Here is a 144,179-nt window from a genome sequence, read left to right as displayed (position 1 = left end):
ATTTTCTTAACCAAGGTCGAGTTCGAACCTTGTTATGCCGAGGTCGAGTCCGAACCTTGAGATTACATTTTCTTAACCAAGGTCGAATTCGAACCTTAATATGCCAAGGTCGAGTCCGAACCTTGAGATCATATTTTCCTAACCAAGGTCGAGTTAGAACCTTGATATGCCAAGGTCGAGTCCGAACCTTGAGATCATATTTTCTTAACCAAGGTCGAATTCGAACCTTGATATGCCAAGGTCGAGTCCGAACCTTGAGATCATATTTTCTTAACCAAGGTCGAGTTCAAACCTTGTTATGCCAAGGTCGAGTCCGAACCTTGAGATCACATTTTCTTAATCAAGGTCGAATTCGAACCTTGATATGCCAAGGTCGAGTCTGAACCTTGAGATCATATTTTCTTAACCAAGGTCGAGTTCGAACCTTGTTATGCCAAGGTCGAGTCCGAACCTTGAGACTACATTTTCTTAACCAAGGTCGAATTCGAACCTTGATATGCCAAGGTCGAGTCCGAACCTTTGAGATCATATTTTCTTAACCAAGGTCGACCTCGAACCTTCAAATTTGGGAGCTCCTCAGAAGCCCCTTCGCTCTTACATCACTCGGGGCTTGGGGGGCAAGTGTACTGGCCAGCCAAGTTGCCGACTTGTCCCTCACCAACCCATTGACTCAATCAAAGGTTTACCAGCCTGACCAAATAGTAAACTCATCATTGCCGAGTTCCTCAGCTCGGCCATGAAACATGGACATCGGAAAACCACATCGGCCCAAAGAGGCCACGTCATCAAACAGATAAAAATATAATCTTGTTACCACACCGCCTGCACGATTCTCGAGAACGAGGCGACAGTTGCAACACATGGCATCTTGACAGGCAAGCATGCGCGAAAGGTCACTCCCCTCCAGCGAGCTCGGTCTTAACTCCTCAACCTACGGTCTTCGGAGCTCGGGGGGCTAGTGTACTGTCCGTACTGTAAAGCCGAGCTCCGAGCTCGGCATCACAACGCAAGATAACCTCGAGCACGCTCTACGCGACGTCAGCTCGGCATTTAAGTAGATCATAACTGATCTCAAGGGATCTCGCTCCAGACGAGATCCCTTATCTAATCTTATCATATCTTATCTCAAGATCTTATCATATCTTATCTCAAGATCTTATCATATCTTATCTCAGGCCCAAGGCCCAAAGCAACCCTAATTCACACTAAGGTACGTGCATTACTTATACGAGATCCATACTCCCACAAACACTAACTTTGACATCGGAGTCTCTTTTGCAGGTACCTCCCCCATCTTGGAGCACCAATACATCAAGCAAAGGAGGCTCACCGATCTTACTGGACGGGTCACCTTTACGACCAAATTCCGGGAAGAACATGTATAAAAAAATGGAAGTGTATATATCATCAACCTTTGTTGTATATAGATATTATTTTCTTTCAAATTTAACTCTCTTTTTATCTTTCTCCTTTTTTTTTTAAGTGTATAATACTATATGAGAAAAATAACTATATATTAACCGTCGCCATAAGACAACAAAAATGCAATAAAAATAGAGAGTTATCACCGATCATTATTTTAGAAAAAATATTTAAAAAAATCATAAAATAAAAAGTAATTTACATAAATAAATTATAGATTTGAGAGTCAATTACATATAAAATAGATATTAATATTTACAATATTACTTCTAATTAATTAAAATAAATTATTTATAACTTTTAAAATATTTATCTCATCTCATCTTAATTATGACAAAAAATATATATCTTATTTAATAAGTGTGTTTATTTTGGCTTCACGTGAATGACTTTTTTACTATTGCGTATCTGTATGTATATAGGATAATCAAAGTCACGTAATTCTTTTATTAAAGAATTTTTTGTATTATTATTATTTATTTAAATTGTGTTTTTATTTAATTAAGTATTTTTGAACTGTCAAAACTTATACATCTTAAAGTGTAAAATTGATAGAAGTGTACACCAAAGTTAATTTATTAGAATATTTAATTATCATTTTTATTTTTATAAGATTTAAAATTAGAACTGAGATACAAATAGTTGTCACAACTTGCATCCTTAAATTTTAGGATTAAGAGAATGTTATATTAAAATAATATTTTTTTAATTAAATGTTACTTAATTTTAAATAATTCATTTTCTTGTTAGAATATAAAAAAGAATTTAATTAGAGCTTATAGTTTATGCAATGCTTTAATTTTGAAAAAAAAATTATCTTAAGATTACAAGGTTGTCGCAACCCATGTCTCAATAAATTATAAATTTGATAAAATGTTACATCTAATCAACCTTTTACATTCATTGAAAATATTATTATATTATTAAATTAAGCTATAAACATTTGGTTTCAATGATTCTTAAATATCTTATTTTTAGATTATATTATAATTTTCGTTAATGTTATTTATAAATAATGTGGACTTGCTTTATTTTGAACTATTACTTATTTTAAAATTTAAATTTAAATTAATTAATTAATTTATTTATTTTAAACACGAAGTATTTTATTCAATATTGTATTATTGTTTTTATTAGTTTATTAAGTATTATTATTGAGTTACGTTAGAACATATAGTTCTTATATAGCAATTCAAGTTTTGAGTTTTATTATTTAATCTTTTTATTAAATTTTAGATCATTTTCAATTTTATTACTTAGCTAAACCATTTTTAGGAGTTCAGATACATTACAACATTACAGATCAAACATACTCAACTTAACATTTAAAAACAATAAAAATAACTGAAAACTTAATCAAATAAAAACAAAGCTCATATTCTCCAGACATAATAGAAGCATAACTACCAAAGCTATGTAGATAAATTTGCAAGCATAATGGTGAACGAATGGAAAACGAAAACCTCGATCGTATGCAAAGGGGTAGAGAACAGTTCGATCAAGTGCAATTACCCTAAACCCTAAATACTATGGAAACTGGAGTTGCCCGATTAGCTGAAATCAGAGACCTATTATAAGGTCTCCTACCAAAATTCTACAATTTAAATTTCATTCCAACTCTCGAAAAATGAAATCTCCCTCGTTCCTTGATTGTTATTTGTTAATTAGTTGCAACTTCTTAGGTATAATCTATTGTTAAAAAAATCCACCATTTGCATTATTGATAAATATTATATAATACGTAGGTTGTGGCAGGGTTGGACCTGAATTTTTTTTGGTGTCCTTATCTTGGGGTGAAAAAAAGGGTGTCTTCAAATCTTATATATTTTATTTAAAAATCATCAATAATTCATTTATAATAAGACTTTTTAAAAAATTAATTCCAATAAAAATTAAAGTAAGACTATTTAATCTATATTGTAACATGGTAGATTGCAAATGGGATTTAATGATTTCAATTTTGAAGAACTTTTTTCAAGAGATGCAACAATAACATAAATAGTTAATATTATTTTATAACATACATGCATTAGAAGAAAAAAAATATATTAAATGACTTCAAAGTACTCAATATCATAAATTTGGATTTTGATTCAATTGTTAAAACTTTTCTAATGATTTTTAATTCTTCCAATAATATTTTATCACAAAAATCATAAGAATTATCATGTTTTAGATAAGTTTTAAAATGTTTGCAATATAATCTCAAGTCTTGGTCAAATAATGATCTAAATTTTTTTGATACCAAACAAAACTCCAAAAATCTTCTCATATGTAATATATTGCTCAAATCTTCTATTAAATGAGCCAATTGCTTGATCTATAATATAAAATAAAAAAATAATGAGTCATAAATAAACCCTTCGGTAGACTTAAGCTTTGATAGCGTGCAATTAGAAGAATTTTCATCAAAGTGCTTTTTTTTTTCCTATGAATTTGACGTTTTTGAACAAACACACATTCAATGGACCAATCTCCATTTCATTCGCAATTTTTTTTAGCACTTTCAATAGTATTTGGAAATCTAGATTCTCTATATTTTTTCAAGTATTTAATTAAACCTTTAACTAATTCTATAGCTACACCAATACGCATGTCTTTTGTTTGTAAATCTTCTCTTAAATATGAAGTTTGAGTTTTAATTGCATATACACTATTTACATAACTTTCCCAACACATTTGTGACAAGGGTTTAATAGTTAAATACTTCACATTATCTCAAAATTTTCCAATGTTTTGTTGATTGAGAAAACATAGTGTAAATATGTTGTAGCACTTAAAAAAAATCTTTAACTTTAGTATAAAAATTCACAACATCATAAAGTATCAAGTTAAGACTATGACAACCACATGGTGTGTATAACGCTCTAGGATTTATGTCTAACAATTTTCTTTGTACACCTTAATGCTTAACTTTCATATTTGATCCATTACCATATCCTTGTCCTCTCACGATATTTATATCAAGATCAAGAGTTTCTAAAATATTTTGTAATTCTTCAAATAATCCTTTTCCTATTGTATCATTCACTTTTAAAAATTCTACAAAAAATTCTTCTACTTTTTATTGGACTTGTAGAAACATCCACACAATGTGTTGGTCCCTACGGTTAGAATCTAGAAGGGGGGGTTGAATAGATTCTATGTTATTTTTCCTTTTCTTCTTTGCTTTCTAAATCTTTACCAAACAAATCTTGATTTAAAACAAACCTTTAAACATAAAAGGTAATTCAGAGTTATAAATGCACAGCTTATCCAACAAGATTTGAATAACAAGATATGTAAAGATTGAATTTATCAATTACCAAGAATCTTTAAAGTTCAGTTTCTGCAGATAATGTTTTTCTTCATCAACATTAATCAAGAAACTTATACAGAATGTAAAGAGTGTAAGGGTTAAGAAAATCATGCACCAAGATATATACTGGTTCAGCCATCCAAAGGCCTACATCCAGTTTCAGATTTAGATACACCTCTAAATCCAGTCAAATCCACTATTGATATTCTTTACAAGCACCCTGCACAAGCAATATCCAATCAATGAATTTAACAAGCAAATCTTGACACCTACAAGATTAACAAACCATTTCTTGACTCCACAAGAAACATATAACCCAAGAATATTGATCCCACAATATCCTACTTGAGAAAAACCTATCTCAAGATTTCTCTTTACACAACTCTTCCAGAGATTCTCTAATCTCAAGAGTTAAAACCATCCAAACAATAAAAGATCAGAAACGAGTACACCTGTTCGTGTAGATATGATCTTCAACAACGTAAACCAGTTTAGAATGAATTTTCTATATGAACTTCATCTTCTTGAATTGATCTTGCACACTTCTTTTTCCAAAAGTTGATTTTCAGCAGATATGTTCTTTCTTTCTTTTTCAGAAAATCTTTTTCTCTTTTGCAGTAATGTGTATTCTAAAAAAACTTCTTTCCGTGTGTGAAAATTCTCTTTTTTCTCTTCTTAAAAAAAACTTCAGTTTTAATCTTATTTAAAGACAATTTTTATGTGCAAGGAAACAGTTATTTCAGTTATATTCATAACAGAGATAATCTATTACCTGTGATGGTAATCTATTACCACGAGTTAGAATAACTGAACTAATTGTTTCAGCTCCTGTTTTAATCTATTACCTAACATGGTAATCGATTAACACGATGCCAAAATAACACAAAACTCACATTTGGAACAGAGGTAATCGATTACTTTAAAGAGGTAATCGATTAACACGATCCTTTTTCCTCTTGAAATCATCAGAATCAGTTTGGTAATCTATTACCACACATGGTAATCGATTATTCCAGTATCAATCAATTTTTCAATATGAGTCAGGTAATCTATTACCAGTTCAGGTAATCTATTCCTTAACTCAGAAAATTTCTGATGTTTTCAAGTTTTCATTTAAAGTCTCAAACACTCAGTAAATTAATACTTCATGTTCTCAACAATGAATGAAATAAGAAAAATGAGTATTATGATATTTTCACCTTCATGTTAATTACTAATTTTTAACACATAACAAACAAACACATACAAGCCTAATCTTTTAAACAATCAATACATTATCCTTTTGACATAGGCTTAAAATAAAAAGCAACATGAGCAAAACATCAAAACTAAAACTTCTAGGGAACATCTTCCAGATGTAGATTCTTCAATCTTCAACAATCTCCCCCTTTTTGGTTTTGATGAGCCAAACTCTTCATGTTGACTTTCACAATCATCATGTTGTTTTGTTTCACTTGTTTGTTTGAAATTTGAACTTGAATTTGAACCTGCATATGTCTAGAACAAAGACTTCCATACAAAGCATTATGCAGTTCTATTTCCATTTCTTTCTTATACAATACATAAACAACCATATAAACATTTAATCAGTTTCTCATGAATTTCTCCCCCTGTTTGGCTTAACCAAACCAAAAAAAAACAGAGTAAACAGAGAAATAACATGATACTTATGCAACAAAAACAACAAGCACTTAATAAGACTTTCATCATATAAGCATTAAAAATGTTCAGAAGCATGCAAATACTACAACTATTACAAACTTTAAGTCTGAAATATAAATCAAAGTATTTATGCAGAACAAATTAAAATGCAGTGCCTAAAATGTAATGCATAACTAAAGTTCTTCATCCTATTATGAGTGCACATACATCAAGTTTAAACCTATAAGTGCTTAGCAATTTCATGCATATTCACACAATCATACTTTAATTATGAGATTTAGGATAGATTGGACTCACTAATGATACCAAGATTGGTTCTTAGCTTGAAAAATCTTTCCTTTGGTAGAGGCTTTGTAAAGATGTCAGCAAGTTGATCTTCTGACATTATGAATTTGATGTCACAGTCTCCTTTCTCTACATGATCTCTGATAAAGTGATGTCTAACTTCAATGTGCTTAGTTCTTGAGTGTAGAATAGGATTCCTTGAAATGTTAATTGCACTTGTGTTGTCACACTTCAGTGGTATGTGATCAATCTTCAAACCAAAGTCTTGAAGTTGATGTTTAAACCAAATTGACTGAGCACAGCAGCTTCCAGCAGCTATATACTCAGCTTCAGCAGTTGAGAGTGCTACACAAGCTTGTTTCTTGCTCTGCCACGATATGAGACATTCTCCAAACGTGTGGCACGTTCCACTTGTACTTTTCCTATCCAATTTACAACCAGCAAAATCGGAGTCAGAGTAACCAGTTAAAGATGGAGAAGTACCTTTAGGATACCACAATCCAACATTGATTGTGCCTTTCAAATACTTCAGTATTTTCTTTACAGCCTTCAGATGTGATTCCTTTGGTTTTGATTGGAATCTAGCACATACACATACACTGTACATGATGTCAGGTCTGCTAGCTGTTAGATACAGAAGAGATCCAATGATCCCTCTATACATTGATTCTTCAACATCTTTTCCTGCAATATCACTATCTAGATAACAATTAGTAGACATAGGAGTATTTGATATCTTACAATTCTCCATATCAAATTTCTTTAACAGTTCTTTGCTATATTTAGTTTGATGTAGAAAAATTCCATTTTCCATTTGTTTGACTTGTAGTCCTAGGAAGAAGCTTAATTCTCCCATCATAGACATATCAAACTCCTTCTGCATATTGGAAACAAATTCTTCACAAAGAGATTGGTTAGTTGATCCAAATATTATATCATCAACATAAATCTGAATCAGCAGAATATCTTTTGATTTTCTCTTTATGAAAAGAGTTTTATCAACATTACCTCTTTGAAAGTCATGAGTTAGTAGAAACTTACTCAGCCTTTCATACCATTTCCTTGGAGCTTGTTTCAGTCCATACAAAGCTTTCTTGAGCTTGTAAACATGCTTAGGTAATTTGCAGTCAACAAAACCAGGTGGTTGAGCTACATAAACTTCTTCATCAATTAGACCATTTAAAAATGCACTTTTCACATCCATTTGATATAGTTTGAAATCAAACACACAAGCAAATGCAAGTAAAAGCCTAACAGCTTCTAATCTAGCAACTGGAGCATATGTTTCACCAAAGTCTATACCTTCCTGTTGATTGTATCCTTTGGCTACTAATCTAGCTTTATTTTTAACTATAACACCTTCTTCATTTAGTTTGTTTCTGAAAACCCATTTTGTACCAATGACATTCATATTCTTATTGAAAGGAACTAAAATCCAAACATCATTTCTTTTGAATTGATTCAGTTCATCATGCATGGCCATTATCCAGAATTCATCTTTTAATGCATGTTCCACACATAATGGTTCAATTTGAGAAACAAATGCCATATCATCACTTAGAAGATTAAAAGAGTGTCTAGTAGAAACTCCCTTATTTATATCTCCAAGAATGTTATCCAGAGATAGATCTTTGGGTTTCCTCCATTCTTTGGGTAGTGATGTGTCTTCAGATGGTGTTTTCTGCTGTAGTTCCAGTTTTTCTTCTTCTTGTGTAATGCTGTCACCTATCTCATCTTCATCATTAAGAGATTTTCCTTTTTCAAGGATGTTAGTTTCATCAAAAGTAACATGTATAGATTCTTCAACAGATAAGGTACTTTTGTTAAAGACTCTATATGCTTTGCTAATTGCAGAATATCCAATAAAAACTCCTTCATCAGCCTTAGCATCAAATTTTCCAAGAGTGTCTTTTCCATTATTCAGAACAAAACACTTACAGCCAAACACTTTAAAATGTGAAATGTCAGGCTTTCTTCCTTTGTAAAGCTCATATGGTGTTTTCTTTAAAATAGGTCTAATCAAGATTCTATTTAGAACATAGCATGCAGTGTTTACTGCATCAGCCCAAAAGTATTTTGGTAAACCATTTTCATTTAACATGGCTCTTGCTAGCTCTATTAGAGATCTATTTTTCCTCTCTACAACTCCATTTTGTTGAGGAGTTCTAGGGACAGAAAAATTGTGATTAATACCATTTTCTTCACAAAAAGTTTGAAAAGATTCATTTTGAAATTCACCACCATGATCACTTCGCAAAGATTTAATTTTCAAGTCCTTTTCGTTCTGAATTCTTTTTGAAATGATTCTAAAGGCTTTAAAAGCATTGTCTTTATGGGATATAAATGCAACCCATGTGAATCTGGAGTAGTCATCAATGAGAACTAAAGCATAAGTGTTTCCACCTAGACTTTTGGTTCTTGATGGTCCAAAGAGATCCATGTGCAAAAGTTCCAGCGGTCTAGAGGTTGACATAACTTTCTTTGATTTAAAAGAAGCTCTAGTCTGCTTTCCCTTTTGACATGCATCACAAAGTCCTTGTTTAGAGAACTTGATCTTTGGAAGACCACTAACAAGATCTTTAGATGCAAGTCTATTTAACTGATCTGCATTTATATGTGCAATGCGTCTATGCCATAACCATGTTACATTATCATGTGATGTGAGACAAGAATTGGATGATGAATGCTCTAAGTCTAAGATGTATATGTTATTGACTCTTTTTCCTATAAGCAGGACTTCATTTGATTCCTTATCACAAACCATACAGCATTGATTATTAAAAGAGATATTGTAATTTTTGTCACAAAGCTGGCTAATACTAAGCAGGTTATATTTGAGACCTTCTACATACAGGACATTTTCAATGAGAGTATTGGAATTGTTACCAACACTGCCTGAGCCTAGTATTCTGCCTTTGTTGTTATCTCCATATGTTACAGATCCTCCTTCTTTTTCCTGTAATGAGATAAATTTGCTTTTATCTCCTGTCATGTGTCTTGAGCAGCCGCTGTCTAAGTACCACATTGATTGCTTTGCTCTCAAGCACACCTGCAACACAAGTTATTCAATTTGATTTTGGTACCCAATGGATCTTGGGTCCTGGAGAATCAGTGAGTACATAATCTAATTTCTTAATCCATTTATATTTTCCACTAGGAATGCCAAATTTCCTTATCATGCATCTGTAGTAGTTATGACCAGATTTCATACAATAGTTACATGAGTGGGAATTAATGGATTTCATAACATTAACATTCTGTTTTTCTTTATCCTTTGCTTTTAATGCAGCATACAATGTTTCACAGTTCTCACATGGTGACTTTAGTTTAGAGATATCTGAAAGTAGTTTCTTGTTATCATTCTCTAAATCAGAAATTTTATCTCTCATGTGTGTCATTTTCTTTTTGTAAACATTGTTTGATTTTTCTAATTTCCTTGCTTCAGCATACAGTTCAGCAAATGCATTTTGCAATTCATCATACGAGTCAATAGATGAGTCAGAATCATATACCTCATAATCTGAATTATGTTTGGTCATGAGACAGAGATTTGCTTCCTGATCCTCATCACTATCACTTGAAGTTGTTGAGGCATTCTCTTCCCATGCTATGTATGCTTTCTTTTTCTTTGATCTGAACTTTTGTTTCGTCTCCTCATTCTTTTTCAGGCTTGGACAGTCAGCTCTCATGTGTCCAGCTTTTCCACATTCAAAACATTTGAACTTTGGAGATGAGTTTTCATTCTTCTTGAAGGATTTCTTCTGACTGGAGAATCTCTTATTGTTGTTCTTCTTTCTCATGAATTTTCTGAAATTCTTCACCATTAGATTTAATTCTTCTTGTTCAGAACTTTCATTGCTGCTATCCTCTTCATCACTTGAGGATTCTTTTACCTTTAAGGCCAGACCTTTTGCCTTTTTATCTTTTTGTTCTTCATCAGCAATCCTTGACAGATCCATCTCATATTCTCTTAGCTTTCCAAATAACTCAGCACTTGTCATCTGAGCTAAGTTCTTTGACTCTGTAATTGCTGTGACAGTTGGTTGCCATCTTCTGTTTAGTGACTTCAGGATTTTGACATTTACTTCTTCTTCCACGAAGTCTTTCCCTAATCCTTTTAGGTGATTTATTATGTGAATGAACCTCTTTTGCATATCCATGACAGTTTCACCTTGATTCATTCTGAAGGTTTCATATTCCTGAATGAGTGTGTTCTTTCTAGCTCTTCTCACTTCTGGAGTTCCTTCATGTGTTACTTGGATTAAATCCCAAGCTTCCTTTGCTGTAGAACAAGCTGAAATTCTAAAAAATTCATCAGAATTTAGTGCAGAATGTATGATATTTAAAGCTTTTGCATCATTCTCTGCTCTTCTAATTTCACTTTGATCCCAGCTATCATATGGTTTCTCAATTTCTTTTCCTCCCTCTATCTTAGTGGGTATTTTGTAATCTGTGATTACAGCCTGCCAAATATTTCTATGAACAGATTCCATGAAAATTTTCATTCTAACTTTCCAAAAGGGATAGTTATCTCCACAAAACAATGGGGGTCTGTTTATAGAAGCACCTTCAGCAAACGGTAATTGATTACCAGCCATCTAACCTTTCTAAAGATCTAGTCTTGAATGTTTTACAAGATACAGCTCTGGTACCAATTGTTGGTCCCTACGGTTAGAATCTAGAAGGGGGGGTTGAATAGATTCTATGTTATTTTTCCTTTTCTTCTTTGCTTTCTAAATCTTTACCAAACAAATCTTGATTTAAAACAAACCTTTAAACATAAAAGGTAATTCAGAGTTATAAATGCACAGCTTATCCAACAAGATTTGAATAACAAGATATGTAAAGATTGAATTTATCAATTACCAAGAATCTTTAAAGTTCAGTTTCTGCAGATAATGTTTTTCTTCATCAACATTAATCAAGAAACTTATACAGAATGTAAAGAGTGTAAGGGTTAAGAAAATCATGCACCAAGATATATACTGGTTCAGCCATCCAAAGGCCTACATCCAGTTTCAGATTTAGATACACCTCTAAATCCAGTCAAATCCACTATTGATATTCTTTACAAGCACCCTGCACAAGCAATATCCAATCAATGAATTTAACAAGCAAATCTTGACACCTACAAGATTAACAAACCATTTCTTGACTCCACAAGAAACATATAACCCAAGAATATTGATCCCACAATATCCTACTTGAGAAAAACCTATCTCAAGATTTCTCTTTACACAACTCTTCCAGAGATTCTCTAATCTCAAGAGTTAAAACCATCCAAACAATAAAAGATCAGAAACGAGTACACCTGTTCGTGTAGATATGATCTTCAACAACGTAAACCAGTTTAGAATGAATTTTCTATATGAACTTCATCTTCTTGAATTGATCTTGCACACTTCTTTTTCCAAAAGTTGATTTTCAGCAGATATGTTCTTTCTTTCTTTTTCAGAAAATCTTTTTCTCTTTTGCAGTAATGTGTATTCTAAAAAAACTTCTTTCCGTGTGTGAAAATTCTCTTTTTTCTCTTCTTAAAAAAAAACTTCAGTTTTAATCTTATTTAAAGACAATTTTTATGTGCAAGGAAACAGTTATTTCAGTTATATTCATAACAGAGATAATCTATTACCTGTGATGGTAATCTATTACCACGAGTTAGAATAACTGAACTAATTGTTTCAGCTCCTGTTTTAATCTATTACCTAACATGGTAATCGATTAACACGATGCCAAAATAACACAAAACTCACATTTGGAACAGAGGTAATCGATTACTTTAAAGAGGTAATCGATTAACACGATCCTTTTTCCTCTTGAAATCATCAGAATCAGTTTGGTAATCTATTACCACACATGGTAATCGATTATTCCAGTATCAATCAATTTTTCAATATGAGTCAGGTAATCTATTACCAGTTCAGGTAATCTATTCCTTAACTCAGAAAATTTCTGATGTTTTCAAGTTTTCATTTAAAGTCTCAAACACTCAGTAAATTAATACTTCATGTTCTCAACAATGAATGAAATAAGAAAAATGAGTATTATGATATTTTCACCTTCATGTTAATTACTAATTTTTAACACATAACAAACAAACACATACAAGCCTAATCTTTTAAACAATCAATACATTATCCTTTTGACATAGGCTTAAAATAAAAAGCAACATGAGCAAAACATCAAAACTAAAACTTCTAGGGAACATCTTCCAGATGTAGATTCTTCAATCTTCAACACAATGTACTATAGGAGTCATTTGTTCTTGATGACTTACATCAGGAGTGCAATCAAGAGTCATAGAAAAGTATTTTGCATTTTTAATTTTTTGGACTATTGTACTTTTAATTTCATTACCTAACATATTAATCAATTGATTTTGGATCTTATGACCAAGATAATGATAATGAATTTCATTATACTAAATGAAATCCAAATATTTTTGCATTATTAGATTCCATTTAACAATCATCTTAACAAGAGAACATCTTTTTTCATTGCTTTCTATATTAATCTTTTCATTTTTCCACAAAAAGCTAAATTTTGTTCAACAAAATATCTAATAATAGAAATTATCCTAACTAAAACATCCCTCCAATGTCTTTTTTTTCTTCCTTCTTTTATTATATGCTCTTGAAGATGTTTATCAATTGTAACATTTTTTTAAAATCTATTTTGTAAGTTAATTCATTTACTCATGAAAATCATGTGTTCATAACTTATTCATGTTCTTTAAGTATTTCGGACTAATATTTCTGATCATTAAAACCTTTAGTTGCTAAGTGTTTTGTTTTATGACTTGTATCAAATAACTTACAACAAAAACAAAAAATTATATCTAATTCTTTTAAATAAACAAGCCAACTCTTATCTTGTTTTCTTTTTATTAGAACAATAATGAATATAATGTGATGATGAGAAGTCATTATTGAAAGTATCCTTAGGACCTTTCACAATTGTCATATATCCTTTAGGACCATTTTTTTTAGTAATTCATCTCGTAAATCACTTTTAAGGTTATTCCATGTTATTAGATATAAATGTTTAATTAACTATTCTGACTAGGTTGTTCAATAGGAATATGATCATTTTCATCATTAAAATATTTAGTCTCATCATGATAATCATCTTTATTTTCTCCACTTTCTACTAAAATATTAAACTTTTAATTATTCTTATCTATTTTTTCATTAACTAAATTTTTAGTTTTCGAGTCTAGATTATCTAAATTTGCATCATTTTGAAGAAAAATTATAGGATTTTAACAAGAAAATTATCAAGAGCACCTTTTTGAAATTCAATATCAATTTCAATTTGTTTCTTTCTTTTTCGTTTTAGATGCCTCAAAAGTTGCTTTCTAGGTAACATGTTCAAACTCAAATAATTCACCTAATATACAAAAAATAAAATTATAATCTATTAATAAAATAAAGATCTTTTAACGAATAAATAATAATGAGATGAAATAATTGTACCTGATTGCTTATTTTTAAATTTGAAATATAAAATTTGTTGTACCTAATTGCACTGCTCGCACGTTACAAAGAAGTTTGGAGCGACTAACAAATAAAGTTTTGTAGATTGATTGAGAATTTAAAATTCTAGAAGAATAGAAGAGGTCATGATTAAGAGAATGAAAGTATAATCAAAGGATTTAGGAATAAAGAGAGAAAATTCAATGTGACCCTTGTTTATCAATAATGAGAGATGTTCATACTAAGAGAAATAAAAGAAAATAAGTCAACAATATATTATATATCACGCTTTTCTCTTTATATTTAAGATCACAAATTTATTTTTCTTGAAATTAAATATTTCTAAACTCGTGGATATATTTTTTGTGGAAAAAAAAAAACATTATCTATCAATTGATTAATTATTGACTAATAATTTATTTGTTATAATAATTTTTGTATAATTGAATATTATAACTTTTTTTTTATAATATTTATATACACTAAAAAATTTAGTGTCCCTTTAAAGATATATGGGGTCCTAAAAGGTCGCCTACCAGGCTACTATTGGGTTGTGGCCTGTGGCCACATTTCGAATATATATCTCAAATGCATGTTTTTACACCATTGTTTCTACAACAGATATATTTCCAATGCCTGTTGTTTTGGGATTTAGGTTAAAAGGTGTGTTATTTTTTTATAGGGTTGCACATCGATCGGCTACAGTCGGTTTCGGCTCAGATATTTCAAATCCAATGTAAACCAAAATAGGAAAAATTTGCTCCTTCTTCCTTGCTCTTACTTTGAGTTATTCTCGTTATTTCTATGACTGCATTACCAGGAAATACCTTAGGAGGTGGAGAAGTCATGATTGATAAAGGTGAAGGGTGAGTTGGGCTTTTCAAGTTGTTGCATTAGAGCTTGCAAGGAGGTTGTATGACTAGATTATGAAGAGAAATTGTAGGTTGTGACAAGATGAGATAAAGTTGAAAGTGTTGAAAATGGTAGGTAAGGGTGGAGTTGCAACTTGAAAAGAAAAGAGGATCAAAGATGGGGCTTTGGCATACTGGTAGAAGCGTGGTGGAAAGGTTTGTGCGTGTGAAAAATGGAAATCCAAAAACTGGGGACATGTATTGGGACAATAGAAAGAGTTGAGGTGACATGACCTAAAATTAGCATTGCTTCCATAAGTTCAGGCATGACTAGATTTTACATAAGTACATCCACCCTATTTGGAGGTGGATATAAGAGTGAGAATGTGAGATAAATATAAAATAATATACGTAAAGAGAAAAAATAATAGATATAATAAATGGCGTGACAAGAAATAAATAGAGATAACAAAATGAAATAAAAGAGGAAAAAATAATAAATACAATAGGTAGGTCTATTATATATTTAGTTTCGACACTCAATATTTACAAATATCATGTATTTTCATCCACGGTGTTTACACTCTTTGGGTGTCAATTTTTTTTTCTTCTTTTTTCTAATAGGTATATAATATGATAGGAGAAAAGAGATAGAAAAAAACATTTGAAGTGTTTACACTCTTTGGGTGTAATTAACCTTAGAAATCATCTTAATCTCAGTGATTATTATTATGTAACCAAAGGGGAAACAAAGGAAAGAAATAAGCGTGTTACCAGAAACAAAACATAGGACAAAGCATTATAAGGCTTCTGGGTTATACTGGAGTAATATAGGTAGTTTCACACTCTTGTCACTTTAGCATGCTGTTTCGTTCCAAAGTGAATGCGAATGCTATACTTATCAGACTCACACGTCAACAACAACACTCACTTCCCATTCCCATTCACCTCACCACATCCTTGTTCCATCACCTTAATCTTCATGAAGCCAGGAGATTGCACGCTCTTCTTCTTGTCCTTGGTTTCTTCCAACCCACTTCTCCTCACACACCATCCTTTGCTTCACACCTTCTCAATGCCTATGTCAACTTCGGTTCCCTCCGACACGCGTTTCTCACCTTCCGTGCACTGCCCCACAAGCCCAACATTGCTTGGAACGCCATACTCCGAGGTTTAGTTGGTGTTTCCCACTTCACCAAAGCCATTCACTTCTACCACACCATGATCCAACATGGGGTCACCCCTGACAATTACACATACCCCCTTGTCCTAAAGGCGTGTTCTTGCATGCATGCACTTCAATTAGGAAGATGGGTTCACGCTACCATCTTGTACAATGAACTGCACCGGAAAATAAAGCCTAATGTTTACGTTCACTGTGCTGTGATTGACATGTTTGTTAAGTGTGGCAGCTTGGAGGATGCACGTAGCGTGTTCGAAGAAATGCCGGATAGAGACTTGGCTTCTTGGACTTCCATGATATGTGGAACCATGTGGAATGGTGAGTTGCTTGAAGCTCTTTCGCTGTTCAGAAAGATGAGATCAGAAGAAGGGCTTAAGCCTGATTCGGTGGTTGTAGCATCTGTCCTATCGGTATGTGGCAGATTGGAGGCTGTGAAATTGGGGATGGCATTGCAAGGCTGTGCTGTGAGGAGTGGCTTTGATAGTGATTTATACGTGTCCAACACTGTCATAGACATGTATTGTAAATGTGGTGATCCACTTGAGGCCCATCGGGTGTTTAGTCACATGCTTTATAGGGATGTAGTTTCGTGGAGCACCCTGATTGCTGGCTACTCACAAAACCGCCTTTACCAAGAGAGTTATAAACTCTATGTTGAAATGGTAAATGTGGGTTTAACAACAAATGCGGTTGTTGCTACAAGTGTTCTTCCTGCTTTGGGAAAACTCAAGTTGTTGAAACCAGGGAAGGAAATGCACAATTTTGTTCTTAAAGAAGGACTAGTATCTGATGTTGTTGTAGGAAGTGCATTGATTGATATGTATGCTAATTGTGAGTCAATAAAGGAAGCAGAGTCAGTATTTGGGTGCATGTCAGATAAGGATATTATGGTATGGAATTCAATGATAGTAGGGTATAATTTAGTTGGTGATTTTGAGTCGGCATTTTTTACCTTTAGAAGAATTTGGGAAGCTGAACATAGGCCAAATTCCATTACTTTAGTAAGTGTACTTCCTATATGCACCCAATTGGGAGCTCTTAGACAGGGAAAGGAAATCCATGGTTACGTGACCAAGAGTGGTCTAGGATTAAATGTTTCTGTGGGAAACTCTCTGATCGATATGTACAGCAAATGCGGATTTCTAGAACTCGGAGTGAAGGTCTTTAACCAGATGATGGAAAGGAATGTCATAACATATAACACTATGATCTCTGCCTGTGGAGCTCATGGCCTAGGTGAAAAGGGTTTGGCATTTTATGAGCAAATGAAGGAAGCAGGAATTAGACCAAACAAACTCACTTTTATTTCACTGTTATCCGCATGTAGTCATGCAGGTCTTCTTGACAGAGGTTGGCTGTTATATAATTCAATGATTAATGATTATGGAATTGAGCCAGATACGGAGCACTACTCGTGCATGGTGGATCTTATTGCTAGAACAGGAGATCTTGATGGTGCATACAAGTTCATCACAAAGATGCCTATGACACCAGATGCCAATGTCTTGGGGAGTTTACTAGGTGCTTGTCGACTTCACAACAAAGTGGAACTGGCTGAGCTTCTTACAGAGCGTATTTTCCAATTAAATGCTGATGATCCTGGCCACTTTGTTCTTTTATCAAATTTATATGCCTCTGGGAAACGATGGGAAGACATGTCAAAGGTGAGAAGTATGATAAAAGATAAAGGGTTGGAGAAAAAGCCAGGGAGTAGCTGGATTCAGGTAGGCCATTGCATTTACGTTTTCCATGCTACGAGCAGCTTTCATCCGGCATTTGCAAAGATTGAAGAGACTCTGAAAAATTTATTGTTAGTGATGAAAAGTGAAAACTATATGTTAACCAACGTTAATGATCAACTTAAGGTAAAATGAAAATATGAAATCCTCGAATATTGTCATTGAATATTTATAGCATTAAGTGATAGAATCTTCGGTGATTTAAGTTGAAGTTCTTAAACAACCAATATGATGAAATGGTACCCCAACCTTGGTACTTTCTCATCACAATTCCATTTAGCAATGAACCAGGGTTGGAATGTTGAAAATCTTACATCAACTAGTGATATAATATAAAATTTAGAGTATATAAATGAGGTAACACAACTTATATGCTTCCTAAATCCCAAATTCTTGTAAAATTCAATTAAGTTCAAACCTATATTCTAAGATGTTATTAAAACTTATTATAGTTTAGGGTTTGGGGTTTATTGTTAAGTGTATTGGATTACTTGTTGTACCCCTCATAGATGTTTAGTTATGTAAACTTTACATTCTAGATGTTTATTCTTTAACATGATGAGTGTATTAGAAATCTCACATGAAGTGATATGACTAAAATAGTATATATAAGTGAAAGGTGATTCTCATTTTATAAATCAATTTTTTAAGGTTGAATTATATTCAAACTCACATTCTTAAGATCAAATTGGATAACTAAGTAGTGCATTAACTGTATTTTTAAATATGTATCTCATGTTTGTTAGGATACAAATAAGGCTTGACATCATAAGAACAAGAGGAGACATGATGAGAAAGTATAAAACAACACATTCTCTATTGATTAAATTCCTTTGGAGTGATGACTAATAACAAAATTATAAATTGTTAAGTTCAAAATGAACAATATCTTATTATAATGGAGAATTATGTGTAAGTAACTGATAAAAATAACGAGATATAATATAACTCTCTTTTTGATAAATATATCATTCTCAAACAAATATAAACCATAACATAATCCTGACAATGCTTAATATAAAAATAATTTTTTGGATAATCCACTTTTTCAAACACTTAATTAATATTCGTCATTTATTTTTATCTCTTTCTTCTTATCGCATTATATCATTTATCATATCTATATTTTTCTCTCTTATTTGTCCGTTAAATATGTTATTAGGTCTCCAACAATCTATTATATTAGTTTTGCAAAAATGTTTGGAGAAAAGAATGGAGAGAGTGAGAGAGAAACCACTTCGAGTTTCACAAAAGTTCGTTACAAGAGGTTGTTTTTCTTGAATTTCTCTTTTCCCCGTAGTGTCATCTATTCTTTTTATCCCAATAAGCCCAACTTGGTCTTAGCCCTTAGGTACATTTTCAATGCAAGTTACTGTTATAAAGACCCAACGTAATATGTACTTAATTTAGTAACGTGGTCAGATCCTAATTAGCATCAAACGGGCAAGGCCTGCTCCAATAACTAACCGATACGATCCATCAAACTCAACGTTTGGAAAGAAAAAAAAAAAAAATCAATTGTTACCTGCCAAACAGTGCATGATCATATAAACCAAGTAAACCTACATTTGTTAGTATAAGTGGTTGGGTTCCTTAATTAAAAACCAATGTTGGATCTATGTTTTAAATATGGAGTCACAATTAAATATATCGCTTTATCTTTAAAAATAAAGTGACAAGGTGTTATACTTCCTAGTTATATAAAAAAATATAAATTGAATAAGTCATGAAAAGCATAAGGAGCATACAGCATGATCCATAAAACACGACATCATGGAAACGACAATATCTATTTAAAAACTGTTTGTCCTACATGAGTTTTTTCCGGCGTGCTAATAAAACAAGACAGTTTTTGTCCTATAGGATATTGTTATTGGTTTTTTTTTTTAAAAAAAAATAGAAATGAAGACTCGTTAAATATGAAGAAAGATCTACGGAATTTTAAAATTTTAGTAAATTTCACCAAAAAAACTAAATTAAAAATTGCTAGTTTTTCTCATGTATCGTTAAAATATAGAATGCTGTTTCAACTTCAACGTTCATTCATAAATCATACTACTTTATAAAGTAATGTCCTGTCACATTTATCATTCGCATCGCATGAGGTGTACGTTAGTGAATGAAACACTTGCAGTAGTTTTAAATGTTTTGTAGTTATCAGAAGCTTTCATCACCTAACAAGACACTTAAATTTGAATAGTTCTTACAAAATGATATTGGATGATAACTAAGAACATAATTGTTATTTTCCTTGAAAGATACAAATTGGTGGCTAGGCTAGTGATTAAGGGAAACCTGATTCTGTGCTTGCTTTGTTGCATGTTCAGCTTGTCCACTAAGACACAAGTTCTTGGGGAGTGATGGCATTGGAGTAGTTAACTGGGAAGAAGCAGGGTTGGTAGCTATGGTAGTTGCAAGAGGGGGTTGTGTGGAAGGATTTACAACCATTGGAATGAAAGGTGCATGAGAAACTGGCATGTGTGGCACTTGGTTAGGGAAACCAAACATGCGAACTGTGTTATCAGGAAAAGGTGGAATAGGGAACTGAGGTAGGTTGCAAGGGATGGCTGTGCCTGGCCTCAACCCCATTCCAACTCCCATTAACTGATGCAAATGGGGTGTGTTCATCATGTGATGATGAGTGGCATTAGGCAACATCATAAAAGGCATACAAAATCCAGCACCCATTGACATAATCTGCATCATAACACTAAGCTTATATATAAGACATCCATACCACATTACCACTGCTTAATACCAAGAGCATATTTAAATACAAACTTTAAAAGTTTTTGACAGTTTCTCTATTTTTTATTTATTTAAAAAAACTCTTTATTTTTGACAAAGAATCGGTCAAAAACTCTTATACGCTTGCATCTAGAGCCCGAAGGAAATTCGATGCAGGTAAAAGACTTGAAGTTACCTGTAACTGAAGCTTTAGGGTCTTTAGATATTCGATGGCATCATCAAGCATTGAAGCTTTGTCCGTCTAAGTAAAACACATACAAGACATAAGTATAAAATTGAAGAGTTATGTAGAGGGAACAATAATCAAAGAGGGAAAAGGTTATATATATCCAAACTTTATTGCAATTGGGTATGAGCTACTTCAATATACGCATCCTCTTGTTGATCTTATCTCTTCGATTCTGCAAACAACCACAACAAGGAGATGTTACTAATTAATCTTCACGCTCATTCTCTTTTGTAAGTTTTATCTACCAAAGATTATCGAATGGTATTGGACTCGACTTCCAAGGTCTCGAGTGTAAATCTTGTGATAAAGAAAACATAATTGAGATGGAAAATCATACTAAAAATGACTACTGAGGTTTTTTTAATAAAAATTAGTTATTAACAAAAGTAATGGATATCCCACACCAATAGCATGATTGAAATACAAAATAAAAATCTCTTTTAACTCTTTCTTATCATTTCGCTCACCCTTTCACATAAATTATGAACTTGTGCATTCCTACTTCTCTTGACTCCGGTGCCTTCCCGAGCAGGCTTTTCCTTCAGTACATCTTCTGGTTCTTCATCATTCTGCACCAAGTAATTAATTAATCCAGGTTCCTGAGAAGTGATAATCATGCTTACAAAGAAGGTAAAAGTAGAGTATACACGGTTCCACTTACATCACTTAAATACGTCGAGTCATCGATGTCATCATGGTTCCTTGAGGTTTGGTTATGATGATACTGACCATGAGATCTGTGAACACCAATTGCACTATTATGAGCAACAGCCTCGGATTGCTCATCAGGAGGTGTTTCCTCACTTCTTGGAACATGATTTGATGCATCAGAAGTTAAAGGGTTTTGCCTCTCAAGTCCTATGACACCCTGTGGCCCTTTATATGAGTCAATCACAGAGCAATGATCAAGATCTTTGCTGCTAGAAGCCTTTGCAAACTTAATAGCTTCAATCTCTTCTTCTACTCGTTGTAAACCTGAATTGTTTGTAACCAATGTGTTGCTGTTTCCCTTGAAAGTGGATTTAAGAAACAATGAAGGTCTTAAAACGTTGGTGGGGGAATTGACCTTTCCCACGTCTTGTTTCTGTGAGTCTCTTTGAAGTTGGAAGTCCATGAGAGAGTATAGTGAGCTTAACCTTTCACTTATTGCATTGAAGGAACCTTCATCGCACGAGGGAGTCACGCGTGTGACACTTGATGATGAACCTCCTTGCTGCATGTGAAGTTGGCCATTTTCCAATACCAGCTCAGGGGAACCTTTGCCATAACTGGATTATATAAAAATCACTCACTTTTAAGTACAAACCAAAAACAAGGAAAAGAGAAAAAAGACAGAAACGTGCTTGAATATAAAAAGAGAATCCAATTTGTAATAATCAGCAATATATAACTTACATGGAATCTAGATAGGAGGAGCTTCTAGACATTCCTTGTCTGGTGGAATCAGGCATCTCTCATCAGCCATTAAAAAATTATTATATTATCTTCCAAAAGAAATTCAGAAAAACCAACACTAACCGGTTTCACTTGTGAGGATTAATGTCACAATTAAAGCTAACAAGTGCTATAGCACTAGAACATATAGTGAATTCTGCTCCGGATTTGAGATTGTTAAATCTTAATACAAGTGTGTCAAGTGGTAGTAGAATTGAAATGGAGAAAGGATGGAAGCAGTGAAAAGCAAAATATTATGTGATAAGATGAGTTCTGAAATTAATTAATAATAAGTCCAGTGGTCCTTGTCACTACTGTTCAGGTCGTACATTGAGCTACTGTTGCATGGTGTCCACAAACTTCTAGCAATCCCATCTGTCACATATATTATGGGTGTTAGGTACCAATAGATGATATGTTCGTCAAGGGAGTGAGGTGGGCCAGTGTCAAATTGTTGGGTAGTAAGGGGAGTTGAAACTGAAAATTAATAGGGAAATATATATCATTCCATGGATTAAGAGCAAGCCAAACAAGAAGCTTGAGGCCTCTATAACCCAAAACCTTATAGAAAAAGATTCTTAGACAGCCTTGGTGTAGACACCTTTCACAGAAATAACGAGAAAAATAAATAATTAATTTGATTAATAATGATGTATTAAAAATTAGGGATGGATATGTGGTTTCAAGCCCGTGGGCCGACCTGTGAACCCACAACTTACACAATTAATAGGTATATCTTTTAAAAAATTCACATAATTATAAAAAAATTAAGTCCAATCTTTGAAATTCGCAAATTTTGTAGGTTTTATATGCAAATCCCACGGGTCAGTCCGTTTAAAAAAAGGGGTTTTTTTTTCTTGTAATTTTATGAGAGATTTTAAATAATGATTGATTTTAGTATTTTGTTAATAAATAAATATAAGTAATATGTATTGAATTTAGTATATTTTATAGTATATTACAATTTTTCTACTTTAATATTTATAGATTTTTTTTTAAACATAATATATTTCAGATTAAATGTACAAATTTCATATGTTAATATTTTAATATTTTAGTTTAAATGTGTAAATCATTGTATGTTAAGACTTTTATAAATTTTTTATTTTAGATTATTTGATGTTCATATTTTTATATAATTTATATATATATATATATATATATATATATATATATATATATCCTATATATTCTTAGCATAAAAAAAGGGAAGGAAGTTTTTATAAAAAAAAAAATTATTGAGCCCACAAGATTGCCTAGGAACGGATATGGGTGTTAAAAAAAAGGTCATTTATTTCGTAAATCAAATTTATTTGACTTGTTAAAAATGTAGTAAATCAAACCTTAAATTAATCAAATTAACCCATATAACGACCCCTAATAAAAATAGAATTATAAAGAGAAATATTAAGTATTACTTAAATGTTCGTAAATTTTGAGTGCCTAAATATTATAACTCATATACCTCATATGATGATTAGTAATCATAAATGAATATCACACTTAATTAATATTTGTAATTAATTATTTATATTTATTTTATTATATATCTTATTAAAATTTATTTCTTTATCTCTCTTTTTATCTTGTATTCTAGAGTTTTTTTTTAATCTATAGGAATTATAACAATTATCAAAGTTCAAACTTAAGAAGGGCTAACCATAGTTTAACAAAATGTTGAATTTAACTTAAAAATAAAGATGAAAAGAATAAATTAAAAAAAAAAGTTTTGATGAAAAAGAAACTCCTAAAACCTTTTCATTTAAAATAATTTCTAATAATATTTCTATTCAAAATAATTATTATAATTTAGACGTGGAAGTAATTTTTTATAAAATGTAAAATGTTATATTTTGAAGACATTTAACTCAATTTCTTATGTTAATGAGAAGAATAATAAAAAATAGCAAACATGTCACATATATGTGTAGAAATATATCATATATGGATAAGATGTAAAGATGGTGGTGTATATGAGTTGTGGATATTTTTGGTCATGGGTGTTGAAACTTGAAACTTGAAACTTGAGTGTGAGAGGTTGGATGAGGTAGACAAAAGAGTTAAGAGAGTGTTGCATGCGTAGGATATATATGCATGAGAGTGGAGTGATCCCGGCTTTCACGTGGTGTTCACAAGGGATTCACGTGTCCGCAACTCTTGTTGTCTGTACTTTTGGTGTTTATGACCTTTGAATTTGTAGAAGAGAGGTGAACCAGCTGGCCTTAACGCATTAATTAACTAGAACTGGAACTGCAACACCACACTGACCCGATATGGTATACTTGTCAACTTCATCCATCGATGTTGACATTCTCATTCTAATCACTTTCCTTCCTGCGCTGTGCCCACGATTAAGGACATGTCACAGTCTCAACCCCCTCTTCCCATATTATTTCAACCATACAAACACGCTACTTTTCTTTTTCTTTTCCATTTTTAGTTTCCTTGCACACTTCAAACTCAGCTTCCAAGTTTCTTTCTCATCACTTCTGCTTTACTTTCATTTCTTTTGTTTCTAACTAATCAGCCAAGCTAGGTGCATGCATGATTGGAACAGATTATTGTTTAAGAGTTTAGTTTTAATTAATAAGGCTTAATTACAATTTTACACATCTCTCAATTATACAATTTTAATCCTTTATATTTTGGTTGCGGAAATTAGGTTATTTAAGTGGCATAATTGTTTAATTTTAATCATCCATTAATCTTTCATTAAATGTTTAATAGATTTTGCTTACATATGACATTGGATGATGGCACGTCAATAGAGATAAAATTATGCTAACATGATTTAATTGTACTTTTGATCTTTCACAATTTTCATTCATAAAAGATCAATTAAATGTATTTAAACTGCATCAATATATGTATCGAGCAACACATTAGTTGTCATGTCATTGATATGTCATCATTTAATATGAGCCACAAAATTTGTTATATATTTAATGAAAGATTGACAAAGAATGCAAAATCATTCAATTAGACACATGAAGGATCCTTCGGACTAGCACAGTAACGAGAACAAGATTAGTCTTTAAGATTAGAAATACTTATAGCATGAAAAAAAATACATGAAAAACTTAATTTGCACAATTAGAAATTGAAATACTAAAAAGTTTAATTAAGCCAATTAATTATTACTTTTAAAGTATAATTTAAAAAACAAACTTATCATATATAAAACATATATTTTAATTATTAATTAGTAAAAATTTATTCCCAAGTTAATATAAAAAAATTGTTTTTTTTAATATATAGGGTGAAAATATAATATGTTTAATCTTTTTTTAATGAGCCCATAAGTATCTCTTTGTAGTAATCAGTTCTATACAAACCAAATATAAATATTATTTATTAAGAATATAAGCATTCTCACTTTATGTATTTAATGCAATTACATACAACTTGAATTAAATATATTAGTTAAGTTGAAATAACACTATACTAATTGACCCATATACTCGGTGAAAATGTTTGATTTGAAAAAGAATGCAAAAATTAAAAAGAAAATAGAAAGAGATCATCTATTTAGATTGTTAATTTTTTTTAATCATGATATTAGTATAAAAATTTTTTTTATCAAAAATAATAAATAATCTTTTTTTAGAGATCATGAATTTATACAAGATTATTAAATAATTGAGAAAATAAAATAAAATAAAAATTGTTTATAATATGATATAAATACCTCAAATAAAATTGGTACTGAGTATTTATAAGATTTATCGTTCCATTCTTGTTTAACAAGATATTAGATCCACTCAAACTAACATGTCTGTAAAACAAGTTATAATATAAATAAAGGTATTTTAATTAACTTTCTTGTATCTTTTATCTTTTCAATTCGGACATAAGTATCTTTCAATTAGGACCACAAATGTGTCTTTTTTCTCCCATTTATTGAATCATTCCATCGAAAAAGAATCCAAATTTTGTTTAATCCTTCCATAGTTACTCTTTCCCTCTTGCACTCAATCAAGTATGGCCCTGTTAGAAACATGAAAAAAAAAAAAAAAAAAAAAAACACCTTAAGAATTATCTCACTTTCTATTATTTTTTTCCTGTCTTTCCTAACCAAGCATACCATAAAACTCAAAGGCATACATTTGAAATATATTTATCAGTTTCAAAACCAGAGTGTTGGACCCGCCAATTTTGAGGTTGGAAAATAAAAAAATGATTAAGGAAAAAAAAATCTCAATGACGCTTTAGGGTCTTTTTTATCCCACAAATCATGCACAATAGACCCGGTGGTATTCGAGTTTATAAAAGAAAATTTAAGTGATGTTACTTGAACTCGGCCACATTATCCATTCTATTCTATTCTATGTACTTAAGAAGAGGGAGGGGCATAATATTATTACGTACATAGAAATCTTTTAACGATTCCAATCAAGCACATAGCGACAATCTAGCAAAATCTAACTTGCAGGGAATCAGCAGAATACATATCAACTCAGTATTCCCTCTTTCAAGCACATAGCGACAACCTGCTTCAATTGTAGAAGTTTCGCCCTCGCCTTCTGCAACCAATTAAGAGGATAAAATCAGTCCGACAAGATACAAAATAATCTTTATCTCCGATTACTAGGATGGTTAACCATGCTGTAAAGAAAATACAATCGATAGGAAAAAGGAAGCTGAACCAGCAAGATATCACACAAACACCCTAAATTCAATGAACAATGCAAGGATCAAAAGATCTTGGTGCCAATAAAACTTAACGCTGGAATTTTATTTTCTTGTTTGGATCCTCTCCTGCCTCTCCATCATTTTTTTTATACAACTAAAATCCAAACCATTCATTATATGATCAATGAAGGGGTAAGATGTTGGCTGCATGGTCATTTGGCAGGACAGTTTCTCTGCCTGACAAGCATAATCCAAATGGTTGGCTATCCTGCATTTCGCAGGCTGCAGTGACTGTAGTCTTGTGGACAATGATTCAAGGGGAAATTCTTATCATCCACCTATTTTCTCTTCCATCCCATTTTCACGTCATTCTCATCCTATCCTTCTCTTCTTTTTTGTCACATCACATATCATATTTAATTATTTATCAATTTCTTTCTCTACTTTTTCTCTTTTCACCCCAGTCCGCCCCATTTTTAGGCAGACGAATATCATTACTCGTGATTCAAGTATAATTTAACGGAATGTATGGTGCAGTGTATCAGTAAACTAGTAATTCGAGAATCAAGCGATTGATGTCTAGCCACTACTCATTCATATAACATCACGAGAAAGCAGTGAAAACCTAGAGTAACAAATACTTGCCTCCTGGGTGACTGTGATTTTCCTTTGAGCGTCATCAAGTTGGATCTGCACTGCTTCTTCAACTTGCGACAGAAGCTTCTTATGTGCTAATCCTATAATACAAGATATATTCATAATGAGGCCAAAACCTACATGATACTAATCAATCATACAAATGGTGATTTTTCTTTTCTTAGCAAGATGTTAGGCCCTAGAGAGCTCAACTGAGCTCTTTTCTTTTCTTAGTTGTCCATGATTTTTGTTGCATATTACATGAGACCCTTCTCATTAAAAATAAAAATAAAAATGCAACGCTTATATTACCAAACTGCGTAATTGATATTTTAAAACAAAATAATTAACAGAAATAATGCAGAAAATGACATAAATATGTGCAAACTGTATGATGGCTCTAGCGATTAGAAAGGTTATAACTTTATTTGCTCAAAAAGGGGGAGAAAATATGATAGAATTGCACTACTCCATTGATATGACTCCATCTCTAATAGTCACGAACACCATTTAGTTACTCTTTTTTCAAATAAAACTAAATTGAACACTACCCCCGAGTTGATATTTATGGATATATTGTACTTTAAAACAAGGGGAGTATCAATATCCAAAAGATGTCTTTTGCATATTTGGATTATATTAATTTGTTGGGAAAATTGCGTTTTAGAAAAATACAATCAAATTTTAATTACAAGTTATTTTAAACACAAATACTGTTGTACCAAAAAAATATTATTGTACCAAAAAATAAAACAGTGTTTTCATACTTTGCTTTTCCATGGCTCTCTTGATCTCTGTTTGATCTGCTTCAAGATCTTCAACAGTGCTTCTGCAATCCTGTAGATGCTGACTAACCTCTTCCTTGAACTTACTGTATATTAACCTTAGCTGTTTCTGTTGGTCTACGTTTTTGTTAGAATAAGAGAAGGTTAGAAAAGTTACGAAAGAGGGAAGAAAACATCTCCGGACAAAGTCAAGCACTAACATAATCATATAACAAGAAAATATAATGAAAATGTTGAATATAAGATTCAGAGGTGATGTACATATATAGTAATTTGTAGAAATACTAAATGCAAGATCTAGTGCAATCATACCATTCCTTTTGTCTCTCCCTTTTTTTATAACCTTGTGACAAGTAATTTTAGGATTTTCATAACTGTTGCCAACGTATATTCTTACGAATAAATATCTGTTTTCAAATCAAACTTTCTTCTGGACTTGTAGTGACTGTTGTTACAGTACTAAGATAAGAATATCAAGTATTATTGAAATTTAAAGTACTTATGGCGAGACGGGTATGAATTCTTTGAAGTAGTCTCGATACAATCACATTTTGTATCCTAACTATTGATTATCAAATTAGTATGAACTGAAGTTTGAAGAATATGAACAAGATAAATTTTGCATCTATTTTTTTTTTATCCTAAAATATTACATAAAACCAAATAGAACGTCAACTCAACCAAAACGAGGGAAAGAACGAACAATGCTAAATCCTCAAAAAAAGAAAATAATCAGCCTATCATGCTCCTAATTAATTTTAAAATAGAAGTATTAAATGAAAATGAAAAAAGTACCTTATGTGTGGAGAACGCTTTGTCATTGGTTAAGGAATAACAAAAAACTGGGAAAATATTATCAATGCATCTCTAATTTCTAATAAGAGTATTTATTTATTGGTTCCTCAACCACTATTCTTAGAACACTCGTTAGTAGCTAGGACTGTTTAGTGTTAAGGCAACTAGGTTTTTAATGTAGACCATTGTTTTTCTTCTTTTTTAATTTGAAATTCTATATTCTGTTTTAGTTAGTTGTTATGTAATGTTTTGATTGTATGGTGATCCATACCTTTTGGAGTATCATTAGGTTATGTAATTATGAAGTGGTAGCAGAACGCCTTATTTATATAATTGTTCTGTTTTTCTTGAGTTTATTTTTCTTATGTATATTTGAAACAAAAACTGTTGCAGTTGAATGAAATATAGTTTCACATTTTCTAACAAGGACCTATAGTAATAAATAGTATATAGAGAAGTTAAAAAGCATTTAATGTTTCCTCTTGGATAATTACTAATTAGGAGGATTGTTTTGAGCCATTAAGAGATTCTCAAACGTTTCAAAGAATATTCATGAAGTCCCAAACATTATTGCTGGAGTTTGCTGTTAAATTCTCTACTTAGAAAGAACTCTAGAAGGTTTCGGAAGTTGAATTTGAAAGGCAAATATGAAAAGGAGAAAGGGAAACGGAATCCTCTCATGTACATGATAGCTTATATGCAAAATTTATGTCTATATCACTTTTCATTATTTTTTATAGTACTCCATTTATTTAATGTCTATCAATAGAGAGACTAACGCAAAACTCGCACATGACATAAAATTTGAACATCTCAGATCCATTCCTGGGAGAAAAACGTATACAATAACTACGATACTTAAATCAAAACATACATCTATTTTTAATGATACTATTTTGTCCTTCAAAATTTAATAAAAAAAACAAATTCATTTATTTCTACCTAGACTTTTATTTTCATGTTTTAGTCTTTTAACTTAAGTAACTGTGAACAATATTTCTATTACAAATGAAACTTCTCATTATTCAAACAATGGTCTTTTTTTTTCTCTCTCTCTTCTCATATCTCTCTTTCCATCTCATTGTAAGACTTCATCTTCTCTCACTGTAGTTGATACACAATTGTCTCTAAAGTTCTTATTTTTTTTAATGGAAAATAAATAGAATCACAGAATGTCACAACCCACTAATAAATATAAAATAAACATTGAGCTAGAAATTTTGCTACCTTCAAATCTTGTTTCCAGCCTTTTTCTCTTAGATTTACTGAGATTTGTAAGCTTTCCCCTGTAACATTTGTTCAGAAAAACATACAAACATAAGATATCGGAAGCTTAAGAATTCATCAGTCTAATAAACCTACATGTCTGTCTGAATCTGGGAATGAACATTCTGCAGCTGCAGATGTATTTCTTCCGCAACAGACTTCAAAATTTCCGAGGATTTCTGATTTGTCATCGACTTAATTTTGCTCTGAAGTTTTCCCAATTCCAAGGCTAACAGTTCAACAGCCCTATCAAATTGACAAGAATAGTACAATTAAAAGATTATGTAAACATGGGTAGTAATTTGTATTGTTCTGGACTCATTAATCGAATCGTCATGGAAAAAGAGAAAACACCTTGCAAACCCATCTTGATTCTGCTCAGAAGCTTCATCAATCCAATCACTGTCTCCTGTCCCTAATCATTTGTGTAAATTTAGTATAAAGATTGCATATATCTTAATATCATATTTAGATATAAATATCAAGTACAAATTCAATTTTTGCCTTTTGATGACATTGAAGCTGGACTCCTATCATTAAATTTACTGCCTTCCTGTTTGCACAGCCTTTTGATAGGATGAATAGCAAAACTTTTCCTCCCGGAAGCATATCCTACTCTTGAACCTACACTTACAGAATTTAGATATAACTAAGAAAATGGCTCCGCTTCAAAAGGACACAACGGTATACAAGGGAGGAAAAATCACAGAATATCTGACAACACTCTGCAATTGAAGTAAAACAACGAATGCATTAAATAAGTAACACATAGGGATTGTAGAGGGCATGCAATGTCACATTCTAATAACAATTACATTTGATGAATTTTAATTATTCATGGTGTATCAAGTTCAATAGCATTTGCTTCATTCCTCACAACCGTTATCAATCTACAGGAGGAACCAAAGAGCAATCACTCTGTACGGTGGATACCCCCCCCCCCCCCCCCCTCCCCTCTCTTTCTTTTATTTTTGTTTTGGTTTGGAAGATGATCCTTTCAAAATAAGAACAAGACCAGGGGACCGGAAGGTCACTCTAACACTGTACAAGGAACTGGAACAGTAACCAGTCATGATAGAACACATCTCAGTCTCGGATCAAAGGTTATGAAGGACTAGGTACATACTATATACGGTTAAGGCCTAAGGCAAATACCAAAAGAGTGTAATTTTCTATCAAGTGGGCAATTTTTATAGCATTCTTTGATCTGCATAGCTGTCTTACCTATTAGGAAAGACTTGGACGTTGTTGTTTGCTACCAAGCGAGCAATTACCATGCATTTGCATTATATTAAGAACGAAGCATACCATTTCCGATTGTCAGAACAGTTTGAGAAAAATAGGACATGTAGGAATCTTCCATTTCTTTGGAGTCTTCCTATGAAAGCACATTTACTGCTAAAATGAATTATTCGGAATCTAGAAGAAAATATACATGGAAACAGAAGAAAAGGGGAGACAAATCATTCCTATGAAGACACATGCTCACTAATTCCGATGGCTTCAAATGAGTATAACTATTAAGTACACTAGGATTATTTTAGTTTCTGCTGTTAATGTGCGCTTAATCCAATTTGACTTAGTTTTAAGATACGATTAATGCTAAAAAAAATTAGCCTTTTGAAAAGAAGTACAACTAATTTTAAGATACATCTCCTGCAAATTTAATTAAGAATCTACAAGAGACTAATGTATTTATTCTCATTTAATGAATGACAAACCTTCATGGTATCCTTGAAAGTTTCGCTCTTCAAATGATGAATCAGATGAAACACCCTGCTCTTTTTTCTCTGACTCGGAAGATTTGTCTTTTCTGGGAATGAAAGTTTTGAGCTCTTCCATGTCCTGAAATCTAATAAGGAATGGCAAAAGACAGAAACACAACATTTCCGGTTCAGGGCCAAACACTCAAAAGTATCAACTTGAAACCTTTGGTGTGATAAGGATACAGAAGGTTGCATTTGTTCTCCTAGCCCGTTGAAGTCTGGCTCTGAACCCTGGAGAGTTTTTAAACTATGAATGCTTCCCAGAGAAAATGTTCTTTCAGTTGATGCTGGACTATTAACATCATTTGCCTTTTGGCCAGTTTTTGGTGTCGAGTTCGGAGAAAAACTTAAAATAGGTGTCTTAAATTGAAATGTAGGACTTGGAAAATCATCTTGTGACTTAGCAGCAACATTCTGTATGACTGAATTACTTCTATATTCTAGTTGGTTTCCATTTTCTGAAACCTCTTGCTCTCCACACTGATCTGTATTTACAATTGGTGGCTGGTAAAATTCTTTTTCTTGGTTTATTTTTTCTGCCTGAGGGCATTTTGTTTGATATTCAGGTAAGCAACCAATAAATCCCCTTGTTATCTTCCCAAGTGAAAATGTTGTCCCATCATGCAGAGGTGGATCAGCCTTCGATGTGTCTTGATGAAGTTTATCTGTGATGTCATTTTCAGTTACGCAGATCTTATGTTGTCTAGATTTGTAATTCTTTCTCTGACTCTTTTTCTTCAAGGAACCATCATTTGGAAAAGCATCTTGCCTCTCAATCCATTTTTCTTCAAAAGAAAATATACTTTTTTCTCCATGCTTCTCTGTGCTTTTTGAAGATGGGCCACATTTACCTTTTCCCAGTTTCTTTTTGGAAGACGCTCTCTTTCTGCTCAAAGAACGAGTTACTGGCCTCTTAAGAGTATGATCAGGATTTTCTGAATCAGTTTCTATAGTATCCGAATTTTGTATGGTCTTGGCAGATTTATTTTCCTTCTGGTTCAAACGCTGCTCAAGCGGAAAACTTTCCTCATCCATGTTACGTGCGTGAGAATCTGAATGCCTGCTCTTAGGGGAAGAAGTGGTCCCCAATATTTGGCAAAGCTTCATCCTCAAATTTTCAGTTCTGTTTCCTGTTCTATTTATTTTTTCTTCTGGGTCGGTTTTATCAGACTCGAAGACTTGTTGTGCAGTGGCAAATGTAAATTCCTTGACCTTTTCAATGGTCCCGTCCTTCCTTCCCTTCAATCTGGCAGCGTCCGCATCAAACTTTTTGTAATTATTAGAAGGAAAAATTGAAGTCTGATATGAAAAAGGCTGAACCGACTGTTTCCCAGCGGCGCACTCTACTCCATTAGACTCGTCCCGGCCACCAGGAGGGACTAGTAAACTAGAGGCTTGGTTGGCTTGAAGAATGGTCTGAGAAGTAGGTTTTCTTTGGTAAAAGGATTTTGAGGTCCAAGAATACTTCTCCTCTCGTGGAACTCCAGTTTGCTTTATATTAAAGGAAGGTGTCACTCCTTCAACTGCTCTTTTCTCTCCAGGGCAATTTCCCACATTACAGATTACCCTTTCCGTATTTATATTAAAGGAAGGTGTCACTCCTTCAACTGCTCTTTTTTCTCCAGGGCAATTTCTCACATCAGAGATTACCCTTTCTGTATTTGGCTCTACAGCGCCGTCCCCTTTTACGGCTACACTTCTTGTGCTACCTTTTGAATCTGCCATAATTCCGATAGAAATTTTCCTCGTCTGGCTAGACGGACGGATATTGCTGCCAAAACTCTTACAATCACTTGTTTGCTCCTGAATACAAAGTTCAAATCCATGAATATCTTAACTTTTTGCTCCTCACTAATAGAATCACTGCAACTAAAATTATAATAGGTCGTCGCCAGTAACATCTGAGAGAAGATCATTTCAAAATAATAGACAATTTATTTCTTATTAGCAGGTCCTCTTAATAAGAAATTTTAGGAAGTTTGTCTTCATCATTTTTATAAAATCACTTCTTAATAGTCTACTGCATTAATTTCTTTTTTTACAAAAAATATCCTTAAGTGAAGATACATTAATTAGTTGAGTTGAAAGATATTAAGAGACCAGAATCTCTGTAATAAAAAGTATACAAATTAATGATAAATTTAATACCACTAAGTAAATTAATTAAATTTCTTGACTCTCATGAAGTAGTTAAAAGAGTCTTATGCAGAGCAGAAGAGGTAGTACTACTAACACTTTGCTGCAATTATCTAGAATGCTCAAGTTGTATTTGCATCAGAACAAATGGCAAGCGCAAATTAACAGCAGCAATTCACAGTCATCAACAAACCTAACCTATACTAACGAATCAACTACCCAAATTTTCATATTATTATAAATGAAGCAGCACACTGACAACCAAACTAAGTCAGATCAGAAAAGTATCCAAAACAAGGTTGCAACCGCTTACATCACGAAAATTTTGGCGCGCTTCAACATCCATTATCAGTGGCAATCTCAGCCAAGCAGAGACTTCATTAACTAACCTGAAAAAGTAACAACAAAAACCAACTATTATGAAGCGAATAGAACAAATCCACATAAAACCCGGTTCAGTTACACAGAAATTAAGGTAGAAACTCATTACTCACGAAGCTTCCGTTCAAGTCAGCATAACGCGAAACACCACGAAACCATAAGCTCCAGAGTGCAAATAACAACCTCTCAACTCAAGAAAGAAAAACCATGCATGCATACCGTTCGAACTTCGAAGGGACTAACAACGCGAACAGAAAAATGAAAATGAAATTCCAAAATTGGAAGTCGCCGATAGATTACCTGAGAAAGAGGAACTGAAGAATTGAGAATCGGCACGTAGAGACGATCTCAACAATTAAAAGCAATCGCAGGCTACAGTGTAAGTTTAATTATTCTGAATCAAAACCATGGCGGAGGAGCAACATCGATTAGGGATTTGCGCGAAGGAGAAAAAAAAAACACTTGCGGTGCAACTCTTGCTGTGGTGCGCGGAATTGAGGAATGTGAATTTGATTCGGTTTGATGCAATGTGAAATGGAAACAAACACAAAAGGAAAAGGCGGGAAGCATGATGCGCATTGCGCATGACTATATATATTTGAATTACAGTTACGTTTATATTAAAAATACTAGTTTTAATTATTAAATTTCACGTTCAAAACTTTGGTCACAAAACTATGCCATTTTGAGAGTATATTTTTCAAGTGGACAGAATGTCATTTGAAGTATAGTTTATGGAAACAAGAAAAATATTGTACATTTTCTAATATACTATTTTTAACAAATAGTTTTTATAATAATAATTAAAATTTATTTATATTCATAGAATTACGTCGGACTAGGATTGCCATCAACAACCCAAGAGTTAAAGCCAATTTAGGCAATCTAATTAGATTTGGTATAATCTTGGTCGAAACATTTTTAAGTTAAATTAATTTGAGAGTTAATAATGTCATTAGTCCTGACAGAGGGTTGGAGTTGGGAAGTGCTAGGTCCAAGCATATGAGATCCAAGTCCTATTGACTAAAGCATTAGGTTCGGTAATAGAAGGCCCACCCACGAAGATGTTTGTTTTGCTTCATATATCGTAATCAACTTGACTATGAGATCAGAGGAGATGCATAAAAACTTCAATTTTATTATTATTATAAAAAAAAATTCTACCGTTAAACTAAAAATTAAATTAGATTAAACTACTAGCATCAGTCTAATGATAAGAAAGTTATGATAATATATACAAAATTTTATATTCGAATTTGATATCGTTATTGTAATTTTAATGAATAAAATAAAAATTAGATTGAATTTTTTTCAAAATAAATCTATTCATCAAACTTATTTTATTTTCTCAACTATACATGAAATATTTATTAGTTAAGCAAAATTTGCGTGATTTTATAATTTTGAGTAAACTTCAATTGACAACAATGAATGTATTACTAACATTCTCTATGTTAACAACACAAAATAAGACAACTCTTACATTTAAAGAAGGAGAGGAGAGAAAAGAGATTTAAATGGAAGGATAGGGAATGGAAAAGAGGTGGAAGATTAGAAATTTTGTTTAATTAAAAAGAAGAAAGGGGAGAGATTTTAATGTAAGAAACAGAAGGTAACCATTTTTTTTTGTTAAGTTCACAATGGGGATGGAAATATTTTAAAAATGAATTTATATTTATATCCTTATAATTTTTAATTTAAAAACACAATTAAGGATAATTTTTACATTATAATAAGAATGTTTTAAAACTCCTCTCCCTCTGTCCAAATCTCCCCAACATTGGATGATAAAATTATATGATGATGGAATTTCTTCTCTCTATTCTCCTTTTCTCTTAGGGGACATTTGGTAGGTGAGAGTTTTTTTTCGCATCCAGGAATCATAATTTTTAGGAATTATAAATTCTAGAAATTATGATTCTTAAAAATAACTAAAATATGTTTACTTACTCATTAATATTTCTGGAAGTATTCATACAAGATTTCCGGGTATTAAAGATTTTTATGTTTGGTTACAATAATATATTCATCGGTATGTAAATATTTTTTACAAAAATATACTTTATTAAAATATACTCATTAGATATATTTATTTACTCAAATCTTATTACAAATATGAAATTAAATTATTTTAAAATTTTGAAAATTTATAGTTAATATTATTTAAATGCAAAATTTAACAAAAGAAATAAATAAAAAATACTATACAATAATTAAGGAGGATAAAAACATATTATTTCATTTCATTTCAATAAAAAGATTAAAAAAAAGTTAACAAATACCATTAAATTGTAAAAATAAAATAGACTTTAGTAATATTATTAAAATTGACAAAATGATGAGATACAAGAGAGAGATAGAGACATGGAAGGGAGAGAGAGAAAGATTAAGAGAGGGAGGGGGAGAGAGTAAGAGAGAGAGAGGGAGAGGGAGATATAGAGGAAGACAAGGGGAGTGAGTGCGGGAGAGATAGAGTGGGAAAGTATGAAAGAGAAATAAAAGGAGAGAAAGGGGGAGAGACAACAACAGAGGGAGAATAAGAGTGAGAGAGAAAGACAAATACAAGGAGAGCAAAATTTTCTATTTTAAAAAAGGATATTGTGATTTTTTATATACATAAACTTTTTCTCTAACTTGAAAAAGTTAAATTTTTACCCCCATGGGGATATTTTTGTGTATAAGTAAGATAAAAATGGTTCTCAAAAAATTATATTTTTAAAAATTATTTTTTTAGAATAGTTTTCAAACATGGAAAATTAAGATTTGTGACTTTAGATTACCAAGAAAGTAAAAACTTTTCGCATACCAACTGTGTCCTCCAGGTCGAAATCCGACCTGCACCTCTATTCGGCAGTGGGGCGACCATGCCTACTCGGCACTAACCCGACCGAGGGCTCAGCATAGACCTAGTCGGTCATGACTCGACTCGACCTGGGGGACTCGATTCCTCTCGCCTAAAAGGACTAAGGAGACTACTCGGCATTAACCCGACTGGGTCCTCTGCGCGGACCCAGTCGGTAAGAACCCGACTAGACTTATCCCCTTTAACCTCGCGCCATCAAGATAAGAACGGTTAGGGAAATCCCTTTATTCTCGGGGCCGAAGAGGCCCATGAACGACGTACCATAAAACCCAAAACCCTAGAGTTGAGAAAGGAGATTACACTTTTGAATGCTCTGGCTGTGAGGCTTGACCTAGGAAAAAACCCTAGTGCACCCCGTGGCCGGAACATTTTGGCGCCCACCGTGGGGTTACGGTGAAACTCTTCCTACGCCCCAAGAAACAAAAAAAAAACCTACACTTTATCATGGCGAGAGGCGGCAACAACAACAACTCGCAACCACCAACCATGGAGGAGATGATGGCCATGATCAATGGCATGAAAGAGGAGCGCGACCCAGAGAGAGAGAAGGAGAGGAAGTTTCCCACACAAAAACAGAGTGGGCTCTGTGTTTTCGTCGGTGTAAGGTCTTGCACCGTTGGATCGAGCTGATTTTTGGACTATAGGTTCCAGAAATGTGTTTCTTCATTCTGACCGTTCGGATTGTCAATATGAGGACTGGTTTGTCGAAAAAAAGCTCCATATCAGTGGGTGAAAGTGTTCCAGCACAAAACAGAGCTGGTACTGTGTTTTAATCGGTGTGAAGTCGTTCACCGTTGGATCGGCCTGATTTTTGGGCTATAGGTTCAGGAAGTGAGGTTCTTCATTATGACCGTTCGGATTGTCAATCTGAGGACTGGTTTGTCGAAAAACAGCTCCATATCAGTAGGTGAAAGTGTTCCAGCACAAAACAGAGTTGGTACTGTGTTTTAATCGGTGTGAAGTCGTTCACCGTTGGATCGGCCTGATTTTTGGACTATAGGTTCAGGAAGTGAGGTTCTTCATTCTAACCGTTCGGATTGTCAATCTGAGGACTGGTTTGTCAAAGAACAGCTTCGTATCAGCAGGTGGAACCGTTTGACGCGAAACAGGATCCTAGTCAACATCTAATGGACTTTCGTGCTCAGATGTCAATTCGTGGAGGAAGCATGGGAGTCTGCTGCGAGGGTGTTATGCTAAAAAGGTTTTTAATGAGGTACCATCAAATAATAAAATCATTATTTTCAAATTGATTCTGACTTGTAGGCAAACTCGTGATTGTCGGCAATAGTCCGGCTGGGCGAGTATAAATAACTCGATTGATAAAACTCGTGATTGTCGGCAAAAGTCCGGCTGGGCAAGTATAAATAACTCGAAGAACTCGTGATTGTCGGCAATAGTCCGGCTGGGCGAGTATAAATAACTCGAAGAACTCGTGATTTTCGGCAATAGTCCGGCTGGGCGAGTATAAATAACTCGATTGATAAAACTCGTCATTGTCGGCAAAAGTCCGGCTGGGCGAGTATAAATAACTCGAAGAACTAGTGATTGTCGGCAAAAGTCCGGCTGGGCGAGTATAAATAACTCGAAGAACTCGTGATTGTCGGCAATAGTCCGGCTGGGCGAGTATAAATAACTCGATTGATAAAACTCGTGATTGTCGGCAAAAGTCCGGCTGGGCGAGTATAAATAACTCGAAGAACTCGTGATTGTCGGAAAAAGTCCGGCTGGGCGAGTATAAATAACTCGAAGAACTCGTGATTGTCGGCAATAGTCCGGTTGGGCGAGTATAAATAACTCGATTGATAAAACTCGTGATTGTCGGCAAAAGTCCGGCTGGGCGAGTATAAATAACTCGATTGATAAAACTCGTGATTGTCGGCAATAGTCCGGCTGGGCGAGTATAAATAACTCGATTGATAAAACTCGTGATTGTCGGCAAAAGTCCGGCTGGGCGAGTATAAATAACTCGAAGAACTCGTGATTGTCGGCAATAGTCCGGTTGGGCGAGTATAAATAACTCGATTGATAAAACTCGTGATTGTCGGCAAAAGTCCGGCTGGGCGAGTATAAATAACTCGAAGGACTCGTGATTGTCGGCAAAAGTCTGGCTGGGCGAGTATAAATAACTCGAAGAACTCGTGATTGTCGGAAATAGTCCGGCTGGGCGAGTATAAATAACTCGATTGATAAAACTCGTGATTATCGGCAAAAGTCCGGCTGGGGGAGTATAAATAACTCGAAGAACTCGTGATTGTCGGCAAAAGTCCGGCTGGGCGAGTATAAATAACTCGAAGAACTCGTGATTGTCGGCAACAGTCCGGTTGGGCGAGTATAAATAACTCGATTGATAAAACTCGTGATTGTCGGCAAAAGTCCGGCTGGGCGAGTATAAATAACTCGAGGAACTCGTGATTGTCGGCAATAGTCCGGCTAGGCGAGTATAAATAACTCGATTGATAAAACTCGTGATTGTCGGCAAAAGTCCGGCTGGGCGAGTATAAATAACTCGAAGAACTCGTGATTGTCGGCAATAGTCCGGCTGGGCGAGTATAAATAACTCGATTGATAAAACTCGTGATTGTCGGCAAAAGTCCGGCTGGGCGAGTATAAATAACTCGAAGAACTCGTGATTGTCGGCAATAGTCCGGCTTGGCGAGTACAAATAACTCGATTGATAAAACTCGTGATTGTCGGCAATAGTCCGGCTGGGCGAGTATAAATAACTCGAAGAACTCGTGATTGTCGGCAATAGTCCGGCTGGGCGAGTATAAATAACTCGATTGATAAAACTCGTGATTATCGGCAAAAGTCCGGCTGGGCGAGTATAAATAACTCGAAGAACTCGTGATTGTCGGCAAAAGTCCGGCTGGGCGAGTATAAATAACTCGAAGAACTCGTGATTGTCGGCAATTGTCCGGCTCGGCTAGTATAAATAACTCGATTGATAAAACTCGTGATTGTCGGCAAAAGTCCGGCTGGGCGAGTATAAATAACTCGAAGAACTCGTGATTGTCGGCAAAAGTCCGGCTGGGCAAGTATAAATAACTCGAAGAACTCGTGATTTTCGGCAATAGTCCGGCTGGGCGAGTATAAATAACTCGATTGATAAAACTCGTGATTGTCGGCAAAAGTCCGGCTGGGCGAGTATAAATAACTCGAAGAACTCGTGATTGTCGGCAATAGTCCGGCTGGGCGAGTATAAATAACTCGAAGGACTCGTGATTGTCGGCAAAAGTCTGGCTGGGCGAGTATAAATAACTCGAAGAACTCGTGATTGTCGGAAATAGTCCGGCTGGGCGAGTATAAATAACTCGATTGATAAAACTCGTGATTATCGGCAAAAGTCCGGCTGGGGGAGTATAAATAACTCAAAGAACTCGTGATTGTCGGCAAAAGTCCGGCTGGGCGAGTATAAATAACTCGAAGAACTCGTGATTGTCGGCAATAGTCCGGTTGGGCGAGTATAAATAACTCGATTGATAAAACTCATGATTGTCGGCAAAAGTCCGGCTGGGCGAGTATAAATAACTCGAGGAACTCGTGATTGTCGGCAATAGTCCGGCTAGGCGAGTATAAATAACTCGATTGATAAAACTCGTGATTGTCGGAAAAAGTCCGGCTGGGCAAGTATAAATAACTCGAAGAACTCGTGATTATCGGCAAAAGTCCGGCTGGGCGAGTATAAATAACTCGAAGAACTCGTGATTGTCGGCAATAGTCCGGCTGGGCGAGTATAAATAACTCGATTGATAAAACTCGTGATTGTCGGCAAAAGTCCGGCTGGGCGAGTATAAATAACTCGAAGAACTCGTGATTGTCGGCAATAGTCCGGCTGGGCGAGTATAAATAACTCGATTGATAAAACTCGTGATTGTCGGCAATAGTCCGGCTGGGCGAGTATAAATAACTCAAAGAACTCGTGATTGTCGGCAATAGTCTGGCTGGGCGAGTATAAATAACTCGATTGATAAAACTCGTGATTGTCGGCAAAAGTCCGGCTGGGCGAGTATAAATTACTCGAAGAACTCGTGATTGTCGGCAAAAGTCCGGCTGGGCGAGTATAAATAACTCGAAGAACTCGTGATTGTCGGCAATAGTCCGGCTCGGCGAGTATAAATAACTCGATTGATAAAACTCGTGATTGTCGGCAAAAGTCCGGCTGGGCGAGTATAAATAACTCGAAGAACTCGTGATTGTCGGCAAAAGTCCGGCTGGGCAAGTATAAATAACTCGAAGAACTCGTGATTTTCGGCAATAGTCCGGCTGGGCGAGTATAAATAACTCGATTGATAAAACTCGTGATTGTCGGCAAAAGTCCGGCTGGGCGAGTATAAATAACTCGAAGAACTCGTGATTGTCGGCAATAGTCCTGCTGGGCGAGTATAAATAACTCGATTGATAAAACTCGTGATTGTCGGCAAAAGTCCGGTTGGTAGAGTATAAATAACTCGAAGAACTCGTGATTGTCGGCAATAGTCCGGTTGGGCGAGTATAAATAACTCGATTGATAAAACTCGTGATTGTCGGCAAAAGTCCGGCTGGGCGAGTATAAATAACTCGAAGAACTCGTGATTGTCGGCAAAAGTCCGGTTGGGCGAGTATAAATAACTCGATTGATAAAACTCGTGATTGTCGGCAAAAGTCCGGCTGGGCGAGTACAAATAACTCGAAGAACTCGTGATTGTCGGCAAAAGTCCGGCTGGGCGAGTATAAATAACTCGAAGAACTCCTGATTTTCGGCAATTGTCCGGCTAGGCGAGTATAAATAACTCAAAGAACTCGTGATTGTCGGCAATAGTCCGGATGGGCGAGTATAAATAACTCGATTGATAAAACTCGTGATTGTCGGTAATAATCCGGCTGGGCGAGTATAAATAACTCGATTGATAAAACTCGTGATTGTCGGCAAAAGTCCGGCTGGGAGAGTATAAATAACTCGAAGAACTCGTGATTGTCGGCAATAGTCCGGCTGGGTGAGTATAAATAACTCGATTGATAAAACTCGTGATTGTCGGCAAAAGTCCGGCTAAGCGAGTATAAATAACTCGAAGAACTCGTGATTGTCGGTAAAAGTTCGGCTGGGCGATTATAAATAACTCGAAGAACTCGTGATTGTCGGCAATAGTCCGGCTGGGCGAGTATAAATAACTCGATTGATAAAACTCGTGATTATCGGCAAAAGTCCGGCTGGGCGAGTATAAATAACTCAAAGAACTCGTGATTGTCGGCAATAGTCCGGCTGGGCGAGTATAAATAACTCGATTGATAAAACTCGTGATTGTCGGCAATAGTCCAGATGGGCGAGTATAAATAACTCGAAGACATAGATTACGATACAAGCAATTCTTTAACTTAGCACATTTTATTCACCCGTGTTAATCAGAATTTTGACGATTCCAGACACACAAGTCGGAGCTTGGACGACCCGTGCATATAATTGCAGCTCAATGTTGATCTGACAGTTCTATTCCATTATTTGAATTCTGCTAGTTCATTTTAAATTTAAAGAAAGGTTCACTTATTGTTTTTGAGTCGGCGTTGGGCCGATTGTATGGTTAAATTTCGCTTGAACTTGGAAAAATTTTCATTCACTATTTTGAGTCGGCGTTTGGCCGATTGCATGGTTAAATTTCGCTTGAGCTTAGAGAAGTTTTCATTCATTATTTTGAGTCGGCATTGGGCCGATTGCATGGCCAAATATTTGGACGACTAGATGATTTGATATTCATATTAACTTAGAAAATTTTTTTGGCATATTTTCCTAGTCGGTATTTGGACGACTAGATGATTTGATATTCATTTTAACTTAGAAAAAATCTTGGCATGTTTCCCTAGTCGGTATTTGGACGACTGGATGATTTGATATTCAGGTTAACTTAGACAAAATTTTGGCATGTTCCCTAGTCGGTATTTGGACGACTAGATGATTTGATATTCATTTTAACTTAGAAAAAATTGTGGCATTTCTGGTCGGTATTCGGCCGACTAGTGACATTGAGATTCAGTTTTTAGACAAATAAAAAATTCCCCGTTCGTTAGGGTCGGAATTAGGACGACACGTTTTGCAACACTACAATTTATATATATAACTTGTAAGAACGAGTATATAAGAACAGCCAACCATGAAGTTATGTGAAAGAAAAAGATACCTCTTTTAGGGCTCCGGAAAACCACGGTCCCACGTGACGACTTGATTCTCGGCGTTCTCCCGACACCTATTCTCGGCCCATGGCCGTGGAGGCTGCACCGTCTAGATCAAAATCCGACTTGATCTTCTGCTCGGACAATACCCGACCAGGTTACCCGGCTACAAGCCTTCTCGCCTTACAGGTTCAAGGCTGGAAGGCAAGTGTACCGTCCAGGCCGAAATCTGACTTGACCTTCTGCTCAGACAATACCCGACCAGGCCGCCCGGTTACAAGCCTTCTCGCCTTACAGGCTCAAGGCTGGAAGGCAAGTGTACTGTCCAGGTTAAAATCCGATTAGGTTTTCTTCTCGGGTATTTCCCGACTATCGTATCAGGCCACAAGCCCTTTCGCCTTCCCGGCTCAGGGCTGGAAGGCAAGTGTGTCATCCAGGTCGAGATCCGACCTGCACCTCTATTCGGCAGTGGGGCGACCATGCCTACTCGGCACTAACTCGACCAAGGGCTCAGCATAGACCTAGTCGGTCATGACTCGACTCGACCTGGGGGACTCGATTCCTCTTGCCTAAAAGGACTAAGGAGACTACTCGGCATTAACCCGACTGGGTCCCCTGCGCGGACCCAGTCGGTAAGAACCCGACTAGACTTATCCCCTTTAACCTCGCGCCATCAAGATAAGAACGGTTAGGGAAATCCCTTTATTCTCGGGGCCCAAGAGGCCCATGAACGACGTACCATAAAACCCAAAACCCTAGAGTTGAGAAAGGAGATTACACTTTTGAATGCTCTGGCTGTGAGGCTTGACCTAGGAAAAAACCCTAGTGCACCCCGTGGCCGGAACACCAACCAAACAAGAAAAATTTATAAAAATCCATAAAAATATAGAGGAAGACAAGGGGAGTGAGTGCGGGAAAGATAGAGTGGGAAAGTATGAAAGAGAAATAAAAGGAGAGAAAGAGAAATAAAAGGAGAGAAAGGGGGAGAGACAATAACAGAGGGAGAATAAGAGTGAGAGAGAAAGACAAATACAAGGAGAGAAAAATTTTCTATTTTAAAAAAGGATATTGTGGTTTTTTATATACATAAAACTTTTTCCCTAACTTGAAAAGGTTGAATTTTTACCCCCATGGGGATATTTTTGTGTATAAGTAAGATAAAAATGGTTCTCAAAAGATTATATTTTTGAAAATCATTTTTCTAGAATAGTTATCAAACATGGGAAATTAAGATTTGTGACTTTAGATTACCAAGAAAGTAAAAACTTTTCACATACCAACCAAACAAGAAAAATTTATAAAAATCCATAAAAATATAGAGGAAGACAAGGGGAGTGAGTGCGGGAGAGATAGAGTGGGAAAGTGTGAAAGAGAAATAAAAGGAGAGAAGGAGAAATAAAAGGAGAGAAAGGGGGAGAGACAACAACAGAGGGAGAATAAGAGTGAGAGAGAAAGACAAATACAAGGAGAGAAAAATTTTGTATTTTAAAAAAGGATATTGTGGTTTTTTATATACATAAAACTTTTTTCCTAACTTGAAAAGGTTGAATTTTTACCCCCATGGGGATATTTTTGTGTATAAGTAAGATAAAAATGGTTCTCAAAAGATTATATTTTTGAAAATCATTTTTCTAGAATAGTTATCAAACATGGGAAATTAAGATTTGTGACTTTAGATTACCAAGAAAGTAAAAACTTTTCGCATACCAACCAAACAAGAAAAATTTATAAAAATCCATAAAAATATAGAGGAAGACAAGGGGAGTGAGTGCGGGAGAGATAGAGTGGGAAAGTGTGAAAGAGAAATAAAAGGAGAGAAGGAGAAATAAAAGGAGAGAAAGGGGGAGAGACAACAACAGAGGGAGAATAAGAGTGAGAAAGAAAGACAAATACAAGGAGAGAAAAATTTTCTATTTTAAAAAAGGATATTGTGGTTTTTTATATACATAAAACTTTTTCCCTAACTTGAAAAAGTTGAATTTTTACCCCCATGGGAATATTTTCGCGTACAAGTAAGATAAAAATAGTTCTCAAAAAATTATATTTTTGAAAATCATTTTTCTAGAATAGTTATCAAACATGGAAAATTAAGATTTGTGACTTTAGCTTACCAAGAAAGTAAAAACTTTTCGCATACCAACCAAACAAGAAAAATCTATAAAAATCCATCATTCTCCCCCTCCCCCCCCAACCAAACACTATGTTAATTATTTTTTCCATTTACTTGAATTTATGTAATAAAGTATCAAATAACTTTCAAACTTTATAAAAATTTGTAAACTTGATTTATTCAATAAATTTTTTTAATATAATAGTTGAGTTGTTGAAATAGAATATATATTATTTGTTATTAAATAAAATAACTTTATCAAGAGTTGATCTTGAAGTGACTTAATCACCACCCTATATATATTTGTGAAGCATAAGAATGACGTTTTTTATGTGAAAATGAGAAATATTGATTACAACCATTACATCATATTAAATACCTTTTAATGACTTATTAAACACATTACTTATGCACTCCAATTTTGGATTAAAATTTGATTTTCCTTTTTTCGTGATCTTCCAATTTTTTGCTTCCTCGTTGAAATTCAATTTTTGATCAATCAAATGTCTAAATAGTGATGAATGATGATTTCAAATATCGCACGCATACACATACACACGTGCACGTATGCACACTCACATGTACACAACACACACATACACAAAAATACATGTGGTGTTTATTGTACCTTATCCACACATGTGAAGTCTTTAAATATTTTTTAGTTTAAGGTTACAGGTTGACAAGTTATTGTTGGGCTTTTGACAAACATACCAAGTCTGCTATAGTATAAATTGAAGTACAAGTATCATATTCGTAGAAATTTGAAAGATATTTTGTAATTTCTATTATCCTAGTTAAAACTTGTAAAAGAAAGATGGACAACTGAACATAAACATTGTTTTTCATTTCAACTTTAAAATAGTAAGCAACAAGTAATCAAATGCAAATGTAAATTTGAAAAAATGAAAGTGGGATTAATTGTTAGGATTGAATTTCATCTATCTCACTCCTCTACTATTCTAAGAGTATCTACATATGATTTCTATCATTTTGTGATATTGAATTCTTAAGTTCATTGCAAATTAATTTTTTGTCTTTGAAAATTCTAAGGATCCAAAATTAATAATCAATTCCTTAGTTACCAAATTAGAGTCCTTACATTAAGTTCAAAAAAAATTAATCAACTAAAAACCTTAAATTTATTCCTAACATTTATAATCATTAGGTGACTTGATTCAAATCAGGTTTAGAAAACATTTTTCGATCAAAGTCTAAATCTCAAATCAAAAGAGTGATCAATTCACCCTAAGCATTAATAATAGAATCTAATTACTAACCCTGAATAAAAATGGTATCATATATAAATCAAAAGGATTACAAAAGATTTTGATAGTTTACATTCAACCCCAACAAGGAAGAATATTGGTTACTCAAGGTGGTGAGAATAATCTCCATGTACAATGAAAGCATAGAAAGAAAAGTTGAACCCAAAATCTTCTGTCCCTAGAGTCTTGAAGCTTCCTCCTTCCTTTTGTTCTTCGTTCTTTCCCCATTTCTCCTTAGATAATCCTCATTTTTTTTCTCACTATTCATTTTTCAATGTCCAAAAAAATAGAATAGAGTGTCCTATAAGTGAGAAATTCACTCAACACTTTTGAAACGATTAAGCGGATTTATGAAGTCTTCATGGTGAAGAGAATTCCATCTACTAAGTCCTTTTTGGTCTACTAAGTCTTCTTTGGTTCCAAATTTTTTTGTTATTTTGAGCCAAATCCACTCAACCCTTTGTGAATAGTTGAGCGATTTTCCTATTGTAGGACTCCCATGCTCTTTGGCTTGAATCCACTCAACCCTTTTGGTTAAGCTAAGTCAAATTTGGATAGAGACTCTTTTACTAATTTCCTCTAATTCGCTAAGCACATCCCAAACGCTTGAGCGAATTCATAACTTTTAGAGGTCTTGAGACTTGATCAAATCTGTAAGAAAAATAAGGGTTCATAAGTTTAAAATCTATCAAATCTTCACAAACTAACCAATTTACACACCTTTTTGATTCTTACAATATTTTAGGCGTTAAAAATAAGTTTTTCTTTTAAACCTCTTTAGTTAAGTGTCAAAAAGGTTATGTTTTATGGGTAACATGAACATTTATCAGTTATGAGCCTTTTTAGACTCTAAAGTGGTTTTATGTATTTGATCAGATACTAGGAAACTCAAGCTTAATATCATGTGTTCTTAGTTAAGTACATTGGTTTTACTGTAGCTTAGGGTCTTGACCACTTTAGTCACTAACTTGGTTGAATGATCCATATACTATTACTAATGCTCTTAAAGCACTTGACAATAAATTCAAATGTTGAGATGAATGGAGAAATATACAAAAGCAATATATATATATATAGGGTAATGCTAATATACTCCCACCTATTTTTTAGTGGGAGTATGTTAGCAACCTACACCAATTTTTTAGGACAAAAAAACCACTCATTTATTTTGATTTGGTTAATTCGTACAAAGGATATTATAGTAATTTAATTTAATTTTAAATGAAAAAAAATATTTTCTCTTTCTTATTAATTTCTCTAAATAATTTCTCTCTCTTATTAAATTTCTTCTTCTCTTTCTTATTAAATTCTTTCTCTAACTTATTTATCTCTCTCCTATTAAATTATTTCTTTAACTCGTTTCCCTCTCATCTCTCATGATGTCTCCCTCCTCTCTCTCTGAACAAATAAAAATTAATTAATAAAAAAAATAAATGAATTGGAGAATGAAATTAATAAGAGAGAGAAAATATTTTTATTTTCATTTAAAATTAAATTAAATTATTATAATATCTTTTGTACGAATTAACCAAATCAAAATAAATGAGTGGTTTTTTTGTCCTAAAAAATCGGTGTAGGTTGCTAACATACTCCACTAAAAAATAGGTGAGAGTACATTAGCATTCCCCATATATATATATATATATAATAACTTTCAAATTTTTGGAGACCAAAAGTGATAGATATACTACCATTCCCATTGATTATTATCATTACCAACACAAACATCACTAATAGTTGTTATTGTTATCTCTAATGTACTACTCACTAGCTATTATGACTATTATTGTTGTAATTAATTCCTACCAACTACCATAATCTTTAACACCATTAAACATTACATTTGTCATCACTATTATTATTGTTATCATTAACCATTCATAATTATTACTACTTTTATGACCACGTACATTCACCATTGTTTTTATCACTATTAATATCATTATTGTTGGTTGTTATTATTTCTAATATGTTAATTATTATGATGACCTCCACCGTTTATTATATATACTCACATTCCTTTTTGTCAATTTTTACAACTTCTTACCATTGTTATCATGGTCGATCATTTATTATCCATTGCCCTACCAAACAAACTTAAATTATCATTAAAACTTAAAAACAAGTTTTACTTTTTGAAATTTAAGGATAAAAAAATAAAATTGACAATCATATAAAACAAATCTCAATTATTTTTACTAATATCATGAAAAACTTATTATTTTTGTTTTCAATTATTTTTACTAATATCATAAAAAACTTATTATGAGTACACAAGAAAAGTTACAATTATTTTTTTTGTTTGAAACTAAGTAAAATAAAAATAAATAAATAAATAAATTAGTGCACAAGTCTCATGTCCAAACTCAAATGTAAAAAGCAGGAATGAGAATCGCATAAATGTGAAAAGAAAAAAACATTTCTATCAATTTTTTTTCACACATATACACACATATATACGAAGAGTTATAATAATAACGGTGTAACTTTTACTAAATATTATACTGCTCAATAACTTTATATTAAATGTGAATTTTGTAAATCCAATCATTAGATTGAAAGTTCTTTACGTTTAGATCATATATACAAATTTTATATTAATTCAAGATGATTTGATACTTCATTATTATAAAACAAAATTGACGTAATATATACATTTTAAAATATATTAAAATATGAATATTTTGATTACTTTCAAGTTGTTGTTCAATTTTAACAAAATTTGATATAAACATATAAAGTAATATAAACTTTCAATCTAATGGTTGGATTTACAAAATTCCCATTTAATATAAAGTTATTGAACGGTGTAGTATTTAGTAAAAGTTACACCAATGTTATTATAACCCTCTTCTATATATATATATATATATATATATATATATATATATATATATATATATATATATATATATATATATATATATAGAGGTTATAAGTACACCTGTATAAATTTTATTAAGTGTTACACTGCTCAATAACTTTATATTAAATATGAATTTTGTAAATCTAACCGTTGGATTGGAAGCTTAATAACTTTATATTAAATGATGTGAACTTTCAATCTAACGGTTGGATTTACAAAATTCACATTTAATATAAAGTTATTGAGCGGTGTAACACTTAGTAAAAGTTACATCGGTTTTATTATAACCCCATCTATAACTCATATATATATATATATATATATATATATATATATATATATAAGAATATTATTTTTATTTTTTATACAACTTAATAAGAGAAAATAAAAAAAATAATTCATTACTCTATCACTAAAGTTAAGAAAAAAAAATAATTTTCAACTCTCATCAGTCTTAATTAAGATTGAAGTTTAATGTTCACTTTAACCATCGTTTATTTTTTTAATTACACTTTACAAAAGTGGAATTTAGTATTTATTAGAAAATAATGTAATCTAAAATTCTAGAATACTTTTGGGGCAGTGTGTTGTGTTTTTACTGTAACCAAGCAAGTTATCCTACGTGGTTAATTTAGCAGTGCACAATTTTTTCTTGTCTATAGCGGTGTTGAAAAGATAACAAAGAGGGCCGTTACTTCCTCCTCTTCCTTCTTTTCCACTCTTCACCCGCCATGGCTACCGTCTTCAGCGACATCCTATTCCCTCCGAACCAAACCCTTCTCCGCCCCTCCCTCCATTCTCCGACCTCTTTATTCTCCTCCTCGCCCACTCGAAAATTCCCTCGCACGCGCCCTAATCCTGTTCTCCGCTGCTCCATCACCAAGGAATCCGCCGTATCTCCGCCCAAAGCCAGAGACGCCGCCCGCGTCGACTGCGTGGTCGTCGGCGGAGGCATCAGCGGCCTCTGCATCGCCCAGGCCCTCTCCACCAAACACGCCAGTACCTCCGCCAATGTTGTCGTGACGGAGGCCCGAGACCGCGTCGGCGGCAACATCACCACTCTGGAGAGGGATGGATACCTTTGGGAAGAAGGCCCCAACAGTTTTCAGCCTTCTGATCCAATGCTCACCATGGTGGTATGTAATGTTCCCTTTCGCTTAATTTCTTAAAATTTGGGTTTGGACGGAACTCGAAGCTGGCTCGTGGGATAAGAGTTGCCTTGTAATTAGGGTCTGTTTGGATGAATTTTTCCATAAGCACTTCTGGGAGAAAACAATAGGAAGAAAATTCGGAAATAGCTTTTCCACAAGCTTATTTAGCTGATGAGATTTTGGAAAAGTTATTAGGAGAGTGATTCTACAAATTAACTTCAATGTGTTAACTAATTTTAGCTTATGCATGCGTAGGCTCTATTTGGATAGACTTCTCCGGAAATACTTCTTGCATAGCAAAATAGGAAGTAAAAATGAAATAAATTTCTCGCTAAAGCTAAAATTAGTCTATGTATAAGCTAATTTGTAGAAACTCTCTCTTATTGGTTTCTAGATTTTAACTCATGCATAGGCTAAAAGAGTAGCTTATTTTGGTTTATCTTCCTATTTTTTTCTCCAAAAAGTGCCAAATAGGCTCGATGCATGCATAAGCTAATTTTAACTTTTGCATTACGGAGAAGGTTTTGTTTTTGTCACTTTTGCTTTTTATTTTTTTTCTCTTAGAAGTGTTTCTTGAGAAGTTTATCCAAACATACAGTATTATATACTTTTTGGTCATATTACTGGTCCTTGTGGGATGTCCAACATAATTTACAATTCAAAGTCTCTGGGTGAATTGTTGGTAATGTGATTTTGGTTGTTGAATTTGGCAGGTGGACAGTGGTTTAAAGGATGAGCTTGTTTTGGGGGATCCTAATGCGCCTCGGTTCGTGTTGTGGAATGGGAAGTTGAGGCCTGTGCCTGGGAAGCCAACTGATTTGCCTTTCTTTGACTTGATGAGCCTTGGTGGGAAGATCAGGGCGGGCTTTGGTGCACTTGGAATTCGGCCTCCTCCTCCAGTGTGTGCTCTTTCCCTTCTTTAGTTATGTTTGTGTAAAATGCAACTGTTCTTAATTTGGTTTTCTCATGTAATGCAATGTTGACAAAGGTGACAGGGGCATGAGGAATCGGTGGAAGAGTTTGTTCGTCGGAACCTTGGTGATGAGGTTTTTGAACGATTGATAGAGCCTTTTTGTTCAGGTGAGAGCATTGACTTGTTTTCTCTCTTTTTTGTTAGTTTTGTTAACCTTTTAATCAACCTTCTATTTTTTATGTACCGGTTTGGACTCATGATATTTAGTTTTTGTCCATTAAAGTGTGTTCCATCATGATGACTGACTAATGGCTCAATAGCATAAGAAGTTTATGGACTCCTGAAAGAACGTTACAGATTCATTCTCTAACCCGTCTGTTGAAAACTGTGATAGAAAAATTGCTTATGGGGAAATTTTTTCTTTAGTTATGGTTATATTTCCATGTTCATAATGGCACTTGAAATATAACTGGCCGCTTTTTGGGGCTGTTATTTTGTATCTTTCTGATTATTCTGTAGTAATGTAATAATTTAATAGATCATGTAAAACTGAACTGAATAAATGATCTTCCTGTTTGGGACTTGGGATTTTGTTGGGGCGATGGGAAGGGGAATGACTTGTCAAGAAGCAAGTCACGTGATGTTTTTGACATATTAAAAAACTTAAAAACTCGATTTATCACATTATCAAGTAATATCATCAAAAGCACCATTTCTTTCTTTCTTTTTATTTCTTTTTTCTTTTGTTTGAATAAATTAATAAGATTTTCTATAAGTTAAAATTAAATTATGCATAAGTTAGAAACAAGTTTTTGAAGAAGCTAATATGAAAGTTTCTACAAATTAGCTTAACTATAAACTAACTTTAACATATGGAGAAGCTAATTTCATTTTTCCTTTCTATTTTCTTCTCTTATAAGTGTTTTTAGGGATGTGTATCCAAACAGACTTCAAATGTTATTGAAGTATGTGTACAGATAGATGATTGGTCAAGCACTTACTGTGAATGTTATTTAAGTTAGCTGCAATGTCCCGGAAAAGACTTGAGTGTGTCCTATACTATACTTCCTCCTAATTAGTGATGAGCTCTTCATCTTGCTTTTCTCTTCCTTACAAGTTTTCTACTGGTTTTGGTGAAAACCCTATTGCTTACCTGAATTTTATTATACACAGGGGTCTATGCAGGCGATCCTTCAAAGTTAAGTATGAAAGCAGCATTTGGGAAAGTTTGGAGGCTGGAACAAAATGGTGGTAGCATTATTGGTGGAACTTTCAAAGCAATACAAGAGAGAAATGCAACTTCAAAACCGCCTCGAGATCCGTAATAATATGCTTGCTCTGGAGTTTCTGGATTTTTGCGATAATTTATAGTGTCACTAATTCAATTAATCATGTAGGCGTCTGCCAAAACCAAAGGGTCAGACTGTTGGATCTTTCCGGAAGGGACTTACCATGTTGCCAGATGCAATTTCTGCAAGGTACTAAATGTTGCCTTATACCAACGTTCTATTTTATTTACTCTTATTCTCCAGATTGATGATCCTAGCAAATTGTGATCGTGTGGACAGATTAGGCAACAAAGTAAAGTTATCTTGGAAGCTTTCAAGTATTAGTAAACTGGATAGTGGAGAGTACAATTTGACATACGAAACACCAGAAGGAGTGGTTTCTTTGCAGTGCAAAACTGTTGTCCTGACCATTCCTTCACATGTTGCTAGTACATTGCTACGTCCCTTGTCCGTAAGTTTCTCCCTGAAATGGGGATTATATAAAATATTCTTGTGAATTAATGACTATTTTATCTGTGGAATCTTTGAACTTGGGCCATATGATCTGTTGGATTTGTGTGGGTGTGAAAGCAGACATGTTTTGATCCATAATTGCAGATCTTTAATTTTCTTTGCCTGCATGCCTTTGGCTCTTTGCATGTTTAAGTGTGTTGTGAGTGGCCCTTGCATCTCACCCACAATCGCAGATAATGCAAAACACAATTAAGCCAAAATATGCTTTTTACAGGCCTCAATTTTCATTGCAGGAGAGTTATCATAGTTTCATAAACTTATATTATCATTTGAAAATTTACAAATATGAGTGATTTTGTGCTTTTTTCATTGATTAACAAATTATCAGTTGGTCAACCATAGACATTTTTCAGAATCAAGCTAGAGCACTTACATTGTTCAGGATCAAACAAGAGCATAGGCATTTTTCAGAATCAAACTAGAGCAGGACACGTTCGTAGTGCATGGTTGTGAAATATGTTATTTCCTTGGAGGCTGAATAAACCTGTCTCCTCATGTTGAAGTTCCTTGTATATTTTTGCCTGACTAAATTTAGAAAGCCTTGAAAAAATTATGCCTAACATTCAGGGCCGTTGTTCCTGACAACCTTTTAATATCTCTTGCAGGCTGCTGCTGCAGATGCACTTTCAAAGTTTTATTACCCTCCAGTTGCTGCAGTTTCCATATCCTATCCAAAAGAAGCTCTTAGATCTGAATGCTTAATAGATGGCGAGTTGAAGGGATTTGGTCAATTGCATCCACGTAGCCAAGGAGTGGAAACATTGGGTGAGTATTGATTTTATAAAGCAAAAGTGGAGGCTTTCACCACATTAAGTTCTATTCATTTTTCATTATTATTATCCATGTTTGAACTGGGGACTGTGGAGTGCATTCTAGTGTTTTGACAGGTTTGAATTTGATAAGAACATACTTGTGTCTGACAGGAACTATATACAGCTCATCACTTTTCCCCAACCGAGCACCACCTGGAAGGGTTTTACTCTTGAATTACATTGGAGGGGCTACCAATACTGGAATTTTATCAAAGGTGTGACATTCTTATGAAACGTGAATAGTTAACATAGATGCAAATGGTTGAGCTGTTACATATATCTATACATTATTTCTTTTTGTTATATTGAATCAAGTGTCATTTCCTTCTGTATAATTAGATCTGTTTCTTTTTTTTTTTTTTAATTTCCTCCTAAGTTCTCTTGTTTAATGGCAGACGGACAGTGAGCTTGTTGAAGCAGTTGATCGAGATTTAAGGAAAATCCTTATAAATCCAAATGCCCAGGATCCATTTGTATTGGGGGTGAGACTGTGGCCTCAAGCTATTCCACAATTCTTAGTTGGCCATCTTGATCTCCTAGATGTTGCTAAATCTTCTCTAAAAAATACTGGGTTTGAAGGCCTGTTCCTTGGGGGTAACTATGTGTCTGGTGTTGCCTTGGGACGATGCGTTGAGGGAGCCTATGAGCTAGCAGCTGAAGTAAACGATTTTCTCACGAATAGAGTGTACAAATAGTGGCAGTTCTTGTTTTCCTGAAATGGGTGGGACTTTCATGTTCCATTGACTTGTAGTGACAGTTTCTCAAATTGGTTCCTTAGGTTTTTGGTGGTTTCTATTGCAAATAATGTAAAATCCTGTGTTTTATTCATTATCTACTTCAAGCGTATTTAGCAAGGTAGCTATCACGTTGCCACTCCATTCGTCCCCTCTATGCTAGGGGGGTTGCTAGAGTTTGACTTGTTTCTAAATATGTAAATCCAGGCAATGTTCTATAACAATTGCACGAGTTACATGATTATATATCGTGTCTTTGAATCTGTATATTTTGTGTGGGAAGTAGTTTTCAAGTTCATTTTGAGGTTAAACCATGCGGGAAATCAATTAAAATTGAGATGCCAAGTTGCTTCTATTCTTGCCCCAAGGGTAATGAATGATAATTTGCTGATATTGAAGTGATTGAGATGAACAAGATGTATGGTTGAATCTGGAGTTCATTTAGTAGTTATACAGTTGTTAGGTGTCAAATTTAGTGAAGCCGCTTACTAGAATAAAAAAGCTTTAAATGATAACTGCGACATTGAATTTTGAATAGGAAGGGTAAGGAAGCTTATTATTGGGGAGCAAAATGGTTGAGTTCAGTGTCTGTATATGCTAGGCAACTTAGGGTTGGATTCTTGAGGCAAATAATAGTGATAGAAAATAAGAAACTAAAAGAGGTGAAGCCCCACTACTAGTGTTGGACTATTCGACCTAGCGTGGGGACATTCTTACATGGGAGATGTCAAAAGTTATACTAGAAAGTTTGACCAATGAATGAAACTCATAATTTGTAAGGGATGGACAATGATGACGGAGAAGCTAAGCAATGCAAAACAAGATGGTAGAAGAAGGGGAACGACAAGGAAATTGGGCGATTTGGTCTTCACATCTGAAGACACATCTACGATGGCTATTTAAGAAAAAGCGGATTGGGTTACACCTTGCTTTTCTAATTCAACACAAATACTATTTTGGAGACCAAATGACAGATTGATGGCTAATCGAAGCAACCTTATGGTTGGGATGGTGGGGAACATTTTACTTTTTTCCTTTTTCACTCCTTTGAACATGCTGTCAAATATTCCTCTTTAGCTAGCATTTGCCATATCTTTAGATCCAAGTAATTATGGTCTTGTTCCCTCTTCAATTCGTTGCTAATTGTGAGCATTAAAGCAAATTCAACATGAGATCGGTTGCGTTATCCACGTGAGAGAGAATATGAGAACCGTGAGTCATGCAGAAACGAAGAATATGATGACTATGATAGTGTCTTTTTCTTTCTCTTTTTGGTTCATTTGCCTTGTGAAGAGACATGGTTAGACATATGCACTCTATTCATTACTTTTCTTTTTTACGTTTCAAAATAATTGTCACGGTTAGACACAAAAATTAAGAAAGTAATTACATATTAATACAAGCTTATTTGATCATACTATCTTCGCATACTATTAATAATTTGTTTGATTTCATATTTGTGATGCGACTTTTCACATTTATAAATAAGTTAGTAGTTATAGCCTTTATGTTTATTTTAATAAATTGATGTGGTTTATCATGTTTGTAACGTGTCATTCTTGGTTTTGTCATAAGGTACCATTTAATTATACTTCTGTTATATATAAATAAAAAAAATTATAATATGAATATGTTTCAATAGTTTTTAAACAACTTGTTAAAAAGAGAAATTAAAGAACATGTCGCCATTAAAAATATTTTAATGTTATCATATTTTGCTTAGTGTATATACCAAAAAAAAAAAAGTAATGTTGAAAAAGGATCGAGAATTAATATTTATTTTTATTTTTTAAAGCAACAAATAATTTAAATAAACTAAAAGTTAATACTAATAATTATTTTGAATTGAAGGGCTAATAAAAAAAATACACTTTTTTTAAAGTGTGTTTCCAATTCCAACACGTGTTTGATATTGAACAGAACTTATATTTCTTTCCTCTTTTTTGCCTATGTTATCAAATCGAGTTGATTGCCAGTCCCCAAGACCCGATCTCGTGTATCATCATTTTGCCATTTTTAAATGTCAATAATATATTCAAACTTGTCACGTACTTCACGAAGCGATCATATATATATATAGATAACCTTTTATTCTTTCTTTCTTTCTTTATTTATCATCATAAAATTGCTTTTGATATTGATTAGCGTGAAAACTAGTCATGCATAATAAAAAGCAAAATGAAACCACATCAGAAAGAAATAAATGCACACGACAACTCTGCACAGATGAAATAAAATGGTGGTAAACTTTGTCTCGTGCAGTTAATTCTTGAAAAGGAATGAGGGAACACTTGTAGAAATTATGTTCTCATATATTAAATGGTACGGTTTCTTAATATTCATACACCAGTATGTTTTCCTTGGTACGTAGCAGTATTTGTAGCCTCACTTGCACCAATGCCTTAATACATTTGTCTCTGCAACCAACATCCCTCACGAGCAACACGATGATTATATCCATTGAACATCAATAACGTGGATAGTACGTGTTTATACAATGTTTCATATATCAACATTAGTGTCCTCTTGTCCACCTGAATTTTTATCCCACGAATTGTCCAATATCTAGGTTCATACCATCCTCCTCAAAAGTACAGACTCGGTGTATTACAGACCACACGCTTTGTCTAACTACTGTCTCTATTGTAATTGCCAACACCATCTTCAAATAGCCACTAATTGAAGTGTTCAATTTTAATCATAAAAATCTTGAACTCAATTTTGTTTGCACTTGCACGACCAACGTGTGATTTCATTAATATTAAGTATTAACCAATCTGAATATGTGAAGCCTGAATTATTTAATAGAAAACATGTTGACATAGTATAAATACTATGTTGATTTTTACTAATTGACACGTGTAGTTGTCGGCTACCATGACAACATTTTAGGTCTACCAATTGCATGGGAGGAAGAAAAAGAGGAGAGGTGGCGCAGCAGCTTAAAAAGTCTCCTTCATAACACTGCTCATGTTCTCTCTTTCCTTCTTTCTTTATTTAAGGCCTTTAAGGTGGCGGCTTCATGTGTAATCCAAGCAAACTAACTAGTTCCTTCCACAATGGGCAAAGCCTCTAGTTCTTCATCCTCATCTATCAACAGCTGCAAAAACCCTTCTAATTCAACTTCTTCCTCTCTCTCACACCAAAATAGTGGAGACCTTCGCACAGATCTTAGGCTTGGACTCAGCATTTCTGCCACTCAACATGTTGGCTCTTCTAGTTCAGGGTTAGTATACATGCAAAACATGATTTGTCATCATGAACCTTAAAAATATACATTATTTTTATACATAGTAGTGATATCAAGGTTTTAAAAAATGGTCTAAAACAACGATTTTGGCAACATGTCAAGGTTTTCGAGGTTTCTGATCGGAAAATTTTATGGGATTTTTGTGACAGCAATTGCAACTGCATCAGTCAAACTGGTGTAAACTGCAATTTCGGCCACATGCCAAAGGTTTTTGGGGTCTCTGTGACCACAGAAGTTTTTGGGATCCATGTGGTTGCAATTGTGGTTGCATCGACCAAATGGTGTGCAACTGTAATTTCAGCCATATGTCAAAGATTTTTAGAGTATCTGATCACAATGGTGATTGTTGCATCGACCAAGCGGTGTACAATTGCAATTTCAGTTGCATGTCAAAATTTTTAGGGTCTCAATGACCACAATTGTGGGTACATCCACCACATTTGTATAAGTGATTCCTTGCAATGTCATGGAATGCGGCGAAACCGTGATTTCCACCACAATTTAAAACTAGGTTATTTTGTATATGGCTTAAATTGTTCACCCCATCACGTGTTTGTGTCTTTCTCATTTATTAGGGGGCACTGGCAACCGGTGCAGCCACATCTAAGTTGTTCACAAGTTACTGAGGTGAATGATTGCAGTGATTATACCAGCTTCTTTGTGAAGGTCTACATGGAAGGCATTCCAATTGGTAGAAAACTCAACTTGTTAGCTCATGATGGCTACCACGAGTTAGTAAAGGCCCTTGAACAAATGTTTGACACCACCATTCTGTGTAAAGTCTAATGCTATATACTCTCATAGTTATATTTGCTTTGTGTAGCATCTTTGTTTCCTCGTTAGTAAAGTAGTAACAAGGGAATGTGGCTGTTTTGAACAGGGGGGACTGAGATGGATGGAGTGCAACCAGAGAGATGCCATGTTCTAACTTATGAAGATGGAGAAGGAGATTTGATTATGGTTGGGGATGTGCCTTGGGAGTAAGTTATTTACTCTTGATTTCTCTTAAAAACACATTCTCTTTCAGTTTTAAGCATTAATGTACTTTCTTTTTTGGTCATTTAGAATGTTCTTATCATCTGTAAAGAGGTTGAAGATCACAAGGGTCGAGGCATTCGGGTGATAGATGCATACATATGACAACTTCAAGTTTAGTCCTATAGAGTGGGACACAATATTAGTGATTATTACTGATCATCAAAGTAATAATCTTAGAATATGTTTGGATAATGGTATGGCATGAGATGAGATCATGAGAGCTAGCAAATCGAAGGAAAAAAAGGGAAGGAAAGGGGAAAAAATAAGGGGTTAAATGATGTTTTTGCCCCTTTATTTGGATATGGATATATTTAAAACTTTTCAAATCTTCTAAAGTTAGGAGATTTTGAAACAAAAGTGCATGAAATGTCATATAAGGATTACATTTTTTTTTTCTTTCTTTCCATCCTTTTGCTCACTCACGCCTCTAATGGCTTAACTTTTCTAGTTTCTAGAAGTCAACTTTTAGCTTCTCTCATTGCCGACATAATTTCTCCAATTGTTAAGACCCAGTTCCTCCGCATTCTCACAAAGAAAATAAAGAAACCAAAGGAAAATTGCACAAAAATATATGAGGACAAGAAACCAAGGTGTGAAAGAGGTGTTGTGCGAGGAATAAGGAGCATTAAAGGGACAGACATAATAGAATGTCGAGCGCAATAAAGTAATTTTATACGACACATAGTTTGATTTGATTTTGATTAGTATATATACACTTGTTCAGATTCAAATTTCAATCACATAAATGTTGATTTTATTAGTCTATACGTACATAGTTCCACCGGAATAAAAATCAGATCTAGACATGTCTTCAATTTAAATTTCGAAAATTAGTTTGAATGCATGTCAAATAATTTAATAAATTCTACAAAGACACTTACAGAATATGTAGGCACAATTCTCTCAATCAGACAAAGACCCGTGTAGATTGGTGGTAGACAAGCTCCAACCTTTGCCCACAGTGGCTTCGGTTGACCCAAATTATATATTCTAACATTTAAATGTTGCTGGCCCAGCAAATTGTCAAGCACAAAACAAATAGAAAGGTAAACTCTTAAGCAAAATAAGATTAAAAAAAGAAATAAAATTAAAAAAATGACTGAATAAAACCTTGAACATTTTTTTTAATTTTAAAACATGACCACAAGAGAGTACCACGGAAGCCAACATGGATTGATGTAAGTAGTAAAGATTTGGACCGAACTTTCACCTTTTCTATGACTAAGGGTTACACCACTTTTTCCATTTAGTAGGCAACTCTTTCCGCTAAGATCCTCTGATGCTTAAGAGTTAGTTGAATAGTTTCAATTAATTGTTTCAATATGTCATTGGCAGTTTAGTAATATTGAAAGTTTCTCCTCATTTTATCAAATAAATTTTTTTTTTAAAAAAGGACGACATACACACTATTATCTTATTTGATTAAATATGACATCTTTTATGTGATAAGTTCTTATCAAGGTTTTATAAAATGCTCCGAGACTATAATTTTTGTCTGGCTGTCAATGTTTTTGAGGTGTTCATTACACCACCATGGTCGCATTTTATCTATAAAATTTCTCACGATATTAAGGAATGTGACAAAATCACAGTTTAAAACCTTTGGTTATAATATATTCCTCAAATTTCTCTGTTAGAATTCTCATAATAAGAATTTGCCTACTATTTGTTTTTCACTGCGAAACCCATTTTTCTTATGCTTCTTTTGTATAAGATTATAAGAATCATCTCAGATAAAGTGGAATAGACTTTTTGAAATGACACCATCTCTGTAGTTTCACATGTTAAGCTATGTTTTTTTTTGTCATCTTGTGGGTTTCTTTTGACAATAGCTCTAGTAATCACGAGCTAGATTCTTCACAAAAGTTTGTATTCATCAACTTCTAGAAACAAATTACCAACGAAAAATGCCACGAACTAGGTATATGATTTCAGTACATTATTATTGTCGAACCTTTGTCACAGAAAATAAAATAAAAGAAAAGAAAAAAAATACACTGGAAAAGAAATTAAGAAACAGTTTAGAAGGAATTCTGATATGCACAATCCAAGTTAGAACCTGTATCTACGTTAAACAAGGTAGCATATCTTTTAAAGTATCCAATCCGGTCATTCACCCTTGAATCATTAGGAATTCCACATTCAAGTCCACCATTGATTATGTTTGTGACTAGGCCATACCCCGCAGTTCGATTAGCTGCTATGTCAGCTTGTGTTGGCACATATTTTCCAATCATCACATTGTGGCAAGAGGGTTTTGGCTTTTGCTCTGTCATCCAAAACCAGAGAGCTGTTTTGAATGCAATCAATGAATTGTTTGACACCACATCCGGGTTTCTTAATCCATCAAATCCCAAGGCCTTCCCTGCTGGCCCATAGTTGTAGTTCCTGCACAAAATTTGATTTCAATTCATCAATAAGCCAATTGCATAAACAACAAATATTAGTCATAAGTTAACAACTAATAATCATAATAGTATCTAGAATTTAATTTGCACCATTTACAACTTTCATCTAATAATAATAGTTCTTTATATATAGAGAAACTGTTGAGTATAATTAGCTTATAAAATAGTTAAAAACTTGTAAGTTAGAGTTTAAAATATTAAAATTTATTAGAATAAAAAATGTTTGATAATATTAACAGATAAGTTAGTTAATAAATTAATAAATATAAAATTATATATTTCGTTGTTTTAAGTAAAATGAGATTTCAAAAAAGTAAAGATTTAATTATCTTTATAGTGTCATAAACTTTATCTTTCAATTTCTTTAATTAAAAATGTTCTATTTTAGTCCTTTTTTATGCAATTTTTGTTTTATTTTATTTGAGTTCCCATATTTTATTACTATAAAAACAAAAATATAAAGTTTATAAAATTATAGAAACTATAAAAAAAACCAAAAAATATGTATATGGAGACTAAGATAAAATATTCTTAATTATATAAATTAAAAGATAACATTCACGAAAGTATAGGAAAAAAAATAATGAAGATAAAAATGATAAAAAAAGTTAATAATTTGTAAGATAGTTTATTTTCAAAGAATTTATAAAGTAAGTTAAAAGTTAATCTTGCCTATGAAATAAATTTATTTTCTTTAAATACCTTGTCTAGTAATAAAATTGTGATTTTTTTGTGATAGTTACTTTGAAAATCAAGTCTAATGTGATTTTTAATTGATTAACAAAGTAAAAAAAATCTTTACAGAAAAATATATGAAATTTAAAGTGATAAGTAACAATAAAAGTGGATAATGTTGATACCATGAAAGTTGAATTGGACCTCTGCCTTTGTAAGTTTTCCCTGGATAACAAGGCCATTCTTTGTTGGAGGAATCACAGTAGTCACTTTGAGGACTAACTTCTTCCTTGAAACACAATCCCCAAGCATAGGGTCCATCAGGTGCAGTAGCCCACCCACCTGTAGTTTCATGCGAAATTTGAGCAAGAAATGCAGCAATCTCACGCTTCCGAGTGCTTAAACTACCACTGCTACCAAACCCCGGGAAGCGTTTCGACGCCGTGATGAAGGACTCGTAGGTGTAGAAGTTTTTGGCGGGGCATGCAGAGTCATCTTTGTGCAGGAAAATGGAATCAAAAAGCTCTTCGCTAACGAGATGAGAGATGGGTGTGGGGGGCACTGAGCTACGAGCTTCAGTAACCAAAGACGTGGAGTGAAGAAGAATAGCGAAGACGAATAGCAAGCTAGACAAGAATGAGAATGCCATTTGCTAAACAAAAGGGTAGAATTCGATGAGTAAGAACAAGACGGGATAAGAATTTATTTATAGATGCTAGCTATCTCAAGTGGAAAATGTCAGAACACAGAGTTGAATTTGGCATATTAAAACACGGTGGAGGCTTGGAGGGTCAAAGGTTAAGGTTTCTTTTAATGAGATGCTACGTATACAATGCATTTTCTGTTGTGGAGTGTTGACGTATTCTGAATGGTTGACGAAGCATTGGTTGAGTTTAGGGGAATTGTCGACATAAGCCACATGGCAACTTGGGTTCAATAGTGCCTATTAACCTGCATTCTGGGATTTGACCACAAGTGATGTTGATTGAATGATATTGTCAATGGTCTTTGTATGTTATACAGCCACAAGAAAAAAATTAAATCATATAAAATAGATGTATAGAGATTTATAAAGTTCAATTTTTTTATTTATTTTTATTTTTTTTGGTAGTTGTTGTAGTTTATTATCGATCAAAATTATTGAAACAATCATGTGTGTAACAATAATTATGATTTAAATAAATATAATTATCGATGATGAGACGTGAATGTACCATTGTGTTTTTACATGTAAGAAAAGAAAATATCTCACTTCTACTTTTCCTATATGTCTAATGAGACATGGCAGACATCTTTGATTTACAAACACTATGTATCAAGTTTCAGAAATTAAGAGAGAGAGAGAGATTAAGAGAAGAAAATATTTAAGGAAGAAGACAATTCACTTACTTTTTTTTATTTTAATATTCAATAAATTACAATAATAAGATAATATAAAAGTTTATAAAAGCAAATACTAATCAATGGTTGATATTTAATAGTGATTTTATACATTATAAAACTAATTGTGAAAAATATGGATGAGAAAATATTTTTTATAAACTATTAAATAAAAATAATTCCTTAAAAGAAAGATGAAAAAAAATCAATATAGTAATAACAATATTAAAATTTGTTTATGTGATTAAAAGGTGAATGTTCAAAAGTTAAGATTTCAACTCAGGAGCTCATGCTTCAAGTTCTTATCCGCTACAAATAGAATTGCCATGCAATCGTGAATCAGAACTTAAATTGATTCTTATTAATGTAATGTGCTGTATTTGAAACAATTAAAGAAACTAATATGAGTAAAAATGATAACAAAATATTGAGAGAAATTGTACTAAACTTCTGAAAGCATTAATAAAGTTTACCCGGATTATTATTACATTAAGACCAACATTTCTTTTACATTTTTATTAGGGGTAGACAAATAAGACTAACATTTCAATATTCAGATGAAAATGACAATTTTAAGTAAGTTTATTTTAACTTATTAAATAATTTAAGAACAATAACTATTACAATATTTTGTTTACTAATTGTATTTTAGTTTCATATTCTTTTATTAGTTAGTATAACCTGTTTAGTAGGTAGCCTAGGCAGTTTCTATTTAGTTTCTCATTCTGTTATATATTTGTACAATCTCAGAAATATTAATTGCATTCAATTTTTGTTTTCTTTTCAATCTCCTTTCTTTCCCTCTCTGTTTTTCAATCACTCTCAGCCATTGATAAAACTATGATATGGTATCAGAAGATTTTTTTCACTTACGCATAATCTGACTAATTTTTTCATGCGATCACCATGGCCGATGCCTCCACGAGTCAAATTGATCAACATGATCCCCTTTTCATTCACCATGCTGATCATCCAAGTCAATGCCTCGTGTCCACACCTTTGAACGGTGACAACTTCGGATCTTGGAGACGTGCTGTTGTTATCGCACTTGAATCCAAGAACAAGATGGGTTTTGTTGATGGTTCAATTCCGAAACCAACTGATTCAACTAAACTTTCTTTGTGGAAAAGAAATGACAGTATCGTCAGATCTTGGCTCCTCAATTCAGTCAACAAAGATATTGCTACAAGTGTAATTTACTCCTCTACAGCTTGTTAAGTCTCAATTTTACCTCTTTTTGGATGAGACTTATTGAACAAATTCCACTCATCCTTTGAACCATTGCAATATAATTGTTCTCTTTTTGGTTCATTTTGTGTGCAGATATAACTAACCCAAATTCAGCTAACAATACCTTAATACACCTCATTTTTTGTGCAGGTATTGAGCTAGTGACTTGAGGATTGAAGACTCTTAGGGTTGGAAACCTAAGAAGCTAAGGAGCAGAGAAGAGGTTCTGCGCCGGGCTCAATATAACCTGCGCTGGGCGTGACAAAAACAGAATATTTCATCTCTGCCAGTTATATTGCGCCGGGCGCAAAAGGAATTAAGCCGGGCGCAAAAGGAATTAAGCCGGGCGCAAAAGGAATTGCGCCGGGCTTGTGTTGAGACAGAGAGTGCTTGACTTCTCTGGAAGAACTTGCGCCGGGCGCGAAGAATTGTGCGCCGGGCGCGGAACCCTAATCTGATCTCCCAGGCTCGTATTTGAAGCCATTTTCGGGGATCTTTCTCTCCATTCTCACATTGGGCGCCTCCAGGAGCTGCGGAAGGGATTCCCAGGGCTTGGGATCGTCCGTGTGCGGATCTTTCCTTCGGTTCTTCACTTCCTCTTCCATCTCTATTTTGTATTTGCCCTATTTGTTGAGTGGTTTCACCCATTTTGTGGGGTTAGATGTAACCAACGTACTCTATTGTAATCTTTACGGTTTTAATGATATATATACATGTTGTTTTATTCGTTGTTGTGTTTGTTTCTATTCTTAATGCTTGCTTTGGATTGATCACCCTTTGCATGATTTAAGGTTCCATGGGTATTGGAAAATAACCTTTGAAACTAGTTCTGAAACATATGCCTAGTGGTGATTGTATCTAGGGATAGAGCTTGACCCATTAGTAGTCTTAAACCCTAGCCCGTAATGCGGGTGTAGATATTGGGTACTCAAGGGATTGATATTCAATATCCGCATCTAGGCTCTTTCTCTAAGGGATTAGGTTTGAGTAAACTTATGGGTTGACTAAGCAATGAATTCAACAAGAGATTAAGGATACATTAGTGTTACGTTTGGTGAAATCTGACCCCCACAACCTCACAATACCACAATACCATTCCTTACCTTTTCCACTCACAAAACAATATTTATTTACAGCTTTCATTCCAATAGTCACAACTTTGCATTCACTGCACAAACTATGAAATTGGAATTATTCTTTAGTCACGAATAGTCAATAAATGCTTATATTACCTTTTAATCCCTGTGGATACGATATTTTTACTACTTGAACGGCCGGTATACTTGCCGTGTTTGAGACCGTTGATAGAATTAAACGAATTTACAAATATTAACAAAAGTGTTTCAACGGAAATCTCAACACAGCTGCAATCTTGTGGGAAGATTTAAATTCCAGATACAGGCAACAAAATGGGCCTTGGGTTTTCCAATTGAAGAAAGATATATTTTCTTGCAATCAAGGTTCAATGTCTGTCAGTCAGTATTTTGCCAAGATCAAGAGTCTTTGGGAAGAATTGAGTGATTTTCAACCTCCTCACTCTTGCACATGCGAGGGAGTGAAGCCTTTGCTTGAGTACATTCATTCTGAGCGTGTGATGTCATTTTTAATGGGTCTCAATGAAAACTATTCTCAGATTAGTGGCCAGATATTACTAATGGATCCTATTCCTTCAATCAGTCGAGTTTTCTCTCTTGTGGTTCAAGAAGAAAAAAGACAGGAAGTTGGCATCCCTACACAGCAACCATCACAAATTGCTTTTGCTGTCCCTCAACCCAACTCTAAACCTTCCCAATCAGGACCAAACAAAAAGGAACGACCAAAATGCAGCTACTGTAGAATGCTTGGACATACAGAAAATAAATGCTATAAAAAGCATGGATACCCTGCAGGTTACAAGAAACCAAATCACAATATAAATCAAGTCACTGATTCGCATGATTCCAACATAGGGGACAGTCCGATGCAATTGACAAAGGCTCAATATGATCAACTACTAAATCTTCTTCAAAGTCAGGTAGCACCTGTTGGAAAATCACCGCAATATAACTCTTCGAGTTCTCCACAAAATGGTAAGTTGAGTTTTTCTTTTTTTAAGAACCTAGCCTTCACTACATATCCACACAAAGGATCTTCCTCAATCTGGATATTAGACTCTGGGGCTACTACGCATATTACATGTTCTATGGATAATTTTATTTGCTATAGCAAATTAGAAAATTATCAATTTGTTTATCTTCCTACTGGAAGTGCTGTTGAAGTAAAAGCCATTGGCACTGTTAAATTGAATAACAATTTCATCCTCCACAAGGTCCTGTTTATACCAGAATTTACTGTCAACCTCATATCCGTAAGTTCCCTAACTCAGTTCACTAGGAACAAAGTTTTTTTTGATCATTCTTCTTTTGTCATACATGATCACCAGGGTTCGAGGGTGATTGGCAAGAGTAACATCCTGGACGGCCTCTACATTCTTAAATGTCCAAACATTATGTCTTTTAGTTCTATTTTACATTCTTCTAATCATACTGTCACAACTGCTAGTAATAACTATGATAGGAGTATTGCTGTAAACAAATGGCACTACAGATTAGGCCATTTATCTGATGATGTACTTAGAATAATACATAATAATAAGAGTCTATACTTACCTAGTAATTTTTCATGCAAAAATTGTGATATATGTCCTTTAGCTAAGCAAAAACGTCTCCCTTTCCATGCTAAAAACAACTTGGCTGATAATTGTTTTGACTTGGTTCATTGTGACATTTGGGGACCTTTTCATCAAGCCACCTATGACAATCACAGGTTCTTTCTCACTCTTGTTGATGATCACAGTAGATTTACATGGATATTTCTCTTAAAATCTAAAGATCAAACTGCTAGTTGTATACAAATTTTTTTTTAAACTTGTTAAAACTCAGTTTGGTAAATCTATAAAATGTTTGAGAAGTGATAATGCTAAGGAATTATTATTAACTGATTTTTTAGCTAATGAAGGAACATTGCATCAATTTTCCTGTCCTTACACACCAGAACAGAATTCAGTAGCTGAGAGGAAACATCAACATCTCTTAAATGTGGCACGATCCCTGATGTTTCAGTCCAAAGTACCAATAGAGTTTTGGGGAGATTGTATTTTGACTGCTACATACATCATAAATAGACTCCCTACACATGTCCTACAAAAAAGAAGCCCCTATCAACTCCTTTATAATAAAGAACCTGACTACAGCAACTTTAAGGTCTTTGGTTCTTTGTGTTATGCGACCACCCAGAAGCATGACCGACACAAATTCAGCCCAAGAGCAGAAGCTACTGTATTCATTGGTTATCCACCCGGTGTAAAATGATATAAATTATACAGCCTTGAAACAGGGAAGATTATAGTCTCTCGTAATGTTATCTTCCATGAAGAAACCATGCCTTTTGTCATTCAGCAGTTCACCTTTCCATCCAACAACAATCAGAGTCCAGATTTTTTTCGTCACATTGCCATTCCTAAGCCAACAACAAATCAATCTATTACGCAAGAATTTTATGAGCAACCCTTATATGACAATCAAGATGCTTCTGCACGCCCTACAACTGAAACTGAACCTGCTGAAACTGACCAAGATATCCCCAATCAAAATCCCACTTCACAGACACATGACACTACCCGAAGATCATCTAGACAAACCCTAAATCAGTCTATTACGCAAGAATTTTATGAGCAACCCTTATATGACAATCAAGATGCTTCTGCACGCCCTACAACTGAAACTGAACCTGCTGAAACTGACCAAGATATCCCCAATCAAAATCCCACTTCACAGACACATGACACTACCCGAAGATCATCTAGACAAACCAACCTTCCCTCATATCTAAATGATTACCAAGTCTCCATTCCCAACCTAAAATCCCCACATTCCATACACCATTTTATTTCCTATGACAACTTATCTCCTCAACACAGAGATTTCACCATGCAAATCAGTAGTATCTATGAACCTACCTACTACCATCAAGCTATTCGATTCCCTGAATGGAGGAAAGCCATGGCAACAGAATTAGAAGCCATGGATGTCAACAACACTTGGGATATTGTACCATTACCAAAAGACAAAAAGGCTATAAGCTGTAAATGGATCTATAAGGTCAAATACAATGCTGATGGCACTTTAGCAAAAAGAAAAGCTAGACTTGTTGCAAGAGGATTTACACAAGAAGCTGGCATAGACTTCCTTGATACTTTCTCACCAGTGGCCACTATAACTACTGTTCGGGTCCTTTTGTCCCTTGCTGCCATTAAGCAATGGTCTTTCATTCAGTTGGATGTTCAAAATGCTTTCTTGAATGGATATCTGACTGAAGAAGTTTATATGAAGATACCACTGGGATACAAAATAAATCAAAAGGATCAAGGTAATCTTGTGTGTAAGCTAAATAGGTCCCTCTATGGTCTAAAACAAGCCTCAAGACAGTGGTTCAAGAGGTTCTCTACATCATTGAAGTCTCATGATTTTATTCAGTGCATAAGTGACTATTCTCTCTTCAGTTTCGGTAGTGGAAACAACATAGTTTATCTACTAGTATATGTAGATGACATAATACTAGCAGGACCATCTATCGATACTTTGCAAAAATGTCAAAATCTACTTCAAAATTTGTTTAAACTGAATGTTGTCGGAGATCTCAAGTATTTCCTTGGGTTGGAAATTGCTAAGTCAAATCAAGGCATTCACTTATGCCAAAGGAAATATACTATTCAACTTTTAGAAGACACGGGTTTTAGCAATGCAAAGCCAGCTGTTGTTCCAATGGATCCAAACCAGCATTTCAACTCAACTGATGGAGAACCACTTCAAGACCCTTCTGCTTATAGAAGGCTGCTTGGAAGACTCATGTACATTAGCATATCTAGACCTGATGTTTGCTTTGCTGTAAACAAGTTAAGCCAATTCATGAGCCATCCTAGAACACCACACCTTCAAGCTGTTCATCAGGTTCTACGCTACTTGAAGGCAACTCCGGGGCAAGGAATTTTTTTCTCTTCCCAATCTAAGTTCAATCTGAGTGCATATGTAGATGCAGATTGGGGAAGTTGTGTTGACAGCAGAAGATCCACCACAGGTTTCTGTATCTTCATGGGAGATTCTCTCCTAACATGGAAATCAAAAAAACAAGCTACTGTATCTAGATCTTCTACAGAAGCTGAGTATAGAGCAATTGCTTCTATTACTTCAGAATTATTATGGCTCAAACAACTCTTAAGATTCTTCCAAACTCAACCTCAAATGGTAATGGTGTTATGTGACAATATTTCTGCCATATATCTGTCAACTAACCCCATCTCCCATCAAAGATCAAAGCACATAGACATTGATGTCCATTTTGTCAGAGAACATGTTGAATCTGGTTTCATCAGGCTTATCCATGTGAAGACAAATCAACAAATAGCAGATCTCTTTACCAAAGCTCTTCCAAGACATAAGTTTGAAGATCTAGCTAGCAAGTTGGCTCTCAAAAACATTTTTCGTCCAACTTGAGTGGGGCTATTACAATATTCTGTTTACTAATTGTATTTTAGTTTCATATTCTTTTATTAGTTAGTATAACCTGTTTAGTAGGTAGCCTAGGCAGTTTCTGTTTAGTTTCTCATTCTGTTATATATTTGTACAATCTCAGAAATATTAATTGCATTCAGTTTTTGTTTTTTTTTCAATCTCCTTTCTTTCCCTCTCTGTTTTTCAATCACGCCATTGATAAAACTATGATAATAACTTAATACTAACTTGGTTTAAATATTACTAAAAATCCTTTATAACGTTGCATTCTTATTGAATTGTGGAATTTTTTTGTGCGTTTTACTTTTAGGTCATTACCGTCTCCACTATCCACCGAATTGGAAATGTATTAATGATTGAAAATTTGGTTGACTTATTCATAAAAAAATAAAATAAAAAATAAGAGAGAGAGAGAGAGAGGCTGACTTGACTTCATCAACGCACCAAAGAGCAACTTTCATCTTCTGTTCGGATCAAACTTTTTATTGCGTGCAATTCTTGGAAGTGTGTGATTGGTCTGTGCGTTGTGGCTATTACCAGCTGGTAAGCAACGCAACAAATGAGACAATTTGGAGGCGTTTAATAAGAGAAAAGGTTTTCACTATCAGGAATAGAATTAGAAATTTTGAAAATTATGATTTTTATAATAGTTAAAATCTATTTAATTATTCTAGACGTTCGTAGGAATATTTTTATAGAATTTTTTAGAATTAAATATTTTTATATTTAATTATAATAGTATATTTTTGGATATATAAATATTTTTTTAAAAAATATCTTTTATAAAAATGAAATCATTAGACATACATATTTACTCAAATTTTATGAAAAACATAATATTAAACTATTTAAAAAAGTTAAAAAATTTATAATTAAAATTAAAATTATTTAAATATAAAATTTAACAAGATAAATAAACAAAAAGAAAAATACTACATTATAATTAAGAAGTATAAGAATATATTATTTTTATTTCATTTAAATAAATAAAAAGTGCTAATAAACATTATTAAATTATATAAATAAAATAGACTTTAATAATATCATTAAAATTAATAAGGTCATGAAATAATAAGATACAAGAAAGAAAAAAAATAAAAATTTGGTAGGAGAGAGAGAGAGAAAGGGGGAGTGAGAGTGAGAGTGAGAGAAAGAAAAAGAGAGGGAGAGTAGAAGGGGAGAGAGAGAGAGAGAGAGAGAGAGAGAGAGAGAGAGGGAGAGGGAGAAAGGAAGAGAGGGGGAAGTGCTAGTGAGAGAGACAAAGAAAGAAAAAGATAGGGAGAAAGAGAAATAGAAGGAGAGAAATAAAGAAAGAAAGAGAGAGCAAGAGTGAAAGAGATAGAGAAAGAGAGGAAGAAAAAGAAATAGAAAGAGAAAAAAAATTATTTTATATTTAAAAAAAGATATTATGATCTTTTTATACATATATATTTTTTATTCTTGAATTTTTTTTTATATTTTTATTTTAACTAACTATCAAATATGAAAAAACCAAAATTTTCGATTCTAAGTTTTCCCAAAAAAAAAAAGTAAAAAGATTTTCATATTAAACAACATTTCAGAATTCCTTATTATTCATAATGATTTGACTTTCAGAATTCCTTATTATTCATAATGATTTGACTTGATGACCCTTTAATTTACTAAACATTTAACTTGCAAAATCATTTACAAATATAAAAATCGTGGAATAATCTTGCCATCATTTGGTGTCATCTTATTTAATAAATTAGTTATATTTTTATACATAATAAATTAGTTATATTAATGACTATGTAAAAAATAAACTATAATAAATATTTTGTTAATAAATTATAGATAAGTTATTAAATAAATTTTAAATAATTATTAAAACATTAATATTGGTTTATATAAATGGTAACGACTTGTATTTCTTATCTAAGATGTCCAAAGTTTGAATCTTAATCTTAAGTATGGAATAAATTATATTAGAATGAGAATTTTTATCTTGTGTGCTAAACCCTAAATCCAATACTATGATTACTAAAAAAATCTTTATTCTAATACTGAAAAAACTAATATTGGTTTATATAAATGGTAGCGACTTGTATTTCTTAACTAAGATATTCAAAATTTAAATCTATTAAATATGAAATAAATTCTATTAGAATGAGAATTTTTGCCTTATGTGCTGAACCTCAAATCCAATACTATGGTTACTAAAAAAAACTTATACTGATATTAAACCTAACTTTTGTAAATCATTAGATATTTGTATAATTTTTTTTCTTCCAATAATATTTCAATATTAAAATTAATTTCTAAAAAAAATAGCTAGATATATAATAGTTGCTTCCGAAAATGAATTAGTAACATAGTATGTCATAAAGTGATATATAATTAAGATTAGGTTAGTCTCTTAAAATTTAGGCATGAAAAAATAAACATGTGTTGATGTAACTTGATAAGCAGACCAATCTTCTAAATTTTAGATTAAAAAAATGAGTTTATTTGATCCAATCCAATAAACTATTTCAATTTTTATTTAATAACTTTATGTATATTAAATATGCTTAATTTTATTTTTTAATTCTTTATTAGGATTAATTTGGTGTATTGGCCGAGTATAAGAGCATGCTAGGTTATCACCAAAATTGTAATTCTGAAGAAATTTGGGCTGATTCAGACTTTTTGGGTCGGCGGCCCAATTTGTCACCTTTAATGAACCAATTTGATCTTTATGGGTTGGTTGGAATGGTCTAAGTTGAGGATTTGTTTGGTCTTCTACATCAAAACAACATAAAAATCATTCGGTTATTGGTTTGCTGCCACCACGTAAACAACATTAGAACACCACTAAAACACTAATTAACGAATAAGTGATGATGTCATGCCCACAACACAACACCACCATTCATGACTCTAAAAACAATAACTCATGAAAACACATAAATATAACTGTTTTAATTTAAATTAGAGAGAAGTATATTAATTTGGATTATATAATGGAAACAAGAAGTCGCGGAAATACACTAGTATAATTGTTTTAATTAAAAATAAAAATAAATCACTAGGAAAAAACCAAGGGATCCCTCGGTTATTATTAATCAAAATAAAATAAAATAAACAAATTTGGCATGTCAAAGAATATTGAAATATGCCCATCAGAAAGAAAAGATGAAACTTCTGAAATGAAGCCACTAGTGGAGCTAGGATTGGGCAATCTCAATTGAACGGATCCAATGAGGAAGAAGTACTTTTCAAATTTATTAATTTTATATCTTAAAAAATATTAAATATTGTTTTGCATTTTTTCCGAGGTAAACTAATAATATAATATTCTAGTCTATCATGATCATTGTGTCGAAATCAGAAGATACAAGAGTGAACCACTTTTGACTTAGCTTCCACAACCAAGCTTTAAATCTGGTCCCATATGTTTCGCTTTATTCTTGGTTCCCCATTTCGATATTAATTACGAAATATGAAACCATAATAAGTTGCCCAACTTGCAGCTTTTAGGTCCATCTAGAAGAGTTGCTAAGTGTTTGTTTCTCCCTCTCTAACTCTAACTCCTTTTCTTTTGACAGATTCTCCGTCTGAAACTCAGTTGAACGTAAACGTAACATTTTTCCTCTTTCATGTTGAGTTATTAATGAAAACTTAGATAACTAAAATCAAACACAAACTTTAACGTAGAGTTTGGTATTAAATTTAATTTATTTGATTGACACTAATTAATTAATTGATTAATGAGTTAAAAATTAATCATCTCAATATACTCTCACACAGTAGTTATACTAAATGTTTAGCTAGGAAAGTCACACCCTTGAAGGCTATTTACTCAAGTCACTAATATTTTAACATGGGCAATCCACATATTAAATATTTATTATATATAACTAAAATTTATTATAAATTATATACTAATAAATACTATACTTTAATATATAAATTAAATTTAAAATTTATATAAATAAATATTTTTAAACATATAAGTCATATTTTAGATTTATGAAATAACTTATATTAGAATAATATTATTTTTATTTATTGATATTTATTTTAAAAATATTGAAATTTAATTAATAAATATTTATGATAAATAAAATCGAATTAGTTAAGAAGTAAATTTTTTTATAAAAGTCCTTTTGTAAAAAAAATCTGAATTTTTTTTTTCTTTTGTAATAGATAGAAGTTTGTATTTAATATAAAAAGATAAATTTGGTTATTTATTTAAATATATCGCGGTGAATAATAAAAAATATTATAAGACGTAAATATTAAATGTATACAACTTGAGGGTTTCTCTATTAATTGTATCCAATTCTTATTCATGTTTTCGAAAGATACTTAAAATGTTAAAATGGATTTGAAGGCAAGATTATTTCCAGACACGGGAAAGTGGGAAAGCAAAACGTGATGGAGGGTTGGTATTTGTTGATCGATTTACATAGTCGCAAAACTTCCTTTATCTTCGAGTATTTTCATGCACCAAATGTGCATTCAAAAGGAAAAAGAAAGAAAAAGTCGTCTCTAGCTATGGTTGAAAATAGGCTCTACCCTCTTAGCTTTCCCTTTCTCATTGGGGCACCCAATACGAGTGAGATCTCTTCCTTTTCCAATTTTAAGATCAGGTTTTCCTAATTGGTGGGCGATACCCACAACTTGGTCCACATTAACCGTGACTTTTAGGTTTAAAATCGCATTGGTTATTCAAAGTAATAACATATATTAAAGGAAATAGGCAGAAAATGATAAAAACAGATTAATTATGTTTGTATTAAAATGACAACTAAAGCATTCTCTTGTCGTTTTTTTCGGATCATGAAATCATATTGCAACAATATTACCATCTTTCGTGTCTGCTAATTTTTGTAAATTTTTCCCATTGTGTTAGTTAAATTTCCTTATCTCATATGTACACTAAATTAGATTATATTTATCAAAAATACAACAAACAAGAATTACAGAAATTAGGCACGTATTAAATGGAGATTGGGATAGATTACATTGTTCAACTTTCCTTTTCATAAATATATACTTTCTCTTGCTGCAGGTGTAGGAATCTAATTAGTGCTTTATAATTAGTCTATAATTAATTAACTAGTAGAGGAGGTGTAGGGAGAAAGTAGAAGGTGGTGAAGTACTGATACACACGTGAAGTTTGGTTGTGAATTTGGTGCTTTTTGAAGCGAACGTGCGGGCAAAAGTTGTAGCTAGTTACATGCATGAGTGGGTCTTCCTAAGTCCTTTATTCCATAATATATACAGCCATACTCCCTCTCCTGTTGCATGCTTCATTCTTTGTCTACTGCATGGGTTATATGTATGAGATTTTTTCCCCATAGTTTTAAGATATAATGCTCAACTTTCATTTTTTAAACAAATACGTGTAATTATTTACTAAATTTTAATGTCAACCTTTTAATGTTTTTCATCGAAAAATTATAATTATATATTCTCTTCCTCTTCCATCTCACTTTCATCCCATTTTTTTTTTTCTCTTTTCATTTTTTATCACATCACCTATATATGTCACTTTTTCTCTCTATCTTTTTTCTTATTTCCATATATCCACCTGTTAATCACTGCTCTTTATCATCCATACACTCGATGAGTGTGACTGTTGGATTAGAAAAGAGAGATGAAGATTTGAGTTTTGTACCAACCTCTAAACTCGGCCTACCAACTCGGCCTGCCAACTCGACCTACCAACTCGGCCTGTCCAAGCTTGAATCACAATATCAAGTATTTAATTTAACGGTAATAATGACGGTTACATAGAGAATGATAGAGAACCAAATAGTCCAAGCCCAAAAGTGAATAGGCCTAAACGTGTCATATCCAAACCTTGTTGGATGAGAGACTATGTCTAGTTATTAAGGTTTTATTTGGCTTTTAATAATTGCTAGTCCTACACGTGTAGGGATAGATTACATGGTTATTTTACATATATATTGTAGTGTTTATCATGGAGAAGGGCATGAATGAATTTCCTGAGTTTATTTTCTTCTTAGTAGTACTAGTGTAGCCCTAATTCTCTTTCACTCATCTATCATTTGGTGCTTTCATCGTCGTTCTTCATGCCTCCAAAAAAAGATGCGGACTCCAAACAAGGTGATGATGTTATTTCTGCTTTATCTGCCCAAATCAGTGCTCTTCAATCTCAAATTGAACAACAAACCCTTATCCATGATACACGACATGATTCATTGACATCCGTGATTGGTTCTCTGGTAGATCGTATATCAAACCCTACCCAACCAAACCCTTCATCCCTTCCTTTCTCCCATACCCAAAATGCCTTTATCCCTTCTTCCCCCACCTTTTCACATTATCATCTGCCCTTCATACCACCATCATTATCCCAACCTTCACAAACCCTTCCCAGTACAAATCTTTTATACACTGCCCCTATTATTACTACCCAAAACCTTCCTCCACCTTTTGACACCTCTGGCCCCTTTACATCCCCTATTTCAAGTTCGGGCCCACCACCCTTTATCCCCACTGTTCCTCACCCATCTCCTTATCCTTTTCCGCATGCACTTCGTCCACCCAAATTACAATTGAATCAATTTGACGGTCTCGAGCCCTTGGATTGGTTGTTCCAAGCAGATCAATACTTCATGTTTCTTCGTTGGATTTGGTACCAAGAAACACAAATACATCTCCGTCGTCCAATTCTTCAATGATTCGTGCCATTCCTCCCTCCACTTACCCGCAGCTGCCACGTCGTGACCTTGAGGACAAGGTCCCTTGTGAACGGGTCGGAAATGATAGAGAACCAAATAGTCCAAGCCCAAAAGTGAATAGGCCCAAACGTGTCATATCCAAACCTTGTTGGATGAGAGACTATGTCTAGTTATTAAGGTTTTATTTGGCTTTTAATAATTGCTAGTCCTACACGTGTAGGGATAGATTACATGGTTATTTTACATATATATTGTAGTGTTTATCATGGAGAAGGGCATGAATGAATTTCCTGAGTTTATTTTCTTCTTAGTAGTACTAGTGTAGCCCTAATTCTCTTTCACTCATCTATCAGAGAAGGAAAACAGACAATAGCAGGTAAAAATATATACATTTCATTAGACAATCTCAGATAACTAACTTGATCGTCGGAGTCCTTTTTGCAGGTACATCCGAGACGCTTGGAGAAGGGCGACCAATCTCGAAGACCAATCTCTCATGATCTCTAGAGAGACCAAGATAGAGAAGATGATAAATCTGACTTGAAGGACCAACCTGATTCTGGTAAGAACATCTTGGCGCTAGAAGGAGGGCGTGTAAAACTTTCCTCCGATAACCTTATGGTTTCAACTCGAAGCTAGATTTGCCATAGAACTGAGGCTGTAGCCCATCGAACTCATGCCTCAACAAAATTCCACAACTATGGAAGTCATGCGCAAACAACCTGAGGCCGATCTCCAACGGTTACGGGCTAAAAATGGTACCATTGGATCCCAATTTCCCAACCAAACAAGTTACATCCCCTAAGTCGAAGAGGACTATCATTCTTCTTCGAACCCAACTTACCACTCCATGCGCCCTCCCACTTACCGATCTGATCATCTGTACACCTATGGCCAATTTCATCGCGAACATGATCATAATAACCTTCAACATCGCTTTCTAGATGGTATTATGGAAGTCCCCCTTCGTGTCGGTTGGTAAGCTATAAACTTTGAGCGGTACGATGGTTCTCAACTGCCACCAAGATCGGTGGACAACTTCAACACATTGGTTCGTCTATTCACAGCCCTTAGACTTTGAGCGGTACGATGGTACTCAACTGCCACCAAGATCGGTGGACAACTTCAACACATTGGTTCGTCTATTCACAGCCCAATACACTACAAGTAGACCTTTGCCGACGCCAGCCAGCCAACATGGACAAACTCATGGCACGTGCTGTCGGATACCTCCAGACGGAGGAACATGCCGAATTCAGGAACCAAGTTTGAAACAACATGAATCCCAAGGAGGAGTCAAGCACCAAAGATAAGGCAAAACCACACACCGATTATAGGCTTAAAAGATCTCATCATGTACGAGGTCTGAGGTATGATTTCTATACCCCATTAAATGCATCGCGCGTCAATATTCTTGAAGCGGCTAACCATGTAGATTTGATATCTTTACCTCTGCGGGTGAACAACCCAATAAATGCCGAGTTTGGTGGTAAAGTTCTACCAAGAACTTGGAATGCTACTCACTTGAAATTTTATTATAGCTAAATATGTAAACTTAGGTAATGTACTCTTTTTCCCACTTCAGTCTTTTTTTCCAAGTATTGAAAAATAAGGGTTTTAGTTGAAGAGATTTTAATGAGGCATACCTTGAGTATGAAAAGATGTAAATTGATAAACATGCTTATATATATATATATATGCATCCCCCTTCTCTAATCATAATATATCTTCTCTAATCATAATATATATATATATATATATATATATATATATGGACCTATGCATGTGCGTATATGTTTTCATTTAACCATTTGTTACCACTCTGAGCCAAGTTTGAGCCAATTGGCCAAGTTTGAGCCATCCTCTTGATCAACTATAAGTTGGCCAAGTTTGAGCCAACCTCCTAATCAGCTATAAGTTGGCCAAGTTTGAGCCAACAACCTCATAATCAACTATAAAAAATAAAAATGAAAAGGCTTGTCAAGAAGTCATAGCTGCTGATGTCGAGCGGGTTACTGAGTTAGACTAAGAACAAAAGTTTGAATGAAGAGCTTCAAACTACCGAGTTGCATGTAATATCAGAACTTAGAAAAGGATTTGCCAAAGCATCAATCGAAAAGATCATTCTTCTCCTGATCCCACATATCCGTCGGAGCCTATTCGAACTCGTCAATCCGAGCATACCCACATTAGTCATCCCACATATGATCACAACTATAAGTTGGCCAAGTTTGAGCCAATAACCTCTTAATCAACTATAAGTTGGCCAAGTTTGAGCCAACCTCCTAATCAACTATAAGTTGGCCAAGTTTGAGCCAATAACCTCTTAATCAACTACAAGTTGGCCAAGTTTGAGCCAACCTCCTAATCAACTATAAGTTGGCCAATTTTGAGCCAATAACCTCTTAATCAACTATAAGTTGGCCAAGTTTGAGCCAACCTCCTAATCAACTATAAGTTGGCCAAGTTTGAGCCAATAACCTCTTAATCAACTACAAGTTGGCCAAGTTTGAGTCAACCTCCTAATCAACTATAAGTTGGCCAAGTTTGAGCCAATAACCTCTTAATCAACTACAAGTTGGCCAAGTTTGAGCCAACCTCCTAATCAACTATAAGTTGGCCAAGTTTGAGCTAATCTCCTAAATCATCTATAAGTTGGCCAAGTTTGAGCCAACCTCCTAATCAACTATAAATTGGCCAAGTTTAAGCCAATCTCTTAATCAACTATATGCAAGCACATCTATACAAAGTTCATACTTTGTCAATTTTCATACGTTAAGCAGATAAATCACATTGCTAGCATTATTAATTCATAATTGGCCAAATTTGAGCCAACTTCAATATTGATTTATAACTTGGCCAAATTTGAGCCAACTTTGTTATTGATTTATAAGTTGGCCAAATTTGAGCCAACTTCGTTATTGATTTATAACTTGGCCAAGTCTGAGCTAACTTTGGCCAAATTTGAGCCAACTTTGTTATTGATTTATAACTTGGCCAAATTTGAGCCAACTTCGATATTGATTTATAACTTGGCCAAATTTGAGCCAACTTTGTTATTGATTTATGTCTTGGCCAAATTTGAGCCAACTTCGTTATTGATTTATAACTTGACCAAATTTGAGCCAACTTTGTTATTGATTTATAACTTGGCCAAATTTGAGCCAACTTCGATATTGATTTATAACTTGGCCAAATTTGAGCCAACTTTGTTATTGATTTATGTCTTGGCCAAATTTGAGCCAACTTCGTTATTGATTTATAACTTGGCCAAATTTGAGCCAACTTTGTTATTGATTTATAACTTGGCCAAATTTGAGCCAATCTCAAACCTGCTAACAGAGCTTCGTGTTCATCTTGGTTATTGGTGCCTTGGAAATCAAACTTGATGGTGAGCTCAAGCATCATCTCGTTGGGGCCTTCAAGGATGATTCTTGCACCACTGCCTTTAATGTTAGACAATCCGTCAACATGTAAAATCCATGATTGATCTTCTGTGGCAATAGGAGATGTGAGTTTAGCAACAAAATCAACGAGGCATTGGGCTTGCAATGGCCCCCGGCTATCATACTTGATTCCATACTCGGATAACTCAATTGACCAAGTTGTCATTCGACCCGCCAAATCTGGCTTCTGTAGTATCTGCTTGATAGGATAATTAGTTTTTACCACAATCTGATGAACTTGGAAATAAGGTCAAAGTCGGCTATCAAATTTCAATCTCTCAAACAATTATAAATTGGCCAAGTTTGAGCCAACCTTAAAAATTGGCCAAGTTTGAGCCAACTTTAAAAATTGGCTGAGTCTGAGCCAACCTTAAAAACTGGCCGAGTCCGACGAACCTTAATGTTACATTGTAATCTGGCCAAATCTAAGCCAATATCAATCACATCTCAAATATTGGCCGAATTTGAGTCAATACTAATATCAACTTATGGTTTAGCCAAACATAAACCAATATCGCTCTCGACCCAAATATTGACCGAATTCGAATCAATATTTCTAAATTGCAATTCGGCCAAATCCGAGTCAAAATTATTATCAATTCAAAAGCTTATCAAACGTAACTTAATTTTTTCCCTTTACCAATAATTTATCCAGTTCATTATAGATTCAAATCCAAATTTATTATTCATCTGTGAGTTGGCTAAGTTTGAGAAAAATCCATTGATTCAATATGCAAACTCCATATAATATTCATATTTTTGAATTCAGATTTTTGAATCAAAAGCAACTCTGAAATGTTATTACAATATTTTACTTAATACATTTCAAATATCGAAATACGAAGAAACAACAACAAAAATAATTGTAACTTAGACAACTATTGCAAAGACAATATTCAACATTAATCTTCACTACTGACATCTTCCGGTAAGTCATCTTTGTTAACCAATTTACCATCGAACACATCCTTGTTGACATTAAGCTCTTGAAGATTAACCTCAGGAGCAATCACTCTGGTTTGCCGAAATGCTTTGGCAAATCCTTTTCTAAGTTCTGATATTACATGCAACTCGGTAGTTTGAAGCTCTTCATTCAAACTTTTGTTCTTAGAGTCTAACTCAGTAACCCGCTCGACATCAGCAGCTATGACTTCTTGACAAGCCTTTTCATTTTTATTTTCTTCTTTTTCTCTTTCCATAACCTTCACCTTGCTCAATAATTCTTCCACCTTGGTCGAATAAGATTTATTTGATCTTATGGATATTTCAAAAGCCTTTATAGTCTCAACAAATTTCTTCTTCACGTCATCGAGTTCAACATTTATAAATTGGCCAAGTTTGAGCCAATTTCATATCTGATTTATAAATTGGCAAATTTTGAGCCAATTTTGTATTTGATTTATAAATTGGCCAAGTTTGAGTCAATTTCGTATCTGATTTATAAAATTCGTACCTCTCTATTAACTGACCAAAGAGTTATCCTAAATTATACGAACTTATAAACCATTTTTAAATGCCCTAGCCAAATACATATAATCTCTCCTAAACGGTTTCTACTATTCAATTAAAATCCATTCTTCACACTGTGAAGTCGTTTTAATGGTTTATCACTCAATTTATGAATAGTTGATGAGATTTGTAATTTGTCAAACAAACACAAAATGAAACATCATTATATTATCATGAAGAGTTGGTGAATAGGTTTTTGGAACATTTCCAATCTTACAAAAAACAAATCCTAGCTGAATCCAATACTGTTATAAAAAGAAAAGAAAAAGACTTTCACGGTCAACTTGGCGTTCCAAAGTGAGGTAACGTCAAAAGACATACTTATATGATCCAACTTGCCAAGAGGGTGATTGTAGTCATGCCTCTGATGTAATGTTCTTGGTCGAGAAGATTGCTCAACTTGAGATGGCCCTACTTGCGTTGAAGGAGATGAAAATCCGAGTTGAGCAATTGACTCTTGTAAACTTGATAATAAGTTAGAATTTATATCCTTTTGCAAACTTAGACAATATTCAAAAATCATAGATGTTATAACTTACCTTTTCTTGGCCGAGATCACCTTGGCAACTTGATCCCACAACTCGTTTGTCAAATTCTCGTTTGCCAGCCTCAACTGGGTCGTTGGTTTTTTGTTTCTTCCCCTTACGAGAAGGGCGATCCACATCGGAAATTTCTATCTCCTTAGTGTTGAACTTGACTTTTAGTTCACGCCACTTACTTCTTCCCATGATTTTTGAATGACAAGGTAACACATCAGCATATCAATCAAACAAATCATTACTCACTTTAAACAACTTTACCATTACTTACTTTCTAATTCATCTCGAGGATTTTCTGATCTAGAAAGTGCTACAATAGCTTTGCTTTCTAAAAGCCGAGGCAATAATTGTAATTTTTATATGTCTTCCTCCTCGGAAGGGGTTAATGTTAACCCCTCTGAACTGGAAAATCTCACGGGTTGAGATTGCCAATATAAAAGAAATTTTGGTTCATCGTTACATTGAAAAATGAAACGCCACCTTTAAAAACTTCATCTGTTTTGCAGCGAAAAGTGACCAGGTGAAAGGACGTGTTATCATTATGTCTTTTGATATTCAAAATATTAAATAAGTTGTCATTAGTCCCTTAATATGTGTTACACCAAATAAAACTAAATTTATGGCCAACTTCAATATACACATCTCCTGATTAACCTCTATCACTCTTACATCGCTCAGAGCTTGGGAGGCTTGTGTACCAACCTCTAAACTCGGCCTACCAACTCGGCCTGTCCAAGCTTGAATCACAATATCAAGTAGTTAATTTAACGGTAATAATGACGGTTACATAGAGAAGGAAAACGGACAATAGCAGGTAAAAATATATACATTTCATTAGACAATCTCAGATAACTAACTTGATCGTCGGAGTCTTTTTTGCAGGTACATCCGAGACGCTTGGAGAAGGGCGACCAATCTCGAAGACCAATCTCAAAGACCAATCTCTCATGATCTCTAGAGAGACCAAGATAGAGAAGATGATAAATCTGACTTGAAGGACTGACCTGATTCTGGTAAGAACAAGTTTGATATTTTTGTGGAAGATATTCGAAAAGAAAAAAAAAAGAGGTGAAGAACTTAGTGTCAAAGTCTCATAATAATTAATCTAATGGACAAAATTAAGATGGAGATGATACGTTGATCTAATCATAGAGCTAAAAGCCTTGGTTATAATGATTAAAAAAATGAATGACTTATTAAAAAAGAATATTGGTTTATATGAATAAACTCTTTCATAAGCACTTTTTAGAAGAAAATAATGAGAAAAATGAAATAAACTTCTCCAAAAATTAAAATTAACTTAAAAATAAGTTAATTTATACAAATTTTCTTATATTAATTTCTTTAAAAGTTAACTTTTAACTTGCGAATAAATTAATTCTATCTTATGAAAAATTTATTTATTTTCTTATTTTTATAGTATTTGTAGAGAAGTTAATTTATTTAAATATACATGTATTACAAGAAATATTACATATAGATATAATATATATATATGTATGTATATATATTTAACAACCCGTTCTGGGCTATTAAATCAGTCTTTTGTTGGGCTTTAGGCCTTCTGATGTCATGTCTTGTTGTTTCTATGTTTGTGAGCTCCTTTTTTTTTTTTTTTATAATGAAAGTCTATTTCCTTGTTTGTATGTCTCAGACGAAATTAGATATCTAAAAGTAAAAGTAATTTTTAATGATAAATATTGTGTTAATATAAAATATGTATGTAACATGACATTTTTTTTGGTAGTGATGTGCTTGAAAAAAAAAAAAACCTCTAGCTAGCTCATTCACGGCTTGACCACTTTGTGCAATAATGTCGTAAGCTGTTGCTATCTAAATAAATACTGGAAGGAAAAGGGTGGCGTGCGTTATTCAGCTTTCACATTAAAAAATAGAATTTAAAAGTTACTAGAATGATGGTAAAAGGATCACGACTTGATGGTGAGTTGAACACTTATAGTCTATGGAATGGCATGTTTGTCAAAGTAATCGAAAATGAAAGATGAATATAAAATGAAACCTACATAACCTGGCATTGACTTGAAGATAGCCATGTGTTACATGAACGTGAGATATCTAGGTTCAATTATATTTCTTAATATATAGGGCTAATTGTTCCATCATTCTCTGCCATCGTATAATAATAGGTTTGTTGTATGTATATATGACTATTTCTTAGTCCACGAGGTGACGAGGGGATTATCAAAAGAAAATCCAGCTATCTCTTTTAACACGTCAAGTGCCACGTCCAAAACCATTTTAGTCATTGACTTAATTTTCCACAGCTTGACCAATTAACTCTGATTTTTTAATTATTGAATAAATAAATATATATATATATATATATATATATATATATATATATATATATTTAAAATCCCTGGTATATAGTTTATATATTGAGTTTTATATAATTAAAATTTATAAAATAAATATTTTAATATAGAAATTATATTTTATATTTATAATAAATAATTTAAATTGTAATGTAAAGTTACTTTTTATATCTTGAAAATATTGGATAGTTTTTTCATTTTTAATACTATTAAAAAATTTCTTATATAAGTAATTAAATAATCATTGTATTATTCATCTCTTATCTTCCATAAATAACTAAACTAGTTTGTTTCAAAGAAAAAAGTTAAAAATAAAACTGTAGTCGTATGAAAGTAAAACTTGAATGTATGCAAGTTGAAATATATATATAGAATAAGTTTTGATATGCTAACTTATTTTTTTATTTATAATATCATAATAATATTGTTTAACGGAGGAATAGAAGTGAAATGTTAGTAAAAAACTTATCTTATTTTCATTTTAAATATATAATATTTTTTTAAAAATGATGGGGTGTAAAAAGTTAACCAGAAAGAATTAATAATATTAATGTACTGCCATATGATAACTTATAACTTTTGTATAGTATATTAAAATATACACTCTTAGTAAGAATAATATAATATAATATAATATAATATAATATAATATTTATATATGATGTTAAAAATAGCTGAAACTTAGTGAGGGTAACTGTACCCACAAGCTTGTTTATGAATATGTCCAGATTAATTTTTTTTATTTTTAATAATTTTCTATTTTTACTTATGAATTTGAGGCTGGTTGTGTGGCTGTTATGAGTCGACTTCATCAAGTTCGCATTATGTATGTTGGCCTTTAACGAATCTTATCTGGAATGAACAACTCTTATCTATTGGTTAGGAGTTAGGACTTAGGATACATCTTGAAACTAACTTATATACGAAGGGTGTAGTTCATGCAGTTAGCTCAGTAATATATATATATATTACTTTAATTTTTGTTTATTAAAGAAAATGTTTAAAGATACTTTAGTTAAAGAATTTGATAAAATATTATGAATTAAAAATACCTCCTTTAACATATATAGTTGTAGATATTTTTATGGAGATATATATTTCCAGCAAGTATATTGTTGTGATTGAGTAACCTCCCCGTCTTGGGTAGCAGTAACAGTACTAGGAGTATAAATTAATAAATGAGAAACAGTCCAGTTTTCAAAATACAGGTGAAAAGTAGAGTTATCTCCCTCCATTCTCACTAATTAAGTCACCCTCGGATGGAAGGAGGCAATAGCACACATAACACATCTTATATATGTTGAAAGCATCTTTAGCGGAGTTGCCACCCTTTTCTAAATTAATATGGAAAACCACCACCAAATGCAACAACCACTCTGTGAATCCACGACCATACTCAGATCCACCGGTTTCCTCCCTCACAATCTCACTCTAGATCCCACAACCGCCATCACCGGAGAGTATGCCGCTGATTCTTCCATCAGAGAAGTTCACTTTCTCTCATCAAGTTCACACCACACTCCAGACAGTCACATGAATATCTCTAAAGACCATGGATCACCAACTCTTTTCACTCATCACGTAGTAAACGTAAGTTTTCAAATTAATGTTTTCATGCGCTATATATATGGATTCTAATATGCCACCAAATATTAACTCTTCTTTATGTCCTGCTATATATATATATATACTATTTAATACAGACCACGCTGAATTTAACATCGTCAAGTTCATCAGCAAATGATGAAGATCATACAACTCTGGTTTGCATCATATTATGCGCTTCAAAATTAAAGAGATGCTGAAAATTAAGTTTGGTATTTTTGTTTTTAATAAAAAAAGCTTTTGGATGTTGAATTTGTTTTATTTATTATTATTTTCAGCACAGTACACTTCGAACGGAAGTATCAATACTAAAGGAAGAAAATTGTCAGCTGAGAACTATGTTAGATCAAATCACCAGAAATTACCACCAGCTACAATTGTTCGCTGCTATGCAGAAACAAAAGCCGCATCAGGTAGCTAGTTCTATATACATGTTGACCAGGACTCGATTATATGTCAACTTTAGCTTCATTAAATTATACATCTCAAGTTAAGCTTACAATGGAAGAAAACACAAAAATATGTTCCTATCACTAGTCAATATGAAACTAAGACTCTTTTTCACCCTTGAGTTATGCTCACCTGATAAGATCATATATTGTCTTAGAAATTAGAAAGTGAATTGAAATCTAATTCAATTCTACAAAATTGGTTTACAAAATAAAAATTATTTTTTATTTATATTTTTTAATTATCTTATTTTAGTTGATGTAGGATTTGATTTTTTTTTTCAATACACTTTCTCTTGTTCAATATTATTATTTTTTTAATTCTAGAAGTTTCTATTTCTATCTTTTAAAACTTTAAATCGCTTCTGGTGTTTTCAATATGAAATATTTACTTGAATTTTGACATGATTAACGTGTGACAAGGTTACAAATTGATCCTCATATATGAAAAAGTGACTTAATAGATATATTTCAATGATGCATTTTTCACATATGAAAAAGTGACTAGGTAGATATACTTGAATTATGTATTTTCTAGTAGTTAAAACATAATTGTGTTAAAGTTATTATTCAAACAATGTTATATATACAATGAATATACTATAGCACAAATGAGTCTTTTACATTAGTATTAGTTAAAAAGTAATATTCTAAATTAATTAAAGAACAATATATAGATGAATATAGATATGTAATGATATAAAGTTTTTAATCGTATGAAAAAATATTCGCCTATTTTTCGGCGCCCCACCACCTTCCCCAATACCAAACCACGCTACAGACTTTTCTGGCGAACCTTCTCCCCAAACTCGCTCTTCAACATGAATGGCATCGTTAACTTTCCGCTTGTGAAATCGATGTAATATAATTGATAAGTTAAATTATAAGAGCGTTTGTTTCATAAATTAGAACTTCTTTCTCGAAAATGTAAGTATAGAAATTTAATATTTATATATTTGTTATAAGTTTTGAAAAATTATTTTTTAAAAAAGTTAACCTACCATATTTTTTTACCTTTTTATTTTCATGTTGAGGGATGAAAAAATAATATTCTTGTGAGAATATGAGAAGTTATATTTTAACATACTAATAATTTTTCTTTTTTATTTTAATTATTTTAATTTTAAAAATATTTCAAAAAATATTAGAATGCAAGCACACATTTTCTAAATATGTTTTAGAATAACATTTTAATTAAAATATTCTTAAAAACATGATTTTTAAGAATAAATTTATAATTCATAAAACAAATGTTTTCTAATTAATTAAATATAATTGACATTATTTTCAAAAATATTATTGCATCATGTGTTACAGTAAGATGAAATATTCCGTTGTTAAATCTCGTTTTTTTTCACTAGTGGTACTTACATGCATGATATCTTTTAAGTTCTTATTTTCATTATATGTTTTGAAGTATTTTAATAGTCAAAGTTTATTTCTTTATATATTTTCATAAATAAAAGTACTTTTGATTTATGCTTTTGAGGTATTATACATATACTATACACAAGAAAAAAAAAAATTTAAGTTTCATATATAATAAAGTTCCTAGAACATGCTAGCAACCCTTTGACTACGCCTTTATTTAGAGGGAAAGTTAGAGAAAATGGTGTTTCTTTTATAATTAAACAACAGTAATAAGTTAGATGAATTTTATTTACATAGAACTTGTAAAGAATAATACCAGAAAGAAAAATGAATTAATCACCAATACACTACCGGTATAAAATTTTTTTACATTGGTAGTCAATCAGAACCGTTAATAGTACCTTTTCATCTGCTCATTTAATTAAATTAAAATAAAATATATACTATTAACGGCTATGATTGATTATCAGTGTAAAAAACTTTACACGTTACACTGGCAATGTATAAGTGATTAACTTAATAAAAATTACACATATGAAATATTTAAAGAATAGGAATATGCCATTTTACTTTTATGATGAACATGCCATTTTTTTTAATCTTTTTCCCCAACAATTTGCGGAATTGTTGAATGACTGTGGGTGGGATTGATAGGAAGGGTGAAAGGTAATTTAGTTTGCTATGATATGGGGCATATAAGAAGTTAGAAATGATATATTGTTTAAAGATAAATAAGTAAATTTAATAGATATTATAGATCTAACAAAAATTAAAGCTTGAATTTGATTGATGACCAAATGCAAGAGCTACTTACTTTTGAGGAGAGGTGGAGGACTTTAATTTATATCATTAGATAATAATACACTTGTTGTTTGTTGTGAGGTTGTCATGTATTTTGATATATGTTTTCGATGTTTAATTAAGTATGTTTAAGAGAATGTGATTTATGTTACTACACGATCTTTATATTTTTTTATGATTTGTATGAGTATATATCATGATTTACTGAAAAATCATATAATTTTTAAATTTTTAAAAAAAATTATGTATTAATAATTTTTAATTTAATAATTAAATTATTTAAATTTAATATAAAATATAAATTATTAAATAAAATAAATTTATCTAACTTATTCCTAAAATAAGTCATTCTCATCTCAATATATTTTTATTTTTATTTTTCATCTTATTATGTTTAGCACAGGCAAGTTTACCAATCACTAATAATTTAATCGGTTGTCTTATATACTGTCAACTATAACAAACCTATAAATTAACTCATTCACTTTCATTTAGCTTATTCACTATCAGTGATAAATTGTCAACTATCAATAACTTATCTGCTAGAATTTGCCGACCATAGCTTAATATGTAAGAAATTTATACATACAAACATTATATAAGTTATAACCCGAAGTGCTGAACCTATATTTATGCAACAGAAGGTGGAGACAAGTGGAATGATGTGTGGTCAACTTTTATTGGACCCATGATCATGCACCAAATTAGACACTAATTAAAGTTGTTAGTGACGATAAAAATATGATCAAAAATTGAATTTTCAATTTCCTCAAACAATTCATAGGTAATTAATTAATTGTATAAAAATGGCCATCATTGAGTAAACGTAATATTGGAAAACAGGCTCGTCCTGATCCTGTAGAAGATGTTCCTGAACAATCATCTTCACAGAGTTGGGGATCATCCAAGAATCTAAAGTTCGAAGAATCCAAGCCTAGTGAACATCCTTTCAAAAAACCCAGGGTTTCCGTGCGTGCAAGATCAGAAGCTCCTCTGGTAATAATTTAATTGTTTTAATTATATGTGCTAGTTTATATTACGCATATTCTGTAAATTGATTGTAAATGGCTAGATAATTAAATTTAAATTTCCCCAGTTAAACCTACTTACCCACACATTTATATGTATCTATTATGGATAAAAAAAAATGTATCTAATGAATGTGCGTTTTCAGATTAGCGATGGATGTCAATGGAGAAAATATGGACAAAAAATAGCGAAGGCTAATCCTTGTCCCCGTGCCTATTATCGTTGCACTATGGCCGTAGGATGCCCAGTTCGTAAGCAGGTAAATAACTTTCATTTTACTTTTTTATTTTTTATTTTTATGAAGTTTTACTTTCCTTTTACTTTAAGGAAGACGAGATGATAATTAATAAGATGTCAATAGGTTGAGTGAGCCTACTATACTAAAAGTTCAAACATAATTTGTAAAAAAATTAAAGAATTTACATATAATTAATTGTATATATTTAAATCATCCTAATTTAAGCTTGAGGGTTAGTTGGCTTGGTTAAATAATATGAATCTTATTGAACTTATTTATTAAAAGGGATTCACTTACTTTAAAAGTAAGTTTTTGTAGACTAATTTCATTTAATAACTCATGTTTTATATTAAATTTTAATGATTCAATCATTTGATTAAAAGTTCTTAATGTAGAAATTTAAGTCTACAAATTTTTAAAAGATTTAAAAATTATATGATATTTTATTATATAAATTTAAATTAATGTATAAAATATTTTTATAATTATCTGTCAATTTAAATTAATGAAACGAAGTATCAAATAGTTTTCAAAATTTATACATTTGGTTTCTACATTAATAACTTTTAATTTAACAATTAAATCATTAAAATTTGATGTAAAATATGAGTTATTGATCAGGTCAAGTCTACCAAAATTTATTCTTAAAGTAAATATAAATTTAATCTTTATTGTGTTTTTTTTATAATTTTTTTTATATTTTTATAAATAAATAAACAAATTAAGATTTGAAAGGATAAAAAAAATAGTAGTAAAAATAGGAGATTTTAAGAAACTTTCGTTCACCAATTTAAAATATTGATACTTCAAAATTTAAAACTACATGAATGATAACTTTTAAATAAAATCTATTAAAAAAATTATAACTTTTAGGTAATACATATATGCAATAGCTTTTATTGTTAAGTACATAAAAATTTCAGCTAACTCATTTAAATAATTAAAACTTAACTTTAAACAAAAATTTATTTATTTAGTTTAACAAACAAATTTGATTGAATATTTAATGAATTGAATTTGAATAGTTTATAGATAAGTCAATTCATTTATATCCATAAACACCCGTACATCATGATCATCAAGGAACAAAATAAATATATTTAAAACTAAATAATATTTTAGTCTTTTAATCTTATTTTTATTTTATTTTATTTCTATATTTTATATTTTAAAAAAATTTATTTTAGTTCTCAATCTTTTAAATTTTAGTTGATATGGACTTTCCGAAAGCAATGGTCATTTTTAATTTAGAGAAAATATTTTGAATCTTTATTTGACATTTAAAGCATAAAATTTATTTCGTTAGATCTATCAACAACAAAAAAATTATTGAACAAAAAGAAAATTATTGAACTCAACTGTTAGTTTTTTTTTATATACATCTTAACGACGTAAAGGCAGGAAAAGAAAAAAATAAAAAATAAAAGATAACGAAGTACTTAGATGGATAAAACCCATACTGTCAGACAAAAGACTAGGGAGTAACTCTTGGGCCAGCATTCCGGATTGTGTATCTTCATCTCAAATAATACTATTTTTTTTTTAAATTACCTAAATAACATATGTACAAATTTATTTTCCTAACTAACACCATTTACTGTTTATGTTCAGAACGGGCCATTCTGAAACTAGAACAGGCCGTTCCAGATTCAAAATTAGCACATAAAAAGTGGAACCAGAACAGGCCATTCTGGCCTATAAATAATTTTCTTTTTCGATTTTCACTTATCAAATACCAAAACTCAGAAATTAACATCAAATAATTAAATTTATTGAATATTAACATTATAAATATAACTAAATAATTTTATTAAAATTTAATACAACAATAAAGATCAATGGTGGCTGAAACTGAATTCATGACCAATATTTGGATATGTCTTCCTAGTGTGACCAGAGGTGTGACCATGTGAGCAAGAGATATAAACTTTCTAGAATTTGTCGCAATCACACCACATTTCATTTAGCCTTACTATAATTCTCTCAGCGGGTCATGCGAGCAAGGGATATGAACTTTCTGGAACTTGCCGCAATCATACTACATTTCATTTAACCTTACTATAAATCTCTCAGCAGGTCAAACTTCTCTTGGATGTTGCATTTCTTCCAACTTTGTGGCCAAATCTAGAACTCAAAAGAACTTTCAAGGGTCGGCCAAAGTCCAGCAAGATTAAAACAAAGATGAACATTAGAGAACAACATAATCGTGTAAAAAATTGTTCTTATTGTCACACCCCCTAGTCACACTAGAAAGACATCCAAATATTGGTCATGAATTTAGTTTCCGCCACCATTAATTTTTATTGTTGTAATGAATTTGAATAAACTTATTTAGTTATATTTATAATGTTAATATTCAATAAATTTAATCATTTGATGGTAGTCTCTGAGTTTTGGTATTTGATAAGTAAAAATCGAAAAAAAAATGATATAAATCTGTAGGCCAAAACAACCTGTTCCGGATTTAGAACGGTCCATTCTGGTTTCACTTTTTGTGTGCTAATTTGGAATTTGGAACAGCCCGTTCTGATCCATTCTCTATGTGTTGTTTTTTAATCTAGAACGGTCCGTTCTGATTTCAGAACGGCCCGTTCTGAACGTGAACAGTAAATGGTGCTAGTTGGGGAAATAAATTTGCACAGTTACTGTTTGGATAATTTTTCAAAATAGTATTATTTGAATAACAAATTTCCATAAAAATGATCGTGTGAAAATGAATTCAACTAACAAACAAAATATTAAAAAAATAATAATATCAATTTATGTTTTGGTTACTTGTGTGATTTATCTTTCACTCAATTCTTCCTATATTTTTAATTCATTTGAATTCAAACATCAATTAAGATTCATAATTTTGTGAATTTAGTGAGATACATTTTATATTTTAAATTAATTAAAAAATTAAAACTGTATCTCAAAATTAAAAACGATCACTATTATATAAATATTAAATTGACTCAAATTTAAAATATAAATAACTAAGATAAATATATTTAAAAATAAAAAAAAATTAAATAAATTTTAAAAATAATATAAATCTAAAAATATAATTTAACCTATATTTAAACACCCATTTAATTTGCCAAGTTTTTTACATGATATCTGCATGGCTTTTCTTTCCCTTTTTTTTTATATCGGATAACTTTCTTATTTTGAATAAGAAACTGTATGCTATTGTAAAGGTGCAAAGATGCATGGAAGACATGACGGTGTTAATAACAACCTACGAAGGCAACCACAACCACCCTCTTCCACCTGCAGCCACAGCCATGGCCAATTCTACCTCAGCTGCTGCAACCATGTTCTTATCATCTTCAAGTTCTACAACTAATAACGAAGCACTAAACAGCACTAGTGTAGGAGTCTTCTCTTCGATGCCCTGCAGTATCCCAATGCCAACACTCTCAGCTTCTGCACCATTTCCCACTATCACTCTTGACATGACCACCAACCCTTTGCAACTGCACCAACATCCATTGCATGCAGCTGCTACTTTTCCTCAGCTACTAGGACACCCCGTAATGTTACCCCAAAAGATGTCACATCCACTAGGTCAACGACAACCTTCGTCTATGATGGAGACAGTGACTGCAGCTATTGCTTCCGATCCAAGCTTCACTGTAGCATTGGCAACTGCGATCTCATCGATTATTGGAGCTCATGGAAGCAGTGATGGAATAAATAACAATAGCAATGGCCAAAGTGTTCCGCTTCTTAATGGGATACCTATTTTGCCTGGATCTACGTCCACTTAGTTTTCGCATCACAATTGTGCATGCACTGGTATACTTGAATTTTTTTTTTTTTTTTTTTTTGCCTAGTTTGCATCTCAGTATATATTATTTCCCAGTATAGAGCATTGAAGATAGGAACATGGTTTATGTTTCTTAATACCAAGAAAAAAATATTATATGGAAAAGGAAAAACATATTTCTAGAATTCTAACCAACAAACAAACTGTCGCGAGAAGAAAAAAGGTTTGTTGAATGTAGATAACATTAAAAACAAAAAAAAAATACTGATGTATTGGACAATCGCACTATGAATCGGCGTGATTTATGTTGCGATGATGCGGTGAAAACTATTTTGGTGTATTTTTTTTTCAGTTTGAATTTCTTTTTTAGTTTTATAGTTTTATTTATTTTGTCTTTTAGTTTTTTTTTTTTTTAGTTTAAAGCATCTTATTTTTCATTATCATTTGTGTTCTATATTGTGATGATGTGACAAATACTAATTTGAAATGACATTTTTAACATGATTTTTTTGTGTGTTCTATATTGTGTTTGGTTTTAAATGCACAATTGCAATAATTTTGGATTGTTGCTCTTTGACAATAAAGAAGAATTAAAGATGTTGATCGATTAAGTTTATAGAAGGATTAGGTTGTGATTAATTAATAGGAGCACATGTCATCTTTCTTCTTGGGAGGAAGAAGAAAGTTTAATAAGCTATAGTAGGAGCTTTCCTTTCAATGATCATTTTATTGTGCATACAAATGAAAGGCGGAACTATTTACATCAATGAATCGAAAATTTTAGGAGAAATATTTTTAGCTAGGTATCCTAATTATATTACAGTTGATTTCAAGATTCGTTGTAGTTTTTTATTTTTTTTATTTTTTTACTTTTGGTTACTATTTTTCACTTGAATTCTTGTTGTATGAGCTATAAAGTTGTGAAACTTTCAATGAATAGATGAAGTGGGATCTAAACATATTTCCTACATATCACATATAAACATGTGTGATTACTATTCAAGTGTTGTTTGTCATCACTCGTTTTACACATATGTCATATATGTCATTTGAATAGTTGTTACTATTTTTCATTATTTTAATAATAAATCAAATCATTTGATCCAAATCAATTCAAATATGATTAAATTGGATTGATTCAAATTAAACAGTAAAAAATGAAAAAAAAAATTAAACTAATCCAAACTATTTGTAGTTTATCAAATTAAATAAAAAATATAAATTAAATTTAATCTAATCCAATTCATATCTACTATCTTGATGTTAACTAGCTTGTTGGTCACAATATTAAATACACTTAAACCAAACTACGAAATATTTAATAAATCCATCAAAATGATAATAAAAAAATAGGAAATATTTATTTCCAAACTATACAATTAGTAAAATTTGTAATTCCGACTCTTCATGATGAATAATGAGTGTATTTGGAAAAGATTATTTTTCCACTTTTTAGCTGTATTTATAGAAGACAAAAGTTGTATGCGAAAAAAGTTAGTTGAAATTTATTAAAAAAAATTCTTTTTTAAAAAATAAGTTATTTTTAAAGTTGAAAATTGATATTTATGATTATTTTTCAACTGTTTTTTTTTTAATTTGATTTACTACATAAAAATTGTTTTCTTTTTCATTATATTCAAACGAAATAACACATCTCAAAATCACTTTTTTACAAACTTATTTTAATAAAATTTTATTTTGCTTATAATCGATAATTAAAATAATCTAATTTTTACAATTTTTTCAAACACACCTGAATCATAAATTCATAATCACCGATTATTTTGTGTTTTTAATTTAAGTTAATTTTATTTTTATCATTATTTTATTCACTAGAAATAATTTGAATTAGTTTATGAGGGAATTTATTTTTGTTTAATTTTAATTGCCCGTATTCGACTTTCATAAATTTTCAATTATTAAAATTAAGCCTTTCTCTTTCATTTCAAAATTTCATCCAATAATAAGCACAAAAATAATAGAAGTGTGATACAGCATCAATTTGTATACATTCCCAAAAGAAAAACACATAAAACATTTGCATAAAAAATAAAAGTAATAATCTTGTTACATTTATATATATATACACGTTTACCATTTTATACAAATGAACAATACATTACAATGTAAAGAATGATAATGACACATAAATAAAGGCCCAGTGGATTTGACCCAATGAAGAGCCCAGCCCATGAGGATCAGGCCTGAAAGTGGAGACAATTAGAAAGGTCCCACAAACTTTGTCTTTTGTGTGGGTAAGGCAAAGAAAGCCACAGCCCACAATTGTAATTTGTAATCACTCATGTCTCATGGAGTGGTATCCGTTGGATGTAGAAAGAAAAGGGAAATCTAATGAAACCCAACCCAACCCAACCCCTATCGAGCCCGGTCGAGTTCAATTTTGAAAACAAAGACTCGACCGTTGAGAGCCAAGTTGACTTCAAACTTAGCAACTCTAATACCTCTCTTTCCCCCTCAAACCCACATTTCACCATGAGACGCCATGGATGGCAACGCCCTCTCCACCCTCTTCAGGTAACTCCATTTTCCGCTTCCCTTCCCTTTTTTTCTAACCACACACCACAAACGCATTCATCTTGCGTTTTCAACTTGTTCTTGCAGTTTGTGGGCGCTGCAGTTTACGCATTTCTGGTCGCCTGTTTCTACACCTTCCTCGGACTCTTCCTCGGAAACCGAACCGCCGAGACCACACTCACCCTCGCGTTTTCCCTCGTGGTACGTCGTTTTTGCTTTCACTCTCAGCTCCGTTTCGTTTTCTGATGCCACGTGTTTTTGCGCAGGCGGTTGCGGTGATGTTTCTGTTCGTGAGGTGTACGGCGATTGACCCCACCGACAGAACCAGGTTCAGGAAGAAGAAGAAGAAGAAGGCCAAATCGAACGCGATTCCCAAGCTTAATTACGGCTTCATACTTGGCCAGATTGTGATGAGGTTTTTCAGGAGGGTGGAAAGGAAGTTGCTTAGGACGTTCATTAAGAGGAAGTACCTTGATCCCTTGAAGATAAGTCCCCAAATGGAGCCTCTGTTACCATTCCCTCTTGTCATGAAGGATGATGATGATGCCATTGCCCCTGATCTCAAAGAGGATGACATCTCGTTTTGTGCACTTTGTGATTTTGAGGTTCTTTAATTACCCTCGTATTCATATATATGATGTGTCACGTGCTACTTAATTTTACCATAACTAACCTGTTAAATCTAACAATTATGTGAACCAGGTGAAGAAGCATAGTAAGCATTGCAGGACTTGCAATCGTTGTGTTGAAGGGTTTGATCACCATTGCAGGGTAGGTACTATCACTATGTGTTATGTTCAGTCATTTCTTGCCACTCTTTGGTTATTGTCATGTGAATAGGATTGAATTGATATTGCTTGTTTCCAGTGGCTGAATAACTGTGTTGGGAAAAGGAACTACACGACCTTCTTTCTTCTCATGATTTTCGTTCTGTTGATGGTCAGTACTCACTAGTGAATAGACTCTTTCAGTTTTAGAAACGGAAGTAACTAGTGTTCAATTAGGTTAGTTGAGTTGTTTCCAACATTGTTTGTTACGTTTGCAGCTTTTCATTGAAGGAGGGACTGCAGTTGCTATATTTATCAGGTGCTTTGTTGATAAAAGGGGAATAGAAAAGGAGCTTCAGAGGAAGCTTCATGCAGAGTTTCCGAGAGGAGTTCTTGCCACCATATGTGTAAGTTGTTTGAGTCATTTTGGGACATTTCTGTATTCTGCGCCAGGCTTAAATTGATGAATTTAACATGCTTTTGATTTGCTTTCATCTTCATGGAATGCTGCAGGTGTTGCTTCTCTTATTGACAGCTTATAGTTCAGCGGCATTGGGGCAGCTTTTCTTCTTTCACGTGGTTCTAATACGAAAGGTAGTTTTCTTTTCTTGTATGCTCTGAAACTATTAGCGATGATATACTACTATGCTTTGATATTTAATAGTTAGGACAAGACGTGCTTTAGTAATCAGTCTGCCAAAGTGTTTAGAATTAGAAGACAAGTGCTTGCTTTTGTAATCAGTTCGCTAAAGTGATTTGCCTTCAATTTTTAGCTATATCCTTGTACTGCAATATTTGTTGCTATTGAATCCTGTTGTGTATGTGATTCAAGGGAATGAGAACCTATGATTATATCCTAGCGATGAGAGAAGAGAATGAAGCCATGGAATTGGAATCATTGGATGATTCTAATTTCTCTTCAGATGAGAGTGTCGATTTTGACTCACCTGAAAAGCCAACACTAATGTCAAGGTTTCAATGCAAGGGAAACCAGGTAAGAATCAGATATATTGCTTCATTAAATGGCATGATTCTGACTCAAAACTTACAGGGCTGTTTATTTTTGAGCTTTTCAGAGCTCACCTAGGTTGTCCATCAGGATTGAAGGAGAAACTGAACCTTCCCCCTTGATCAAGACAAAGAAGTTCCATGTAAGCATTAATCCATGGAAACTCATAAAGCTGACCAGAGAGAAAGCCATACTGGCAGCGGAGAAAGCCAAGGAAAAGCTTATGAGAGAAAAGCCAATGGGGGAACATAATTCATTAAAACCTCTTCCATTGGAAACAAAATGCGGACCATTGATGAATGCGGATAAAAATATGGACACTGAGGATTTTGGCTCTACACCTTTTATAGCAAAAGGGATACTTACTGGATCGCCAGGAAGGATTTCAAGCCCAAGAAGGAGATTTTCTGCTGGCTCACCAACAGTGTTCTCTAGCAGCATGATGGCATCCCCACACTACAAATATAGAAGCAGTTTCGACTTGAAATTAACAGGTGTGTCCAGGGAGCTCGAAACACATATTTCAAGGCAGGTTTTATGTTCTGTTATCAGCAAAGATGATAGTGTGCCATCCCCAAGATAAGCTCTGTATTTTAGAAGTTGAGATTCTCAACCTTAGAGAAAGAGTTGTTGATATGTCCATTCTTCATGCCCATTTTCTATATATCATTAATTCCTTATAATCTATACATGGGATGGTTAATCTTTATGTAACATGGATTTCTGTTTAATTTACACATGGGGATAGTTCCTATTAGCCAACGAACCTGTAAGTATGGCTTCATTTGATCTGTTAATTCTCTCATATAATGGAAATTCAATCGTTATTATTATTCAATTTTATCATAAAGACAGTTATTTTAAACAAAGCTTTATGTACTCTTTACTTCTCAGCAAGACAAGAACCCGAGAAAGTTCCTCCTCTCTACTCGTCCTGTATGAAAATGAAAACCAACTAACGACGAAATCGTGAAATCATGAAATCGTGTTTTATTAGGTTGCTGAATTCCTTATTTAATAAATGGTTGCTAACTTCAATAGCTGCTGCCTTCCCCCCACCCCCCATAATCTAAAATATTCATCACATTTGTAACAAACAGGAAAAATATCAGAGTAACCTCGGCTCTATCGACAATGAACGATAATCTTGCCCTTATTTAGTTTTGAATTATCATTTTTCTTTTTCAAAATCATATGTAGCCTAGCTAGTAAAGCAAGACATGAAATCATTCAAATTCATATTTCTGATAAATCACTCAATTATTTGTTACTGCACACAAATTACAAGAAACAAATAAAACAATCATCTCTCGGTATCATTCTGCGGACAGACAACCACAGGATCAGCAACACCATTCAACTTCTTCTGTTGGGTAAAATTTGTCCTGTTGAAAAAACTCACGAATCAAATTTTAGCTATAAGTGAACTTTGGCAGCTTCATGTTTTAAACTCCATAATTTACCATGACAGTAACCAAGCACCCGAATTTTGATTACTCAAATTCTTTAAGTGGTTTGGTATATAGTAACAATCTGAAATATGCTCAGGGAATATTCTCTCTTTGAGAGGCTCACAAGCTTCAGGTGAAACCAAGTCAGAGTATCCTTTAACGTAAGAGCAGTTCCATGGAATTTTTGATCTCACATTCAGGGTGATGTTTGATAGGCAGATATTGACAAAGTTGTCCCCTTTAATACCCTCTATAAGGCCAGCACGTTTGACTTTTTCCCCTGTGACATCCTTGATAGTAATTTTTTCTATTACCGGTAAAGCATTTGGGTCACAAGTGTCATCTGGATGTTCTCCATATAAACCAGTGAACCTAATAGCAATATCTACATTAGCCAAGATCATGTTAGAGATATAGACATTTCTAACATAACCACCCCTGCCAGGAGAAGTTTTTATTCTAATGGCACTTCGTGAGTCAAAAACGTAAATATCTTCTGCATGAACTTCTGATACACCTCCAGACATCTCACTTCCAATAGCAATCCCTGCACTCGTTGTTTTCCCAATCAGTCTGCGGATGTTAATATTTGTACTGGGTCGACCAAAGGAAATCCCATATCCATCCCATCCGCTTTTGATGGAAATCAGATCATCACCAGTGCTTATATAACAGTCTTCAATGCATACATTGTCTGAAGAATCTGCAAACAATTAGAATGTGTATATGAGAATATGACAAGTGCTTTGAAAGAAAATTGGTAAGGACATTGGTGCAGTTTTAAGTGTCAGTTAGCGGGCACAGAAGTCAACTACAGTAGGAGATACTTAGCTTTATTTCTATGAACGCAAGCATCTCCACCAACACAACAACAATAGCTTAATCCAGCTAGGTGATTAACGTATTGCACCACTTTTTTTTTACAAATTTAGTCTTCCTTTGGTCCATATGAAAAATTCCCTTTAAAGCAATTCATGACAAGTACTTGATATCGCATTAACACTAACTAAAAAAAACATTTGGTTGTTGAAAATCAATCAAGAATACTTATGCATTGTGGAATACACAGGTCAGGGTATGACTTTCCAGCTCAAGGGAGAAAAATCACCTGGATCAATGCCATCTGTATTTGGTGAGCTTTGAGGAGCAAGGATTGTGACATTCCGAATTATAACATTGCTGTTCATCCAGAAAAACAGACTTAAATCTCCTCCTAAATCATGAAAGTTTCACTATTGCATAGTTCTAAAATGGTAATTTAAGTGAACGAAGTTCAACAAATAAGTATGGAAATATAAATTCAATTCTTCTTAAGGAAGCAAACCTGCAATATACAGGGTGAATAGTCCAAAATGGTGAATTCAAGAAAGTAATATTTGAAATGAGAACCCCAGTTGAATTCATCAACTCAACCAAATGAGGACGTGTGTAGTCTAGTGTTTTGTTCCAAAACTTGTTCCACCAGACACTCCCTTGACCATCTATAGTTCCATTGTTACCTTCATTGGGATACCCATGGCATCAGTTAATCAATTAATTGAAATTAAAAGTAAATAAATAAAAAAACTTTATTCACCCATTACAGGTGCATACACATTGGAAGGGAAGACAGACATGGGAATGAAAGAGAGAAAAAGTAATAAATGTGATAGATAATTTTTCTTTTTTTATCAACTTGTTACAAAAAAATGTAATCTTAATATTACTATATCTAGAATAGTCTATTAAAAAAGTTTTCCGCACTTTTATAGAGATAATTATGTCATTATATATGTTAAATTTAAGAGTTCACATGTATTTAGATAATAAATCTATTCACATATCTAAATTTATATGTATATTTGTATATTATTGAAGGTAAAATTGTCTCTTTCAAATTTTTTTCTCAAAACTATATAGTTCGGATCCAATTTTTTTTTAAAAAAACTTTTATACTTTTTATAATTCAAACATTTTCTATCAATTATAAAACAAATTTATTAGCTTTTAATAAATTTAATTACGTCAATTAAACACACAAATAATCTTTATTGATTATTTGAAATATAATGATCTCCCAATCTTAATTTTATTTTAATATTACTGAATATAGGATAGTCTTTAAATTTTTTCCTGCTCTTTCATAGAGATAATCATGTCATTATACATGTTAAACTCAAAGGGTATCTTTATATCTATCTATGAAGAGGTACTCTGGTTAATAATTTATTTTCTATTTTAATTTTCTACATTAAATTTCAGTGATCCAATTATTAAGTTAAAATTTTTTAATGTATAGGTCATGTTTATAAATTTTTAAATTTTTTAAAATATATGATATTTTGTTATATAGATTCAAATCAACATATAAAATATTTTTATGATTATCTGTCAATTTGAATTAATGAAATGAGGTATCAAATAATTATCAAATTTATTAAAAATTTGTAGACTTAATATATGCATCAAGAAATTTTAATTTAACGGTTAGATCATTGAAATTTGATACAAAATATGAGTTATTGAGTTTAATAAGTTCATTAATACTTATTCTTAGAGTAAGTAGATCTTCCATCTATATATAACATCTATATCTATAACTATATCTATATGTATATCTATAATTGAATTATTAAAGGTTGAGTAATCTACTCCTAATCTTCAACTCAAAACTACATGGTTTGAGCTTACTTTTTATAAATAAATAAAAAATGCCTTTTAGAATTCAAAGGTCAACCAACTAGCATGAAAGGAAGATAAAGATAAAGAACTGAAAAGGGTGCAAAATTTTGGGTGGGAAAAAATCATGATTGATTGAAATATATGCATAGAAAATAATTTCTTGGATGAAAATGTGGTTGGACGGATACGGATTTTATTTTCATTATTGTATCACATCGGACAAGTATAAAATTTATGTTTTATCACCATCTTTGTCAAGTATTAAGTATATTTATACCTGTCTAATATTCGCTCAGAACTTAATTAAATATTTTTTGTAAACAATATGACAAATAAAATTTTTAATATAGAATAACAATTACAAAATTATATTAAATTTCATTTAATATAAATTTAAGATAAAATAAAAATTATATAAATATCAAGTAAATTTTTTTTTAAAATTATTTCTAAAAATTTAAAATAAAAATGAGACAGGTATAAGCATATCTGAATTAATAAATCAAATATTATCCACATCCATCTTTATTTATGCTTAATCAAATTAGATATCCTGTCAAAGTCATGACAAGTTAAACTACTATGAGTTTAATTTTCATCCTTAACCTCGTTGAAAATTACCAACCTGTTATGACAACATCAGTCAAATTGCGCCCATAAATGAGGCTTTTATGCCTTCCACCCGGCAACTCCCTTCCACGACCGTATGATGGTAGAGGATCCACAACTGGCCAGTCGTCAGAGTTCTGTAACAAGCATGATATGGCATTTAATTCACTTGTTACATATCATAAATGTGACAGTAAGGTCAGCACATATAACATAAATAGATTTTTTAAGCCAAAAATTCAACAGTAAAAATAAATCTGCATCGTAAATTAACACATATATAGCTCAGAAAGTACATATTAATTAACTATAAGAAAAAATTGCCAAACTGATTAATATGCATAAGAAACATAGCTTAGGAACATTGTGTCTTTGCTGAAAGTGACATTTTATCATGTCATAATTACATTGCAGACAAGCCAGCAAAGCAAACACATTTGGCAGATATGCTAATCTTCCTTTTCCTTGCATTTTACTATATTATTACAATGAGTAGCTTACCGTTGATCCAAGAATTACTGCATCTTTGTCCAACCACAAAGTTAGATGGCTGATGAGATCAAAGCTTCCAGTTAACCACTGGCCAGCTGGGACAAAAAGTTTGGCTCCACCTTTGTCCGCAAATGAATTTAGGTAGAAAATGGCATTTTGAAATGCTTTTGTATTGAGAGTGATCCCATCACCAACAGCTCCAAATTCAGTAATACTGACGCTGTGAGGTCGGATTTCCTTCAAGTTTATCTGATTGCAGCACGAGCTGCTCCACACTGTCCATGTGCTACAACTGAACAATGCAAGAACCAGAAACACATCCACTAACTGCAAGAGAAACATGTCACCATCAGTTAGAAAAGTCCTCATTGTTGAAAACATAAACTTTTATACAACCTTGAGGACCATTTCACATGCTTTTTCAACTCTAACAAGAACAATATCTTTAGCAATACAAGAATGATAGAAGAATTTCAAATTGACGAGTTGAAAATCCACTCAGATCAGCTACATTTCTCCAAACAGTTAAATAAGCAAGAAGATATTTTAAGCTACAAGGAAAAGCAACAGAAAAAGTAGAAAACCAAAGGCCAATCAGTTTTCATTGACCACCTCTTCAAGCATGAGTGATAGCAAGTTACACAAATTAAATTACACTAAGGTAGACAGAGGAGAATCCATGAATGCTGTTCTTGATCTGTGTAAAAATTTTGCTCTTAGATCTTACAATCCTACTACTCAACCCACTGCTAAGCTTGACAGTGGAAACCAAAAAGTAACATTGGATTGAGACCTCTCAAGGGGAAAGGTAGAGGGAATAAAAAGCAATAACCAAACACAGACTCACAGTTGAAAGTCTCTTCATATGAGTGAGATCCACTTGTCCCTTTTGACCAGAGGCAAAGCTTTTGAGCCACCCTCAATGACTAATTTGAAATGCTCCTAGAGAGAGAGAGAGAGAGGAATTTTGGTTTATTGATCAAATTGGTGAGCAAGAAAAGAGTGTGATACTGATACTGATTGGATGGGTCATTTGAGAGTGAGAGAAACAGCACCACCCAACCCAAGTAAAAATCATTGACAGAGACTGTTGATGCCCCTCAAAAATTAAGCAGTAGGACCCCCTTCTCAGTGTGTCTCTCTATCTTCTTCAAAACTCTTTCTCTCTCTACCATTGTGAAACCAACTCAACCCAGAAGGGCACCAACAGCAAGCAATGATTTTTAATACAGGACTCGGTATGAAGAAACTTCTCCAATCGGTGTCTGGTTTTGGGCTTTTCGAAAAGGGGAGAAAGAGACGATTTGAGAGGTTTGCGTGAAGCGTTCACCACTTCCGATATCTTTCTTGTTTGCGTGTTTCTCGGGATGAATAACGTATGAATCTAGGATTTTGATCGCAAATCAATTTCCAGTTCGTGTGTAGTATTTGATTAATCTATCTTTTTCAAACACTTGGCTACGTTATATGTTACTAATCAACGGCTCCATTCTTTGGTGTTTGTTTGTGGAATGCGATTTGTAAGCCAAACAGGGGAAGACATGAACCATACATGTGCAAGCAAGAAGAAAGGAACAACAGGACAGATTAGCCAAAAATACCAAAAACCAGTTTGCATTCAATGTCTTAAAATAAAAAATAAAAAACAACTCGTAGAATTTTTTTTTCCACTTATTTTAATTAATATACTTAGCAGTTATTTTAAGCAATACTTTAATCTCTGTATAAATATTTCGTTACCAAAAACAAAGTCTCAGTATAAGTATTTTATATATAATATATAATTTAAGTCAAAAATATATATTTAACAATATTTTACCAAATTAAATTAATATAAAATACTAATTTTAAGTTTGAAGATCAAAATATAATAAGGATTAATATGTTTTTAATTTTGCCCACTTTTATTGAATAAACTTTTTACTAATTTTGATCTCTGAAATTTTGTCCATTTTTACTTTTTAGTTCTTGTGAAGTCTTGACTTAAAAGGGGAGAGAAACTTCCAAAATCAAAACACTTATCTTTCTTTTCTTAGGTTCTTAAGAGAAGATCTATGAGATTTGGAGCTTAATTTGTGGTGTAGTTGCAGAGCTTGAGTTGTTGAAACATGGAGCCCTTTTCCTTCTTATTATTTTCTTCTACTTTGAAGTATTCCAAAGCCTTTAGAGGAAACAAACCTTGCAGAAATCCAATGCTAGCGTGCTACAACGTCGAGGGTAGATGACCAAATTTGGTCTTGGGGTCTTCACAAAAGTTTTAGCCTTGGAAGTTAGCTTTCCAATGACGTTGGAATCACCTAAAAAAGAGGTCTAGAACTCTAGTTATGACCTGTTTAGTGAGCAAAGGTCAAGCTGTCACGATTTAGGAGAATTGTTGCGATTTTTACCATTTTTAACAGGGTAGATGAGGGAATTAGAACCTGAGTTACGCATGAAAGTTGTAGAAAATCTTCTTGCCTTTCATATGAGATAAGGATGAGCATGATAGGAGTAGTAAAACTTTTTATGTGTTGTTTTAAGTGAAGGTTGTCATTTCACAATAAGTTATTTGATTAAGTTGTAAGTTGTTTTAATTGCTTAAGTTGATTTATGTTGTTGTTTTCTTAAGATGTCAATGTTGTAAAAATATGTGTTATTTAAGTTGTTTAAGTTGACATGATGTAAATTTTAAAGTGGGGTTGAGTAATATGTTGTGAAGTTGTGTAGCTGTGTTATGATTCTATATGAACAATGTTGATGTGTTGTTGAGATGCATGTTGATCATAATGTTGTAAATGAGTTGTGATGATGGTGATATGAGTTGAAAAGTTGTGTGTTGATTGAGTTTTTGTGTTGAAAATTATAATGAGTTGCTATGTTGTTGAGTTGTGTTGACCACTTTGGAATATAAGAGATATTTTCGAAAGGTGCATATCCCATTGTGTGGATATTGCATTGTGGTACTTCGAGAGCTCAATTTGTTAAAAAATCTTTCTTGGGAAGTTGACCCTTAAAGTAGATATTGTGTTGTTTCTCCTTTAGGACTATGTTGATACTATGTGTGGGCAAGGTCGAGATACACGTGTATGAAGTGATCATAGTATAGGGTCAGGTCAAGTTATACTGATTACAAGTGACCAATGGAGTAAAGTACGAAGTCGAAAACTTAGTTCCTAACCTAGTATTGGAAGGTTGTAGTCTTTGGAGGATAGTTAGTGGGTTAATCTCATAGGAGGCTTGGTTAAGCTAGCTAATGTTGTGATAGGCCTGTACCCAATTGCTCTATCTTGACATTAGTATTATACTTCATTGTTTAAGTGACGACATCCGAAAAACTAAGTTGTTGTGTTGTGGATTTATATCCAATTTACTATTGATCTAGCAAGCCCAAAAAGATCACCATGTGTTGTCGGTTCAGTAGGATCAAGCCACTTAAACTGTTCACTTTGCACTGTAGGAGATCTCCTAGTTAAAATGAATGACAACGCATCTAGTTGCTATGTTGAACATATGATGTGTTTAGTTGATTGTGTTGTTCATATGTTGTGTTGAACTATGATGAAATATATTGTTGTGATGAATCAGAATTGGATTATGTTGAACTGTGTTATATACTATGATGTTTTGTTACTATGTTGTCAAAGATGAAATGATGATGTGATGTTTTTGTATTGTATATATGTTGTTTCTTTTTCCTAGCTTACCCTTACATGTTTCCATGTAGTTTGGATTATGATGATCATACGTGGTATGAAAATAGAACTGGTAGGGGTGGCAAAATGGGCTAGCCCGGACCGTTTTGGCCCGGCCTGCCCAAAAAGGTCGGGCCGGCCCAGGCCGCCAATAGAAAACGGGTTGGGATAGCTAACCCACCTCGCCTAAGGACAAGTTAGCGGGTCGGCAGGCCAGCCCGCATACCACAAAAAAAAAATATATTATGTTCAAATAAAAAAAATTGCTACAAATAAATAAATATAACCATATGAAATTAAAAATGCATACATATTATACATAATATATGTTCAACAAAAGCAAATTACAAATTTATAACAAAATCAAATAAAAATTAGTCTACTTACACCAAAATCAAAACCAAATTATAAACTTACAAATTACTAATAAACTAAAATTTTGATAGTCCACAAAACAAGTCCAAAAACAATTAATTAACTTTAACTTTCTATTTCAAGAACATTAGAAGCTCCCTTAGAAGAAGTTGTTTCTACTTTTTTGTATTGATCATCTTTATCTTCATCTTCTGTATCAAAATAAATTAAACATGAAAAAAATTAAATATAAAAAACTAAAGTATGCAAGTTGACAGGTTGTGACGGGTCAACCCGTTATTTGGCCCAACGGGCTGGCGAGTTTGGCAAGTCAGCGGGTTGAAATATTGGGCCCGACCTACCAATTTTTGGCAGGCCAACGAGCTGGCCCGTGGGTCACAACCCATTTGCCATCCCTAAGAACAAGGATAGGGCTAGAGTGTCATAGTAGAAGCCACACAGTGACGTTTGTAGCAGGATGTTTTGTTGACTACCTATTGGAGATGGATTTTTGTGTAGATAGTTATAGTTGTTTGACCGATAACTTAGTTGTATATATATTTATATTTACATGTGCAAGACTATTGTATATGATTTTAAGATAGTTATTGTATTGTATACTATATGAACCATGACAGGTTTAGGGTTTAGGGTTTTTCTTTCTATTATCATTTTTTTAATTACAATTTTTTTATTCATGAGAAAATTTTCAAGAACTAAAGTCAAATAAAATTTATTAAAGAACTAAATAAAAAATATATATAAAAATAAAATAAAATGGGATTTAATTTTTAAAATAATAACTTGATTTTAAAAATATTAATTAAACTTTTATAGATAATAACATACTTATACAAACAATAATCAAAACTTTAAGAAAAAAAAAACTTCAACAAATAATTTTATTTTTATATAAGTTATGTGTGAAAAAAGTAAGTAAAGAATTAAAGATAAAGAAGAGAAAATATACAAATTAAATTATTTGATAAAGAGGGGAAAAATTAATTAAATTGTGTATTCAAATTTGTGATATAAGACTATTCAGAAATAAATTATTAATATTTTATGCCAATACATTCAATGCATCTTGGTTTGTAATTTTTTATACTAAAATATATATAAAAAAAAACTTGTAATTAAAATTTTATTTTTAATTTTTTAATTAAATTTTTCTTTTTGTCTATTTATTTTTGTTAATTGAAAATTTTGGCATTTTTATTTCAAAGAAAAGACATTTAGTCTCTCTAGTTTTAAAAATATGTAATTTGATCTTCATGTCAAGTTAACATATAAAATTAAGTTTTAAAAATATTTAAATGATAGTAACATTTAATAACAATATTTAAATATAAAAAATATAAAAATAAAAAAGAATAAATTATTTAAATAAAATTTTAATAAAATAAATATCAATCATTTATTAAAATAGACAAATAAAAATCTTTTTGTGTAATAATTTTAATTTTTATTATTACATATCGTGTCATTTAAGTGGTGCTAAGTCATTAAATAATATCAAAATTTAATAATTAACAAATATCAAATTAATAGTAAAATTAAAATTTCATACTTTTAAAATAGGATAACTAAATATTTCTCTTTTAAAATAAAAGATCGAAATTATTGATTGAAAAAAAAAGTACAACTTATTTTTTTATATATAACTTTTGATAGATATCATTTAAAGTATTTAATATTTTTAATTTAAAATATTATTGGATATTTTTATTTTATAAATCAAATTAGGTTGAATAACTTTTTTTTTTATAAGAATATAATAGGGTGTTTACTTTTTAAAGTGTCGTTTTTTTTTTCAAAAATAACAAGTGTCAAGTTCTTATCATTTTAAAATTATTTATTGTCTTCTTAAAAAAAAAGAGAAAAAGATAAGAGTTGCTTTTAGTTTACTTTTAAACTCTTTTTGTTTTAGTGTATTTAAATAGTTTAAATTTGGCCTTTGACTTGTCGTTAGGACTATCATATATCCTAAAAAATTTCAACATCATACAACTAGAATTTAATCACATTTCGTACATATGATAGTATATGCTTTTAATTAAATTTATATTTAAATATTTTATTTTTAAAATATATTGTTTTTATATATAGCGGTATTTAGTACAAAGATTTCTATATCTCAACTAATTATAAATTAGTCTAAATATGATTTTTAAAGCAATTAAAAAATCTAATCATTTTATTATATATGATAATTTCTGCATAGTATAAAATAATTTTATATTAAGAATGTATTTAAATTAAATTTAAGAAAATTAAATGAAAACTATAACGAAATACGTTAGTTATAAAACGAACAAGTTAGGGCATTAGAATCTCTTCCTTTTTTCTTTAAAAAAAGAAAAAAGAAAAAAGAAAAAAAGAACTATTATGTTAAAACAATATTGATATGATCTCTTATAATTTTAACTAATCTCTTTCTTACTTTATATTTAAGGGGATCCATCTCACCACTTTGATTAACACTTTAGAAATAGGAGAGTTGATTTAGCTAAAAATATATAAAAATTATTTTTTTTTAACAATAGTATTCTCTCACTCTTATAATGATTCTTTATTTTACAATGATTATGGTTTAAGATTTTTATATATAAATTAATGACTATAATAAATATATCATTTATTAATACAATTTTATTAAAATATTAGTAACTTATTATTTCAATAAATATATTATTTTTAATTATGATTGTTAAATAATTTAGAAAGAAATAAACTAGAAAAAGTTTATTAATATTAATATTATACTAAAAAGTAACATTATTCATTTTAGAATACTTTTTCAAATATTAAAATTACAATTATTGTTGAACGATTAATATATTTGGTTTTATAAAATAAATTATATAATTTTTTATTTTTGAATTTTTATCAATAATAAAAAAATGCATTAATAATCGTTAAGGATATAATAGAAAAATATATTTAATGTTTGAATGATATTGTTAAACTAATTGAAACAGAAAAAAAAATTAAAACGTTAAACTTAAACAAAATGAAAATGAGTGAATATAAAATTAGAATTGGACCGAGACGGGGTTAGTCATTATTGGGCAAGCTAAAAATAAGAAAATGAGTTTCGTCGTTTATTCAGTGTCCCCATTCCAAGATCATGATAATAATAATAAGTGATAATAAATGAATATGCAGTCCACACAAAGTTCATGAATCATGAGGACCATCTCAAAGTTTTGTGCAAAGTTAAAACACATTATTGTGCAAAGTTCATAAAATAGATTTGACATAACTCGTTGTTTTTAAACTAAATATAAAAAAGTATAATCTAATTAGAAAATATATATGAACATTTGAAGGAAATAGTAGCAAATATGAACCTAAAAATATATATATTTTTCTTTACATTCTTTTAGTTTTTATACATAAAAAAAAAATATTTATACTAACGGCCGGGTCAGACTATTTGCTTACTAGTCCCCGAATGAGAGGAGATAATAGGACAGATCTTCCTATTTTGTGACAGGGAGTACGTTTAGCAATTAGACAAATATTTTAGATAATAAAAAAAGGACAAAATTATTAATTAAGGATGGTACGTTTAGAAATTGTGCACGAATTGATGAGAAAATCATAATTTGAAGGAAGGAGAAAAAAGAAAGCCCATTATTGTTCTGAAACAACATTCTTGGGTCAAAAAGCTTGCTGTTTGGTTTCAAGGCACTAGGAAGGGCGTCATCCCCTTTTTCTTTTAGGCTCATGATATATATCTCCTTTTTTATAACTACACCTCCTTCATTTAATTTTTTTTATATAAAATATTATAATTTTTTTAAAAAAATTTAATTTTACACTTTTAACTTTCAATTTGCTACTTTCTTCTTATTATTCACACATTTTTTTTTTCTCTTTCAATTTTCACATGCTACCAAAATAAGTCGGGTGAAGGAAAAATATGGGGGTGCATGTAAAAATTGAAAAAAAAAAGAAAGATATGTGAAAAAAAGTACTAAATTAAATGTTGTGGATGTAAAATTAAAAAATTTAAAACAAAAAATTAAAAATATTTTAAAATTTTAATTATTTTTTTAAAAGGAAGTGTACTTATAGAAAAAAGGAGGTGTATATATCATGAACCTTGCTTTTATTTATTTTTCAATGGGTCCATACATTCCTTTTCCATTTGGGCCCATTTTTGGTGGGCCATCTATGTTCCCCAGTCCAAGCCCAACAACTAGGGCGCTCAAAAGACTGATGATATATACACCTCCATTTTTTTTATACATACACCCCCTTTTTAAAAAAAATATTAAATTCTTAAATTATCCTTAATATTATTTGAAATAAAAAAAAATTATCCTGGAAAATTTTTTTTGGAGGTGTATTTGTACATAATTATAGAAAGTTCTTTCCGGAATACTAAAATTACTATTCCAGAAATAACTTTCCGTCGGAATAATTCTGGAAAGTACTTTCCGTAACACTAAAATTACTATTGCGGAAAGTTCTTTCTGGAATTATGGTAACAAATACAAACACTATTAATATTCCAGAAAGAATTTTTCGTAATAGTAATTATAGTGTTACGGAAAGTATTTTCCATAATTATTTTGACGGAAAGTTATTTCCGGAATAGTAATTTTAGTATTCTGGAAAGTACTTTCCGTAATTATTCTGACGGAAAGTTCTTTTCGGAAGGCTCATGATATATACACCTCCTGTTTTTTTTATAAATACACCTTCCTTATTTTTTTAAAAAAATTATAAAATATTATATATATATTTTAATTTTATACCTTTAACTTTCAATTTTCTACTTTTTTCTTTTTATTCACACATTTTTTTTTTTCTCTTTCAATTTTTACATACTACCAAGATAGGTGGGGTGAAGGAAAGATAACGGGGTGCATGTAAAAATTGAAAAAAGAAAAAAGAAGAAAAAAGAAAGATCTGTAAAAAAAAAGGTACTAAATTAAATGTTGTGAATGTAAAATTAAAAATATTTTAAAATTTAATTATTTTTTTTGAAAAAGAGGTGTACTTTATAGGAAAAAAAAAGTGTATATATCATCAACTTTTGAAAAACACTTTCTAGAATAATTTTTTTTTATTTCAAATAATATTAAAAATAATTTAGAAATTTAATATTTTTTTTATAAAAAAAGGGGGTGTATGTATAAAAAAAAATGGAGGTGTATATATCATCAACCCGCTCAAAATCTTACGAAGCCCAAATCTATGATATAAAACGCTGCAAGAAATAAAATAGGGCTCGCTCTCTCGATTGCTTCTGAATTCTGTGTTCAACGTTGAAGTGTGATTAGAAGCATCAATTCAGGCGCCAATCTTCGACTCTGGTGCGTTTAATGTTGTTTTAATCATCAGTTTCTTTTTGGTTCTGTTACCAAATTATTTTCGTTGAAGAATTTATCGAATGCAGTGCGTTATTGTTTGATAGGATTGAAAAGCCTTTTCGAATTAGTTAGTTGCGTTAGTGTCACTTAATACTGAATCTGGCAACATCTAGAGTAGAGTATGGCGAGTAGAAGTAGTGCCAAAACTCCAAAGAAGGATGGGAACAAGAACAACTCAAATTCGAGCATTGCTTCTCAAGAGAATAAGTATGCAGCACCCTCCCCTTTTGTTTATGAATGAACTCCTATTGTATATTCGTTGTTCTGTTATAAATGCTATTGTTTTTTTAATCTTATAATAATCATCATTTTTTTTTTGGTAGTATAAACTCTATAATTTAACCTTTGTTTCTATCTGCAGTTGCTATGAAGGAGAACGTCTCACCAGTCTGCTCCAATCAATCCATAGGTAAGATACATGTTTTGATTCACAAGGCCGTTTTTATTGAAGCTGAGAAGGTTTAACGGTTTAAAGAGTGAACTACTCAAACTACTTCCTTCAATGCTGGTGCAATTTTTCACCTGATCTTACAAATGCTTATTCTGTTGAACAGGGAGATCCAGTCTACAAGACTTTTAGATGGAAGTTCCTTGCCAGAGAAGATATGGTTTAAGGTTTGACTTTTCTTGGTTTATGAAACCTCAAGGCATTTGGATAAATTTATCGGGAAGCATCCATAGTCGTGTAACCTCTCTGTTGTTCCTTGCAGCAACAATTTTCTATTGGGGTCAATGATGTAACTCGTGTCCTTGAACGCATGAACCCGTGCACTGAATTGGAAAGGTCTGCCGAACTCTTCCCTTTAAGAAGAAATCATAAAGCATCTTCGGTTAAGCTTCAGGTTGATTTCCTCTGTTCTGCTATGTAGAATATGTAAAATCTTTAGTTCATCACTTGTAAGTAAATCCTTCAGCATGCACTTTTTCTGCAAACTGCGAACCACTGATATGCTTTTGTTTTTGCTTATCATTGCAAATACTAATAGTTGATGTTGTATGTAAGTGCCTAATTGTTTTATCTTGTATAGCCCAAACTTGAGTAGTTTTTCTTTGCGATAACTGATCAAGTCTGTATGTAGTTCTGTTTGTACTTGTAATAGTGTTATATTACTGTGTCAGTATATGCCTCTGTCTGGTTTCATGTGTGGGTGCGTGGCTTTGTTATATGCAGTCTTAAACAGAACATTATTTACGTTGTACGTTATGCAGGCTGTGCTTGTTGCTTCTGACTGTAACCCACGATGGTTGACGAAGCATCTCCCTAGTTTGGCTTCATCAAGGAGTGTGCCCCTGATCTTTGTTAGAGATAATAAACAAGGTTCTTTGCGATTAGGTGAACTTGTTCAATTAAAAACGGCAATTGCTATTGGAATTAAGGTGAGATCCTGCCCTCACTTAATTTTGTATCATGTTTGGTTATCTTATTTTCATAATAAATAAATATTATTTAAAATTTCTAAAAATCCCAAAAAAATAATAATTAAAGATTATTGTTAACGAACTTATTCATTACATTTCAATGAATGCAGGTTAAAGGAAGCACCATAAATAAAATTGTTCAGGAAATTATTCAAGGCGAAAGATTTGAACTTTCACCAGGGCAATAATATTCAGCAGCAATATTTGATGTGCAGTGATTTTCAGGACCCTGACAAAAAAGTGTAAAGCTGTCAAAGATGTAATTTAATTGCTATATTTTGGGTTATGACCTATTATTGGCCTCGCCTTCTAATGTAGTTCTATTTTTTTCCCTTGAGTGGGAGGTTAAAAATGCTATTTAATTGTAAATGTTTTTCGTTTGAGCATCATAATAAATTATATACATAAACTTTTTATACTTCAGCTTATGATCAACTTAAGCTTTTTATACTTTGATATATACATTTTTACTCTACAATAAACATAATTTCTATTTCACAATAAATTTTACAACATGTCAATCTCTACAATAAATTACAACATGCATGGAGGATCAACCGAAGCTTTCCTATTTGTTCCTTCTCGGGGAATACAATTTAAACATCCAATTTGTTCCTTCTCGTTCAATATGTTAGAACTCCAGTTACATATTAGTGCCATCTTTAGCGCTGGATTAGGTACTAGATGTTGAAGGCTTGGCAGTGCCAACTGGATCAGGGTTTGAATTAACCCGAGAGCGAGCATTACGTTTTCCTGATTTCGGATTCTCCGTTTCATTATCCTGATCTTGCTTTACCAGCACTGGTTGGAACTGCCAAAAGTTCAGTAAGGAGTTACGCAGTTATAAATATTATAATAACGGGTAAAAGCGCAGTAGCCTAAATCTAGATTAAAGCAAACCTGATACACAGAATAGATGACGTTTCTTCTTATTTGTGCCATCATATCCAAGAAAAGGTTATAGCCTTCAAGCTTATACTCAATAAGTGGATCCCGCTGCGCATAACCACGTAATCCCACGGCTTGCTGAACGAATTTTAGTGCTTGCAGATGTTCTTTCCACAGGCGATCGATATTGCTCAAGACTAGGAACCGCTCTGCTTCTTTCATCAACCCTTCTGCTTGTTGCTCCACAATACCCTATCAGCAGCATTGGTAGTAATGAAAAGGAAAAGGAAAACTCAAAAAGAAATACATGGTAAAGAAAATTATGTGAAAAGCCACAGCCAACGATCCAATTCAAGACGGCTTAGTTTATTTAGACAAGCCATACATGAGGCTATAAGTCCAAGCTTTTGTATAACAGAATAGTTACAAGTTGCAGGGAGGTTTGATAACTCCCTTTCCCACCAGCCCAAAAATATATAATCAGACATTTCATTAAAATCACTTGTCTCCTTTATTGTCCCTTTAAAATTTAATTGTAAAACAAAACCTTAATAAATAAATAAATCCCTTTAAATAGTAAAAAGCTTCCCCCCCCCCCCCCCCCCCCTCTCTTAATGTGTTATTTAATTGAAGGAACGGTAAAGAAACGTAACGACAATGGTTGATTTAATTCCAAAATAATACTATTTGTTAAACTGACCCTTTTCTGCTGGTAGGCTTCACGACCACGAAGACGGAGATAGTTTCGTAATTCCTCATAATCTGAACACTTTTCCCTCAGCAAGTCAGGGGTTAGATCATTCAACAAGTAGCAATATCTGAAGAAAAATAAAATATCTTCTGTAAGAAAAATTGTTAGATCCGGATTAAACTAAAACATGCATATCATGTATCCAAATAAAGGAAACCTCATCAACAATAATGCACAAGAACATAATCAGTCATTTAGAAACTCAAAACAAATATCCAAGAGATGCTTCTTATTTTGTAAATAAGCCTAGGCTAGGCCAGAGTCCTTCCTAAGTCCAGCTTTTAAAATAGAGTCTATACAAGAGAAATTAGATCTTGCATGAATGCACCATAGGAACAAAAGCTAGGTTCTGCATTTAACTAAACCAAATATCGCATCAAGCACAACGATCAAAAGATTTCACTTACTGCTGAATTTTTGCAATTAGTTTTTCAAGATCCCAGCTGTCTTTTGGAGCATCAGAACCAAGGTTTGCCTAATTCATCGTGATTGCATTATTAGATTCACAACGAATCAAGATACAAAGAGAAGCATAATTTTAGCAAGACTTACCTCTAAAATGTCATCCATTGTCAATTCAGCATATTCAACAAGAAGAGACTGAAGATTGTCAGATTCAAGGGCTCGTCTTCTCTCCGTATAAACACGATCCCTCTGACTGTTAAGTACTTCATCATACTCAAACAACTGCTTCCGAATGTCAAAGAAATAGTTCTCCACTTTCCTTTGAGCTTCATCTAATGCTTTGGTCAACATCTTGGACTCAATAGGTAGGTCTTCAACTCTGAAAGCTCGCATTAAGCCCTGCAAATCACAATATTAATAAAGTTTTGGGCAATCAAATTCCAAGTGTAGCAGCAACATAACAAACGCATTACCTGAATTCTGTCTCCACCAAAAATACGAAATATATTATCTTCGAGACTTAAAAAAAAGCGTGAGCTTCCCGGATCTCCTTGTCTGCCACTTCGACCACGCAACTTTATGGATAAAAATCAAAATTTCAAGTTTGAATATTTATTTGACGGGGTAGGACTAGCTATTATGGCTGCAAGAATAATTGAAGAGGGTAGGAGATGTGCAGATGTCCAAGGCCACAAGCCATTCCATCCCAGCTCCTCTCTCCTCCTTTCAACCCAACAAGGAAAAGGAGAGAAGAAAAATAAACCTGATTATCAATTCGACGTGATTCATGTCGCTCTGTGCCCACTACATGTAATCCACCAGCTTCCACAACCTGCAGTCGTAATGATCGTTAATAAAGTATCAACAGCAATGTCTGAAGGCAAGTATTAGTCAAGACACAATTTGACCTTCTTCCTCTCTTCCTCAGTGAAGACTTTATATTCTTTACCAATTTCAAGGAATGCATTTCTCAGCTTGGCAATGACTTCATCTTGAGCAGGGCCCTACATAAAAATATATAATGACAATTTGATAACACAAGATGAAAAATTCACAAAGGTGATATATCAAATAAAGCTTTACTCGTCTTACAAAGTAATAGTTACTCAAACATTCTAATTTCTAGCATTAGTTACACTTATGAATTCATCCTTCATCAGATTGTCACCTTTTCACAGGCATAGGATAGGCGCTCCTCTGCTTCAAGCTCAGTTAATGATCTCTTTCCCCATGTTTCAATAGCTAATTGCACAGCCTTTTCAGCCAAGTCAGTGTTTTTATTTGATAGTTGGCAGGGAAACAACTTCTCATTCACCTGAATAATGATATATCATATATGTGGAGTTCCAAAACAGTTCTGTAAAAGGTATGTGCGCGCGCCGCGCACACACATACAAACACACAACACCTTAAAAGTAAATAAGCTCTCACACACATCTAAAGCAAAATGGATTTATGGGTATTTTTGTAATATAATAATATGTTCTGAAAAGCAAAAAGATTTTGAGTCCAACTTCTATCTTTTTCCACTAGACGTCCAGAACTCCCTATTCACCATCATACAAAGATTCATCCCTTCACTACATCATTCTATTTATAACACCAACCTACGTTCCTCCCTTTTTCATTTTTAATCATAACTTCAACTTTTTCACAGTCAAAGATGATTATGCAAAAGCCTGGGTTTAAGCACATTTCTTCTTATGTATACTGCTCACTATCGTAAACTGAAAATGTTGGAGGATGCAAACATACTCATTGAGTTTAATGTGCCTAATAATTGCTGTCCAGAACTTCCGAGTGTGGCAATTTTATTAACCATTGTTTCATTCCAACAAAAACAAACAATCATAATTTCAACAACTGCCCACCTGCACCTTTTATGTTTTTCCATTAGTAGAATCTTTCTGAGTCATAGCATATTTAAATTTAAAAAAAAACAATGAAGTAAAAGTAGGAAGAGAGAAAAATAATGAGAAAGGGCAAGTAATTAATATTTTAAAAAATTTAAAAGATTATCATTGTAAATGTCTAGGACAGAATGGAAGGAAAAATTAGGTAGAAACAGTTAATTAGGGGCATTTATTTACACGGACAGGTAGATTTATTTAGAGAATTACAAAGTTTGTAAAAATAGGGGGAAATCCTTGGAGGAGAATTCTTTCTCCTGGATCCTGTTCAATTTCATTCAATTAATACAAATCATCTTTTCTTCTACCCAATTCCTTCAAAGGCTCCTATAATGTCTTAAACATCGATGTTTACCTTTTCTTTTTAAAAATGATAAACTGGACATTTTGGTCTAAAAGAAGAATAAGTTGCAAACATCCTCCTTCGAAACAGTTAGCGGGAGGATGCCAGCACAAGCACACCATAATTGTATTTGCATAAGCAATACTTTAAAAAGAAAAACACCATACCTTCCATGACTTGGAGGGAGGAGGTTTCTTTATTGATACAAAGACTTCATCAGCTGGCTTAACAACTCTGCAATAATGTTACCAGAAAAATTATAATGCATGTTCTATAAGACGGCATCAAATTTTCAATAAGTTGCAAATTGTTTTAAATTTCAGATCTAATGCAAGACAGGCTCTAAGAATAGGAATTTAACCATAGGAGTAATCAGAAGATGCTTTCCCATTAAGGTTGTATAAGTGAAATAAATCCCAAAAACAGTGAGATTGTGCAAGCAAGGAATATACATATGTAATTAGAATAGGTTCTACCTCTAAACAAAGAGGTGTTGTTATATGCTCTCTCTTGCTGTGAGGGGCACTTGAAAATCCTACACCACTCCACCATAACCAACCCCTTCATTTCAGACTATTTTTTTTTTTCTTAATGGTAAATTTATTAATGTTTTTAAGAGCTACTTTAAAAAATTATACTAACAATTACTTTTAATTAATTGATAATATATATATATATATATTTTTTTTTTTTTTTAAATGCATGTAAATTAAACTCTTATAACAATAGAATGAGATGTTTATCAGTTTTTCAAATTAAATACATTACCTAATCATCAATTTATGCAGTGCGTTAATGTAGAGCTCTACTATATAGCGAGAGGTTTGCACACACACTTCCATTTAAGCATTTTTGTATCTAACTTAGCAGAGAGCATCTCACTCATTAATAACCTACCCAAGGCAGCATCTCTCTTTAAGCATCCCCACCTCTTCCCACTAAACCTATGCCTTTTTCTTTCAAACACTATTTTAAATAATATTCAATCAAGAGGCAACAAGTACATGGAAGAACAAATTCTCCATAATAAAGCTTCTTCAATTAAAGTTCCACAATACCTTGGCATCAACATCTCGCGAAGCTTCAGCCGTGCCATAAATTCAGCATTACCACCAAGGATTATATCTGTCCCACGACCAGCCATATTGGTAGCAATTGTCACTGCCCCAAGACGACCACTCTGAGCTACAATTTCTGCTTCCCTCTCAACATTTTCTGGTTTGGCATTAAGAACCTAGAAACAATACATATTTCATTATATTTATAGCCAAAAAAAATTAAGACAAAAAAAAAAAGAGGTTTCAAGATTAAGCTTTGTTCTCATTCTTTCAAATGGATTAGCAGGTTTATCAACACTTGGCCTCGGCTGAGTAGGCTATCTTTTTTACAAGCTAAAGTATTTGAAACTGGTATCATTGAGAAAATATTGTACTGTCACATTCTGTCTACAAAGCACAAACAATCCTCTTGTTAGAACTGGTGTCGGACCCTTTTCCAACACCCTAAAGGTCTGAATGATATATGTTCAATGCTCCTCGTTCAGTTTCCAATTAAAAAAATATTGTCAGCTCGAACACTTGAACCAACAACTCCATATGGATGGATTCTTCAAAGGACACAAGTATTATTAAAAATAAATAAACTTTTTTAAATATTCTAAAAAAGTCAACATAAAATATAGTATAAAATAGAAAAAATAGTGATAAGGCCATTCAATATTGTTTTGTGAGGAGGCTTATTAATAATTATCATAGAAAAATGTAAAACTTAAACAAGTTGCTTAAAGGTGAATATGCCATTCTTGAATAATATAATTAATCTTCTTGTTTATGGATTTTTTTTGTGGAGACAAAATGCTTACATTGTAAAATGATGCATCTTTAATATGTTTTTGTGAGGCAAGAGAGACCTTACCTCATGTGGAATCCCAGCTTCTTTCAATTGCTCCGACAAAGAATCACTCTGCTCAACACTAGTGGTGCCGACAAGCACTGGGCGACCAGTTTTGTGCATCCTAGAGATTTCCACAACAACTGCACGCCATTTCCCTGAAGTTGCCCTAAAAACTACATCAGATTCATCCTGAGAAAGAAACTGAAGATTAGAAACTAGACAACCATCAAATAAGTTATAAAAATTGTTTTATTATGTAAAAAGTAAATCTACTAAGATGAAGAGTAAGCCTTACAAACTTAACTTTAAATGGAAATACTCCACCAGCACTGTGTCTAATGAAATTATAATAATTTACCCATACATTGCACATTTAAATGTAGTAAATACATTATCATTCCTCCCATTCAAGAGTTGGAAACTTGGAATACAGATTCAACATGGCAAAACAATCACCAGTTTATTAAAATGACGCACATGAATGACAATCAATAAAAAACCTTTCTTATCATAGGTTTGTTTGTTGGCACAATTGTAACTTTAAGCTTGTATATGCTCTCAAATTCTGTGCTTTCTGTTGCTGCAGTGCCGGTCATACCACAAAGTTTGGGGAACTGTAGAGGTACATAATTGAAAGCACCAAGGTAAGTTCAAAGGCAAATGCAATTCTGAATGATTATTCACTTAATCAGCAGATTCAGCACAGATAAACATTTCCAACCTGCAGAAAGAAATTCTGGTAACTAATAGAAGCCAGTGTTACAGTTTCATTTTGAATTGGCAACCCCTCCTTTGCCTCAACTGCTTGGTGAAGGCCATCACTCCACCTTCTCCCCTATCAGTAAAGAAAAAGTAAATAAAAATTACTTGTGCCTTGAGATATGAATGGAATTTATTAAATTTGATGATGCAGCATATTGTTTCTTTATGTAAGTTTAATTCTTTGTTCTCTCTAGTCTAGATAGAAGTGATAATGAGTGCCAGTAATATATAAGAATTTGCTATTGGCTAGACAGGCACCACAACAATGAGATAATAAAGTAAACACCAAGGTTTTGGCATTGTACTCACAAGCATGACAGGTTAAAAAGAATCCATACATATGCCAGCTTGCCAAAGGGTGTCTAAAGATAAGGACAGCGTGTGAAAAGTATCAAAAGGTGGAATCTTATTAACACCTAGTTTGCATGTCAAAGAAGGGAGGTAAACTATTGTCCAGGTGTTGACTGTAGACTAATATAAATAGTTTCTGTACTGAAACTTCAACCCAAATCTAATGAATATTAATTGCAACTATTCTTATAGTATCAATAATGAAATTATAGTGCTTTTATTGTCAAATAACTGTCATAAGTTATCCAATAAAAGACAATGAATTAAGTAATGATCAAATATTTTTCTCAGCCATAATCTTAAGTGAAGTTTTGCCATAATCTTGAATCTTAATAGAGCTCCATACAATAAAAATTAGTACGTGTAAAGGGCTGATATTATAATTATTATAATAATTTAATCAAATGTAGATCAAGAAGCTGCTGTTGCTGGCAGTACTATTCTCTTTGCCTTTACTAGTTAAATTGTTTATTGCCACACAAAGTCAAGTAGAAACTCTAAATACCTGCATGACTCGACCAGTAAACTCATCAACAATAAGGACCTCTTTTCCACGAATTATGTAGTTAACATCTCGAAGAAATAGTTCTTTTGCCTTTATAGCATTTAGGAGATATGAAGCCCACTGTTCTCGTGGGTCATATAAATCTTTGACAGCTAAAATTTCTTCAGCATCTTCATAACCCTGCTCAGAAAGTAGAACCGTTTTTTGTTTTTCATCCACCTGCATGGACAATTTCAGTAAGAATAAATTTAAAAGATCCACTTTTATTTTAATAAATTGAACATCTACTCCTGTCACTGAAGATAAAACATGTTATAGTTGTGATGAAAATTTAACCATTAACCATTCACGATACATAAAAATCAAAACTTCCATAACTATTTATTTAATTAATTTAACTAATAGTTTTTGTTTCCCATTTTCAACACAATATCATTATTCTATTCGTATGTAAGATCCGATGAGAACCACCCAGCTGTCAGGTAAACCTGAATGGAAGAAGTTTGTTCACATTGCCAAACAGACCATGAAATAGAAACTAATTTATATATTAAATTTACTATTAGCATCACATAAGCATTCCACTCTATGTAATATTTATAAACCATCTAAAACTTTTTCATCTTCTCCCTCATTTTCATTTACCTAGGGCTAGTCTGATATTTTTCCTTCAAACTCCAACCCAGATAAGCAGATGTTAGAAAAAATGGCAAAAAGGTCTATAACCTCTATAAAAAAGCAGGGATAAGTATTCCTTCACCTAACTTTTACATTTTGTTGTTTTAATAATAGTATGAACAATTCAACACATTGTCCATGTATCACAAACCAGGAAAATGAAGATCTCTCATAAAGTTTGCCTCCCAAAGGAGAAAACAATAATGATTACAAATGAACTTCACTTACCATTGTTGTCATGTTCATATCAAGGAATAAAATATTAATAAAAGACAATGCAGTCCCAGTTTATAATTTTGTTAACATGTACTAATTAAAATTTAGGTTAAATTGGACTTTTGGTCCTCCCATAATATTAAATTTGCAATTTTAGTCCCCTAATTTTTAATTTTGCAATTTTATAAAATCTTCAATTTTGGACCCATCCTTAAATACTCATCTGTTGATAGTTAAATTATAATGTTAGCTATGACCTAGCATTAAGTTAATGATATGACTTTAATATTTAATAATACTTAGGCTAAATTTCACTATTCCCATTTCATCTCATAAAAATGGCAAAGTGAGATGAATAAAAGATAAGAATGAGGACTTATGAGAGAAAGAATTGAGAGGATTTCAATAGACTGTATTATTGATGAAAGATAAGATAGTGATATCCGTGAGATATCACTTACATATATAGACCTAACAAACCTAACCAACTTGATGAGTTGGCAACATTTAACAGAAAACAGAAAATATACTATATCAATACAATAAAATAATAAAAGTATTTATTATCCTAGTCTCTTCTCTAATACACCCCCACAAGCTCAAGGGGGATGGAACATACCAGATGGATCAGCAACATTGAGCTTGGAACGCAGAAACAGAAATTTCTTGGGAGACAGTGCCTTGGTTAAAACATCTGCATATTGATGCTGAGCGGGGACATGCGAGACAACAAGATCTTTACTGATGACTTTTTCTCGAACAAAAAAGATGTCAAGTTCCATATGCTAAGATCTTGAGTGTAGAACGGGATTGTGAGACAGTGCTACTGTGCTTTGATTATCACAAAGCACTATAGGAGTGTTTAGATGAACATTTAGTTCCTTTAGAAGGGATTGGATCCACAAGACCTCAGTTACGGCTTGAGCTAAAGCTCGATATTCAGCTTCAGTGCTTGACCTTGCAACAAGTAATTGTTTCTTGGACCACCAAGACACCAGATTAGGACCAAGGTAAATGCAGGCTGCCGAGGTAGATCTCCTATCATTGGGATCAGCTGCCGAATCAGCATCAATAAAGGCTGTAAGATTGAAGGAGGAAGATGACCGAGCAAGAGTAAACACTAGACCATGTTTAAGAGTACCTTTGAGATACCTAAGTATCCTTTTAACCACTTTCCAATGTTCCTCCATGGGAGAGCACATGAACTGACTCACCTTATTGACACTAAAGGCAATTTCAGGTAGTGTAATTGTGGCATATTGCAATGCACCAACTACAGACCTATACAAGGTAGGATCATCAAACAAGGTTCCTGCTTTAGCAAGTTGCTGACCACCAATCATAGGAGTGGAGATTCCCTTAGAGTTTTCCATTTTAACCTTGGTAAGAAGATCAGAAATGTATTTGTGTTGAGATAATAGTAACCGCTCATCAGAAAGTGACTTGACTTCAATACCCAAGAAGTAGTCCAGGATACCAAGATCTTTGAGAGAAAAAATTTCATTGAGTTGATCAATGAATTTTTGCAATAAGGAGGGGGAATTGCCAGTGAGGATAATGTCGTCCACGTAAACGAGCATGTAGACAGTGGCAGATGGAGTAGAAAAAATAAACAAGCTAGGACTTCAGTAAGACGGATGTTAATCTGTCAAACCAGGCACGAGGGGCTTGTTTGAGACCATAAAGAGATTTTTGTAGTTTGCAGACAAGATGTTTATTGCTGAGTTCAATGAAGCCAGGAGGCTGAGACATGTAAATGTCTTCTTCAAGCATTCCATTAAGGAATGCATTATTAATGTCAAGTTGTCGAAGTGGCCATTGAAAAGTCACAGCAAGGGAGAGAACAATCCTGATGGTGACAGGCTTAACAACAAGAGAAAAGGTTTTAGAAAAATCAAGACCAGGTTGCTGATGAAAGCCCTTGGCAACAAGCCTGGCCTTGTACTTGTTAATTGAGCCATCATGATTCTCTTTAATACGAAAAACCCATCTGCAGCCAATGGGTTTTTTGCCAGAAGGTAATTCGACTAATGTCCATGTACGATTCGCATGTAAGGCAGTGATTTCAGCTTGCATGGCAGCAAGCCAATTAGGGTCAGTAAGAGCAGCTTTGACAGTTTTTGGTTCAACATTAGACAGTAAAAGTGTAGGGTTAATTCTGGGTCGAATAATCCCATTTTTTGAGCGAGTGGTCATGGGATGAACATTAGGAGGTATGGTTGGAGGTGAATTTGAAGAAGATGAAGCAGTAGGGGAAGTAGTGGAGATGTTGGCAGGCGTAGAGGAGGGAAGAAAATTGGACTCTGAGGCAGAAATGGCAGGTGATATTATGGTAGAGGAAGATGGGTTGTGTGAACAGACAAGAGAGGGAAGTATAGAAACAGAGGTGGCAGGGATAGAGGCTTGAGTTTTTGTAATGAAAAGGTCATTATAGGGAAATCTGCCTTCATTGAATATCACATCTTTGCTGATATAGATTCGGCCAGACCTGCTTAAACATTTGTAACCCTTATGACTAGGAGAGTATCCCAAGAATAGACACTCCTCTGACCGGGGTTGAATCTTGTGTTGATTGTAGAGTCTGAGTAATGGAAAACAAGAACAACCAAAAACCTTTAGAAATGTATAATCTGGATCCTTGTTATGAATCAGTTTATAGGGTGATTGAAAACCAACAGAGGAGGAGGGTAGTCTGTTGATTAAGTAGGTAGCGGTTAAAAAGCCATGATCCCAAAATTTTAGTGGTAAGGCCGAATGGTGAAGCATCGCCAATCCAAGTTCAATTACATGTCTGTGTCTCCGTTCAACAATGTCGTTTTGATGATGAGCATAGGGACAAGTAAGTCTGTGACTAATGCCTTCTTGTTGGATAAAAGGAATTAAAGTGCAAAATTCACCTCCACCATCTGTTTGAACAGATTTGAGAGGCGTTTGGAACTGTTTCTCAGCCAGGGCCTTAAAATTTTGAAAGTTGGAATACACGTCTGATTTTCTACGAAAGAGATAATCCACATGTATCTGGTACAAGCGTCAACACACGTTAAAAAATACAAATAACCACAACTAGATTCTAATGATGCAGGTCCCCAAACGTCTAGAAAAACGAGTTCAAGTGGTTTGGAATAAACAGTAGTGGAAGATTGAGAAGGAAGTCTGTGAGACTTGGCAATACAGCATGAGTCACAAAAATCAGAAATTTTATTAACAGTGGGAAGATGAATATTACAAGTTTGTAAGGCTTTAGTTAGGGAATCATGATGAGGATGCCCTAACCGTAAGTGCCACTGTTTATAGGTATTGGAAACAACATGATTACATTTTTCAGAAAGAAAAATACAAGGGTTAGATTTAAGAAAAGTTGAATTCTTCTCAATGTCAATATTGAAATATTTCTTCTCCACCAGATGCGGGTGAAAATGATAGAGACCATCTTCACCAAGTTTCCCTTCAAGAAGAGTCTCGTTCAAATCTTGTGATTTGACAAAACAGGAATGAGGATAGAAAACGAAGTAGACATTGTTGTCTTTAGCAAATTTTGAAACACTTATTAGGTTTTTGGTTAAAGTGGGAACAAGTAATAAGTCTTTGAGAGACAAAATTGTGGAAGGATGCATAGGGGACCAAAACATATTAGAACCTATTGAGGCAATGGATGTACCTTGGCCATTGGCCATAGCAATGTGCTCTGCACCAGTGAATTGCGCACTCTGTAAGAGATACTGAGGGTCCGGGGTTGCATGGTGAGAAGCACCAGAATCTAGGATCCATGTTGTGGCAGTGTTTAGAGTTGGAGCAGCCTGTTGAGCAGGAGATGCAGTACGCGAATGACTTGACTGGTTGGATGTCGCTGCAGGGAAGGTGAATCCAGGTGGAATACCAGGACCAGAAAAAGAGCCACCCAAGGGATAAGGAGGCCACGAAACTGGACCTGAATGTCTAAGCATATTGACAGTTCCATAGTAGGGAACAACACCATGGCGGTGTTGAGGCACATACCCATGTTGAGAACTGGGACCATAGGTGGGGTAAGGAGTAAATAGTGAATGGAAGGGCAATCTAAAACCACCCAATGATAAGCTATTGGAAAGCTGGTAACACGTGGAGGCTTCATGTCCACGTTTGTGACAGATTTGGCATTGAACAGCAGACCCACGATTTCGTCCTCCATGAGAGCCACGGCCACGTCCTCCCACGATTTCGTCCTCCACGAGAGCCACGGCCACGTCCTCCATCACGATTATTGAAGCCACCTTGGGATTGAGACGGAAAATTCTGAAATGTATTGGGCTGAGAGTTTGACATCTGAGGCTGCTGGAAAGCCAAATTGGCATTAGGGACACCATTTGGGACAACGGTAGTTTGAGCAAGATTGATGGACAAGGGTTCTTGAATGACAGCAGCCTTTGCTTGTTCAAGTCTTGCTTCCTGAGCAAGAATCATGTTCTCAAGTTCAGCGGGGGAAAGGATGTCATCATGGCTGACAAACGCGGTGACTGTAGAAATTAGAGAGTCATATTCTGGTGGGAGACCACCAAGAATGCGCTCAGCATGTTCACAGGGCGAAACAGGACTGCCAATCGAAGCAAGAGTCTCAACGATGGTGCTGATGCGAAGGAGATAATCAGAACACGATCTTGTTCCTTTCTTGATAGTGCGAAGCTCTAGACGTAATTGTGTGGCTTTGATTTTGGTAAGTGACTGAAAATGCTGAAACACCATATCCCAAATCTGGTACGAGTGACGACAAGAGACAACACGAGCTTGAATTGATTTAGAAAGTGATGCGAGGAGCCAAGAAAACAACAGTGAATCTTTGCGATCCCAGGCAGTGTATTCGGGATTGATAGCATTGGCATCACGATCCTCAGCAGTAAGGAACTTTAGCGAAATCTTGGGATTGACGACAAACTGTTCAAGATCATGTGCGCGAATCACAGTAGTAACTTGTTGCTGCCAGGTCATAAAATTCCTTTCATTCAGTTTGCATGTGACGGATTGGGAGAATGTATGTGAAACAGAATTGTCGGGGGTTGCGGAAAAAGAGGCCATTGGAGCAAGATTGGAAAAGAAGAGTCTCAATAGGACATGAAAAACTAGTGCGAGCAGAAATCAAACAGAAGCAGCACTATGAAGTCAAACAAAGAGGGCGCGAGCGAAGCAAAGGATCGCACGGGCGAAAAACAGAGCGCGCGAAGAGGGCGCGAAGAACAGGACCGCGCAAAGAGGGCGCGAGAAGCAAAGCCGCACGAAAAGGGAACAATCAGACAAGGGAAACCCGGATCTCACCGTGCTCACGATGATACCATATGAGAGAAAGAATTGAGAGGATTTCAATAGACTGTATTATTGATGAAAGATAAGATAGTGATATCCATGAGATATCACTTACATATATAGACCTAACAAACCTAACCAACTTGATGAGTTGGCAACATTTAACAGAAAACAGAAAATATACTATATCAATAAAATAAAATAATAAAAGTATTTATTATCCTAGTCTCTTCTCTAATAGGACTGAAGTGCAATTCAATATAAATATTATTAAATATTAATAATCATGTCATTTATTCAAGGCTAAAACCCTAATTTGGTCCCTTATAATATTAAAAAATTTCAATTTGGTCCCACTTTAATTTTTTATTTCAATTTAACCTCAATTTATTTAAAATATTTCAATGTGGAACTTCCGTCCAAATTTCACAAACGGTGTTAAAGGTCTGTGAGAATCGCACCCGTGATTCCAAATCATGACCGTGATTCTTGATGGAAGAGCATGGACCAAGGGTCCAACCACTAGAGCTATGGCCAGGAGATTACTAGAAGACATGACTGCTTCAGAGCTTAGTGGGCCCAATGGGCTTGGTGGGCCTAGGGTGCTCCTCACTTGGGCTTTACTTGATTGACACCATGTTTTATTGCATATTCATAGAATAGGGATTTACTTTGCTTTTGGTCTTGTATCTTGACCATAGATTAGGGTTTGTGAACTTTGGGCTTGTAATTGGGCTTCATGGGCTTTTGGGCTTTTGATACCCAATATTGGGCTCATTCTCTTTCTTGTAATTTTTCCTATTCATTGTATTTCTTTGACCATTGTATTTAGGTCATTAGTTTAGGATTTAAGGAGGAATTATTAATTCAAAGGATTAGGCAAAACTAGGTTTAATTTAACTTGCATTTAAGTTGAATTTTGAGTCACATGGTTGGCGCCACCTTGGCTGAACATGTGTAACTCAAATTCAACCCTAAATGCAACTTAAATCAAACCTAGATGTATACTTAGCACATGGGACCGGTGATGCACATGTGGGTTAAGGTTTGAATTCAAAATTCAAATTTGAATTCAAATCTTGGCGCCACATGTGAAGCCTCCACATTGGCGCCAAGTTAACCTAATTCCGGATTCTATAAATGCCTCCCTTACTACACCATGTAATCACTTTTGACATATATGAGATTTGAGAGCATTTTCTGCCAAATTTCCCTCAAGAGTCACCGAGAGAGAGCCCTCACTTTTTAGGAACCATAGCTAGGTTTTCCTACCTTTTGAAGTGAGCTTTCTTTTGTTCCTTAAACTTGGATACTTCACTCCATAGTTTAGGTAACCTTGTCCGAAAGTTTTCCTCCATTTAAGTGTTCATCAATCCGGTTTCCTTCTCCATTGAAGAGGTCCAAGCTTTGGTGAAGCTAAGGAGTAGTTCATCATTCACTTCTCCTTCCTTTGCCATCAATTTTGGTATCAAGAGCAAGATTCTTCTTGGAGATAAGTGTTCTTTAATTTTTGGTCCGTTTGTTTTGTTGTCTTTGTGTTCTTGTTTGTCTGGCTTGAGTTTTATTTCGGATCTATAAGTTTTTGAAAATTTTTCTATCCATAGATCCATTGGTTGATTGTATTTTGAATTTCTTTCCACAATCAACACAATTAGGACCTATTTGCTTGTGTTCTATTTTACTTTGTTTGTCTCTCATTTCCTAAGCATGTGTCCGTGATTGGACTTCATCCATTGCATTAGATTTTTGTTTTTGAATCCTTGTTTTGTCTTAGCAAGTTATGTGTAGTTCTTATATGTTGATAATTCCTTGAATAGCTTGTTTAACCTAGTTTTCTTTTGTGTTGTGTTTGTCTACTTTTGTTCACGGTTTGTTTATAATCTTTGTGCCTGCCTATATGTGCTTTTGTTTTACATATTTGAGCTCATAATTTGCTATTAGTTCTAGCAAATTTCTTAGTGTTAGGTTTCCATTGTGTACTTAAGTTTTCAAATCACTTTCCATAAAAAAATTCTTGAAACAATTTTGTGTTACTTGAAAATTTTAAGTGATTCATCTTACTTCTAGTGCACTATTTGTTTTTTATTCAAATTTTAAAAGTTTTTGTAGCTGGAAAACAGAGAAATACAGAGCATTAGCATTCAAAATAGTTATAAAAAAAAAAAAAAAGAACAAAAGAATCCAACCTAAAACCTAAAACTAGTGCACTAGTTCATCCATTTTCACTTGAAATTTGTCAATCTAGTAGTCTCGGTTTCTATACATTGGAATTGTGAAAAATTTGAAAACAATAAAGGCAAAAGAACTATGATCTTCGAGGAAGGTGATTGGGTTTGGTTTCATCTAAGAAAAGAACGTTTTCCTAAACAAAGAAAGTCCAAACTCAGTCCTAGAGGAGATGGTCCCTTTCAGGTCTTACAGCGTATCAATGATAACGCTTATAGGCTTGATTTACCCTCTGATTATGGAGTTAGCCCTACTTTTAATGTCAGTGATTTAAAACCTTTTGTAGGTGCTAGTGATGATGAGGAGGAGTCTTTAGATTCGAGGACGAATCCTTTTCAAGAAGGAGGGAATGATGGAAGAGCATGGACCAAGGGTCCAACTACTAGAGCTATGGCCAGGAGATTACTAGAAGACATGACTGCTTCAGAGCTTAGTGGGCTCAATGGGCTTGGTGGGCCTAGGGTGCTCCTCACTTGGGCTTTACTTGATTGACACCATGTTTTATTGCATATTCATAGAATAGGGATTTACTTTGCTTTTGGTCTTGTATCTTGACCATAGATTAGGGTTTGTGAACTTTGGGCTTGTAATTGGGCTTCATGGGCTTTTGATACCCAATATTGGGCTCATTCTCTTTCTTGTAATTTTTCCTATTCATTGTATTTCTTTGACCATTGTATTTAGGTCATTAGTTTAGGATTTAAGGAGGAATTATTAATTCAAAGGATTAGGCAAAACTAGGTTTAATTTAACTTGCATTTAAGTTGAATTTTGAGTCACATGGTTGGCGCCACCTTGGCTGAACATGTGTGACTCAAATTCAACCCTAAATGCAACTTAAATCAATCCTAGATGTATACTTAGCACATGAGACCGGTGATGCACATGTGGGTTAAGGTTTGAATTCAAAATTCAAATTTGAATTCAAATCTTGGCGCCACATGTGAAGCCTCCACATTGGCGCCAAGTTAACCTAATTCCGGATTCTATAAATGCCTCCCTTACTACACCATGTAATCACTTTTGACATATATGAGATTTGAGAGCATTTTCTGCCAAATTTCCCTCAAGAGTCACTGAGAGAGAGCCCTCACTTTTTAGGAACCCTAGCTAGGTTTTCCTACCTTTTGAAGTGAGCTTTCTTTTGTTCCTTAAACTTGGATACTTCCCTCCATAGTTTAGGTAACCTTGTCCGAAAGTTTTCCTCCATTTAAGTGTTCATCAATCCGGTTTCCTTCTCCATTGAAGAGGTCCAAGCTTTGGTGAAGCTAAGGAGTAGTTCATCATTCACTTCTCCTTCCTTTGCCATCAATTCTCAAGTGAGGTGTTAAATCACGACAGGGAGGACGCCGATCTCTACCTGCAAGCGGTGGATGAAATCCAACACTCGCTCTCCTCTGTCACAGTCTCCGATAAAGTGAACTCTGCCATTCAGATCGCGACAGCGCACTTGGAAGACGAGTTCCGCAACATCCTCATCTCGCACACCAACGCCTTCTTCGACCCTATCTCAGAAGAAGAATCTCACCAACCGAATCAAGACCCTCCTTCTTCCACTTCCTCGTCGAATCACCCTTGCAACAACGATGACAACAACGAAGTTGACAAGAGCTCGCTGCTCCAACGCAGTCTACGACCTCCGCTGCATCGGCAAGCACATGGTCTCCTCCGAGCTCCGGCTACCTCCGCGAGTGCATACAGGTCTACGACAGCGTCAGAAAATCCTCCGTCGACGGGAGCTTCCGCAAGCTCGGCGTCTAGAAGCTCAGCATCGGCGACGTGCAACACCTCGAGGGGGAGCAGCTCAAGAACAAAATCCGGCGATGGATACCTCTTCGATCACCGCAACATCCTCATCTTGCACACCAATGCCTCCTTCATTCTCCAATCCCGTGAGGTGTTTCCGGTGGTGATCGGAGAACGAAGAACGAGATTTAACACCTCACGTGAGAATCAAGGTCGTGATTTGGAATCACAGACGTGATTCTCACGGACCTTTAACACCTTTTGTGAAATTTGGACAAAAGTACCACATTGAAATATTTTAAATAAATTGGGACTATATTGAAACCAAAAATTAAAATGAGACTAAATTGAAATTTTTTAATATTATAAGGGACCAAATTAGGGTTTTAATCTTTATTCAACGTAAGGTCATGGTCAAAATTTAAATTTTAAAAGTCAACGGATATGGTGGAACCAAAATTACAAATTTTATAAAATTGAGACACAAAAATTACAAAATTATGAATTTGATGACTAAAATCACGGATTTGATATTATGGGAGACTAGAGTGTAATTTAGCCTAAAATTTGTAAGCCCAATGGTAAATGCTGCAAGTATAAGGAGATAAACATACATCTGACAATTTCCTCAATTATACATAAAATTGGCTGAATTTAAATGAGATATAACCAGATTAGTACAATTGGTTTCTAACCCTTGCAAACCTACAACAGAACGCCTCTTATGATGCTAATATAGTAATATTTCTTATTTGTCAACAGGCAACCTAAAAAGTGAGCTGAACAGCTACCTAAAGAAAAACACTGAAACAGAGTATGTATTATGTCAAATTTAACACTAAATTAAATATCCAAATGCAAAACACTACATTAAACTTATATATAGGACCAGTGGTAGTAATATTTTTTTTTTATCAGTAAGAAAGATTATAAAGATGGCAACAAGTTTCAAACCCAGAACTTTGTGCATATTACCCCCAAACTTTTCACCACTAAGCTGACCCTAGTTCTAGGTAGTAATATTATTTATTTCTTATCAGACACAACCTAAAGAGTGAACTGAGCAGGTTCCAAAAGAGAAACAGAGAGTATGTATTCCGATAAACTTAACAGTTAACATCACATGAAATTTCAAAATGAAAACACAGTTTAACTGACTTACAGTGTAATGTATGTCTTGTTCAAAGGCTTCCGCAATCTTTGCAGCCTTATAATATTGATCACTGGGTTTCTCAGCAGGTCCTGATATAATAAGTGGTGTTCTAGCTTCGTCAATAAGGATTGAATCAACCTCATCAATGACACAGTAATTGAAACCCCTTATGACAAGCTCCTCAACACTCTGTACATTCCACAGTTCAGAGTTCAGTACAATTAAAAATCTAAAAATCATATATCAAATGCATCAAATGTGTAAAGGAAGAATTACTTTCCGTGGCAAGATTGTCTCTCAAGTAATCAAAGCCAAGCTCACTATTAGTGACATATGTTATGTCACATGAGTAATTTTCCTTTCTTTGCTGACTTGTCATATTCTCTGCCAACAAATGCATTATTTGTTAGACTACAACAAAATAGGTTTAAATCATGTTGCATATTAAAGAAACTCAGTTAATAACAAGAAGGGAATAAGAAAAGAAAAGAAACCTATAAACCCTAAACAAAAACCAAAGAACAAATTATGTCAAAAACGAATTGGCTTTTACTGATAAATGAAAATAAAGTGAAGGACAACAAAGCAACAGACGCTTGAAAAACAATCAACCACAAACAACTAACAATGGATGAATATATAGATGTAGAAAGTAGAAACAGATTCCAAACATAAAGAGGAGAGGGAGGAGGGAATGAAGTACGAAACATACGCTGAATGAGGCCAACCTTCAATCCAAGAAATCGAGGAACCTGGCCAACCCACTCACAATCCCGCCGAGCCAGATAATCATTGACGGTTACAACATGAACTCCCTTCCCACTCAATGCATTTAAATAAGCTGGCAAAACAGCAACCAATGTCTTTCCTTCTCCAGTCCTCATTTCAGCTATTTCTCCCTTATGAAGAACCATGCCTCCTACAAGACCCAAATTAATAATATTCATAATTTTTCCTCTTAAGAAAATCTTTATATAGACACTAAATATCACGAGCTAGAGTACATTGCAATATGTACAAGTCAATGAAATAAGAACAAAACTTGGGATTTATTTGGAAACTTCTCTATAAAAGAAAATAAGAAAATAAAATAAAATAAGTTTCTCCAAAAGCTAAAACTAATTTATGCATAACCTAATTTATAAAAGCTCTCTTATAATAACTTCTCCAAAATATTTTTTTAACTTATGTATAAGTTGTTATCCAAATAAAAAAATAATAAATAAATAAATAAACACTTATGTATCAGCTAATTTTAGCTTATAGAAAGACTATTTTTTTTTTCTTACTTTCTTCTCCTATAAGTGTTTATAGAAATACATAAGTACTTCTAAGAGTTGTTTTCTGGTTAGAATTGAAATTTTACTTCGAAAATCTATGTTTCAATTATTTTTTTTTGGTCTAGTCACTGGTATCTCACAGCCCATGGGGCCATAGACTAATCTTCAAACCTTTATCATGCATATTTCTTAAGTGAAACTCCAAAGGCGGCTGGAGTTGCATGTAAGCTTTTTCCATAAAATGACAGTCCATTCCATAAACAATGAAACATCGGCGAAAGACTCACCTATAAGCTGGACATCAAAGGGGCGAAGGCCCAAAACCCTCTTCGAAGCTTCTCTCACCACAGCAAACGCCTCCTGCATTAATACACAAACACTTCACTTCCTTGGTCACAATCAAGAGCAACTGCATTTGATTCGAATCACTGCTTATAAATTACAACATTCAAATCTCCATTCTCACCGGCAAGAGCGAATCCAAAGACTGGCCCTGTTGCGCGCGTTCTCGCAGCGCCACTGTCCTGTCCCTCAGCTCCGAATCCGACAATGCAGAAATCTCCGGTTCCAATCCGTTGATAATGTTAACGGTTGCAGCGTATTGCTGCCTCGTGGCTTCTCCCGTATCGGCGCCTTTGAAGATGCCGCCCAGCAAACCTCCGAGGGACGCTACCGCACCCGATCGGCGCCTACTGCTTCGCCGTGTTCTGGAAGCCGGCGGCGGACGGAGCTGGAGGTCTCCGCGAAGGAAGGAGGAAGCCGGCGGAGTTAGGGTTTTGTGGTGATAACGTGCGCGCGGGTTCCAGGTTCTGGAGGTGAAAGACGAACAGAGCGACGACGCTGCCATGGTTTGCATTTAGAATTGCGACGGAAATTTGAAGAAATTATTTATAGTGAAGATTTTGAATTGGAGTGAATTGGAAAGGTGCGTTTCATGGTCCTGGCCAGTGTGGGTGACGCTGCAAAGTGCAAATGGAGTTTGTTTCTGCGTCTGTATTATTGTGAAGGATATATTACATTGGCAGCGTGGACCAGAGATAAGATAAGGAGAATGTTAATATCTGGAATGTAGGCTATTCCACGGGGCGTAGGTAGTAGCACAGTCTCGACGACGCTTTTAAGTAACTTTTAATATAAAAATTAGTGACTTGCATTTGTATATTATTTTTTTTTAGTATAACTTATAAAATAAATATTTTTAAAGTATTTACGTTTAATAAATATTATAATTTTTTATTGTTAAATTCATAATAAATTTTCTGAATAATAACTGTTTTGTTTAAAAAAAATAGAAAAGTGGAGAATAGAAAGAAAAAAAATAAACAAATATAAATACATTATCATAATAATTTATACTATATATAAAAATTATAATATATTTTAATTTCTATTCCTTTATCTTTTAAGTTATTTATTTATATTTATTTAAAATATTTTAATTTTATTCTTATTTATCATTATAATCAAAGGCTCTTTTAATGATTATGCATTATTTTTTATAATAATAACTACTATTGAATAATTATTTTTTTATTAAATAAAATTATCACTATTATATCTTTTAATAACTTTTGTTATTTTTTTTTTTTAAACCAATATATAGTCACAGTGTATTTTTGTTCCCTCTCCTATAATATGTAGCATATATAATGAATTTACTGATTGCTTAATTTTTTTTAGTCTATTTTTATACCATTATACTCCTATTAATATCTTATCTCCAATTTACACTTTTTTATAGATTTGATACTTTATATAAAAAAGAAGATTTCAATCATAAAGACAAGTAAACTTTTAATATGTAACAACGCATGTGGATCAAAGTTCACATATCAAAATAATAAAATAAACATGAAATAAGGAAATAAAGAGAAATGAAAAAAATAATTAATTAACATTTTTTCTTTCCTTTTTTATTAGTAGCTATTTTATACCAATACAAAAGAAAAACTCTCATAATATATTTTTGAAGATATAATATTCATAGTTTTTTCTTTCTAATATCTAAAGTTTTTTTTCATGAGTGTATTTTTTTTTTCTTTTTTTCATGTGTATTTATTTTATAGCTAAATTAAAAAAAAAGTTAGACCATTAAAATTAATTCAATGATTAGAAAAAAGAGAGATGAGTTGGAACACGCGCCGTGTCTTTGTAATCTTTTTGTAGATACAAAATTAAAATTTCAAATATGGTAATACTATATTCATATTAACTTGTTTTAAAAAGATATTTATTAACTCAAAAAAATATTTTTAAATTATTAGCTAAATTGAATATTTTAAAATTATTTATATTTTTAGATTAAATAAATAAACAAGTTAATAAATTATTTATTAAACATTCACTAAAAATATGTTATTATTTTGCATTGAATTAGTTAAAAACCATCCAACAGAAGTTAAATGTAAGTTCGAAGGATGAACCGATATTCCATGTTTATTGATGTTTTTGAATCATTATATATTAGTTCATTTGTATATTATTTGTCAAGTACCATCTATAGGTATTGTTTAATTAGATGAACTCATCAAGCCGTATTTATATGTCTTAAGACTCTTAATGAACTGATGTTGCTATAGTCTGAATGTTTTAGAACAAAAAATAATATCCTTGTATAAACAAAACATGTGAAGATTTGATCTTTGATTGGAAACTTCATTCATTAAAGAACAAAAGTTGTCCACTCTCCTTCAAATGAAACACAAAGTAAAAGCAACATCACATAAGATTATAGTTGTTCAAGTTCCATTTTATGAGCGCAAAGTACTTATTTACTACAATAACCCATCAAGCTATATTAATAATAATTGACATATTTTGTTAAATATTTTTATTGAAATGCTATATTAATAGCTTTAATGAATAAATATATTTTTATTTTTTAATTATTTTTTATCTAATATTTCCTCTGATTTTAATTATAAGTAGTAAATTGGATTTTTTTTTATTTTTTATTTATAATTATAAGTAATAATCATTAGCTTTTAAAGTTATCTAAGGTTAAATTTTTTGTATACCTTTCATTTGTTATTAATTTTATTTTCTATGTATTTACTTATAATTAAAATTAAATATCACAATTACTTAAAATAAATTGTTTATTTAGAATAAAATTAGAATCACTTTTTTATCTCGATAATTTTTTCTATATTGTTTATAATTAAGATTGGATATTCTCCTATTCATTCTTATACAATAAAAAATCTTATTCAAAGCAACAAAAGTAGTTAAGTTAATTAATTTTTCATTAATTAATTAATGCTTACAAGGAAAAATTAGTTGAGAGTGTGCATGACCAAGTGATAGTAAAATGTAGAAGTGTAGCACTATTAAAGTAACTTTTTTGTCTAGGTTGTCTTAATCTCTTCCTTAAAGACTTTCACTTTTTCAGTATTCTACTAGAACATCTCTAGTCTCATGAGTAGAGACTCACTAGTCTCATACTAGCACAAAGATGTCTTACACTTTCTTCCATAAAGAGCTTCAAAAGGTGGCATTCCTATGCTAGCCTGAAAGTTATTTAATAAGTAAACCCCACCAGCGTTAAACACTTATTCCAACTATCCCTTTGTTTTATCACACGGACTCTCAATGGGGTTTTCTAATGGTCCTCTCAGTTTATCCATTTATTTGTGGGTGGTATGTCGAATCGAGTTTCAATCTAGTCTCTATGGCTTTTTGTAAACTACCCCAAAACCAATAAGTAAAATGTGGGTCTCTATCTGAAACCTAATAACTCCCTTGATGTACAATTAGGCTAGTTTCTCTAACTTATAATGTATGTTAATAGGGATAAAGTGAGCAAACTTTGACAATTTATCCACAATTACCCATATAGTATTATGACCAAGGTTGGTTATAGGCAAACCATAAGCAAAATCCATGGAGATACATCTTACTTCCATTTTGGGATATTTAAGGGTTGTAGTTCACCATAGGGATTCTGGTGTTGCATCTTTGATTTTTGACAAGTCAAACACCTTGCCACATATTCAGCCACGTCTTTCTTCATCCATACTTCCAAAAATTCTTCTTCAAATATTGATACATTTTGGTTGAACTTGGGTGAAAACTAAGTTTACTCTTGTGTGTCTTTCAAAACCATTCCTTTTAATTCACTTTCTTATAGTACACATACCCCTTTCCTTTAATTTGATAAGTCCATGAATATCTATATTGAACTCTAGTTCTTACCTCCTTCTTTGAGTTTCATCTTGTCTTGCAGTAGTTAATCTCCTCAATGTGATTCTCTAATTTGATTCAAAAATTCATACGTGATTTTTAGAGTTCCCAAATACAAGCTCTCAGGTCTCATGTTCATAGCGAGGTTTAGATCTCAAAATTCTTTAATCTATACAAGTTCCTTGACCATCATTACAAATATATGTAAAGACTTCTTGCTTAATGTGTTAACCACTATGTTAGCCTTTCCTGAGTGGTACAACAACTCAAAATCATAGTCTTTGAAAAATTCCATCCATCTCTTTTGCCTTATGTTTAGTTCCTTTTGGTTGAATAAATACTTCAGACCTTTGTGATCATTGAACACCTCAAGTCTTGATCCATAAAGGTAATGTCTTCAAATCTTCAAAGCACACTAGTGGAAAAAAAGCTTTTAAAATCGGTTATTTTCAACTTTTAAAATCGGTTCCGTAACCAATTTTAAAAGAGTCGATTTTGAAAGTTAGACTTTTAAAATCAGTAACCGATTTTAAAAGTTAACTTTTAAGATCGGTTATTTTATAACCGATCTTAAAAGTCTGGGCTGCGAAAAAAATTAAACTGGAACGGGCCGTTCCAGGGTTTAAAAAATGAGCACGGCCGTTGGCCCGTTCTCCTTGCAAAACGGCTCGTTCTCATACGAGAACGCCCCGTTCTCATAAGAGAACGCCCCGTTCTGCAAGGAGAACGACCCGTTCTGATAGGAGAACGGCCCGTTCTCCGTTCTTCGTTCTCCTTGCAGAAAGGCCCGTTCTCCTTGTAGAACAGCCTGTTCCAGTTTCCTCATTTTTCCAAAATGAACCTACAACGAAAACAGAGGCAAGAGAAGAGTATTAGAAAATGAAAAGAGACACAAGAAGAACATGAGAAGACGAAAATGAAAACGACAACGAAATTTACCTTATTGGAGACTTTAGAAAATGAGAGCGCGAAAGAGTAAAAAAATGAATGGAGGGAAAGATTAAAGAGAATGAGAATGGAGGGAAATATAAAAGGTTTCTGACGATACTTTTAAAATCGGTTATTTATGAACCGAATTTGTATACTACATAGAAAATCGGTTCTGAGATAACCGATTTTAAAAGTAACACTTTTAAGATCAGTTAAAATTTAACCGATCTTAAAAGTACTTTTAAGATCGGTTATTTAAGAATCGATCTTAAAAGTGATGTTTGATACAACTTTTAAGATCGGTTCTTTTGTAACCGATCTTAAAAGTTGTGTCAGACATACCTTTTAAGATCGGTCATAAAATAATCGATCTTAAAAGTACTTTTAAGATCAGTTAAATTTTAACTGATCTTAAAAGTGTTCATATTATTTACAAAATTACCACCGCGTCACTTTTAAGATCGGTTACCTTGTAACCGATCTTAAAACTCCGATTTTAAATCCAATTTTTGCACTAGTAGCAAACACTACTATGGCTAGTTCCAAGTCATGAGTTGGGTAATTTGTCTTGTGTGACCTTAATTGCCTTGTAGCATAAACAACTACTTTCTTTTCCTATATGAAAACACACCCAAGTCCTTAACCAGATGTATTGTAGTAAACTTTAAACTTTTTATGAATCTAGTAGAACTAGAATTGGCACAAAAGTCAACTTATTCTTTAGTTCTTGGAAGCTATACTCGCACACTTCATTCCACACAAACTCTTTCCCTTTTTGAGTCAACTTGGTAAATGGTAATGTTAACACAATAAAATCCTTCAAAAAAATTTCTGTAATACCATGTTAACCCTAGGAAACTTCTTATCTCGGTAACTGTTGTTGGTTGTGACTAATGCATCATAGCTTCCACTTTTGTTGGATCAACAATGATTCCTTCTTTCCTCACAATGTGCCTATGAATTATACTTGTTTCAGACAAAACTTGCATATTGAGAGTTTAGCATAAAGTTCTAGCTCTTTTAAAATATGTAGCATGATTCTCAAATGCTATATATGTTCTTCAGGAATTCTAGAGTACACTAGAATGTCGTTAATGAAAATTACAATGAACTTGTCCAAGTATTGATGGAAAATTCAATTCATGTAATTCACGAAAATCACAAGACCATTAGTTATGCCAAATGACATGACTAAGTACTCATAGTGTCCATAGCGTGTTCAAAACACTGTATTTGGAATATTCTATTTTTTTAGATGAATTTGATGGTACCCAGATTACAAGTCAATCTTGGAGAACACCACTACACCTCTCAACCGATCCATGAGGTCATTAATCCTTGAAAATGAATACTTGTTCATAATTGTCACCTTGTTGAGTTATTAGTAATCCACACACAATCTCATATTACCATCTTTCTTTTTCACCAACAACATTGGTGCCCCCCCATGGAGACATACTAGGCCTCACAAATTGTTTCTCCAACAAGTCTTCTAATTGGGTTTTCACCTTAGATAATTATACATGTGACATTCTAAAAGGTGTTATGGTCATAAGACTAGAACTTGGAACTAAGTCTATAGCAAACTTTATCTCCCCCCTCTCTCAAGTGGCAACTCAGTTATATTCTCGAGAAACACTTCAGGAAATTTGCACTCAACAAGTAAGTTACTAACATTAGGATGTTCCTTAATTTTTGTAAAAAACAAAGCCACGTGAACTTGCATTTTCTTATTTCCACAAACTCCATTTTTGTTGGAAGCTCCAAATCTCAAAGGCTCAACAAAATTTTGAGTTAGAGAGGCAAACACTAAGGTTTTATCTTAACAATTAAGAAAAACATGGTTGAAAGATAACTAATCCATTCCTAACACAATGTCGAGATGTGAAAGAGGTAAAAAATTAAACCCACAAGGAAGGTCTTGTCGTCTATCAAAAGAGGGCATTCCAAACATGCATAAGAAGTAACAACAAGTTCATTTGTATGGGGTGCAACTACAAGTTCATAAGGTAAGGATGACATAAACAATTCTAAACTTCTTACACAATCATGTGATATGAAAGAGTGTGTTGCACCTAAATCGTAAAGTACATTTAAGAGTATATCTTTTATGATGCATTTACCTTGGATTGGGTCATTTGCACAATAACCTTGGATCCTCTCATGGCAAAAACTTTTCCATTTACCTTTGATTTTCCATTATTATTCTTTGTGGAATTCCCTATATTCCTAGCCGTCTTTAAGACAAACTAACAATTCTTAGCTATAAGCCCCATCTTGCCACAATTGTGGCAAGTGATAGGTGGTGGTGATTATTGTTGTTGTTGATAATCCTTTTATTATGTAAGGTCCTCCACGACGGAAACACTTGATTAGGGTATTATTATTGGGCTTAAAGTTGTTGTATCCTCCAGTAGTTTGATTCCTTTGGATAAAGCTTCACCTATATGCTTGATTTTGCTTGAAATACGGTTTCTTAGATCCTCCAAAATTCTTCTTTTCACTTTTCTATGGGCCTCCTGATTTCCACGTGGCTTGTTTCGCTCTGGAGTAGTTCCTATATATTCGATTCTTTTTTATCAAAGTGGAAAAATTAGTGCTTTGTAGGTATCCCATTTCTTGGCAAATGTTTGGCCTCAATCCATTCTCAAATTATCAGCAAATAGCCTCTTCATCTCCCCCATTTTGATAATGAGGCCAATATTTTAGTAATTCATTAAATTTGGTGGTATATTCCCCCACACTCATGTTCCCTTGCTTCAATTCTAGAAATTCTCTTGTTTTTTTCTTGTGTAGAAAACTAGGAAAATAATTGGCTAAGAACTTAGTCTTGAACATGTTCCAAGCAATGATACCTTCGATGGTCGACACAGGTTGGCGAGTATACTTCCACCAAGACTCAATTTCTCCATACAACATGAAGGTTGCGAAGGCGACCTTGTCTTCTTCCTAGTAGGCCATGCCTTCAAAAAAGTTATCAATCTTTGAGAGTCAGACTCAAGCTCGTTTAGGATCAAAAGCTTCATTAAATTTTTGGGTTATTCTTCTTAAAAGCAACCAATCTGTGATATTTTGTAGGTTGGGCTTCATGATCTTACACTGTGTTTTCCAATATAGTAGTCATATGTTCCAACAAATGTTGGGTTGTATTATGAGGTCTTTTAGACATGCTTCACTAAAATATTGTAAATCTTCAAGAAATCCCAAAAAAATCATAAATATTCATACATCTTAACTAATCCAATACTCTTACTCAACACTAACGAGTATCGGGTCACAACATATAATCAATTTAATATGACATTACTACCTCAATAATAAATGCAAGAACATACCACACATAATTTCCCATTTTACACCTCCTTTCTTAATGGCAAATGCAAAAGCAAGCAATGCACACAATTTTTACTTTTATCCAAAGTAAGCAACACACAATACAAGGAAATGTTAAGTCCACACCCTAGGCTTGATGGGACGAATTGCTTTGATACCACTAATTGTAATGCTCACATTATTTGTTTATTTAATTACCACATTGTCAATCACCACTAATAAAGATATATTCCCTCTGTTTTTTTTTGTTTGATGTTTAAGATTTATGCATAGGAATTAAGAAAATGATTGATATTTTAGTTTTTCAAAGTATTTATTATTTATTTTCCTGTTATACCCTTTATGTGAT

At 33.1% G+C, this 144,179-nt stretch overlaps 11 protein-coding genes across 17 annotated transcripts; 6 read left to right on the top strand and 5 right to left on the bottom strand.

Annotated features, from left to right (window-relative positions):
- Window positions 1-15,854: 15,854 nt before the first annotated feature.
- LOC109807348 (putative pentatricopeptide repeat-containing protein At3g01580) lies at window positions 15,855-18,050 on the top strand. Its single transcript, XM_020369867.2, has one exon. The coding sequence runs from the start codon at window positions 15,855-15,857 to the stop codon at window positions 18,048-18,050; it is 2,196 nt and encodes a 731-aa protein (XP_020225456.2).
- Window positions 18,051-20,487: 2,437 nt separating this feature from the next.
- LOC109809145 (uncharacterized) lies at window positions 20,488-22,586 on the bottom strand. 4 transcript variants are annotated; one of them, XM_020372380.3, is made up of 7 exons: window positions 22,411-22,585; window positions 22,288-22,326; window positions 21,554-22,160; window positions 21,360-21,461; window positions 20,999-21,064; window positions 20,839-20,904; window positions 20,538-20,612 (listed from the first exon to the last, which is right to left on the bottom strand). In XM_020372380.3, the coding sequence occupies exons 2-5, from the start codon at window positions 22,317-22,319 to the stop codon at window positions 21,020-21,022; spliced, it is 786 nt and encodes a 261-aa protein (XP_020227969.2). In that variant the 5' UTR covers window positions 22,320-22,326; window positions 22,411-22,585; the 3' UTR covers window positions 20,538-20,612; window positions 20,839-20,904; window positions 20,999-21,019. The 4 variants fall into 4 exon arrangements, with proteins under 4 accessions (XP_082915798.1, XP_082915799.1, XP_020227969.2 ...); XM_083059672.1 differs by having other exon boundaries at window positions 20,488-20,625; window positions 22,288-22,585; XM_020372379.3 differs by having other exon boundaries at window positions 22,288-22,585.
- Window positions 22,587-26,521: 3,935 nt separating this feature from the next.
- Window positions 26,522-35,637, bottom strand: ASY3 (asynaptic protein). The gene is made up of 11 exons (XM_020369868.3): window positions 35,024-35,637; window positions 34,656-34,731; window positions 32,390-34,009; window positions 32,162-32,285; window positions 30,945-31,064; window positions 30,795-30,855; window positions 30,537-30,686; window positions 30,402-30,460; window positions 28,362-28,496; window positions 27,604-27,695; window positions 26,522-26,849 (listed from the first exon to the last, which is right to left on the bottom strand). The coding sequence occupies exons 2-11, from the start codon at window positions 34,686-34,688 to the stop codon at window positions 26,778-26,780; spliced, it is 2,466 nt and encodes an 821-aa protein (XP_020225457.1). The 5' UTR covers window positions 34,689-34,731; window positions 35,024-35,637; the 3' UTR covers window positions 26,522-26,777.
- Window positions 35,638-50,625: 14,988 nt separating this feature from the next.
- Window positions 50,626-55,650, top strand: LOC109809878 (Flavin containing amine oxidoreductase family). The gene is made up of 9 exons (XM_020373292.2): window positions 50,626-51,107; window positions 51,836-52,021; window positions 52,118-52,202; window positions 53,209-53,356; window positions 53,433-53,513; window positions 53,604-53,775; window positions 54,443-54,602; window positions 54,761-54,864; window positions 55,045-55,650. The coding sequence occupies exons 1-9, from the start codon at window positions 50,703-50,705 to the stop codon at window positions 55,342-55,344; spliced, it is 1,641 nt and encodes a 546-aa protein (XP_020228881.1). The 5' UTR covers window positions 50,626-50,702; the 3' UTR covers window positions 55,345-55,650.
- A 2,712-nt stretch (window positions 55,651-58,362) lies between these two features.
- On the top strand, window positions 58,363-60,071 carry LOC109809840 (auxin-responsive protein IAA30). Its single transcript, XM_020373242.3, has 4 exons — window positions 58,363-58,609; window positions 59,209-59,408; window positions 59,514-59,613; window positions 59,699-60,071. The coding sequence occupies exons 1-4, from the start codon at window positions 58,443-58,445 to the stop codon at window positions 59,754-59,756; spliced, it is 525 nt and encodes a 174-aa protein (XP_020228831.1). The 5' UTR covers window positions 58,363-58,442; the 3' UTR covers window positions 59,757-60,071.
- Window positions 60,072-61,565: 1,494 nt separating this feature from the next.
- On the bottom strand, window positions 61,566-63,465 carry LOC109809149 (Chitinase family protein). The gene is made up of 2 exons (XM_020372385.3): window positions 62,940-63,465; window positions 61,566-62,059 (listed from the first exon to the last, which is right to left on the bottom strand). Exons 1-2 carry the CDS (start codon window positions 63,401-63,403, stop codon window positions 61,693-61,695), a joined length of 831 nt encoding a protein of 276 aa, XP_020227974.1. The 5' UTR covers window positions 63,404-63,465; the 3' UTR covers window positions 61,566-61,692.
- Window positions 63,466-86,315: 22,850 nt separating this feature from the next.
- On the top strand, window positions 86,316-95,060 carry WRKY47 (WRKY family transcription factor). 3 transcript variants are annotated; one of them, XM_083059669.1, is made up of 6 exons: window positions 86,316-86,992; window positions 87,106-87,165; window positions 87,286-87,420; window positions 90,520-90,624; window positions 90,803-90,916; window positions 94,078-95,060. In XM_083059669.1, the coding sequence occupies exons 1-6, from the start codon at window positions 86,747-86,749 to the stop codon at window positions 94,648-94,650; spliced, it is 1,233 nt and encodes a 410-aa protein (XP_082915795.1). In that variant the 5' UTR covers window positions 86,316-86,746; the 3' UTR covers window positions 94,651-95,060. The 3 variants fall into 3 exon arrangements, with proteins under 3 accessions (XP_082915795.1, XP_082915796.1, XP_082915794.1); XM_083059668.1 differs by having other exon boundaries at window positions 86,347-86,992; window positions 90,472-90,624; XM_083059670.1 differs by lacking the exon at window positions 87,106-87,165 and having other exon boundaries at window positions 86,328-86,992; window positions 90,472-90,624.
- Window positions 95,061-96,967: 1,907 nt separating this feature from the next.
- Window positions 96,968-99,798, top strand: LOC109809053 (DHHC-type zinc finger family protein). Its single transcript, XM_020372273.3, has 9 exons — window positions 96,968-97,184; window positions 97,272-97,385; window positions 97,451-97,789; window positions 97,887-97,955; window positions 98,052-98,123; window positions 98,230-98,358; window positions 98,465-98,545; window positions 98,784-98,945; window positions 99,028-99,798. The coding sequence occupies exons 1-9, from the start codon at window positions 97,002-97,004 to the stop codon at window positions 99,541-99,543; spliced, it is 1,665 nt and encodes a 554-aa protein (XP_020227862.2). The 5' UTR covers window positions 96,968-97,001; the 3' UTR covers window positions 99,544-99,798.
- A 388-nt stretch (window positions 99,799-100,186) lies between these two features.
- On the bottom strand, window positions 100,187-105,762 carry LOC109809860 (putative polygalacturonase). Of its 2 annotated transcripts, none has more exons than XM_020373265.3 (6): window positions 105,021-105,762; window positions 104,183-104,500; window positions 103,698-103,818; window positions 101,736-101,910; window positions 101,520-101,590; window positions 100,187-101,114 (listed from the first exon to the last, which is right to left on the bottom strand). In XM_020373265.3, the coding sequence occupies exons 1-6, from the start codon at window positions 105,036-105,038 to the stop codon at window positions 100,420-100,422; spliced, it is 1,398 nt and encodes a 465-aa protein (XP_020228854.1). In that variant the 5' UTR covers window positions 105,039-105,762; the 3' UTR covers window positions 100,187-100,419. The 2 variants fall into 2 exon arrangements, with proteins under 2 accessions (XP_020228854.1, XP_020228855.1); XM_020373266.3 differs by lacking the exon at window positions 105,021-105,762 and adding an exon at window positions 104,786-104,993.
- Window positions 105,763-113,373: 7,611 nt separating this feature from the next.
- On the top strand, window positions 113,374-115,427 carry LOC109807799 (Ribosomal protein L7Ae/L30e/S12e/Gadd45 family protein). Its single transcript, XM_020370435.3, has 7 exons — window positions 113,374-113,528; window positions 113,630-113,792; window positions 113,947-113,994; window positions 114,140-114,200; window positions 114,296-114,427; window positions 114,795-114,962; window positions 115,115-115,427. Exons 2-7 carry the CDS (start codon window positions 113,707-113,709, stop codon window positions 115,190-115,192), a joined length of 573 nt encoding a protein of 190 aa, XP_020226024.1. The 5' UTR covers window positions 113,374-113,528; window positions 113,630-113,706; the 3' UTR covers window positions 115,193-115,427.
- A 41-nt stretch (window positions 115,428-115,468) lies between these two features.
- AGY1 (Albino or Glassy Yellow 1) lies at window positions 115,469-136,468 on the bottom strand. The gene is made up of 20 exons (XM_083059667.1): window positions 135,852-136,468; window positions 135,673-135,745; window positions 134,818-135,024; window positions 134,387-134,489; window positions 134,115-134,295; window positions 122,813-123,031; window positions 121,916-122,029; window positions 121,695-121,808; window positions 121,216-121,383; window positions 120,360-120,535; window positions 119,469-119,535; window positions 118,217-118,363; window positions 117,957-118,052; window positions 117,812-117,880; window positions 117,522-117,623; window positions 117,196-117,447; window positions 117,051-117,118; window positions 116,593-116,710; window positions 115,905-116,144; window positions 115,469-115,815 (listed from the first exon to the last, which is right to left on the bottom strand). Exons 1-20 carry the CDS (start codon window positions 136,239-136,241, stop codon window positions 115,678-115,680), a joined length of 3,042 nt encoding a protein of 1,013 aa, XP_082915793.1. The 5' UTR covers window positions 136,242-136,468; the 3' UTR covers window positions 115,469-115,677.
- Between the last annotated feature and the right edge of the window lie 7,711 nt (window positions 136,469-144,179).

This window comes from Cajanus cajan, chromosome 7, assembly GCF_000230855.2.
Source record: "Cajanus cajan strain Asha chromosome 7, NIPB_CcT2T_4, whole genome shotgun sequence".
NCBI lineage: Eukaryota > Viridiplantae > Streptophyta > Magnoliopsida > Fabales > Fabaceae > Cajanus > Cajanus cajan.
This window is presented reverse-complemented; position numbering and strand designations above follow the sequence as displayed.

Excerpts from the sequence above, each read along its gene's own strand:
- LOC109809878 (XM_020373292.2), top strand. The coding sequence starts at position 50,703 with ATGGCTACCGTCTTCAGCGACATCCTATTCCCTCCGAACCAAACCCTT. Across the intron at positions 53,357-53,432 it reads TCAAAACCGCCTCGAGATCC|GCGTCTGCCAAAACCAAAGG; the intron begins GTAATAATATGC and ends TTAATCATGTAG. Across the intron at positions 54,603-54,760 it reads CCAAGGAGTGGAAACATTGG|GAACTATATACAGCTCATCA; the intron begins GTGAGTATTGAT and ends TGTGTCTGACAG.
- LOC109809149 (XM_020372385.3), bottom strand. The coding sequence starts at position 63,403 with ATGGCATTCTCATTCTTGTCTAGCTTGCTATTCGTCTTCGCTATTCTT. Across the intron at positions 62,060-62,939 it reads GGTCCAATTCAACTTTCATG|GAACTACAACTATGGGCCAG; the intron begins GTATCAACATTA and ends AATTTTGTGCAG.
- LOC109809860 (XM_020373265.3), bottom strand. Across the intron at positions 103,819-104,182 it reads CAGTAATTCTTGGATCAACG|AACTCTGACGACTGGCCAGT; the intron begins GTAAGCTACTCA and ends TGCTTGTTACAG. Across the intron at positions 101,115-101,519 it reads TACAGATGGCATTGATCCAG|ATTCTTCAGACAATGTATGC; the intron begins GTGATTTTTCTC and ends AATTGTTTGCAG.
- LOC109809145 (XM_083059673.1), bottom strand. The coding sequence starts at position 22,343 with ATGCCTGATTCCACCAGACAAGGAATGTCTAGAAGCTCCTCCTATCTA. Across the intron at positions 21,462-21,553 it reads ACTCGACGTATTTAAGTGAT|AATGATGAAGAACCAGAAGA; the intron begins GTAAGTGGAACC and ends TACTTGGTGCAG. Across the intron at positions 21,065-21,359 it reads TTCATAATTTATGTGAAAGG|AATCGAAGAGATAAGATCAA; the intron begins GTGAGCGAAATG and ends GGTTGTTTGCAG.
- ASY3 (XM_020369868.3), bottom strand. The coding sequence starts at position 34,688 with ATGGATGTTGAAGCGCGCCAAAATTTTCGTGAT. Across the intron at positions 34,010-34,655 it reads CGCGCCAAAATTTTCGTGAT|GAGCAAACAAGTGATTGTAA; the intron begins GTAAGCGGTTGC and ends CTTTGTATTCAG. Across the intron at positions 30,687-30,794 it reads AATCAAGATGGGTTTGCAAG|GGCTGTTGAACTGTTAGCCT; the intron begins GTGTTTTCTCTT and ends TCAATTTGATAG.
- WRKY47 (XM_083059668.1), top strand. The coding sequence starts at position 86,747 with ATGGAAAACCACCACCAAATGCAACAACCACTCTGTGAATCCACGACC. Across the intron at positions 87,166-87,285 it reads ATGAAGATCATACAACTCTG|CACAGTACACTTCGAACGGA; the intron begins GTTTGCATCATA and ends TATTATTTTCAG. Across the intron at positions 87,421-90,471 it reads AGAAACAAAAGCCGCATCAG|GCTCGTCCTGATCCTGTAGA; the intron begins GTAGCTAGTTCT and ends ATTGGAAAACAG.
- LOC109807348 (XM_020369867.2), top strand. The coding sequence starts at position 15,855 with ATGCTGTTTCGTTCCAAAGTGAATGCGAATGCTATACTTATCAGACTC.
- AGY1 (XM_083059667.1), bottom strand. The coding sequence starts at position 136,241 with ATGCAAACCATGGCAGCGTCGTCGCTCTGTTCGTCTTTCACCTCCAGA. Across the intron at positions 123,032-134,114 it reads AACAAGACATACATTACACT|GTGGATGAAAAACAAAAAAC; the intron begins GTAAGTCAGTTA and ends TTGTCCATGCAG. Across the intron at positions 118,053-118,216 it reads TATCCTATGCCTGTGAAAAG|GGCCCTGCTCAAGATGAAGT; the intron begins GTGACAATCTGA and ends ATTTTTATGTAG.
- LOC109809840 (XM_020373242.3), top strand. The coding sequence starts at position 58,443 with ATGGGCAAAGCCTCTAGTTCTTCATCCTCATCTATCAACAGCTGCAAA. Across the intron at positions 58,610-59,208 it reads GTTGGCTCTTCTAGTTCAGG|GGGGCACTGGCAACCGGTGC; the intron begins GTTAGTATACAT and ends CTCATTTATTAG. Across the intron at positions 59,409-59,513 it reads GTTTGACACCACCATTCTGT|GGGGGACTGAGATGGATGGA; the intron begins GTAAAGTCTAAT and ends TGTTTTGAACAG.
- LOC109807799 (XM_020370435.3), top strand. The coding sequence starts at position 113,707 with ATGGCGAGTAGAAGTAGTGCCAAAACTCCAAAGAAGGATGGGAACAAG. Across the intron at positions 113,793-113,946 it reads ATTGCTTCTCAAGAGAATAA|TTGCTATGAAGGAGAACGTC; the intron begins GTATGCAGCACC and ends TTCTATCTGCAG. Across the intron at positions 114,963-115,114 it reads CAATTGCTATTGGAATTAAG|GTTAAAGGAAGCACCATAAA; the intron begins GTGAGATCCTGC and ends CAATGAATGCAG.
- LOC109809053 (XM_020372273.3), top strand. The coding sequence starts at position 97,002 with ATGAAACCCAACCCAACCCAACCCCTATCGAGCCCGGTCGAGTTCAAT. Across the intron at positions 97,386-97,450 it reads CCCTCGCGTTTTCCCTCGTG|GCGGTTGCGGTGATGTTTCT; the intron begins GTACGTCGTTTT and ends GTTTTTGCGCAG. Across the intron at positions 97,956-98,051 it reads GGTTTGATCACCATTGCAGG|TGGCTGAATAACTGTGTTGG; the intron begins GTAGGTACTATC and ends GCTTGTTTCCAG.